The sequence below is a fragment of the Lepidochelys kempii genome, chromosome 24 (assembly GCF_965140285.1).
Source record: "Lepidochelys kempii isolate rLepKem1 chromosome 24, rLepKem1.hap1, whole genome shotgun sequence".
Taxonomy (NCBI): Eukaryota; Metazoa; Chordata; order Testudines; family Cheloniidae; genus Lepidochelys; species Lepidochelys kempii.
The window spans coordinates 17,430,842-17,567,729 of record NC_136403.1 but is presented as its reverse complement, the minus strand read 5'-3'; the positions used below and the strand labels follow the sequence as shown (position 1 = coordinate 17,567,729).

The window sequence follows — 136,888 nt, the reverse complement described above, 5'->3', positions numbered from 1 at the left end:
CCAAAGGAATTCTTCGATGGCTCCATAAAGGTGTTTGAGGAGTTCATGGATCTTTTCAAAGACAAAGGACAGGCTGAAGTGGCTTCCACAGTGCAGGCGGAGCTGGAGTCGTTCAAATCCACCAAGCTCGACATCGCAGTCACGGGGGAGACGGGTGCCGGGAAATCGTCCTTCATCAACGCCCTCCGGGGACTGACCGCTGAGGATGACGGGGCTGCCCCAACTGGGGTGACAGAAATGACGACGGAGCCGACTGTTTATCCCTATCCAAACCACCCCAACGTGAGCCTGTGGGACCTGCCCGGCATTGGCGCCCCAGATTTCCAGCCAAACACATACCTGCGGCAGGTGAAGTTCAAACGCTATGACTTCTTCGTGATCATCGCTTCGGAGCGCTTCAAGTGCAACCACGTGGCCCTGGCCCAGGAGATCGAGAGGATGGGGAAGAGGTTCTATTTTGTGCGCTCCAAGGTGGATGAAGACTTGCGCAACGAAGAAAGGGATCACCCTAGAACATTCAGTCAGGAGAGCATCCTGGAGCGACTCAGGATGGACTGCAGGAAACACCTGCAAAAGATAGGGATGAGCAACCCAGAGATTTTCCTTCTCTCCAGTTGTGAATTCACTAAGTATGATGCTCCTGCCCTGGTCAAGACTTTGCAGGATGATCTCCAAGGTCTGCAGAGACTTGCCTTTCTGCTCAGTCTGCCAAACCTGTCTGCAGAAATCATAGAGGAGAAGAAAGCTGCCCTGCAGAAGCTGATATGGCTAACCTCTGTCGCATCGGCTTTAGTCAATGTCATTCCAATCCCGCAGCTCTCTGTTGCTTGTGATATTAGCATCCTGCTGGGATCCATGATTGCCTTCTACAAGCACTTCTGCCTAGATGAGGGCTCCTTGGCTAATCTGGCCAGGCAGACTGGGAAACCGATAGCAGAGTTGAAGGCCGTTATCAGATCTCCTGGGGCAAAAGAAATAAACAGAGATGTTGTAATCAAAATGCTTCTAAAGGGGGAGAAGGGTTTACCTAGATTAACTGCAAATCTGCCAGTGCTTGGTCCCATGTTAACTGCGGGAATCTCTTTTTTAACCACCTACTTCATGCTGTTGAGCTTTCTCGATAAAGTGGCTGAAGATGCCGAAAGGGTTCGGAAGACTGCTTTGAAGGAAGACGGGAAAAAGCGTAAATGATCAGCAGACCTGTTCATGAATAAGAGACCCAATCCCAGCTGGAGATTGGGCCACCTCACCCCCAAATGTTAAAAATCAAGCTGAAAAGAAGCGGCTCTTTCATTCTTTAATTTCCCCCGGTGAGTCGGGTTTCTAGTCTTTCTGTTGGACTTGTTAGGATAGCCAAACCGTTTGTCTAAAACGGGAAAACCAACAAAATAAACCAAGATCCTCAACTAATGTAAATCAGTGTCGCAAACAACTTTGCCATCAGCTGCTGTCTCTTTCGTACCTGGCCTGCACGACCATCCAGCCACTGCCTACAGCAGACTCTGTGCACCTTCTAAACAATGCCTTTGATCTGAAGAAGTGCAGACCATGGCTAGTTTGTGTGCTAGCAGCCGGGTTACAGATGAATGAGGGTGCTGGAACAAGCATTTCCCAGCAATGTCACTGCAAGCATTCAGAAATCACCACTCAGGCCCCTCAAAATCATGAGATTTTTAAAAATGTTGTTTTTTTTTTCATTTGCCTCCTGTTTTGAGGGTTTGCTGGTCACTGCGTGCTGCTGTTCTGCACAGCCCCTGAAAACCAGGGCCAGAAATTTCTTTTTTTAAATAACACCTGAGAGTCTCCCATGACCACATGACGCCAGGAAGCTTTACAGGGAAGTACCAATAACTGCACGAATCACAAGAGTTTGCAATGCTCATATAGCGACTGTAACCAAGCTGTGTTTTGCATCAGGTGATCCGAGGAGCAATTTAATCATAGCATGATCCCAACAGCCCGGGTGAGCCCTTGGACAATCCAGCGTATTGCTACGAGTTGGATATAGAAGCTAAATCCTATGTCGGTGGTTTTCAACCTTTTTTTCTGGTGACCCCGTTGAAGAGCACTGTTGATGCCCGCGACCCAGCAGAGCTGGGGATGAGGGGTTTGGGGTGTGGGAGGGGCTCAGGGCTGGGGCAGAGGGATGGGATGCACGGGTGAGGGCTGTGGGGTGGGGCTGGGAATGAGGGTTCAAGGTGTGGGAGGGGGCTCTGGGCTGGGGCAGGGGGTTGGGGTGGAGGAGGGGGTCAGGGCTCTGGGCTGGAGGTACAGGCTCTGGGGTGGGGCCACGGATGGGGGGATTGGGTGCAGGAAGGGGCTCCAGGTTTTGGGGGGGCTCAGGGCTGGGGCAAAGGATTGGGGGGCACGGGTGGGGCACGGGCTTAGCTCCGGGGGCTCCCGGTCAGCGGCGCAGCAGATGTGCTAGGGCAGGCTTCTCGACTGTCCTGGCACCGGGGACCGCGCTGCACCCGGAAGCAGCCAGCAGCAGGTCTGGCTCCTCGGCGGATCTGCACAAGCGTGGAGCCCCGTGGTTCCCCCACCTAGGAGCCGGACCTGCCGCTGGCCGCTTCCGGAGCTCAGCGTGGTGTCAGAACAGGAAGGGACTAGCCTGCCTTAGCCGGGCAGCACCGCCCATGGGACTTTTAACGGCCCGGTCGGCAGTGCTAACCAGAACCGCCGCGACCCAGCGCCTTCCGTTCCGCGACCCAGTGCTGGGTCGTGACCCACGGTTTGAAAACCACTGTCCGATGTAATCTATGGCCAGTGCAACTGCATTCATGCTGTATCAATAATTAGTGTGCTTGTTTCTTTATGATTACTGCTCATGCATATATAGTCGTCTCATGTAATAAATTCAGTTATAACCTGAATTAAGCCTCTGTGTAGATCATGATGACAATGGTCAGAGAGAAAAACCCAGTGGCAGGGAGTCCCATGGGTTAACCCCAGTAATTCCCATTGCCAGAGAATCCCACTGGTTAACACTGTTAATGCCCAGTGGCAGGGAGTCCCGTGGGTTAACCACTCTAATTCCCAGTGGGAGGAGTCCCACTGTTTAACACTGCTAATTCCCAGTGACAGAGAATACCACTGGTTAACCCCATTAATTCCCAGTGGTGGGGAGTCTGGTGGGTGAACCCCACTAATTCCAAGTGGCAGGAAGTCCCACTGGTTAACACCACTAATTCCCAGTGGCAGGGAGTCCAATGGGTTAAAACTGTTAATGCCCAGTTGCAGGGAGTCCTGACTGCAACAAAATGCTTAGGCAACCCAGGGATGAGGGGCTTGGGGTGCAGGAGGGGGCTCTGGGTTGCAGGGGGCTCAGGGCTGGGGCAGGGGGTTGGGGCTTGGTGGGTGTGTGTGTGCGTGAGTGCTGCCCCCTGCTGGAGGGGCTGAGCCCTGCATTGTGTGTGTGTGTGTGATAACTGCACACTGTCACCCCCTGACTGCATGGCAACATTTAGAGCTGTGTCCACCAGGAAATGGGCTGGGGGGCTGGGGGCCTACACTCCAGGCATGGCAAGCCAGCCTGGGCGATGTTGCTCAGCCCCCTCCAGCTGGAGTGAAAAGTTACTGTGACTCCTGGTGACGAAGGCGTGCCCCTGACAGCAGGTCTCCTCGTTCCACCCGTGCAAACTGCGGGCTCCCCCACTTTGCAAGCAGCTCGGCCCTGTCCCTGCCTGGCTCCCGCACTTGGGCCCTGAGTGACGGGCTCCCGCCCACAGACCAGGGGTGCAGCCGCCCTGCTCCTGCGGCAGGTCTCGGCAGCGTTTGCCACCGTGCTACCGCCTCCGAAGGATGGCTCCGGCCTTTCATCTCTGACCGAAGCCCAGGGCCATTCTGGGCAACCACTCCGCAGCCGCGAGGGCTCCCGTCTCCTGGGGCTCATCCTCTCCCCTCCCCATTCAGCAGCTGCAGGAAACTGGCAGGTGAGCTGCCCAGATGCCCAGGCGGAGGGGCCAGCAGGGCACAGACCACACCTAGCTTTGCTCTGGCTTCGTGGCCAACGTTACCTGCCCTGTCTCCCAGGCCTCTCGCTGCCTGGCCAACGTCAGCAGTGGGGTGAGAGGAGCAGCAGCAGCCCCCCACACGAGGCGGAGCTGATTCTGGCAGTGAGAGCGGACTACTTTGGAGAACTCTGCCAGAGAAACCCCTTCCCTTGGCCCTAGACAGCTCGAAGGGCCCCTGGCCTCGGGCACCTCCTGGGCTGGTTTACCTGGAGCGGGTGTTCCTGTGCCAGGCTGTGTGGACACTCCTGCCTGGGAAGCAACGTGGCTAGAACGGAGTTAGCTAAATTGGGTTTGTTACCAGCCATCCCTGACTCCACCCTGAGCCAGGTTTGTTCCAGAGTCAGACCATCCACACAGACCTGCAGCAAAATACCCGCATCACCACTCGGCATCCCGTTTAGGGAACCGTCTGCCTCTGCGCAGGCCAGGCTGATTCTGCCCCGCTCCTGCGCAGTCCCCCAGCGGAACACCCTCCCATCTGTCTGCATCCGGCCAGCCGGTCACCGCTGCTGAGCGGGCCGCGAGTTACGGGAAAGGCCCTGATAAGGCAGCTGCAGTTTCCTGTCTTCAAGAAACAAGGCCGAGCTCTGAGAATGCGCCGCGTGGTTCACAGTGCGGCAGCGTCTGCCCAGCCCCACGGGCTCCCAGGGACACGTTGCCCGGGTCTTCGCTCTTCTGGCTCCCCACTGAACACCGCGTTCGGGCTCCTTGCCCTCGGTTTCAAAGCCCCGCATGACACTGGCCCCATCTGCCTGAGATACCGGCTTTCTTCCCCCTCCGCCATGACTTCCCACAACAGCTGCTAACTGACGGGGGAGACCGACAACTGGGTTTGACAGAGTCCTCACAGGAACCGGACCCAGGCGACGCAGCTCGCTGGCACGGGAAACCCCAGCCTGGCTGCCTTCAAAGCCGATGCAAACCCCGTCACTGTGGCCAGCACCACACTCCTCTGCTGCCTGGCACAGCGGGCTCCGATCTCAGTCAGGATTCATATGCACTATTATACACCAAATAATAAATAATGATTAAAACCAAACAACTCCTGTTTTTCCCATACTTCCCCTGCCTCCTTCAGTGCCCGGGCCAGATACGCAAGGGGAAGAGTTATGGTTGCATAGGCTACCATAAATATGCCTTTTCCTAACTTTTGAGTGCTTGACGTTGCCACCATTAGTAATCCGCTGTCGGAGTAGGATTTTCCAGAGGTAGCAATAACTAGGAGCTGAAATGTTTCTTCTTCTCTGCAGTAGATTGAGCACCATGGCTCTCGATGGGTTCAAAGCCGCTGTCTATCAAGGGAGCCTGACAGAAGCTATTTCTAATGTGCAGGATTTTTACAGCCACACCCTCAGCATTGCCGTTACAGGGGAGTCAGGGTCCTGGAAGTCCTCCCCCATCAACGCCATGCGGGGGCTACATGCTGGTGATGAAGGTGCTGCTGAAACCGGGATGCTGGATGTCATGAGCGAGCTGATGGCTTATCCAGATCCCGTCCTTCCAGGAGTCACCCTCTGGGACCTACCAGGGGTGGGGGTGTCCTATTTCCCTCTAGACATCTACTGTGAGCGGTTCAATTTGAGCCAATTTGAGTTCTTCATCATCGTCGGCTCCCAGCGCTTCCGCTCCGACCACGCCAGGCTGGTCCGTGAGATCCAGAGACTGGGCAAGCGGTTCTACTTTGTGCGCTCCAAAGCCAACGTGGACCTGGACACTTCCAGGAGGCAGCGTTCCTCCAGCGACAATGGGGAGAGGATCCTGCAGCAGATCAGGGAGGACTGCAGGAGAGGCCTGGGAGCAGAAGGAGTGGGCCACCCACAGGTTTTTGTCGTGTCCAGCTGGGAACCCAACCACTACGATTTTCCCCTCCTGCGGCAAACTTTGCAGATGGAGGTGCAGAGCCTGAAGAGATACGCCTTCCTGCGCAGCCTGCCTGCTATCGCCTTGCCCATCGTCAAGCAGAAAAAAGCCGCCCTGAAGGGGCAGATTTGGGAAACAGCCCTTTTCTCATGTCTTCTCACTGCCGTTCCTGTCCCAGGCCTCTCTTTCTTGTGCACCTTCTTCATCTTCAGGAAACACCCGTTCCGATACTATAGCAGCTTCGTCGTGGACGACAGGTCCCTCTCTGCTCTCGCCCAGCAGGTTGGGAAGCCCATAGGGGAATTGACGGCCGTGATGACGTCCTTGGGAACGACCCTCATGATGGCTCTGAAGCTGCTGTCGGACTCGGTGGGGGCCACCGTGATGGTAGCAGAATATTCATGGAAGCGCCTCCCCGTATTTGGTGCCATGCTGCCCGGAGGGGTGGCGCTGCTTACCACGTTCTTCGTGCTGCAGCAGTGTTTGGCCTCAGTAGCTGACGATACCCAGCGGGTTCTGAGCAAAGCGCTGGAGGCAGAAGCGGAAACACCATCTAGGATTGGATGTCGTGTCGGATGTGCCTGCTGCTGTCTAGCAGACATGGTCTTGGACTTCAAGCAGGAAAGCTTCATGCTTCTCCATCCAGGAGTCCCATGTCCAGTCCCCATAAACCATTTAGGGGTGTTGTTGCACGTGGGTCAAAGTGCCCATAACGAAGGAGACAGACTCAGTGACAGCTCAACGCTCCTGAGGTTTCGCCCCACAAGGAAGGAGGCAGCTTCCTTCTTGATATTCATACAACAAAAATGAAATTATACTGAATCCAGTTCTACCTACCTGCGTCCCTCTGTGCTCCTCCATCACTTCGGTATATGAGCACCTTACACACGTTAACGGACCGGATCCCCACACTGGGGCAAATCGGCTGTAGCTCCTTTGGAGTCAATGGGGCCGGATCCCAGCTGGGGTCAATCGGCCGTAGCAGAATGGGAGTCAATGGGGCCAGATCCTCAGCTGCAGGCCATTGCTCCATTGAAGCTTAGAAGCTGAAGGTCTTGTCCTCATGGGAAACTTTTTCGGTAGAACGTAAGCTGTGAATTTAAACGGACAGAATGACCCTGGTGTAACCTCCTGTGTGGATGCTCTCACTCCAGCAGAAGAGTGGCTTTTTTCAGTTTTGTTTATGTCACTTGGGAGAGGGTTTAAGCTGAGCCGGAGAATGTCACTGGTCTACCGGCACAAGAAGACAAGGCAAGGTCTTGAAGACAAGGCCTTGAAGACAAGGCCTAAAAGCCTCATTAAAAGTCAATCGACCCGAAGCTCACCAATCATGTGGGACGATCCTGCCCTGTGAATCTTGTCAGTTGCCTTTAGCTGCAATGCTGGGGCAGTGGGTTTGCTGTGTTTGCTTTTTCATGCTGATCAGTATCGTCTTGTTGTTTCCTTGCGCTTTTTCTCGGCCTGTTTGTTGAATCTACGTATTGCCAATAGTCTTCCGCTTCGATTGAAAGCCCTTCAGGGCAGGGCCTGTCTCTTTGTTATATCTTCGTACAGTGCCTGGAACAATGGGGCCTTGGTTTCTAGATGCTACCGTAATACAAACATCTCACAATAATTTGTCGGGTATCATGTGCCATCGCTGTATCAACAGGCTGACAGTCAGTATCGATTCTAATCACGTCGTCTTGCGATCATGTGATGCTTTATTGACTCATTCACTCCCTGACGCAGATCATGTTTAACGTAATAACGCCATTAGATTCCACACCCACCAGCCAGTGCCTATCCACATTTACCTTCATTCACTAATCTTGGTATTTGTTGTGTTTGTGTGTGTGTGTGAGAGAGAGAGAGAAAGAGAGAGATTGTGTGTGTTTGTCTGTAATCATGAATCTCAGATGCTGTGTGTTTTTCCATGTGTAAAAGTGAGTGTTGGACTCTGGCTGTGTGTAATCATGAGTTTCATATTGTGTGTGTGTGTCTGTGTGTGATCAGGAGTCTTGGACTGTCTGTGCGCATCTGTGTGTGTGATAGCAAGTCTTGGATCACATGTGTTTAATCATGTCTTGGATTGTGTGTCTGTGTAAGTCAAGGGTGGGAAAACTACGGCCTGGGGGCCATAACCGGCCCTTCAGATGTTTTAATCTGGCCCTTGAGCTCTCGCTGGGGAGTGGGGTCCGGGGCTTCTCCCACCCTGCATGTGCCATGGCTCCGCACGTCTCCTGGAAGTAGAGACATGTCCCCGCTCCGGCCCTACACCTAGGAGCAGCCAGGGGGCTCCGTATGCTGCCCCCACCGCAAGCGCCACCTGCGCAGCTCCCATTGGCCAGGGTTCTTGGCCAATGGGAACTGCAGGGGCAGCACCTGCAGACAGGGCAGAGTGTGGAGCCGCCTGGCCGTGCCTCCACATAGGAGCCGGAGTGGGGACGTGTCGCTGCTTCCGGGAGCTGCTTGAGGTAAGTGCCACCTGGAGCCTACACCTCTGACCAACTCCCGTGCCCCTTCCCTAGCCCTGATCCCCCTTCTGCCCTCTGAGCCCCTCAGTCCCCAGAGCACCATCCTTCACCCCCAACCCCTCATCACCAGCCCCACACCAGAGCCTGCACCCCCAGCTGGAGCCTTCTCCCACCCCAACCCCCTGCCCATCCAGAGTCCCCTCCTACACCCTGAACTCCTCATTTCTGGCCCACCCCAGAGCCTTCACCCCCTCCCACACCCCAATCCCCAATTTTGTGAGCATTCATGACCTGCCATATAATTTCCATACTCAGATGTGACCCTCGGGTCAAAACGTTTGCCCACTCCTGGTGTAAGTCTTGGACACTGTGTGTGTGTGTAATCCTGAGTCCTGGATTGTGTGTGTAACTGTGAGTCTTGGATCATGTGTCTGTGTGTGAGATAGTGAGTCTGTGCGTGTGTGGATGTGCATCTGGGATTATGTGTGTGTGTTTGTGATGACTGGGCTGATTTCCCCTGTGTTTAATTCTAGCAAGGGTCGTGGGGCTATCAGAAGCCGCACCCACCCTCCTACGGGCCCTAGAGTCGTTTGGAAAATGGGGTTTGGTTGGGGGGGGTATTTCTTAGAATATTCCATTTTTTTTGTCATCCAACTGAAAAATGTTCAGCTGAAAAACCCGGTTTTTTTAAAGCGTAAATATTTTTTTTGTGGCAGGACCCACCAACCAGGGCTGGAGACCCTAAAGGGTTAAAGCAGCTTCCCCTCCCCGCTACGCCTGGGGATGCCAGGGCAGCTCTGCTTCCTGAACAGAGCAGTTGTTGGAAAGATACCGGGCACCAGGACTGAAACTTGGACTTGCGGGGAGGACGAGGGGGGAATAAACGCAGGAGTAAATGCATTTAACCCTGGAATTAAAGGAGATGCATCTTTCGCTGTGCGGCATAGCAGCTCCCTAAACCACTTTCCAGGATCCAGCCACTAGAGGGGGGAAAGACACACACTGGTAGGTTTCAGAGTAACAGCCGTGTTAGTCTGTATCCGCAAAAAGAAAAGGAGTACTTGTGGCACCTTAGAGACTAACCAATTTATTTGAGCATGAGCTTTCGTGAGCTACAGCTCACTTCATCGGATGCATACTGTGGAAACTGTAGAAGATCTTTTTATACACACAAAGCATGAAAAAATACCTTCCCCCACCCCACTCTCCTGCTGGTAATAGCTTATCTAAAGTGATCACTCTCCTTACAATGTGTATGATAATCAAGTTGGGCCATTTCCAGCACAAATCAAGGGTTTAACAAGAACGTCTGCGGGGGGGGGAGGAAAAAACAAGGGGAAGTGATCCGGGTTACATTGGTGCTACAGTAAACCACCCCACCGAGACGGTGGGGGGAAAGCGAGATTAGGATCATGTAGACGACCCCCTAACCCTGTGGAGCTGCCCCTTTGAAACCTTAGATTTAAAGAGGATAAATTATACCTTTTTTTCTGTTGTGTTGGTGTTAATGTGCGGAACTCCCTGCCACTGAAAAGTGGATTGAGACATGGCTGGCCATTTCGATGGACAGTGAGATGATTCACAGCCCCATTAGAGACATGGGTGTAAATGGGACACATGCCTGCCTGTTTTTGAGCCCATCAATCTCTGACTGAGGAGGCAGGAAAGAGCCCTCCCCCATGGCTCAGATTGTTCCACCAGTGAACATTAAGGGGCGTCATGCACCATCCCATGGAGCAAGTAGGCCAGGCCCCCATCAGAGCTGGGACTATCATAGAATCATAGCAGATTAGGGTTGGAAGAGACCCCAGGAGGTCATCTAGTCCAACCCCCTGCTCAAAGCAGGACCAACAGCAACTAAATCATCCCAGCCAGGGCTTTGTCAAGCCTGACCTTAAAAACCTCTAAGGATAGTGATTCCACCACCTCCCTAGGTAACGCATCCCAGTGCTTCACCACCCTCCTAGTGAAAGAGTGTTTCCTAATATCCAACCTAAACCTCCCCACTGCAACCTGAGACCATTGCTCCTTGTTCTGTCATCTGCCACCACTGAGAACAGCTGAGCTCCATCCTAATTGGACTAGCTAGTGTCTTCCATTCACTTGCTCTGTTCTGTGATTACCCAGAAGCGGGCCAGGTATGTAAAAAATAGTCAGATCCCCAGCTGGTGTCACTTGGCCCCGGATGGAGGGAGAGAGAGAGAGAGGCATATCTCAGGATAGATAGATAGAGGGGGTGTACGGGGATAGATAGATAGATAGATAGATAGATAGATAGATAGATAAGCTGGGGGTCTATTACAGACCCTGTCCATCCATGACACCCATTCTCTCTGATTGTCTCCAATCCCTGCAAACCCGTGTTAGAAGGATGGCTTGAACGGACTGCCTGACCCGCAGACCGTGTGGCCTGGTGGATCTGGGGTCCCCACCCTCAAGGGCACTCGGTCTGAGACCTATGGCTGTGCTGGAAGCAAATAGTAATTATTATTGATCCACTGACTGATTATTGGGGTGCAGAAGAGCGCACCTCGTCTTCTGGTGGAGATTCAGATGGGCTGGGGCCAGGGGAGCAGAGGGGCAGGGGGAGGCTGTGGGGGCCACACAGGTGGGGTGTGGGGAGCAGAGGGGCAGGGGGAGGCTGTGGGAGTCACACAGGTGGGCGCAGGGGGGGGCCACACAGGGAAAAGAGGGGGAGGCCGTGGGCCAGCAGGTGGATGTGACATTTCTCATCTGAGCCTCCCCGTTTCTTGCTGCATGATATAATGCCCCCTCTCCCCAGGCTGATCTTTTGCGGGGGGTGGCTGTATCTCGGGAACTGCTGGCTTAAACAACCCCACGTTTGGAGCGCTAACCCTCTCCACGGCCCCACCCAGGGGACAGCGATTTTCTAGCGGGTCCCATTCAGCACGTGGATATTAGACAAACTTAGAGGCTCTGGCCCGTCAACAGGAAGCAGGGCCTCAGACACATAACCAGAGCTCGAGCAGGGCTTTCGCTCAGCTAATGTAGGTGACATAACCTCTCTGCAGCAGCTCTCCCGTCCCGGGGGGCCTCTCCCCACTCTGTCCCCCACCACAGGCAGGATCTTCCTCTTTCATTTGTTTTGCTCAATAAAACAAGCCGGTGAGAGAGAGAGAGAGAGAGAGAGAGAGAGAGTCCAATTTAGATCAGAACTCCTGGCTCTAGCTTTGGGAGGAGGGTGGGGTCTAGTTGTGCTGGATGCTGCCCGGACACACAGTGAGCGTCAGCCCCTGTACTGAAGAGCTTACTGTCCGCACAGACAATGTGGGGTGAGGGGAAACTGAGGCACGGGGTGGGTGGAAGGATGCCACTTGCACGAGGTCAGCAGGAGAACCAGGACTAGCACCCAGGAATCCTATTTATGTCTCTCTACAAAGAAAGAAAATTCCTAGGAACTGACTTGGGAAGTTGTCAGGGTCTGAAAGCAGGGGGTGAAGAACAGAAGACGTTTGGGAAGGTCAGCTCCAGCGGGCACGTCCGGGTGGCCCAAGAAGAGGGAGGCTTCGGCTGCATCGGTCAGGTTGCTGGACCCAGACTGATCTGGTGGTTCTGTCCATCTCGAGCGCCGAGCCCGCACGGCGTCACCTCCCCACGAGGAGATGGCAGCCACAGAATGTGACTTGCTCAGTCTCTGGTGATGCCCCAGGAGAAACGAATCAGAGGGTACGGATTTTATTTTTGTTATTAATATTAGGGGGTCTCACACTTCGGTGCACCCATTGGCAGAGAGCATTGCCCACCCCAGGGGCTTGCCTCCATGCCCTTCCTCATGCCAGGGGCTCTCTGTGCCCCACATCCCCCTTCCTCTACATGCCAGGGGCTCTGTGTGTGACCCTCCCCTTCTGCCCCCCATGCCAGATGTCAGTGTACCGTTGTGATAACTGAGCCTACAAATTTACCCTCATTGTGAGCCCAGCCGTAAAAAGTGAGTGAAAGATTATATATGTCCCTAGAACAACCAATGTGGCTGGGACAAGTGGGAGGTGAGGGGGGACAGGACAACGGAACAAGCCCAAAGAAAACAGCAGCCTGATACAAGTCAAGGGCAGCATTAAGATCATGCCTGGTAACCACAAACAGCGCAAGCCTCCAAATCAATGCACCACAACTGGATGTCGGAAATGAGGGCTAATCGGTGGATGAAATATCGAGGGGATGGGCTGTTCCACCCACCACTCCCTTTTGGGGTCCTGAATGAAGGAGATTTGGGGGGAGACTTGGCTTGTTTGACGGCAGCTGCTGGCTGGGAGCTGGGTGGACCGGAAGGAGTGATTTTCATCATCGTAGTTTCCATCCCCACAGTCTCCTGGGGCTCTGGGCTCCACCACGACGCCGCTGGGGGAGGTCGAGGGGTGGGGGGGGGAGGTCGAGGGGTGGGGGCAGCAGCTCTTGGTTCTGCACCTACCTTGTGTGTCCTTGAGTGAGTCAGCGATATCGGCGAATGAAGCCTCAACTTCACTTCCTCCCATGCTGACCCCCCAACCCCCAGCTGCATGGGGCTGACCGCCCTAGCCCCAGCCACCCAGGGCTGACAGCCCGAGCCCCAGCCACCCAGGGCTGACCCCCCAAGCCCCAGCCACCCAGGGCTGACCTCCCAAGCCCCAGCCACCCAGGGCTGACCTCCCAAGCCCCAGCCACCCAGGGCTGACAGCCCGAGCCCCAGCCACCCAGGGCTGACCCCCCAAACCCCAGCTGCATGGGGCTGACCGCCGAAGCCCCAGCCACCCAGGGCTGACAGCCTGAGCCCCAGCCACCCAGGGCTGACCCCCCAAACCCCAGCTGCATGGGGCTGACCGCCGAAGCCCCAGCCACCCAGGGCTGACAGCCCGAGCCCCAGCCACCCAGGGCTGACCCCCCAAACCCCAGCTGCATGGGGCTGACCGCCGAAGCCCCAGCCACCCAGGGCTGACAACCCGAGCCCCAGCCACCCAGGGCTGACCTCCCAAGCCCCAGCCACCCAGGCCTGACAGCCCAAGCCCCAGCCACCCAGGGCTGACCTCCCAAGCCCCAGCCTCCCAGGGCTGACAGCCCGAGCCCCCTCCCATCTTAAAATAAGGGATAGAAAGCGCTTTGCCAGTTCTCCAGATTATCTGATTTTTTAGTATCTGGTCTGGCCCTGTCCCAGTGAGATCAGACAAATGGGGTTCCGCTGTAATGATCAGAGTATTGTCATGCCCCCATATAACCATACTGTGCGGCATAGGCGTGGACTCCATGGGTGCTCCGGGACTTGTGCACCCACCGGCAGCCCCACAGATCAGCGCCTCCCCCTTCCCTCCCAGCACCTCCCACCCACCAGCGCCCCACTGAGGAGCTCCTTCCCCTCCCTCCCCGCACCTCCCGCCCACCATGATCAGCTGTTCAGCAGCATGCAGCAGGTGCTGGGGAGGGGAGCGGGGTCAGGAAGAGGCAGGGGGAGGGGTGGGGTGGAAAGGGGTGGAGGCTTGGGGGAAGGGGTGGAGTGGGGGCAGGGCCTGGGGCAGAGCTGGGGTTGAGCACCCCCTCCCCTGGAAACTGAGGAAGGCAGCGCCGGTGCCATGGGGACACTCTATTTTGGTGGAAGAGTGGCTTTCGCTGCATCCCAAGCAACATGAGCGAAACTGAAAAATGCCCACTGTTATATCAGCAGAAAAGCCTTTCTACAGATCACATACTAGAGGTTGTCACAGTAGAACTAAATTGGTATAAAAATCACACCCCTAACCAATGTCATTATATTGGTACAACTTTCTACCGCAGGCAGTCTTCTTTTTTCCTGTGGCTTAAACCCAGCATGGTTACATGTGGAAGTCTAGGGTGTGGATCCAATTGATCGCTTCCAGTGATGTGGCGCGGGTGGCCCAAGGTACCGGGATATGACATTTGAGCTGTTGGCCGATGAGGGGTGCCATAGTTTGAAGTCTTTCCGCTGCAAGCAGGGCTGCGTTTTGTTCCCATTTCCTGAGAAGGTAGGTACGTCTGCCATGGGACGTGTGGATGCAGTTCCAAGTAGATCATATACTTCATGGGAGTGAAAAGCCACCCGTGCAGGAGATGACAATCTTCTCGTGGTCTGCCCTGTTACGTGCCAAGGCACAGCCAATGTGATCAACGCAGCATCTGATGTCGTTCAGTGCAGTCCCAGATCAAACACCAATGGAAAGAAAAGGAGGACTTGTGGCACCTTAGAGACTAACCAATTTATTTGAGCATAAGCTTTCGTGAGCTGCAGCTCACTTCATCGGATGCATCCTGTGGAAAGTGTAGAAGATCTTTTTATATACACACAAAGCATGAAAAAATACCTCCCCCCACCCCACTCTCCTGCTGGTAATAGCTTATCTAAAGTGACCACTCTCCTTACAATGTGTATGATAATCAAGGTGGGCCATTTCCAGCACAAATCCAGGGTTTAACATGAACGTCTGAGGGGGGGTGGAGGGGGTAGGAAAAAACAAGGGGAAATAGGTTACCTTGCATAATGACTTAGCCACTCCCAGTCTCTATTCAAGCCTAAATTAATTGTATCCAATTTGCAAATGAATTCCAATTCAACAGTCTCTCGCTGGAGTCTGAGTTACTTTAGTGTAGTCCAGAGAGTTCATGTGTGGGTGGGTGGGGGGTGCTGGTTTATAGCGGAATAATTATATCCGTTAAATTCACACCTTAGGGTCTATTGAAAAAAAACTTTCCCATGTAGGCAAGGGCCTCAGTTTAAACACTGACTGAAGCTGGACTGGTGCAACTTCTCCTGTATAACTTCATTCTAAAACGGGACAAAATCCAGGCTGTATTGAAGCCAGTGGGAGCTTTGCCATTTACTTCAGTTGGGTCAGGATATCATCCACTTTGTTCTTTTTTAAAAAAGAGTGAGAGATGATTCCAGGCAGGAGATGAAATTTTGGTCTAAAACAAAGGACATAGCACCATTAGGATTGACCCAATGTCCATCTAGCCCAGTATCCAATCTCTGACAGCGGCCAGCACCAGGTGATCCAGAGGAAGGTGTAATAACCTCGCAGTAGCAGATGTTGGCTAATCTGCCCTTTACATTACATCTAATTGATTTAAGCCCCTCAGCATGTGGTTTAGTAGCCCTTCCCTAATTGTTGTTTTTAATTATAATAACTGTGGTTATTCTGGACACTTGCTAGCCCGTGCCATCAGTGAAATGATATGAAAGCCAAGGAGACACATCGTAGTAAATTCCACTTTCAAAAATGTATTTAATAGAGGTTGAATGACATTGTTGCTATTGTCAGCAGAGTCAGGATGAGCTTTACCCTGACATCTGGCGGCGAGTCATGGTGGGTTGTGGAAAAGAACTTTAGGGGCTGATCTCATTTGCATAGGGTGAGGGGTGCAGGCTCTGGGAGGTAGTTTGGGGGCAGGAGAGGGTGTGTGTGGGGGGGTGCAGGCTCTGGGAGGTAGTTTGGGGGCAGGAGAGGGTGTGTGTGTGCGGGGGGGTGCAGGCTCTGGGAGGGAGTTTGGGTGTAGGCTCTGGGCTGGGGGTGAGGGTGTAGGAGGGGGTGAGGGGTGCAGGCTCTGGGAGGTAGTTTGTGGGTGGGAGGGGGTGCAGGCTCTGGGAGGGAGTTGGGGGTGGGAGGGGGTGCGGAGGGAGGGGGTGCAGGGGTGAGGGGTTTGGGGTGTGGCTGGGGATGAGAGGTTTGGGGTGTGGGAGGGGGCTCAGGGCTAGGGCAGAGGGTTGGGGTGTGGGGTGAGGGCTGTGGGGTGGGGCTGGGGATGGGGGGTTCATGATGCAGGAGGGGGCTCAGGGCTGGGGCAGAGGGTGGGGGCGCAGGGGGGTGAGGGCTCCAGCTGGGGCTGGGGATGAGGAGTTTGGGGTGTTGGAGAGGCTCAGAGTTGGGGCAGAGGGTTGGGGGTGCAGGCTCTGGGGTGGGGCGGGGCTGAGGATGAGTTTGGGGTGCAGGCAGGCTGCCCCAGGGCTGGGGCCAGAGAGGAGGACTCCCCCCAGCCCTCTCCCCAATGGCAGCAGTCAGCTCTGGGGGAGGGGCCCCCTCTCCCCCCCCCACCCTGCAGCACCCTCACCCCACACCACTGCCACTGCATGTGCTCCTAGGGGCCCTCTCTGGTCCAGGAAGCCCCCTCGCCTCCCCTGTGGGGGCTGCCGGTTGGGGGGGGGGCTGCCATCACACGTGGCCTCCTCCCCTGCTGCTGCCCCTCACTGTAGCCTCACCGGGGGTGAGGGATGGGGCAGTGACTGCGGCTGGCGGGGTGCGGCCCTGTGCTGGGGGAGGGTCCCACCGGACAAGGGAAGGGTCCGAGGCGGAGGGGTGGGGTTCGGCTCAGCCTGCCCTGACATTGGAGGACGGGGGGCACGGGAACCCTGTGGCCGCAGTTGATGCCGGGAGCCGGCAGAGCCGAGAGGCAGGGACGCCCAGGGCCCCGGGGAAGGTGCGCAGGGGCAGCAATTGGGGGCCGGGGGACACTCGGGGGAGGCGCGTGGGGGCGGCAGGCGGGGCCGGGGGAGAGACCCGGCCCCGAACATTGGTGGAGCCGGGCCCCCGGGCCCTGAATATTGCTGGAGCCCAGGCACCATGAGCCCATACAGCTCGCCGCCCCTGCATATAGGTTAGACATACGCGCACTGTGTTAATAGTCTGCTATACCCAGCGCCAGAGCAGTTATGTGAATGGGATTATATTATGTCTTTCCACAGTGCTGTTCACTGGGGTGTCCCACAACGCCTGGGACCGGGACAACTCCGCATTCGGCATAAGTGGGTCAGGAAAGAGTCCAAGCAAGAGACATTTGTCTGATGTCCCAGCACAGCCAACTTTAAGCGCAACTGGCTTAAAATGCAGTGTCCGTAGCGGAGATAAGGAAAGGCTCTTAGGAGGCGAGTCTGGGCTTTCTCGCTTGTTAGAAACCCTGCTACACCTGGAAGTGGTTTGGGGAGTGTATTTTTGAGCCACCCCTTCTGTGTCAGGCAAATGGAAAACGGTGGGAGAAACAAGCGTCCCAGAAAGATCAGGGTGGTATAAACTCTTTCCTTTCTGTATTGGCCTATTTTGTCTTCGACAATAAAATTGACTGAGTTTGGTTATTGGGTCTCGTGAACATTTTTCGTAACACACCAGCCATATCACTCCACTGGATTTTCCTTCTGGAAGGGAGTTTCTTTGACTCACACCCTATCAAGGGAAAGCGTTGGAAGGTCATTTGGGACGAATGCTGGCAGAATTCCACCGCCTAGAGAGGAATCCAAACCACCGTCTCTTCAGTGTCTAGAGGGTGAGGTAAAGCATGTCTTCTTTCTGTATTCTTTGTAGCGCGATATTCATTTGATTAATAATTTTTGATTTAATAATTACACTTTTACATAATAGGTTTTAATCTGCAATCATTAGCAAATTCAAACATGCAACAAACTGGAGACCCTGACATGATTGTCAGTAACAGGATCATTTGGATCTGGATTCCCTGGCCTAGTGACGGATGTTTTCCATTTGGACCTGGATTACCTGGGCTAAGGACATATGTTTTCCAGTAGAGGCTAGGAACAGCATAAACATGTTTTATTCAACTGTTACAAAGCCTGGGTGAAGAGCTCACTGCCGTGTCTGTCAGGTGCGGTGGGGTGGGGTGGGGAAGAATAAATAAAACAATCAGAAAGCCTCAAAACAGGTTAAATAAAATAAGAAAAAAAGTTGGCCGGCAATGGGAAAACACTAAAGAACTGTATAATAAACAGTATTATTGATGAAGGGGCTGCTCTGTCTGCATGAAGAGCGATGAATAAAGCAGCCCTTGGAAATCTGTTTGTCAATGCGTTAAAAAGGATGCAGTGGGGAAAAGATAAAGCGCACACAACGAATCAGAAGACTCTTTCGTTTGCGCAGGTGGCAAAATGTAACAGTAACTTTGTGCTGACTCTCGGTGTACAGCACAACGGGAGAACAAAGATACAAAGGCAAACTGCCAAAACCAGGCTCTTGCTGGCCGGCAGGAAATCACAGGAAATCATGCAACAGCCAGAGGGGGATTAAAGGAGCAAAATAGAGAATTAAAGCAACAAAGAGAGGGGGTGAGTAAATGAAATACCTCCTTGTCTTGTCAGGCACAGGAGTGGGAGAATTTCATGCACTGAGCTGTTGGCAAGCTAAAGAGAAGGGACAGGTCAGATTGTTCAGAACAGTCTCCAATCCCATTTCCCCCACCTCTGATGGTTTTTTCTCTCTCTTAAACTTATTTGTAGCTACGGTTTATGCAGCTGCTTCCTCTCTGCTCCCCTTGCTGGCTTTTCTCCTTCTGTGGGTTGTGAAATGCCCAGACAAATTTCTGCCTTTCTAAACTTCTTTAATGGGTACCTATTTGGCTTCTCTATTCCTACTGTGTCTTATATGATTTCTCTCACCTTAAAGTGTTTTTATGTAAGGACGGGGAAGAGGGAATACTTCACATTCTTTCCTCTGTAGCATGTTTCTGACTACAGAACTGTTACTGGTTTATTTTGTTATTTCAAATAAAGAAAAAAACCCACCTGTGTGATTTGGTTCACTTCTAGATTTTGGGAATGTGTGTTTGATTTGCAAAACCTTCTCTTGTCTCACTTCCTCTGTTTTTAAAGAAAAGCTCACAAGTCTGATTTTGCAAACAGTTAAAGAGGGGAGGAAGGAGAGAATAAATCGTTTGATGTGAATGGTAAAACCTACCGGTGTGACACTCAGCCCTGTAAAACCACAATGCTTCCTTTGTAAAAATACAGTGTCATCCAAACTAAGAAATCAGGTGCAAATAAAAATAAAGTAAAATAATAATTCACAAAGGACCAAAATGCTAAAAACAAAAGGGCTTCAGTAAGTCCAGTAAAACTAATGATTTTAACTCTTGTTAAGTCCTAAGGTCAAGCATGTGATATGCTTTTCAAGGAACAAAACATACTATGACTTTCAAGCAACAAAATGGTCACGATTGTTTTGTTTTTTTTAAATCCTCGCATAACTATTCATCTCTCGTCCCTTTTTCGATATAGCTGTACTCACAAGGTAAGCGCAGTGTAAATTGCTTTAAGTCAATTGAATTAGTACAATTAAAGGGACAAGGAATTAATATAAAATGAATGAACTTTGATTGAAAGATTAAATAAAGGGTCACCTGCCTCATCAATTGTTTGGTTTTTGGTTTGTTTTCTAACATGCATTGTTTTCATTCATTGTCCTGTAAGTGGAGCAGCATTCGTCTTGTCCTATACATGTGTTATGTGTTTGTGTGGGTCACATCATTATTTTGCTGCTTCTTCTTGCAACAATATCATCCGTAGCCCTGTTTCACAATTACCCTTCCTCTTCCGCGGGCGGCGGGCTCTGTTATTGTCTAGCTACCCCCTGTCTGGTAATAACTCGTACCTGGCCATGGGTACCTCAGAGGAGTGCTTGGAGCTGTCAATAAGCTGGTGAAGCTACCATAAGAGGCTGATCTGAAATGTCACCCAGCCAAGACACGTCTGCTCACTCAGTTTCCTTTGAGAAATTACATTGTCTAGAGACAAACAGACACCAGCTCAACAGCAGGGAGACCGACATTTGCATTCACCTTTGCCTGTCCGTGTATCTGCCTTAAAATCTATTCTAGGCCTTACGGGCCACAGCAGAAATGTTAGACCCTCCTCAGCCAAAGTGGTGCTGGACATCGGACCTCTCAAAGGCAGTTGCTCTTATGGAGAAAACCTGTAACTTCTGCCGCGGTTCTGGTCCCGCCAAACCTTTCCATCAGGAGGTTACTACAAACAAAACCGAGCTATGGTACGCTCGACTCAGCCCAGGACGCGACTCTCTGCTGTGGTGTGCGCACGGAAACGCTTCGCCTCGCCTCGTCTGCACTTGCTTTTCCTGTCTAACTCGATGGGGTTCTGTCCCGCCCTGGCAGAATTCCTCCCCTTCTGGAGGAAAACGAAGGAGAAAGAAGGAAATGTCCCTCCAAGAATTGAGATTTTCATTACAAAAATAAAGTGGGAAAATGGAAAGGGAGAAGATAAAAGTAAAATTTTCATCCCATTTTGATGGAAAAATTTGAGCCAGTTCCAGCTGTGGCTTCGTTTCGACGGGAGCTGGTTGCAGATGGCCTGGGACTATTTCCCAGGGTAGGAATTCAAACCGGCACCTCCCAAACTCAGGGCTCTGTTCCCAGCTCTGTTACAAAACCTCCATCGCAGACCTTGGCCGACAGTTTCCAAAGCGGCCTGTGATTTAGGTCCACCTGCTCCTGGGGCTCTGCAAGCGGCAGAAGATGCAGGTGTTAGTTGTGATGGACATAAGTAGTTTGGAAGGATACGTTTTTCCTCAGGTTTCGGAATAGCAGCCGTGTTAGTCTGATAGGAGAGAGGTCCTAGAGGCCAAATTTAGGCTGTTAGGTACGAGATTCCAGAGTAGCAGCCATGTTAGTCTGTATTCACAAAAAGAACAGGAGTCCTTGTGGCACCTTGGAGACTAACCAATTTGTTAGTCTCTAAGTTTTTCCTCAGTAAATGTTGGTAAACGCTGATTACACCAGACACACCCAACCCAAGGAACAGATCTTTGCAACAAAATCACAAAATTTTCCGATAGGCACAGTAAGAAAAATGCTTGTGAGAATTTATTGGAGTTTGATTTGAGGCTCTTTGCTTTGCATATTCTGACAGGTGGTGTTGACACTTTGTGCTTTAACAGTTAGAAAACTTTAATTTTTTGAATCTCAGCATCAACTGTCATTACATCATTATGGCCCCCGTCATTTCCCACAACTGTGAACGTTTAAATGGATAAAAATAGAAAAAATGCTCAAAAATAAAGATTTCTATTATCTATGGAAATAAAAAAGCTAAAAATAAAACTCAGCCCGCCGGAGATATAAGAAGATGCTTTATCAAGAATTGTCGCTCCCAGCTGTGGTGCCTGATTTCACCACTAGGGGTCACTCTAAGACTAAGCAGCCCCACCCACTAGAATTAAAATTTTCTCCATCAAAATAAAAAATCTCCAGAGGATTTGGTCTCTGGTTTGTTTTATTCAGTGCAACAAAATAAAGGGGAAGCGAATCCATCTGGGAGCGCGGAGCCCCTGGGAGGGGACAGTGGCTGCGGAGAGGAGCAGACGCAGGCAGAAAGTTGTGTTATTCCGTGCGGTGTGGCCACTGCATGGGCGGGGGCTCAGGAGAGGAGCTGCGTGAGGAGGAGCCCAGCGAGGGCTGGGATGAGGAGCCCAGCTGGGCCCCGTGCTGTGCCAGGTGCTTTGCATTTGAGAGTTAGATCCACACGGACGCCTGCAAAGGACCCCGAAACCTCTGTTTCATTTGCACAGACAGCCTCAGTAGCACAGCCCTTCATGGTCACCGGTATGACTGTTCCACCTGTGTGGGAAGGAAAAGCAGGTGACGGGTGTCAGGGAGCAAATCCCCTCCTTGAAAGGTTTGGGACACAATGGCCACTCCTGCCTCTCCTCTGCTCCTCAGAGCTCATTCCAGGTCCCTCACAGCCTCCATCTCCCCATCTCCTCCGCTCTCCACAGCCTGTCTGGCCCTGGATGGTCTCTCCCACTTCTCCTCCGCTTGGACCCAGACTCACTCTGTCTCCTTGAGCGAGTCACGGGCAGCTCTGATCTAGATCCCACCCAGATTGGAGCAGGCCTGTATTAGCCACAACATTCAATTAGTAAAGCAGCAGCTCACTGTTGGTGTGAGCAGTGGGATCTCTAAGAGGTTTTGTGGCACCGTGATGGGACTCTGCAATCTAGGTTCAGTTCCCAGCTCTGCCACAGTCTTCCTGTGTGACCTTAGGCACGTTTCCTTGTTTTTCTGTGCCTCAGTTTCCCCATCTGTGAAATGGGTAAAATGCTTCTTCTGCCCATTTGGATTGCAAGCTCTTTGATGCAAGAACTGTCACTATGAACTTGTTCAGTGCCTGGCACAACGAGGGTCTCCCATTTCTGACTGGGTCTGTGTAGCACCTGGCACCCCAGGGGATCCCAACACTCAGACATGCCCCACCACAACGAGCTTACAGATTAAACTTTATGTGGGCAAAAGGTGGGCGTAGAAACAGAGACAAAGAAAGGGGAAGCCACTGGCTCAAGGTCACACAGGAGGCAGCACTGGGAATAGGACCCAAGTGTCCTGATGTCCAGATGATATCTTTACCCAGCAGACCCCCACAGCATCCTGTCCTAACGGCAAGAGGGAAACCAGCCAGTGGAGGGTGCCCCAGAGCTGGACCTGAGCTAATTCCCAGGTGTAACCAGCAGGAGGCACCGCGGCAGGGAGTCTCGCCTTGCTACACCCCTGGTCAGCAGGGTTAAAGACACAGGTGCCCCCCAAGGGAAGTGAGGGCTGAGGAGCCAGGAGCCCAGTGTGGGAGCCCTGAGGAACCCTGGCAGGGGAAGACAAGTGCAGTTTCCTTGAACTGTGAACAACAAAGGAAAAATAACCAAAAAATAAATGAACAGAAGTTACCCTTTGTTTCAGTCCAAGCAACCTCGACACATCGGGTCTCAGCTCCAGTACAATCTGTGATCTCTTCATGGCACTTAGCAGAAAGCATACCAACGCAGGCTGGGCAGCTCCGGCCATTGGGTTTGGGGTCGGCCGGGGGCACTGGGAAGAAGCGGAGCAAACGCAGTCAGCTCGGGGGACGAGCCCCAGGACGGGTCGGGGCCGGGAGAGCAGCTGGGGGCTGCACAGCTCAGCCCCGGGGGCCCCCCCAGGGGGCGCTGTAGCTACGGGGACGCCGGCGGGGGAGGGGTTTGCAGCAGGGAGCCCTGGATCCCGCCCCGGGTGGGGCCAGCTGGGTTCACACCTGGTGGGAGCCTAGAGCCCCGCCCACTCAACTCCACCCAGCCAGGGGCTCAGTCGTAGTCCATGGGGCGCCCCCTGCAGGGCGGGAGGACCAGGCCCGGGACGTTATCGTGGGGCAGGTTCCAGGCAGCCGGAGGTGCAGGGGATGGGGCAGGAGAGGCGGAGATGGGGAGAGGTACCTGTCACAGTGGTTGTTTTGCAGGCGTCTCCCATGCAGCAGGCGATGCCCAGGTTCATGGTCAGTCCTTTCCCAAAATTCGTAGTGAGGGGGCCAACTTTACAACTTCCGGATGTCACACAGCCCTTGGCAATGATCTGTTGCTTCATTCCCACTGCATAGGAGAAAATGTAGATTTATTCCCCTTCCACTCCCACCCCATCAATGCCCTCTGCACAGTGATGGCCCTGTGACATTATCCTACCTCTACCCATGGGGAAACTGAGGCATGGAAAAGGAGAAGGAAATTCTGAAGGCACTCAACCATAAAATTGCAGAGCTACTCGCTGTGGTAGGTAACCTATCGTTTAAACCAGCCTCTGGACCAAATGGCCGAGGGCAGCTAATGTGATGGTGATTTTTAAAGAGGCCCTAGAACAGTAATGCCGGAACTAGAGGGGGTCAGAGCCCTCCCAGTTTTGAAAGAGGATGGACGTGGAACATCCACTTTTCACTGCGGTGGATCTTGCCTCCTTCCCCTCCTCTTCCCCGCGAGGGCCCACCCTCCGACCAGGCCAGCACCCTGCTGGAGCCCGGCCAGGGAGCCCAGGCTGTTTGGGGAGCGGTGCGGACCCTCCACCTGCCCGTAGGGCAGGGGCCCCAACAGGAGTTCCTGGCCTGTCTCCCTCCCTCCCAAGCTCCCCACCCGGCCCAGGGCAGGTGGAGATGGAGGGTCCACGACTCTGCGCTGGCTCCCCACATCTGGTCACGTGGGTCTCCCCAACCTGACTCTGGCCAGGGGGAGGTCTCAAAGCCACAGCCTGGCATGGTAAGAGTCACAGGGGCAGCTGTGGGGAGCCTCCCTCTGCCTTGGTGTGGGGCCCAGGGGATGCGTACATGCGCTGGGAGCTGCTCTCAGCCTCACCCCACCCTGGATGGGGGTGGAGGGCTTCCCAGCTCCACTCCAGGTTCTGGCTTGTCTGGAAGCAGGGCCTCTAGGGGAAAAGGGGAGTGGGCCCTAGCGGGGGAGGGGTTGGGGTGGGACCTCAGGGGGCAGGGCCTCCCACTTTTGGGAGGGCTCTGGTGCCTTTGCTCCAGAGGCAATCCTGGCAATACAAGCCGGCAAGTCTGATTTCAGTACCAGGAAAACTGGATGAAACTATAGTAAAGAACAGAATTAGCTGAAAATAGATGAGTACAGTACGTTGGGGAAGAGTCAACATGGCTTTTGTAAAGGAAAATCACGCCTCACCAATCTATTAGAATTCTTTGATGGGGTTGTGACACGACACCCCCTATTCATCATGGGGGCATGATTATGACAGAATTATGATGCAATTTGTACAAGATGAGTCACATTAAGAGTCATTGGGAAAGTTATGATTTGCTGAATGTGATTATCCTATTTTGGGGCATGTGTCGTTTTTGTGTCTGAAGTTATGAATATTGACTATGTATCTGCATTTCATATGTGCTTACTCTGTGTAACACCCACAGCTGGCCTTTCAGGTACAACAATGGAGAAACTCGACAGTGCTGATGGCCCATCAGCAAAGACAATGAACTATGGAAGAGCTTAGCCTTCCTGTAAATGTTTCAGCAAGCCTGTAAAGAATGGCTGCCATGACTCAGCAAGGCCATGTGACCAGATCACATGACACTGAACTCCATTTTGGGTACCTGTATTTTTCAGCAAACTGGACTGGGAATGGAATTTGGAACAAAGGGTTCCTCACATATATTAAAGCTATATAAGGTGGGGTGTGAAATCTCCTGGACTGGTAACTGGTTAAAACACAGGACACAAAGGGTAGGAATAAATGGTCCATTTTTACAGTGGAGAGACGTCCCACAAAGCAATTTAGTCACCTAACTGCCACCTTAGACACCAAAATCCAACATTTCAATCCTCAAGCTCCCAGCTCCGCTGCTGCCTGACCCTGTAAGCACCTAAACTCCCTAGGTCCCTAAGTTTCTGCTGATGGGTAACCACACAGCTGCCTAAATCCTGACACCTGGCACCTAGCTCATGGTTAGGCCTCAGCAGGACCACACAGTAGGCATTCCCCTGCCTATCTCAGGTATGGTGTCTAATCCAGGAGGCAGCCTCTGAGAAGAGAGACGTGGTTGGGCCCCCCACAAAACACAGCTGGAGGAGCTGGTATTTCTGATGTCCCCCAACCCCGTCTTATCCCCAATAGTCCAATAGCCAGAGAGCTCCCCCAGTGTATGTCAAAGTCCCACGTAAACTAGACCCTGACTTTGACCAAATAGTTCCATCGATGATGACTGAAATTTATAGATTGGCAAAGTAGCAAAAATGCTGCTTGAGAACATATCAGAGTTTGATTTAAGGCTATTTCCTTTGTATAACTTGACACACGATGTTGAGAGTTTTTGCTTTAACGGTTATAAAGATTTACCTTATTGCATCTCGACACCTATTGTCATTAAATAATTATTGTCTGAAACCCCTGTGCCATCATTTTCCTCAATTGAGAAAACTAGAATGGATAAAAAAGCTCAATAATAAACATGTTCAAAATGAGAAGAAAGGTAAAAATCAAATTCTCCCAAGAAGCTGAAATATTTAATATGAAATGGAATAGCAGCAAGAAGAAGGCTCGAGAGAGACCCGCTCCATAATCCAGTGGAAGGGGGAATTTGAAACTGGGTCTCCCACCTCCAGGCTGTATGTCCCAGCTGCTGGTGTCTCAAGGAAGGGCTGACCAGCTTCAGATGCCTGACTCCCAGCAAGGGGTTCCCAGGTGTGGATCCCAGCCAGAGTTGGGCACATCTGTGCAGCCGGGACTTAGATACTGAACTCTGGGAGGAAGGGGTTTAGGCCACGCCCCTCACCTCAGCATTTCCTATTGGCTGGATTAGGCAACTGCCCGCTCAGCATGCTGGCTTTTCTGGATCCCGTGCGCTGGACAGGGAGCCTGGGCCCCTCACCGATGGTCCGTGGAGACCACTGAGGGTTCGGCATCGCAATACTGAGCCTAAGTCCCCTTGCGGGAGTTAGCCCACAGGGTCTGGCCTAGAACCTAGGTGTTCTGGTTCCCAGTCAATCCCTGCTCAGACCCATGCACCCCACTTCCTTTCCAGTGCTGGGATTAGGAGAGGACCCAGGCGTCCTAGCTCCCCAGCCTGTTCACTGAGCCAGGTTGCTTAGGGTCCGTATCACCTACTCAATGTGGATTCTGCCAGAACGATGCCACAAGAGTCAAACCCAGCGGTGCAGGTCTCTAGGTCGCCCTTGCAGCTGGTTCCTGGCGCTTCGCAAACCTCACACTGCAGACAGGCCCCTAGAGATGGAGAGAGAACATGAGCCACCTGGATTTGTCCCTCCCTCGCCTTCCCCTGGGTTTGATCGACACCAGGTGGGGATCTAGCCCCACTGACTCCAGTGCGGCTACGGCAACAGACCCCAGCGGGGATGAGACAGAAATCTAGTTCCCAGCGTCTTGCGCTCTCCTTATTCAGATTCAAATCTGGTTCCTTCCAGGCAAACTTGCAGCGGAAGATCCTCTTTCCAAAATCTCCGTGTTTATTGGCCAGCTGGGAAATGTAACCAGTCAGGGCACGTTTTCAGGGATTCCAACTCCAACCATTGCCTCCCAGCTCCAGAATTGTTTCACACATTGCCCCAGGGACTTGGGACTTCCAGGCATCTCCTCAGGAGCTGTTTCCATTCAGACCTGGCCCCTGTTATTCTGCTCCTTCTCTTTGGTTCTTTAATAAACCATTTCGTAAAACTGGCTGCTCTGGGGTTTTGTGGCATTGGAGAAGTCAGAGCAGATCCTGTAGAAACAGACCCCACTCACCCGTTGCCAGGAGAGCAGCGAGGATGAAGACAGCAAGAGAAGCCTTCATGGTGATGGGGAAGCAGGAGATCGGCGCTGGGGTCTCTGGTGCAGCCAGGTCACCAACTGGGAGAATTATCACAGACGGGCTGAAATGAGATCAGAAGAGAGACTGAACAAGATAACAGAGCAAATAAAAAAGCAATCAGTTCGCAAACACCTACAAAATAATAAGGTGATAAGTACGAGTCAGCATGGATTTGTCAAGAACAAATCGTTTCAAACCAACCTGATAGCTTTCTTAGGGTAACAAGCCTTGTGGATGGGGGGAAGCGGTAGATGTGACTTTAATAAGGCTTTTGATACAGACTCACATGGCCTTCTCATAAACAAACGAGGGAAATACAAGCTAGGTGGAGCTATTATAAGGTGGGTGCATAACTGGCGTGAAAACCATTCCCAGAGTGTAGTTATCAGTGGTTCTCAGTCATGCTGGAAGGGCCTAACGAGTGGGGTCCCGCAGGGATCAGTTCTGGGTCCGGCTCTGTCCAATGTCTTCAGTGATTTAGATCCCTGGTGTTCACACAGCGGGCAGCAGACCGCACGCGGCTCCTCAGGGTAAGCCGCTGGTGAGCCGTGGGAGCCTGTTGACGTTGAGCGTCAGCAGGCAGGGCCGCCTGCAGCTCCCACTGCCCGTGGTTCGCCAGTCTCGTCCAAGGGGAGCTGCAGCTCCCCCGACCCACCCACTCTTAAAGTCACAGCTGGGGACCCAAACAGACCTTGATATGCAACCCCCTGCTCCCGACAAGGTGACTCTCAGCTGCACACTTTTAACAGCGGTGGCATCCCATGCCCAGGTCACGGACGAGCCTTCGACCTGCCACTGAAACCACGTTTTCCCCTGTGCCTTCTCCGTGGTGGTCAGGGCCTGGGGCCCGGCACCAACACCCCAGGGCCCCCAGCGGGGAGGAGAATTGTGCTGCCCCCTCCACTCTACTGAGCTTGGGTTTTGCTCCCCACACCACACAACGGTAGAACGTCCCCCACTCCCTTGGGATCATTCACAATTCCACAGAACATCAGGCAGCCCAAAACTGGAGGGCAGGGATGCGGGGGGAAGAAATTCCCATTCCCTCCTAGAGGCAGTAGCTATCTCTGTGATCTCCCCTCACTGCCATGTACTATGCATGGGCGATTCCCCCCCTTAGGGGGGTGTCACAACATTGCCAGTGCTCTCCAGCTGCCTCAGTTTCCCCACTTTCAGCAGAGGGCTCAGGCCACCTCCTCCTGCTCTGTTATGTCCCATGTTTTCTGGCAAGGTGGAGGGGACAGAGCTGATTTCCCTGCTCCTGGCTGAAGGAGTCCAGGAGTTTACACGGGAGTCAGCGAGACTCCAATCTTCCATATGTCTCCCGTACATCTCTTTGCACAGGCTGGGAAGAGAACTGAAGCATAACAGTGTTTCCTTTCGCATACAGCCCACCCCCACTGTTGTTTCTCTCCTTTAGCTACCCCCCTTGCATGCTGGCTCTCGTCTTCATTTGCATCCTTATGGGGCCAGGAGCCAGGACTCCTGGGTTCTATCCCCAACTCTGGGAGGGGAGTGGGGTCTAGCGGGTTAGAGCAGGAGGGGCTGGAAGCCAGGACTCCTGGGTTTTATCCCCAGCTCTGGGAGGGGAGTGGGGTCTAGTGGGTTAGAGCAGGAGGGGCTGGAAGCCAGGACTCCTGGGTCTATTCTTACTTCTGGGAGGATAGTGGAGTCTACTGGTTAAAGCATCCCTACACCAGAGGGGTTTCACTTACCAAATGCTCCTTCGGGGCACCAGGCTGGGTATAATGTTTGCCTGGCCTGGAGTATAAGGTGAGATTGTGAACTGGAAAAGATGTACAATCTGTCCGTCATGTCTCTGTGTGTGTCTCTCTCTCCTCCTTTAATAGCCAGGCTCAGGTGTACGCTCTGACGTGAGACAGAAACTCCCCACATTCGTCTTTGGCAGGGTCAATACATTTCTGTTCCTGTTGCCAGTGCTGCCCCCTACCCACAGCCCTGTGAGATCCGCAGGGTACGTCCAGACGAATGTACCACAGCTAATGGTACAATCCACCCCTGCCCTGCATCCTTGGGTGCCTTCCAGCAGCCTGCTTGGGCCGCTCACAAACAGCTCCCAGTGTGTAGGCCGCACCCTGAGTGTGTGTGTGAAACTGCAGCCTGCCGGCCACACCTGCATTACTGGCTCTCCCCAGCCTGGGTTATATTGCACGGTGATGCCAACGCACCCCCAGTCCCACCTTCTCACACAGAAACGTGTCCTGGGCTACCCAGCCCTCTCCTGAACAACCCAGGCTGATCAAAAGTCTGCCATTTCATTACAAGAAATTATATGTGCATATTTTATCACCCCAAATGGAGTTTCCCAGACACTTCAGTTCAATCACACTGGCTTATGTAAACAATAAAACAAGTTAATTAACTACAAAGAGGTAGATTTTGGTGAGTACAAGTACTAGGTATAGAAGTCAGAAATGAGTACAGGAAAAACGAAGATAAAACATTTACCAATGACTAACTTAACAAGCTACATTAGACACCAAGCCAGGTTTTTCTCACCATATGCTCACCGCTGGCTGGCTGGATCTTTCAGCCAGGAACCCTCCACCAGGCAAAGGAAGCATCCTTGAACTGGTGGAGGGTTTCCTCACCATGTGCTTCAGCAAGTTACTCCTTCCTAGGCGGCCATTTCCCATGTTGTATGTGTGCAATTGATTGTTCCTTCCTCAGTGGTGTACTTTGCATTTATCCTTATTGAATTTCATCCTATTTACCTCAGACCATTTCTCCCGTTTGTCCAGATCATTTTGAATTTTCATCCTATCCTCCAAAGCACTTGCAACCCCTCCCAGCTTGGTATCGTCCACAAACTTAATAAGTGTCCTCTCTATGCCATGATCGACATCATTAATGAAGACATTTAAAAGAATCGGACCCAGAACTGATCCCTGAGGAACCCCACTCGTTAGGCCCTTCCAGCATGACTGTGAACTGCTGATAACTACTCTCTGGGAATGGTTTTTCAACCAGTTTTGCACCCACCTTGTAGTAGCTCCAGCAAGGTTGCATTTTCCTAGTTTGTTTATGCAAAGGTCATGCGAGACTGTATCAAAAGCCTTACTAAAGTTTAGATAAACCACTTCTACTGTTTCCCCGCATCCACAAGGCTTGTTACCCTGTCAGAGAAAGCTATCAGGTTGGTTTGACATGATTTGTACTTGACAAATCCATGCTGGGTGTTACTTATCACCTTAAAAAGAAAAGGAGTACTTGTGGCACCTTAGAGACTAACCAATTTATTTGAGATAAATTGGTTAGTCTCTAAGGTGCCACAAGTACTCCTTTTCTTTTTGCGAATACAGACTAACACAGCTGTTCCTCTGAAACTTATCACCTTATTATCTTCTAGATGTTTGCAAATTGATCACTTAATTAGTTGCTCCATTATCTTTCCTGGTACAGGAGCTAAGCTGACTGGCCTGTAATTCCCCGGGTTGTCCTTCTTTCCCTTTTTATAGATGGGCACTAGATTTGCCCTTTCCCAGTCTTCTGGAATCTCTCCTGTCTTCCATGACTTTTCAAAGATAATTGCTAATGGCTCAGATATCTCCTCAGTCAGCTCCCTGCGTGTTCTAGGATGCATTTCATCAGGCCCTGGTGCCCTGAAGACATTTAACTTCTCCAAGTCATTTTTAACTTGTTCTTTCCCTATTTTAGCCTAAGATCCTACCTCATTTTCACTGGTGTTCACTATGTCAGGTGTCTAATTGGTACTAAACTTTTTGGTGAAACAAACTAAAAAGCATTTAGCACTTCTGCCACATCCTCATTTTCTGTTATTGTCTCCCTCCTCCCTCCCTCCCCCGGCAACATTGAGCCAGAAGGGGTTAAGCACTAGCAGGCTAACTAACCCAGATTCAATCTTTGAGAAAGTAACAGATTTCTTAGACAAAGGAAACGCAGTGGATCTAATTTACCTCGATTTCAGGAAGGCATTTGATACCATGCCACATGGGGAATTATTAGTTAAATTGGAAAAGATGGGGATCAATATGAAAATTGAAAGGTGGATAAGGAATTGGTTAAAGGGGAGACTACAGCAGGTCATACTGAAAGGTGAACTGTCAGGCTGGAGGGAGGTTACCATTTTATGCCAGGAAAGATTTGCCCAGCAGCAGCTAAAAGCCATGTCTTCAACAGGCCCTCGCTGTTTGCCAGGTCTCCAAGTCGCTGATCAGACCTGGATTGTGCCCATGTTTCTCCAGCACTGAGGCTGCATGGAGAGAAGAGAAGTCAAGTCCCCTTTGCAGCTACCCCCAGGCTGGGGAGAGAAGGGGGTACTAGAGCTGGGGAAATAAGGGATTTCTCAGTTTGTTGGCAAGTTTGAAAAGTCAGGGGGGATTTGAGGTTGAGCCCAAAACTTTTAGACAAGTTCAGGTTATCAACAAGTCAATTTTTGTTTAGTTCTGGGACAACAGAAAGTTTTATCTCAGTTTTGCGCCTTTTTTAAATCATTTAGGAATAAAAAAAACAAAAAACAAACAAAAAAAACCCAAAAACAGGACATTTTGAAACAAAAAGCTGCTTCCGGTCTAAAAATTGAAACTTGTCATTTAGAAAATGTCAAAGGGAAACACTTTTGTTTTTTCCCAGCATTTGGGGTGCCCTGCCTCCCCCCAAACGAACAATTGGGCAAAAAACAACTGAAATTCACAAAGCATTTCAGTGTCACCGACCATGGCCGGTTACGAGGGTGGAGTTAGTGTTGGGGGGCGATAAACATGGAGTATCTAGAAGCCATTTTCAATCAGTTGTCCCTTCAACTTGGAGCCGGGAAGAAGCTGCTGAAAGGACACCAGGAATCAATTTCACCAACCCACCCTGCGGGAGAAAATCTCTTACCTTCCACCCCTGGGTGCTTCTATTTCTGAGACCTTCTCGGGTAATCCGTGTGTGTTTCACCCCCCACCCCCTCTCTTCCTGTAAATTTGAGGTGACTAACAGCAAAACTGAAAGTAACATTGAACCAACATGTAGCAAAAGTCAGATCTAATTTCTGTGAGCTCCACCCAGCCACTTTTCCATCGAGGTAAGGGGTTTAGATCAGTGTGGGTGAGTCCCGCATTGTCTCTTTGCTTCTACAAGCAGAAGGGACTGGAATTCGGATCCCACTAAAGCTAGTTTTGCCCTTAGCTGTAGCAGGGGGCCTGGCTTGCTCTGATACAGCTCATTGCCCCTGCCAGGGTTTGGGAATGTTGCCCGTAGTGTATACGTAGAGCCCCTGCTCTGCCTCCCGCTGCACTTTGATCACAGGCCGGGGAAAGCAGCTTTCACCTCACTGAAAAACCAGTGACCAGGTCCATCCCTCCTGACTCCATGCCCCAGGCTTTCCTACCAGTTCGGCTGCCGGTGAGCTGCTATCACTGACCAGCATGTATATTGCAGAAGCACCACTTGGGACAAAGGTCCTGTTGTGCTGGGTGCTGCACGTGTCACAGGTAAGGAGGTTAAATTATGTGCCACTCATATTACTCCCCTTCCCCTTAACCTCCGTAACAAGCCTCACATGAGGCTCCCATATCCACTTCATTTGCCCGTCACCAGGCTCCCACAAGCTGCAATTGCCTTTAAAAACAACCCCACACTAACTGGCTTCATCGAAGACTCTCCAGACTCATCTCAGTTACACTAAGGCCCCTTTACTCTTCTCTGGCACAAGTAAATCCCAGGACATCGGTGCTTCCAGAGCAAGGGAAATGGGCCTGAATGTAACAGCACTGGTAGGAACCATTAGGAAAGGGAGAGAAAATATGACATAAAATATCATAATGCCTCTATATAAATCCATGGGACACCCACACCTTGAACACTGCCTGCAGTTTGGTTGCCCCAAAATTGGAAAAGTACAGAGAAGGGCAACAAAAATTATTAAAAAAAAGGAGTACTTGTGGCACCTTAGAGACTAACCAATTTATTTGAGCATGAGCTTTCGTGAGCTACAGCTCACTTCACGAAGTAGCTCACGAAAGCTCATGCTCAAATAAATTGGTTAGTCTCTAAGGTGCCACAAGTACTCCTTTTCTTTTTGCGAATACAGACTAACACGGCTGTTCCTCTGAAACCAAAAATTATTAAAGGGATGGACCAGCTCCCATATGGGGGGAGGGATAGCTCAGTGGTTTGAGCATTGGCCTGTTAAACCCAGGGTTGTGAGTTCAATCCTTGAGGGGGCCATTTAGGGTTCTGGGGCAAAAATTGGGGATTGGTTCTGCTTTGAGCAGGGGGTGGGATTAGATACCTCCTGAGGTCCCTTCCAACCCTGATATTCTAAGATTCTCTGATATGAGAAGAGATTAATAAGACTGGGACTGTTTAGCATAGAAAAGAGATGACTGGGGGGTGCGGGGAAGTGACAGAGGTTTATATAATCATGACTGGTGTGGAGAAAGTGAATAGGGAAGTGTTATTTACTCTTTCTCATAACACAAGAACCAGGGGTCACCCAATGAAATTAATAGGCAGAAGGTTTAAAACAAACAAAAGGAAGTATTTCTTCACACAACACACAGTCAACCTGTGAAACTCCTTGCCAGAGGATGTTGTGAAGGCCAGGACTATAACAGGGTTCAACAAAGAACTAGGTAAGTTCCTGGATGCTAGGTCCATCAATGGCTATTAGCCAGGATGGGCAGGGATGGTGTCCCTAGCCTCTGTTTGCCAGAAGCTGGGAATGGGTGACAGGGCATGGATCACTTGACAATTAGCTGTTCTGTACTACTTCTCACAATGCACAGTCAACTTGTGGAACTTCTTGCCAGGGGATGTGGTGAAGGCCTAAAGTATAACTGGGATCACAAAAGAATTCAGTGAGCTCCTGGAGGATAAGTTCATCAATGACTATTAGCCAAGAGGGTCAGGGATGCAACCTCCTGCTGTGGGTGTCCCTAAGTCTCCGAGTACCTGAGGCTGGGACTGTTTGACGTGGGATGAATCACTCGATGATGACCTGTTCTATTCGTTCTCTCTGAAGTACCTGGCATTGGTGTGACGTTGCACTCCATATGCTTTATGAAAATATGCTTGTAAATATGCATTAGTTGGGGGACTAGCCACCCCGCACCAACAACAGCATTGGTCCTCCCCACAACAGTGCTGTTGTTTGCAGTTCCCTTGTCTGCAGCTACAAAATAATCCAGGGAGGGGAGCTGCCCGCTCTCTAATGTTTAGGGGCAGGCTTTTCTGGCAGGCCCTTTTGCTGAGTTATCTGAGCAATCCACCACTTGGGCATGGGGGGGAGGTAAATATTGGAGATGATGTGGGGAACCCCCTCTCCCTCCCTTATTTAACATATTCCACCTGGGATAATGTGACAGCCCACCCCCTATGTTTTTCTAAACAACTTTAAGAATTTTTCACATTTTCCAGTTGAAAAGTTGTTGTTTTTTTATTGAAATGTGGAAAGGTCTTCCCTTCCCCCATCCACACGTTTGCAGACCTTGTAAACATTTTTCCCCAACTCTTTAACTGTGCTCCTGGACCCCACCCCGAGGGACAATTGGTCCTCCCCTTTGCTTCAAGCCATCCCTGCTCCCCTATGCTTCTGCCCTATAACCTCCCTGACCCTGGGCAACCCCTCACCCCCTGCACTCCTGTGATGAATATGGGGATCTGATTTCTTTATTTTTTACACGTTGCTTCAGGGGCATGGCCTGGGATCTAACCTTCCTCCACAACTCCGGCCCTGCCCAGTGCCCGGCTAACACATCAGCACATGCTGTCCGGGGCATGGATCTGTACTGTGGAAGCTGTTAACAGCTCCACCCCGCCACTCCAGCAGGGAACCACCACCCTGAAACAGTCCCTCCCTTTTCTCTCATTGCATCAAACAGACAGCTGTGACCCCCAAATAACAACTGCAGATAACAAAAACCACATCAAATATTCAATCAAAATTGCTAAATTTGAATATTGTCTGATTTTCTGGGTAGACTCTTCTGGAGACCCCTTTAGGGTCTTGTCTGCGCGATCCAACACACGGGCGTGGCCGGCAGAGGTAGAACATCAAGGGAAAGGGGGGTTTCCCTACTTTCTCTTGGATTTTTCTCACCTGGGGAAATGTAAGAAAATGATGCTAAAGTTTATGAGAGAGACGAGGTGGGTGAGCTAATATGTCTTATTGGATCAACTTATGCTGAGGAAAGTGACGAGCTTTCAAGCTGTTGTTGGATGGATGCCGGCTAAATAGCTCCATATGCCAGGCCCATGCCTGTGTTTCCCTGCAACAACTAAGAGCTGTAGGAATTTTGTTTGCAATTTGCAACTCCACCTCCCAGCTTCCTCCCATCTCTGGGGAAAGGGCAGCTCAGCCTGTTGCTTTTGGTCTCCAGAAACACAGAGTCGAAACCAGCTCCTGAGACTCTCACGAAGCTGTTTGAGCGACAAGAGATTCTCCATCGCCTGCACCTTGCAGACTCATTCACACCAGTGCAAAGTGGGTGTACTGAGCTATTGATCCAGAATAGCAGCATTCTGGACCCATTTTGCACTGGTGTAAATGACAGCACAACATGGTGGAGAATAACCCCAGTGCCTGATCTCAGCATATCTCCCAGATGGTGAGACAGTTTGGAAGGGGAACAATTTCCCATGTTTCTCTTTGTGCATCAGGCAGGGGTTGAGGGCGGAGAGTTCAGGGTTTCAGGTATGTGCTGTACTTGACAGTGGGCTGAGGAAGGGGTTACCAGGCTACCCTGGGGAGAAAAGAAGAGGACCTGCAATAGCCGCAGATGGAATGATTCGCTCTGCAGCTGTGGGGAGAGAACGGGGAAAATAACAGAAAAAATGAGCTTGGTTAATTTAGGATCTTTTCCCAGTACGGGAGGAATTGAATCCTGTCCCACCCCTGGCTACAGGAAACATCTCCCTGCTCAGCCCAGACCTCTGCCTCACTAAACCAGGAAACTCTTTAACCATTAGAGAAAAGTCCATCCCTTCTCTTCGTTTCAGCCCCTGAAGCAAAGTCCAGGAGAGTTTTCACCTAACAGCTGATTTTGTTCCAGCCGCAAAGGTTGGTTCCCCCAACCCACCGGTCACTCCAGCACCAGGAAGGACGGTGAATCAGCACAGGCTGCATAAGGTACGTCCCCAGATTGGTTTCCTCTGGCTTTACACACAGGCAGTGTCAGCCCGTCCCCTGTCCCCCCTCCCAAATTCCCCTGGGGACCAGCCACCCCCACACATGGGGGCTTCTGTTTGTGCTTCCCCTGCCTGGGGGAGCAAGGGGCGGTGAGGGAGGGGTTGTGGCCCATTGTCTGATTTTATGGGGAGGCTTTTCTGGGGAACCCTTTTGTTGAATTGTCTGAGTGATCCCACACATGGGTGTGGCCAGCAGAGGGATAAAATTGAAGGAAAGGGGGCTTTTCCCACTGTCTCTGACCTTTTTTTTTTACATTTTTTCACATGGGACAAGGTGAAAAAAGTAAGAAAATGATGCTAAATGCCAGGAGACTGTTGGCCCCTCACTGAAACTTCCTGGGGTGATTTTTTTTGGTCAACCCTTTCCTGATACCAAAACAATGGGGAAAGGCTGAAGAGGAGTCAGGATCCTGAGACTGACAGTCCCTGGGGCCAATGAGGAGAGGGCAACACCCCAGGTCAGTGCGCTAGATAGTGCAGCAGGCCAATGAGGGAGTCAGGAGCCCACGGTCCAGTGCTCTGTGTGAGCTGGGGCTGGCTGAGCCAGGGCAGGGCAGAGTTAAGGAGACAGCAGTGGCCCGGGCTGAGCTGGGGGCAGAGCAGCAGCCCTGAGCCAGAAGATCTGGCATTGGGGAGCTGGGGCAGCGCAGGCCAGCCATGTGGATGGGGAGCCAGGCCCAAGCTGCAGCTGAGAGCTGCGGCTCCAGAGCTGGGAAAGCAAAAGCCAGGAAAGTTCCCCACGACTGCAAGACCATCCTCTGCTTACATAACGTTTATGAGAGAGCTGAGGTGGCTGAGCGAATATATTTATTGCTGACCAACTTCTGTTGGGGACAGAGACGAGCTTTTGAGCGGCTGTCGGATGGCTGCCCGCTAAACAGCTCCACATGTCAGGACCTCGCTTGGGTTTCCTTGCAAGAGTTAGGGGCTGGAGGAATTTTCTTGGCAGTTTAGTGCCTCAGAGCCAGCCCCGCTTCCCAGATTCCTCCCATTTCTGGGGAAGGGGCTGCTCAGACTGTTGCTTTTGGTTTCCAGGAACACAGGATCCCAATCAGTTCCTGAGACTTTCACGGAGCTCCCTGTGAATCAGACAGGGCTGTCTGAGCGATGAAAGATTCTCCATTGCCTGCACCTTGCAAACTCATTCACTCCCATGAAAAGAATATACAACGCTTTGATCCAGACTAGCATCATTCTCGACCCATTTTCCACTGGTGTAAATGACTACACAACATGGTGCAGAATCAGCCCAGTGCCTGATCTCAGCATATCTCCCAAAGGGGGAGACAGCTTGGAAGGGAACAATTTCCCATGTTTCTCTTTATGCACCAGGCAGGGGTTGGGGGCAGGGAGTTCGGGTTTTCAGGTATGTGCTCTACTTGACAGTGGGCTGAGGAAGGAGTTACTAGGCTGCCCTGAGGAGAAGAGAAGAAGGCCTGCAATGGCTGAGGATGGAATGATTTGCTCCACAGCTGTGGGGAGAGAACAGGGTTAATCTAGGATCTTTTCCCAGAATGGGAGGGACCAAATCCTCTTCCACCCTAGGCTACAGGAAACCTTTCCCTGCTCAGCCCTGACCGGTGCTCACTAAAACTGAAAAATCTTTAATCATCAGAGAAAAGCCAGTCCCTTCTCTTCGTTTCAGCCCCTGAAGCAAAGTCCTGGGGAGTTTCCTCCCGCAGCTGATTTGGTTCCAGCAACTTTATCAAAATAAGGTCGTTTCAAGAAAGCCCTGTGGATATTTTCACAACTAATTGTTTTGGAATTTTTGTTATATGGGAAATTTCAAAAATTTGAACTTTTTGTTCTGATTTGGGACAAATAGAAATTTTGAAATGTCAGAATTTCCTGCCAAATGGAAATTCTGAGTTTCAGCCAACTAGCAAACGCTAAATGAAATTTCCCTTTTTCCTCTTCATCCTCTGGGCCAGATGACATCTTTCAAATCTCTCATGGAGTCTATGGAGTCTCTCTCTGCACTCATGAAGGATGTGAATATAGAGTTAGACCCAAAGGCATTGTTCAGTGCAGCTACACAAGTATATGAAAAATTCACGCATCTCTTCAAAGATGGAAGCCCTGAGGTAGCTGCTTTGGAAGCTCAGGAGGTGCTGGAGTCATCTATCTCTCCCTATTATAATGTAATGGCAGGCAATTGTATTATGTATATCACTGTAACTGAATTACTTGTTTCAGAGTAACAGCCGTGTTAGTCTGTCTTTGCAAAAAGAAAAGGAGGACTTGTGGCACCTTAGAGACTAACCAATTTATTTGAGCATGAGCTTTCGTGAGCTACAGCTCACTTAGAATCATAGAATCATAGAATATCAGGGTTGGAAGGGACCCCAGAAGGTCATCTAGTCCAACCCCCTGCTCAAAGCAGGACCAATTCCCAGTTAAATCATCCCAGCCAGGGCTTTGTCAAGCCTGACCTTAAAAACCTCTAAGGAGATTCTACCACCTCCCTAGGTAACGCATTCCAGTGTTTCACCACCCTCTTAGTGAAAAAGTTTTTCCTAATATCCAACCTAAACCTCTCCCACTGCAACTTGAGACCATTACTCCTCGTTCTGTCATCTGCTACCACTGAGAACAGTCTAGAGCCATCCTCTTTGGAACCCCCTTTCAGGTAGTTGAAAGCAGCTATCAAATCCCCCCTCATTCTTCTCTTCTGCAGGCTAAACAATCCCAGCTCCCTCAGCCTCTCCTCATAACTCATGTGTTCCAGTCCCCTAATCATTTTTGTTGCCCTTCGCTGGACTCTCTCCAATTTATCCACATCCTTCTTGAAGTGTGGGGCCCAAAACTGGACACAGTACTCCAGATGAGGCCTCACCAATGTCGAATAGAGGGGAACGATCACGTCCCTCGATCTGCTCGCTATGCCCCTACTTATACATCCCAAAATACCATTGGCCTTCTTGGCAACAAGGGCACACTGCTGACTCATATCCAGCTTCTCGTCCACTGTCACCCCTAGGTCCTTTTCTGCAGAACTGCTGCCTAGCCATTCGGTCCCTAGTCTGTAGCTGTGCATTGGGTTCTTCCGTCCTAAGTGCAGGACCCTGCACTTATCCTTATTGAACCTCATCAGATTCCTTTTGGCCCAATCTTCCAATTGGTCTAGGTCCTTCTGTATCCTATCCCTCCCCTCCAGCGTATCTACCACTCCTCCCAGTTTAGTATCATCCGCAAATTTGCTGAGAGTGCAATCCACACCATCCTCCAGATCATTTATGAAGATATTGAATAAAACCGGCCCCAGGACTGACCCTTGGGGCACTCCACTTGATACCGGCTGCCAACTAGACATGGAGCCATTGATCACTACCCGTTGAGCCCGACAATTTAGCCAGCTTTCTACCCACCTTATAGTGCATTCATCCAGCCCATACTTCCTTAACTTGCTGACAAGAATACTATGGGAGACTGTGTCAAAAGCTTTGCTAAAGTCAAGAAACAATACATCCACTGCTTTCCCTTCATCCACAGAACCAGTAATCTCATCATAAAAGGCGATTAGATTAGTCAGGCATGACCTTCCCTTGGTGAATCCATGCTGGCTGTTCCTGATCACTTTCCTCTCATGCAAGTGCTTCAGGATTGATTCTTTGAGGACCTGCTCCATGATTTTTCCAGGGACTGAGGTGAGGCTGACTGGCCTGTAGTTCCCAGGATCCTCCTTCTTCCCTTTTTTAAAGATTGGCACTACATTAGCCTTTTTCCAGTCATCCGGGACTTCCCCGGTTCGCCATGAGTTTTCAAAGATAATGGCCAGTGGCTCTGCAATCACAGCCGCCAATTCCTTCAGCACTCTCGGATGCAACTCGTCCGGCCCCATGGACTTGTGCACGTCCAGCTTTTCTAAATAGTCCCTAACCGCCTCTATCTCCACAGAGGGCTGGCCATCTCTTCCTCATTTTGTGATGCCCAGCGCAGCAGTCTGGGAGCTGACCTTGTTAGTGAAAACAGAGGCAAAAAAAGCATTGAGTACATTAGCTTTTTCCACATCCTCTGTCACTAGGTTGCCTCCCTCATTCAGTAAGGGGCCCACACATTCCTTGGCTTTCTTCTTGTTGCCAACATACCTGAAGAAACCCTTCTTGTTACTCTTGACATCTCTGGCTAGCTGCAGCTCCAGGTGCGATTTGGCCCTCCTGATAACATTCCTACATGCCCGAGCAATATTTTTATACTCTTCCCTGGTCATATGTCCAACCTTCCACTTCTTGTAAGCTTCTTTTTTATGTTTAAGATCCGCTAGGATTTCACCATTAAGCCAAGCTGGTCGCCTGCCATATTTACTATTTTTTCGACTCATCGGGATGGTTTGTCCCTTCATCGGATGCATACCGTTACTTGTGTATGCAAAGGAAGTAGAATGTTAACTTCAGAGCAAGCGTCATTGTGTTCAACAATGGAAGTTCACAACTCAGGCTGCAGCTGCTACTCATCAAAACTCATGTGGGTGAAGACATTGTTCAGATTTTCTTCTGTGAGCAGGATCTATAAATATTGGTTTGAGGGAATGATCCTGTATCTCTGAACTGTTTGGACACTCACAAGGGAGCACTCCAGATGCAAGACAGAGATCCCCAAAATTATTTTGGGTATCCTGAGAGACTTATGCAAAACTAGCAGATTACTACATCTCTGCTGTCATTTTGGATTTACAATCTTAGACTCACCAGTTAATGTAATTTACCTGCTTTAACCTCTCAATAATGTTCATTTCTTTTCTTAGCTAATAAACTTTTAGTTTACTAGAGAAATAGGCTGCCAGCGTTGTCTTTGGTGTGAGATCGAGAGTATCCATTGATGTGGGGTAAGTGACTGACCCTTTGGGGTTGGGAGTAACCTAATGTGATGTGATATTTAGTATAAAGGACCATTATCATAAAGTCCAGTTTGACTGGGTGGTAATATTGGCTGGAGAGTCTCAGGGAGTCTCAGGGGAATGTCTGTGACTCCATGGTATGACTGATATAGTGATCCAGGAGTTCACATTTATTACGGGCTTGGTGAAATCTAATTATAGAATAGAGGACCAGTTTGGGTGAGTCTGCCCTGTTTTCTGACAGTCTGACCTGAGATTGACACTCTCAGTGGTGAGTCACTTCAGACAGTGTGACACTGATAATCAAACATTACTCTTGATACATTTTCTCTCTATTGACATTATAATAGCCTTATGAAGAGGCAGGAACAAATCTGGACTCATGAAGTTCTTTTTAATGCCAATTCTGTTTTCCCCAGCTTGCCTTCCCCTTTTCTATCTACACTGACTGGCATCCTTCTCTTTTTTCCCCCAGAAAGATGGCATTACCAAGAGGTGCTTTGGATGGTAGATTTCAGGATACGGATTTCAATCTCTCCACTATGCCCAAAGAGGATCTCAAAGAGCTAAAGGCTGCTGTTGAAAGAGGGAATCTTTCAGAAATGGTTTCTAAAGTGCAAGAATCCCTAGAGCAGTTGAAAAACATGAAGCTCAACATCGCCATCACAGGGGAGTCGGGATGTGGGAAATCATCCTTCATCAACGCCATGCTGATTCTGGATGATGATGACGAATATGCAGCCAAGGTTGGCGTGACAGAAACGACAATGGAGCAAACTCCTTATCCTCATCCCAAACACCCAAATGTTACCATATGGGACCTTCCGGGAATCGGGACACCGAGTTTCCGGCCTGACAGCTACCTCCGGCAGGTCAATTTTGCCTACTATGATTTTTTCATTATCATTGCTTCTGAGCGGTTCAAATCCACCCACCTTGACCTGGCCCAGGAGATCCAAAGGATGGGGAAGAAATTTTACTTTGTGCGCTCCAAGGTTGACATAGACCTGCAAAATGAAAAAAGAAAGAAAAACTTCAGTGAGGAGACCACCCTGCAGAAAATCAGAGACGATTGCATGACGAAGTTGCAGGGAGCAGGGATGAGCTCCCCGCAGGTCTTCCTTGTCTCCAGATGGGAGTTTGGCAAGTACGATTCTCCCCGACTGCAGGAAACTCTGGCAGATGAGCTTGACTCTCACAAGAGTCACGTTTTCCTTCTTTCCCTGACCAGTATTTCCAGACCCATCCTGGAAAGGAAAAAGAAAGCCCTGCAGGATCAGATCTGGAAACACGCCCTGGTGTCCTGCATCATTTCTGCACTTCCTATTCCAGGTCTTTCTTTTGCTTGTGATGTTTGTCTATTGAGCCACTGCATGGCAAGTTACCGCAAGAACTTTGGTTTGGATGATGACTCCCTGGTTAAGCTTTCCAAGATGGTTGGGAAGCCCATCGCAGACTTGAAGGCAGTGATAAAGTCTCCACTAGAAGAAGAAATGTCACACAATTTTACTGTACATCTTCTGGGCAAGGCTGAAGATCATTACATGACGTTAACTGAGCGCGTCTTCCATAAGATATTGCTATTGGGTACCCGTGTAACATACGCCACCCTGCAGCGCTGTCTAAATGATGTTGCTGAAGATGCCCAAAGGGTCCTGACCAAAGCTTTCGAGGTAGAAGAGAAAAACTAAATGTAACCCCATCAAAAGTTGGGTACTGCCCAGGCAAAGAGATCAGATGCCGAAGGCCCCATCCACTGGAGAAAAGGCAGCATCTCAAACCTGATACCACTATGGAAAAAGTATTGGATTTGAGGCACGTGCAGTGCGTGTGAAATCTTTGACTACAGCACTCACACTTTCTGTTCAAGCAGCAGGAACGTAGGAATACATACAGGACCCGTCTGTCAGTCATACAGGACCACTGGGTCCATCTGCTCCAGTATCCCGTATAAGCAGGGGTGCAAATTGAGTGCCACTAGAACACAAACATACCAGGAGGGGGGTTTCTGCTTTCTTACACTGTGCTCTGTTTTCTATTCCCTTCTTTGTGGCTTCTCCTCTTGATTAGCAAGGGGAGTGGCAGGTGGTCCCAAACACGGGTGGGATTCTGAACATGGGGGATGTTACTAATCTAGGCCAGTTCCCCTGGAGTGGTGGTGTACGAAATGCCGAACTGGACAGAGGGTGCATGGCAAGAAATAGGGGTTGATGGTGGAGGTGAACTGGCATCTGGGAGCTGGATGGGCAGATCAATAACCGGGAGTGATCATCTGTAGGGCCTGTGGTGTATTAAGGACTCCATTGGAATTGTAAGCTATCACTTTAAGAGCGGGTGGGGGGTACCGCTGTCCTGCTTGCAGCTAAGGGGCTCTGTATTAAAGTGTGAGAGCACAGTCAATTTTCAGACAGCCAGTTTAAAGCAAGGTCGGATGTGCTGTGCCTGCTTGTTTAAGGCAGCCTGATTCCTGGGTTCCTGTGTGTTCTGAAATTGAAGAAACAAAGTTATGCCGATTTTCTTTATCTAACTTCTCTCTGTGCGTGCTGTGAACACAACAGAGCCCAGGGCTTGAGATGTTTGCTTGGTGCTCAGAGGACACTGAAGGCTAACGTCCTGTTTTCTAGCTCAGGTTCTCATCATTGAAATCAGGACTGTTAGGGTATGCCTGTGACAGTCTGTATCCGTACGTTCTCCATTTTTACAAAACTATGATACATTTAGTACAAAGTCTGCCTTGTGAGGGATCATTTGAAAACTCATAATCTGCTGATTATTATTGTCCCGGTGAAATATGTGTGGCAACCCTGTATGTGAAATTATAAGATTCTACTATATGACAATACTTATTTCAAGTTTAGAAAAGGAGGCAGAAATCAGTTCTTCAGAGACAAAGACGAACTGACGCCTCAACCAGGTGTCAACTAAACCAAATAAACTATCACCTGGCTAAGCAGCCCTGTTTGGAAGGAAGGAGAGAGTGATTGAAATCTACATGTGAGAAAGGACTCAGATATCTGGGCTCCCAGAGCCCAGCTGGAAATGACTCTTGGACAAGAGAGAGGGCTATAAAGGGACACAGCAATGGCCCCAAGTGACCTCTCTCCCCTCACCTCTACTCACGGCATCAACAATGTATGAAAGACAAAGGAAACATCCTTGAACTGGGGGAGAGGTCCTGCCTGAGGGAACTCAGCCAGCCTGCTGTATGCACATGGTGAGAGAGACCTTTTTGCTTTAAATTCACTTAGCTCATTAAGTGAGGTATTAGTCTGTGTTTTACCTTTTATTTCTTTGTAACCAATTCTGACTTTTATGCCCCATTACTTGTAGTCCCTTAAAATCTTCCTTTCTGTAGTTAATAAACTTATTGTGCTGTTTTATCTACACCAGTGTGTTTGAAGTGTTTGGGGACCTTCACTTGGGATAACAAGATGCGGGTGTATCATTTCCTGTTATTGAAATGACAGACTTTCTATGAGCTTGTGTTGTCCAGGAAGATGCTGGGCAGTACAAGATGCACATTACTTAGAGGTTTTTAAGGCCCGGCTTGACAGAGCCCTGGCTGGGATGATTTAGTTGGGGTTGGTCCTGCTTTGAGCAGGGGGTGGGACTAGTTGACCTCCTGAGGTCCCTTCCAACCCTGAGATTCTAGGATTCTAGGATTACTGGGGGAAAATCTGGGACTGGGAGCTTGCTGGTGTTGCCCTGTAGTATAAGCCACGAGTGGCCGGCTTTAGCACTCAGACAGTATAGCTGGGAGTAATTTACCTGCTGGAAGCCGCGTGTGCGCAGAGCAGAAATGGCTGTTCTCACAGCAAAGCAATGTCAAAGGCACTCCACGTTAGAGGCTTGAGAGGACACAGCAGTCCAGGATATACCCTGGGGGATGCCGCACCGCCTGCACTGCAATAAAATGCCCAATGGCTGACCCATCTCACCTGCCTCGGGCTGCGCAGTTATAAATTATCTGTGTAAATGTTCAGGCTAGGGCTGAATCTCAAGGGCCCCGGAGCTCAGGCTCCAGCCCAAGCGCCAACATAGCCCCCCAGTCCGAGCCGCGTGACCCCAGGTCAGATGACACAGGCCAGCCCAGGTGTAGGCGTATTCTGAATGAGACCAGAGGCTTGCTGTCATCTTGCCATTAGTGGCTGGAGCATAACACGTGCTCAGGAGGAGGGCAGGGGTAAAAAGAACGCTGGGCTTCAGTTAAACTGGTGCAGACCTCAGTGTGAACATCCGTGTCTTGGTTTGAAAGTAGCTTCTTTCAGTTGAGTTTAAACCAATTCCCAGCTGATTTTAACTAACCAGAATAAGCCACTTCTACATCAGCATAATACTGTTCACACAAGGGTGTGTCCTCCTTTATTTAGATTAGTTTGAACAGATTTCATTAAACTAGTGTAAATTTGTGTGTATTTGTATATTATAAATCCAGAAGAAACCATTGTAAGCATCCAGTCTGACCTCCTGGATAACACAGACCATGGGATTTCCCTGAATTAATTCCTGTTTGAACCAGGGCAGATCTTTTAACAAAACATCCCATCTTGATTTAAAAATTGCCAGTGATGGGAAGTCCACCATGACCCTTCATAATTTGTTCCAATTGTTAATTACTCACTGTTAAAAATGTGCCCCTTATTTCCAGTCTGAATTTGTCTCGTAGCTTCAGTTACCAGCCATTGGATCTTGTTAGACCTTTGTCTGCTAGATTGAAGAGCCCATTATCTAGTTTTTGTAGACAAGTTCTTCCTTTTGCCCAACTTTTCCCTGTTCTAACTCATTAAGAAAAGAGTAGGGTTCTCTCTCCTTCCTCATATTCTTTTTACCCATTCCACTGGGAGAAGGGAAGGGAAAATTAAAATATAAGAAAAAATGAACAGCCAAATATGGGAACTAGAAAACCAAACTGTTACGAGTTTCCGAACACGAAAAAAATCAGAAATTTTCATTGAATATCTAAAATAAATTTTTTATTTTGACATTTCCTGCCGACAAAAGGAAAACATGCATCTGAATTGACGTTTTCCCATGAAAAAGAGGGGCAGGGCAGGAGGGGAGGTGTACGGCAAGGGAGAGAACTTACGAATGTCCGTACCGGGTGTGGCAGTCTGTACCTCTGAGTAGCACCCTGGGATCCCCATATTCACCTGGGTAATGAACTGACACTGGCCAGGCTTCTGACCTGCGCAGGACAGCACAGCTCTGGGGTGCAGGGCTGGGGGGAATTGGCTGGAGCCTCCCTCTTGTTGGTTCATGAGTGGCTGGGAGATCATTCATGTAACTCAGTTGGATGTTTCTGGGGATGGCGGTGTAAGTGCAGCATCTGCCAGAGGTCTGTAGCTTGGCACAGCATCCCAGGGTCAGCGTGCTGCTGGGACAGGGGGCTCAGCAGTCCCACAGTTCAGGTGGCACCCCGAGAACCCCTTCACATTGAGTCAAACCAATGGTCCATCTAGCCCAGTGTCCTGTGTCTGACAGTGGCCAATGCCAGGTGCAGAACAGGGAAGTTATCCAGTGATCCATCCCCTGTCATCCACTCCTAGCTTCTGGCAGTCGTAGGTTTAGGGACACCCAGAGCATGGGGTTGAGTCCCTCACCACCCTGCTAATAGCCATGGATGGACCTATCCTCTATGACCTTTTATAACTTATCTAAGTAGTTATGCTCTGCAGCCGGGAGGTGATTCACCGATTGCCTCGACCAGAGGAGACAGAGCTCAGCTGTGTAAAGAACAGAGAGCGCGGGGCTGGAGGGGAGACCCCACTCCCTGGGAAAGGCCTGGAAGAAGGACCAGTCGCTGGGGTTGGCTGTGGCTAGAAAGCAGAGCTTCAGGAACAGGTGCAGCTCCTGAGGCAGGGCCTTAGAGCGGAGAGGACTAGGGCCCGAGCTAGGGTCTGTGAAGACCAGGGAAGGAGGTAGAAGCCCAGGAGGGGCAGAAGGATGGTTTAGGTGGTACTTGGTTTGGGAAATGCTGGGGGGTCAATACCCTGACAAGGGGAAGGGGCTGAACTCTTAAGTCAAGCTCCAGGAGGGGTGAAAGAAGCTTTTTATTCAGAACTGAGCCCAGGCAGGGCAAAGGACCTTGTATTTCTTTACAGCTGGACCCCAGAAGGCGGCTTGGGCTGTTGTGTGACTTGGCCACAGAAGACCCAGCAAGGCAGCCCGGAGAAGGGACCAGCTGGGACTGACCATCGCAGCCGAGGAAATGGCAAAGTCCCCTGCAACACCGTGGCTGGGCAGGAGGGAGCAGCCTAGAGGTAACATCCACAGGAACGTGCAGAATGGAGTCACATCCACTGGGACGCAAACAACGAGAGCAGCTTCCCATGAAACCCCAGAACCAGGATCCCCACAGAGCCCGAGTAGAGATGTTTAATGCATGAAAGGGACTCAGAGGGCTGGTGTCTCCCCTGCAACATCCTCACTGAGCTCTTCACCCCAAGGTGGGCTGGATTGCATTTCCCCATGCAGGTGCCAAGCATTGAGAGGGGTCCAGGGGAAACAGCTTGGGGGATCCTGGGACGCAGCAGGGGGAAGTGGCCCGGGGGCTCCCTGGGCTCAGTGTGGGGAAGAATCTTCTTCCTAAAAGATCTACTCCTGTTCAAACAGGAATTAATTCAGCCAGTTCTATGCCCCATGCTATACAAGAGGTCAGACTAGAGCCACAGTTTCAGGGGAAGTGCACAGAACAGGGCAATTTTGGAGAGAGCCATCCCTGACATCCACTCCCAGCTTCAGGCTGTCAAAGGTTTAGGGTCACCCTGTGCATAAGCTTGCATCCCTGACTATCTTCTTGGCTAATAGCCATTAATGGTCTTATCCTCCATGGACTTGTCTAGTTCTTATTTGAACCCAGTTATACCTTTGCCCATCACAGCATCCCATGGCAATGAGTTCCACAGGTTAACTCTGTGTTGCATGGGGAAAGTACTGTCTGTTCTTTGTCTATTAATTTCATTGAGTGACACCTTGGCAGATGTGGGTGGTGGGGGCAGAACTCACATGGGGATGGGGGCGACACACAGAATGAATTAATTTAAATGTGGGGCTGGGAGGGTGAATTGATGCAGAGGATGGGAGGCGAGGGAATGGGTAGATATAGTATTTGGGGAGCAGCATTATCTGAGGAGATGGGGGCCAGCAGCTGTGGGGCTGGAGGGACACAGCATTCATGGGAATGGTGGGGCTCGCGGTGGAGCTGGAATCTCTGCACCGTCTGGCAGCATTTTATACCAATAGTTGCACTTGGAGCTCAGCTGGGTCCCTCTAGCGAAAGCTCTTGCAACGAGGGTCAAAAAAGTTAGCAGAGTTGGCAACACACATCTGTGGGCATCAAACAATCATATGACAGACCAAAAAGCACCAGCTTGGCCCTACAGAGGGTGGGCTGGACTGGATGCAAAGTGGGGAGAATGTGGGGGGCTGGGTGCAGGCAGGATGGGCTTTGGTGCTAAGGGATCTTTCTACGTACAAGGGCTTAATTGCTCTTTCTGTTGAGCCTGACAGAGCTTGCTTGGTGCACCCACTGGACATAGGATTCCAGCAGTGATCGCGTCAGTGCCAAATACAGAGGTGAGCTCGTGATTCCCCTCTTTATGCATCTGTGACGTAGTCTAGACTAGTGAGTAACTAGGTCAGCCCTGCACTCGAGCCTGGTGTGCCCTTTACACGGCTTTGCTGCTGTAGCCTCCTGGCCGGCCAGCCCACAGCCTCCAGCGTGCAAGCCACGCCCAGCTGTGTTCACTTGCAAACTGTCAGTCACGCCTGGGCTTTTACCAGCCTGAATTACCCCGCAGGGTGACCCAAGCACACTCCCAGTCCCAGAGTTTCCCCAGAAATGTACATCCTGTACTGCCCAGCTCTCTCCTGGCTAATACAAGCTCCTATAAAGTCCCTCTGTTTATTAATAGAAAACATGTGCACAAACCTTGTTATCTCAAATGGGAGTTTCCCAAACACTTCAGTTCAAACATGCCGGATTAGTTACAAAAATAAAACAAGTTTATTAACTGCCAAGAGAGAGATTTTAAATGAATACAGATAATGAGGCACTACAAGAAAAATAAAGATGAAGATGTAGAGCTGGTGCCTAACTTCACAAATGATGTTCAATTCCAAAGAAAGTTTTTTCTCATCGCATGTTCTCAGCAGTCTTACTGGCCAAACTCCTTAGGCCAGGACCCCTCCAGCTGTGTAGTGGCTGTGTCCCTTCCCCTTCTCACGCAGTGAATGGATGACCAGAGCGAGTGAAAGAGGAGGGTGTGCCTGGGGGTGTTTGTCACCCTTTGATAGGGTCAGTCCCTCCCTTGGACAACACATCCGGCTGAGATTAAGGAGAGAGAGGCTCTACAGGAGAGGATATTTCCTGCATTTTTTCCTCACCTGCTTGTTTCTTTGTCTACCCTTCCTGTTTGATGACTTTGTTGACAGCTTACCTGTGAAGCACACCTCCTTTGGTTTGCAGCAGACCTGTTTGCCAACTGCTGTGTGGGCAGGGCTGTGTTTGGACCATGTGTTAACAGCACCATCCAGTGGAATCTTACACCTTTGCATGCAATGTTGCCACACACATTTTACCAGGATAATAATGGCTAGCTGGTTATGAGATCTCAAATGATACCTCAGAGGCACGCTTTGTGGTCAGATTATTATGATAGTGAAGGCAGGCTACATTCTGTCACAGCATCCCAGGATCGCATTCGCTCTCTTGGCCACAGCGTCAAAGTGGGAGCTCGTGTTCCACTGATTATCCACCATGACTCCCAAACCTTTGTTCCCAGCTGTAAACATTGGCATTGAGCCCTATTCAAACACATATTGTCTGCTTGTGCCCAGCTTGTCGTGTGATCCAGATTGCTCTGTATCAGTGGCCCATCCTCTTCATTTACCACTCCCCCAGTCTGTGTGTCATCTGCAAACTTTACAGTGAGGATTTGATGCTTTCTTCATTGATTAAAAAAATGTTAAATAGCATAGATCCAAGAACAGATCCCGGTGGGGAACCTCGCTAGAAACACACCTGCTCAAAGTTGATTCCCCATTTACTATTACATTTTGAGAGCTGTCAGCCACTTTTTAATCCAAATAACGTGTGCCATGTTAATTTTCTATCATGCTAATGTTTTTTAATCAAAATGCCATGCGGTACCAAGTCAAATGCTTTACAGACATCTAGGTATGCTTACACGTCAAAAGATTAGTTTTTTATGAGTAAATGTTGGTAAGTATCTATTTCACTGCACACACACACAACCCAGTGAAAAAATATTCCCATCCATGGTCATTGAAATGCACAGACAGGCAAAGCAAGAGAAATGCACTGTGAGAACCTATTCGGGTTTGATTTATGGCTATTTACTTTGTATATTTCAACAGGGGTTGTTGATAGTGACCATTCCTGTTTTAACGGGTTATTAAGCTTTAACTTTTTGAATCTCAGCAGCTATTGTTATGAAATAATTATTATCTGAGTCCACCCCCCATAATCTCCTGAAAACGTTAAAATTTTGATTAATAAAAATTGGGGAAAATGCTTACAAATAAACATGAATCTTATCCAGGAAAATTATAAAAAAATAAAAATCAAATTCTGCCGATCCCAGTGTTATGACATCCGCACTGTTACGTTTGTCAACCAAACTAGTCATCTCTCTCCATTTCTCCTGGTGAAGCGGTTCCACTTTGTATAAATCATTGACTAGACTTCGGAGCATTGTGGAGGTGACACTCTGCCAGCTCACAAGACGCGGAGCCCAGCTAGCTCGCCGGGATGAGCAGTGTAGGGACTGCCCTTTTGGGTGATAAACAGCCTATTAGACAGGAAGAGAACCTGTTAATCAGTTTAGGCTGTAGGTGGGGTTTTACAGTCTTCTGCGTATGGGTCTGATCCTTAGACTTGCCTCTGTTGGAATCTTTATTTTTAAGCTGTGTCTGATAAACGTCTATTTGGTTTTCCTCTAGACACAGCTAAGCGCTGGGAGCTGAGGAGAGGGTTGAACTGAGGGGAAGCTAGTGCACTGGGGACGCAGGTTGCCTGGAGGCAGCGCATCCATGCCCAGAAGTCAAGGGACCTATCCCCTGGGGCCAGAGCTTCGCTCTGGGGGTAACTAGCTCCACAGATTTAGCCCCGGGTTCTCTGCTCTGCCCCACGGACCCACTCCAGGAGCCTAAGCACTGGGGTGTGTGGTAGTGATTCATCCTGTGCCCTCTGGATAATGCAACCCAGGAGAGGGCCCCTGGCTGTGAATCCCATGGAGAGGGAGGAGCCTAACTCCTTTAGGCCACACCCCTCTTCTCCGCATTTCCACCACTCAGCAGGTTGGCTTCTGTGGGTCCCACTCTCAGGCCCCCTCTCCCCGTGTGCTGCATGGAGAGCCTGGGGGTGGCAAGGCTTTGCAAGGCTGAGTCTAGCCCAGAGTGTGGATTTTCCCCAGCGGAGCAGTGAGTCAGTGGCCGAGCTGGGAGTAGATTTGAAGAATGCTGACCATCTTTCCCCTCCCCCCCGCTATAACCACTAGACCATAATCCCCTCTCTATGGAACCCAGGAGACCTGACTCCCAGCTACCCCCTGCCTCCTGGATTAACCCACCAGACCCCACTCCCCTCCCAGATCTGGGATAGAACTCAGGAGTCTTGGCTCCCATCCCCTCTGCTCTGACCATTAGACCCCCTCACCCCTTGCTATAGAACCCAGCAATCCTGATTCCCAGCTACCCCCTACTCTAACCGCTTCATCCCACTTCCCTCCCAGGGCTGAAAACAGGACCCAGGAGTCCTGAGTCCAATTCCCTACCCACAAGGCCACTCCCTTCCCAACGCCAAAGGAGAAACCCAGGAGTCCTGGCAGCCTGCTCAAAGCCAGGACTTTCACCCAGACTCCCACTCGGACTTCTATTGACTCGGTCACGTGGTCTCTGTACCACACCCACATCATCCAGTGTAGCAAGTGAACACCTGGAATTATATTTAAGTGGAGTTGTAGCTATAAATACGTGGGTGCATTCTTTGGTTAGCTTGACTGGCACTCAATGGGGCTTATCATGCCAACTTCTGGAGCTGCCCCCACTAAAACAAATAGTTCTTTAGAGCCGACAACAACTTCTGTGCTCCGGGAAGCTTTGTCTAAGTAATCAAAAGGTGATTTGTCTAAGTAAGGCGGTCAGCTGACCCCAATGGTCGCTGCATCGTTCTCGGTGAGAGCTGGTTGGGAAATGGAGAGGGGTTCCGCAGAAAATGTGTGGTTTGCCTCAAATCCTTCAGCCTAAATCTACCTAACACTGAAATATTTTCAGATTTCAGCCAAAAATCTTCAGTATTCAATTTTCCTGGGGGTGGGGTGGGGAGAAATCGAGAAAAGAAGACACTTTCCATGAGAATTTTTGTGTTTATTATTATTTTTATTATTTATTACCTGTATTATGGTAGCACCCAGGTCCTCCAGTCGTGGCCCTGGATCCCACTGTGCACATTATTATGGCTATTTATTAGGTGTATTATGGTAGCACCCAGGAGTTTCGGTCACAGACCAGGACCCGCATTGTGCTGCCCAAACACAGAAAAAAATACGGTCCCTGCCCCAAGATCTGTGACAACCTGAGCGTAAGACAAGCGGTGACGGACAGAGACAGACGGAGGAGCCCAAGGAAACGATAAGACAATATGGGACAGCGTTAGCGCTGGGTGAAATGTCTTGGCCAGAAAGTTCTTTGTTGAAAAATGCAGATTCGGTTTGACAGAAACGCTTAACGAACGCACGTCAATTTCAGCGAATTGTTTCGGTCACACCCAAAACCCCCTTTACAAATGCCAGAAAGGTCGAAACGTTTCCTTTAGGTCTTTTTCTGAGCCACCCGCAAACTAAGCAATCGATGATCCGCACCACGCTCGTCAGTGTGAGAGCCGGGGAGTTTGAGCACGCCTGCTCCCTCACCACTGTCAGGCTCTTTGTAGGCACGATGGCAAAGGAGAGTGTGAAGATAGGAGTGAAGGGGGATAATTTGCATGTGTGTACAAAGGCCAGTTTCTCTGGACACACTATAAATAAACAACAGAAGTCAGTTTCCTGCCAGGCAGTCTCATGTTACATGTATGTTACCTAACCACGTCTGTACCATTTGTGTATGGATTCCAGTAATTCCTAGTGTCAGGACGATTATTTCTGGCTGGATGCTGACATCTCAAGCATTGCCTCTATTGGCATAATACGCAAAGCGGATAATCTGCATCACTGAACCGTTTCTATTTTGCTGTTGCTGGCAAACCGGTTTGAAGCTCTCCCTCCATTGACAGTGATCTGTAACATTACAAAAAACCGAGGAGTCCTTGTGGCACCTTAGAGACTAACAAATGTATTTGGGCATAAGCTTTCATGGGCTAGAACCCATTTCATCAGATGTATGAAGTAAAAAATACAGGAGCAGATATAAATACATGAAAGGATGGGGCTGCTTTACCAAGTGTTAGGTCAGTCTAACGAGCTAAATCAATTAACAGCAAGATACCAAAGGAGGAGAAATAACTTTTGAAGTGGTAAGAGAGTGGCTCTTTACAGACAAAAAGAAAAGGAGGACTTGTGGCACCTTAGAGACTAACAAATTTATTTCAGCATTTATTTGGAAATTGTTGAAATCTTCCTGAAAACACCATCCTGCCCTCTATGGATGTAGAAGCCCTCTACACCAACATCGCGCACAAAGATGGACTACAAGCCGTCAGGAACAGTATCCCCGATAATGTCACGGCAAACCTGGTGGCTGAACTTTGTGACTTTGTCCTCACCCAGAACTATTTCACATTTGGGGACAATGTATACCTTCAGATCAGCGGCACTGCTATGGGTCCCCGCATGGCCCCACAGTATGCCAACACTTTTATGGCTGACTTAGAACAACGCTTCCTCAGCTCTCGTCCCCTAACGCCCCTACTCTACTTGCGCTACACTGATGACATCTTCATCATCTGGACCCATGGAAAAGAAGCCCTTGAGGAATTCCACCATGATTTCAACAATTTCCATCCCACCATCAACCTCAGCCTGGTCCAGTCCACACAAGAGATCCACTTCCTGGACACTACGGTGCTAATAAACGATGGTCACATAAACACCACCCTATACCGGAAACCTACTGACCGCTATTCCCACCTACATGCCTCCAGCTTTCATCCAGACCACACCACACGATCCATCGTCTACAGCCAAGCTCTGCGATACAACCGCATTTGCTCCAACCCCTCAGACAGAGACAAACACCTACAAGATCTCTATCAAGCATTCTTACAACTACAATACCCACCTGCGGAAGTGAAGAAACAGATTGATAGAGTCAGAAGAGTACCCAGAAGTCACCTACTACAGGACAGGCCCAACAAAGAAAATAACAGAACGCCACTAGCCGTCACCTTCAGCCCCCAACTAAAACCTCTCCAACGCATCATCAAGGATCTACAACCTATCCTGAAGGACGACCCATCACTCTCACAGATCTTGGGAGACAGGCCAGTCCTTGCCTACAGACAGCCCCCCAGCCTGAAGCAAATACTCACCAACAACCACATACCACACAACAGAACCACTAACCCAGGAACCTATCCTTGCAACAAAGTCCGTTGCCAACTGTGTCCACATATCTATTCAGGGGACACCATCATAGGGCCTAATCACATCAGCCACACGATCAGAGGCTCGTTCACCTGCACATCCACCAATGTGATATATGCCATCATGTGCCAACAATGCCCCTCTGCCATGTACATTGGCCAAACTGGACAGTCTCTACATAAAAGAATAAATGGACACAAATCAGACGTCAAGAATTATAACATTCAAAAACCAGTTGGCGAACACTTCAATCTCTCTGGTCACTCGATTACAGACCTAAAAGTGACAATTCTTCAACAAAAAAACTTCAAAAACAGACTCCAACAAGAGACTGCTGAATTCCTAACGTTCCTCAGACGGTCTTGTCAACTGCTGGAAATGGCCCATCTTGATTATCACTACAAAAGGTTTTCTCCCTCCCCCACGCTCTCCTGCTGGTATTAGCTCATCTTAAGTGATCACTCTGGTTACAGTGTGTATGGTAACACCCACTGTTTCATGTTCTGTGTGTATACAAATCTCCCCACTGTATTTACCACTGACTGCATCCGATGAAGTGAGCTGTAGCTCACGAAAGCTCATGCTCAAATAAATTGGTTAGTCTCTAAGGTGCCACAAGTCCTCCTGTTCTTTTTGCAAATACAGACTAACACGGCTGCTCCTCTGAAACCTTTACAGACAGTTGACAAGAAGGTGTAAGTAACAGTAGGGAGACGTTAGTATGCGGGAAATTAAGTTTAGGTTTTGATAAATAATAAATTGGTTAGTCTCGAAGGTGCCACAAGGACTCCGAGGTTTCTTTGCTGAAACAGACTAACACGGCTACCACTGAAACCTGTAACATTACAGACATTCAGCAGGTCTCGTGTTCCGAGCGTTAACGGCTAACTCAGCACTGCCAGCCGAAGGCCACGATTTAAATTTGGGGGGGCCGCATGTTTGACATGCCTGTGTTGAAGTATAATTAAATCAACATTGATTTTTAAACATTTCCTCCAGTACACAGGCTTTTGATACTGGCTCACATGACCGTCTCATAAGCAAACTAGCGAAATACAGCCCAGAGGAACCTATTATAAGGTGGATGTACAACTGGTTGGAATACCGTCCTCAGAGAGTAGTTATCAATTGTTCACTGTCAGGCTGGAAGGGCCTGTCGAGTGGGGTGCCAGAGGGATCTGTTCTGGATCTAGGTCTATTCAATATCTTCACCAAGGAATAATGATTACAGCATTCCGTCCCTAAAAGGGTAACGGGTGCCAGATGCCAGCAGGGTTGTGTACAAAGGGGAGTGGGGTTCAGTGGTTAAAGCAGGGAGGATGGGAGCCAGGGCTCCCCAGCAAAGCCCAGCACTTGCTTTCAGGCTCAATGAAGACAGCAATTAAGTCTCTTTGCTGTAGCAGAGACAGCTGCAAACAATGGAGGCCTCTGACCAGGGCAGTAGGGCGTGTGGCAGGTCAGAGCTGAACCCTGTGGACTGTGGGGTGCGAACACAGGGGCTAGGAGATCGGTAGCCACCTTTGCCTCCTCCCTGAAACTGGCAGTACCCACTGGGGCTGGTGGAGCAAGGGTGGTGCCAGAACCTGAAAAGAATGTCGTAGTTTGCGGTGTGTTTTCCAGCAGGCCCGTCCTCGGCATACGCAGAATATGCAGCTGTGTAGGGCACCTGGAAATTTGGGGCTTAGTGCCCACCCTCCCAGCTCTTCCTATCCCTGCTCTGACCCTTCCTGCAGGCTCCCACCGCTGGCAGCTGCAGCCTGGCGAGTCTTCCTCCGGCGGGGATCTCGTAACTTACAAGTGAAAAAGCCTCCAGCCTGCCAGCCCTATTAGCACAACACTGACGCTGCCAAAGAGCCGTTCAAGGGGGAGTGAAGCCATTTCACGGGCATTTGCCAACCCCCAGGAATATACGGTTAGTATCTGAATTTACTGGCAAAACCAGCTGGGCATCACTGTCATATTTACTCTGAAGATGTCAGTCTACAGGACCTGAGTTTAAAATTAGCTTTAAAAACATATCGAAGAGATGCACTAGCCCAGGGGTGGCCAGCCTGTGGTTCCGGAGCCACACGCGGCTCGTCAGACGTTAACACGCGGCTCCTTGTCTAGGCACCGACTCCGGGGCTGGAGCGACAGGCGCCAACTTTCCAATGTGCCGGGGGGGCTCCCTGCTCAACCCCTGGCTCTGCCACAGGCCCCGCCCCCACTTCACCCCTTCCCGCCCCCTCCCTGAGCCTGCCGTGCCCTCGCCCCTCCCCCTTCCCCCCCCAGAGCTTCCTGCATGCCCCAAAACAGGTGATCGGGAGGTGCAGGGAGGGAGCGGGAGGCGCTGGGGGCAGGAGCGGGGGAGCTAATGGGGGGCTGCTGGCGTATTACTCTGGCTCTTTGGCAATATACATTGGTAAATTCTGGCTCCTTCTCAGGCCCAGGTTGCCCGCCCCCCCCGCACTAACCTGTCTAGCACGGCCCCTTTCCTCTCTATATAGTCCAAAGACAGAATCAGATTCACATACACCTTGGGAATAACCGTGAATGATTTCCTGAAATGTCATTAATTGCACGACCCTCATGCCTGGGCACTTCCTCTTTAAATACAATTCAGACTGACCCTTTCTCAGCCCACCAGCTTGTGTGTTACTGAATTTGTCGCATACTGTCTGCAGGTTTGTGCCACAGAGCGAAGAGGTGATACTCAGCTCAGTCACAAGGGTAGAGGTGCGACTCTTTCCACATGAGAGATGTTTAGCCAGATCATCAGGTGGTATAAATCATACAGTGACTCCAAAGGAACTACGGCCGATTGACCCCAGCTAGAATCTGGCCCCGATGGCCGATTCACACCAAATGGGGGTCTGGTGAAACTATTAAGGAAACTAAGGATGCCGATGGGTTGATTTCATTATGACAGCTCCGCTGCCACTCCCAGACCTGTTTGCTAAATTCCTCCTCATTGACTTCTGCAAATATTTATTGGTGACACATTTTCTTATCCACCCCATACCAGTGTCAAACTGGGTCTCATAAGCATCACACTGCACCTGGCTGGGGGAATTTAATTATAGAGTAACTGAGCAGAGAAGAGTGTTTCGGCCTTCATTGCATTCCAGGCCAGGTTTGCTCCCTAAGGTTGTCGAGATGGGTAGGGGGCTTCCAGACAGAATCCAGGAGTTAGGATCTCCAGGAGTTGAGAGAGAGAAGCAGATGGCATAGATACTGGTTTGCTATGAATGTGCTAATGTACAAGAGGCATAGGACAGGAACCCTGAGAGAATAAGAGACCAAACAACATACACGGCCCTTGTGTATTTCAAGAGCACAGGGAAACAACTGAAAATAAATGACCAGCATGCGGGGGAACAAACAGGGCTGGAGCGGGGAAAAGAATCATAGAATCATAGAATAGAATTATAAAATCATAGAATATCAGGGTTGGAAGAGACCTCAGGAGGTATCTAGTCCAATCCCCTGCTCAAAGCAGGACCAACCCCAACTAAATCATCCCAGCCAGGGCTTTGTCAAGCTGGGCCTTAAAAACCTCTAAGGATGGAGATTCCACCCCCCACCCAAGGGAACCCATTCCAGGGCTTCACCACCCTTCTAGTGAAATAGTGTTTTCTAATCTCCAACCTAGACCTCCCCCACTGCAATTTGAGACCACTAATCCTTGTTCTGTCATCTGCTACCACTGAGAACAGTCTAGAGCCATCCTCTTTTGACCACTACCCCCCCCCCGCCCCGTTCAGGTAGTTGAAGGCTGATATCAAATCCCCCCTCACTCTTCTCTTCTGCAGACTAAGCAATCCCAGTTCCCTCAGCCTCTCCTCGTAAGTCATGTGCTCCAGCCCCCTGATCATTTTCGTTGACCTCCGCTGGACTCTCTCCAATGTGTCCACATCCCTTCTGTAGTGAGGGGACCAAAACTGGACACAATACTCCAGGTGTGGTCTCACAATTGCCAAATAGAGGGGAATGATCACTTCCCTTGATCTGCTGGCAACACTCCTACAAATACAGCTCAATGTGCCATTGGCCTTCATGGCAGCCAGGGCACACTGCTGACTCATAGCCAGCTTCTCTTCCAGTGTAATGCCCAAGGCCTTCTCCGCAGAACTGTTGCTTAGCCAGTTGGTCCCCAGCAAAGAAACAAAGAAAGAAACAAAGAAAGACAGATGGGGAGGGGCTAAGCTGGGTGGAGGAAAAAGACATGAACCTAAAGTTGGGGAGGAACCACCAAACCTGACGTAGACACAGGGTGTGCGTCATCCCCAGACCACTGATCAAAAACTCCCCCAGACAGAGTAAGGGAACCAAAACAAACGGCAGCTGCAGCACCAGCAGGGAGAGAGAGCCCGGCACCAGGTAAGGGCAGTGGGGTCTAGTGGTTAGAGGGGGCAGGCTGGGAGCCAGGACTCCTGGGTTCTATCCCCAGCTCTTGGAGAGGAATGGGGCCTGGTGGGTCACAGCAGTGGGGGCCAGGAGCCAGGACTCCTTGGTTCCCTGCCTGGTGCTGACAGGAGGAGTGTCGTGCTCTGTGTGGGTCGTTTATTTATTCAAACGGACCTTTTCGGGTGCCAGTTGCCGTCATCCCGACAACGCCCTATTCCCAGCCCAGTTTAATTATTTTTGTGGCCCTGCCCCAGAGCTCCTGCCAGTTTGGGCAGCCCCAGGCGGTGAATCCCCCCTATTGCTGAGACCTGCGGGGTCCAGTCCACACCCACCCAACTGCATCTCACCCCATGCCCGTCCCTTGCAGAGATGGACCCCAGAAAAGCGCCTAAATGCCTCATCTCTGCCGGGCGCCGCATCCTCACCATCGCCTTTGCCCTGCTCATCTTGGGGGTCCTGACATGGGCTTACGTCGCTGGGATCCAGCTGGTGGCCGACCAGTATCGGATCATGGCCTTCGGCCTCTATGGAGTCTTCCTCGCCGCCCACCTGGTCATCCAGAGCTTCTTCGCCTCTCTGGAGCACCGGCGGATGAGGAGGGAGTCGTTGGCCTGTAGCTACACCAAGACGGTGGCGTTGACCATCTCGGCCTACCAAGAAGACCCCTCCTATCTCTGGCAGTGCCTGGAGTCGGTGCGGGCCACCCTGTACCCCCCAGAGAAGCTGCAGATCCTCATGGTGATCGACGGCAACAGCCCCGACGACCGCTACATGATGGACATGTTCCAGGAGGTCTTCGCCGGCGAGGACGTGGGCACCTACGTCTGGGAGAACAACTACCACCGGCTGCCCCCGCGGGAGGGCGAGGAGGGGGGCGGCGGCTCCCAGGGGGCAGGAGGGGAGGAGCCTGGGCCCTACACCGAGGTGGAGATGGTGGACCCGGGCCAGCTGGCGGTGCAGGAGTTGATCCGCTCCAGGCGATGCGTCTGCATCATGCAGCGATGGGGCGGGAAGCGGGAGGTGATGTACACGGCCTTCAGAGCGCTGGGCAACTCGGTGGACTATATCCAGGTAGGAGCAACCAGCTGGCTACCCTCCCCCCACCCCAGCCCCCAGCACAGCACAGCGCCCCCTAGCGCCGTTCTGGGCATGAGGGCCTGCCCTGCCTGCCAGGGGAGAGGCCTGTCCCCACCCCGTGCAGCACAGCGCCCCCTAGGGCCGCCCTGGGGCATCGGGACAGTCCTGACTGTCAGGGGAGAGCCCCCCACCCTGCCCCCTGCAGCACAGCGCCCCCTAGCACTGCCCTGGGGCATCGGGACAGTCCTGACGGCCAGGGGAGAGCCCCCCACCCTGCCCCCTGCAGCACAGCGCCCCCTAGGGCCGCCCTGGGGCATCGGGCCAGTCCTGTCCGCCAGGGGAGAGCCCCCCACCCCGCCCCCTGCAGCACAGCGCCCCCTAGGGCCGCCCTGGGGCATCGGGACAGTCCTGACGGCCAGGGGAGAGCCCCCCACCCCGCCCCCTGCAGCACAGCGCCCCCTAGCGCCGCCCTGGGGCATCGGGCCAGTCCTGCCCGCCAGGGGAGAGCCCCCCACCCCGCCCCCTGCAGCACAGCGCCCCCTAGGGCCGCCCTGGGGCATCGGGACAGTCCTGACGGCCAGGGGAGAGCCCCCCACCCCGCCCCCTGCAGCACAGCGCCCCCTAGCGCCGCCCTGGGGCATCGGGACAGTCCTGACTGCCAGGGGAGAGCCCCCCACCCTGCCCCCTGCAGCACAGCGCCCCCTAGCGCCGCCCTGGGGCATCGGGACAGTCCTGACTGCCAGGGGAGAGCCCCCCACCCTGCCCCCTGCAGCACAGCGCCCCCTAGCGCCACCCTGGGGCATCGGGACAGTCCTGACTGTCAGGGGAGAGCCCCCAGCCTGCCCCCTGCAGCACAGCGCTCCCTAGGGCCGCCCTGGGGCATTGGGACAGTCCTGACGGCCAGGGGAGAGACCCCCACCCTGCCCCCTACAGCACAGCGCCCCCTAGCACCACCCTGGGGCATCGGGACAGTCCTGACTGTCAGGGGAGAGCCCCCAGCCTGCCCCCTACAGCACAGCGCCCCCTAGCGCCACCCTGGGGCATCGGTACAGTCCTGACTGTCAGGGGAGAGTCCCCAGCCTGCCCCCTGCAGCACAGCGCCCCCTAGTGATGCACTGGGCATAGGGCTCAGCACAGCTCCCCCTGGGGGGTCTCCGCAAGTAACACCCCCTCCTCGGCCGCCCCCAGGTGTGCGACTCAGACACCAAGCTGGACCCCAGCGCCACGGTGGAGATGGTGAAGGTGCTGGAGGCCAACAAGCGCTACGGAGCCGTGGGGGGTGACGTGCGGATCCTGAACGTCTCCGACTCCTTCATCAGCTTCATGAGCAGCCTGCGCTACTGGATGGCCTTCAACGTGGAGCGCGCCTGCCAGTCCTACTTCGACTGCGTCTCCTGCATCAGCGGGCCCCTGGGTGAGCCTGCCAGGACGCCTGGGTTCTCCCATGCTCTGGGAAGGGATGGGGGTCTAGTAGCTAGAGCGGGGGGCTGAGCAGGGGGGCTGGGTATCAGGATTCCTGGGTTCTCTCCCCGGCTCTGGGAGGAGAGTGGGGTCTAGTGGCTAGAGCAGGGGGGCTGGGTGTCAGGACTCCTGGGGTCTCCCCGTCTCTGGGAGGGGAGTGGGGTCCAGTGGCTAGAGCAGGGGGGGCTGGGTGTCAGGACTCCTGGGGTCTCCCCGTCTCTGGGAGGGGAGTGGGGTCTAGTGGCTAGAGCAGGGGGGGCTGGGTGTCAGGACTCCTGGGGTCTTCCCGTCTCTGGGAGGGGAGTGGGGTCTAGTGGCTAGAGCAGGGGGGCTGGGTGTCAGGGCTCCTGGGGTCTCCCCGTCTCTGGGGTCCAGTGGCTAGAGCAGGGGGCTCTATCCCGGCTCGAGGAGGGGCCGGGAAGGGACCGCTGGGAATTCCGGCTTTGCTGACCCTGCGCTGCCTGCTGCCCCCTGCAGGCCTGTACCGGAACGACCTCCTGCAGCAGTTCCTGGAGTCCTGGTACAACCAGAAATTCCTGGGCACCCACTGCACCTTCGGCGATGACCGGCACCTCACCAACCGCATGCTGAGCATGGGCTACGCCACCAAGTGAGTGCACGGCCCAGCTGGGCCCGGCCCTCCTGGGGGCTGGGGGCCCGGACTCCTGGGTTCTCTCACGGGCTCTGGGAGCAGAGTGGGGGGTAGCGGTTAGAGCGGGGGGAATGGGAGCCAGGACTCCTGGGTTCTCTCCCTGGCTCTGGGAGGGGAGTGGGGGCTAGCGGTTAGAGCAGGGGGGTTGGGAGCCAGGACGCCTGGGTTCTATTTCCGGCTCTGGGAGGGGAGTGGGGGCTAGCGGTTAGAGCAGGGGGACTGGGAGTCAGGCCTCCTGGGTTCCAGCCTCAGCTCTGCATTAGCTAAGCCCCCCGCCCGCCCCCCTGCAGGTACACGGCCCGCTCCCGCTGCTACTCAGAGACCCCCGCCCAGTTCCTGCGCTGGCTGGCCCAGCAGACCCGCTGGACCAAGTCCTACTTCCGCGAGTGGCTCTACAACGCCCTCTGGTGGCACCGGCATCACCTGTGGATGACCTACGAGGCCGTGGTGGCCGGCGTCTTCCCCTTCTTCGTGACGGCCACCGTCCTGCGCCTCTTCTACGGCGGCAGCCTGTGGGACGTGCTGTGGGTCCTGCTGTGCGTCCAGCTGGTGGCCTGCATCAAGACGCTCTACGCCTGCTGGCTGCGGGGCAGCCCCCGCATGCTCTTCATGAGCCTCTACGCCCTGCTCTACATGGGCGGCCTCCTGCCGGCCAAGTACTTCGCCATCGTCACCATGAACAAGAGCAGCTGGGGCACCTCCGGGAGGAAGAAGATGGTGGGCAACTTGATGCCCCTGCTGCCCGTCTCCATCTGGGGGTTCCTGCTGCTGGCGGGGCTGGGCTACACCATCTACCAAGAGGCCCTGGCCAAATGGACCCGCCTGGTCAAGCAGGCCGAGCTGAGATACCTGGTCATCGGGGTGGGCGTCTACCTGGGCTACTGGGCCGGCATGGTGCTGCTGTACTGGGTGTGGATCCGGCGGTGCTGCCGGAAGCGGGCTGATCACTACGCAGTCCAGGTGTGAGGCCCGGACACCAGGGTTCCTTGTTATTCTCTTCCTACCTCACCCCCCGGCCTGGCTGTGGGGAAGCTGGAAGGCCGGATTAGACTGGGAAGTGATGGCTAATGGGGAGAGAAGGGAGCAAGGGTGCCAGGACTCCTGGGTTCCATCCCCTGCTCTGGGAGGGGAGTGGGGACTAGTGGTTAGAACGGGGAGGGGGAAGGGAGCCAAGGCTCCTGGGTTCTTTCCCTGGCTCTCTGTGGGGAGTGGGGGCTAGTGGTTACAGCAGCAGGGTTAGGAGCCTGGACTCCTGGATTCTAGCCCTGACTCTCGCAGGGGAATGGGGTCTAGCACAGGGAGTCTCAAACTGGGGATCATGGGGGTCACAAGGTTATTATGTGGGGGGCACGAGCTGCCACACTACGGCATCGCGGCCAGCATCCCGTGCTCATCTAAACGGGGCTGATCCTGCTCCCCACGCTCCCTGCTCCTCCTGGTCTGCACGACAGACTTAGGTCAACGTGAGGCAGCTCAGGGGGACCTAACTGTGTCCGCGTCCACACCCCTGCCGTGCGCCCGCCGACGGACGTGCCCTACCCCAGTGACATCGCAACTGGGGGTCGCGCGGGTGACCTTGCGTCCGTGTAGACCCGGCGTCACTTACACCGTGGCTGTCAGCTCACCCGTCCCAGGCTCTGGCCACACTGCAGTGACGCCGGGGGTCAGACTCCGCTCTGGCGGTGCCCCCCCCGCCCTCAGGCACTAGGGGGCCAGCATCACCCCCCTGTTTCGGTCACATCGCCCCTGTGAGTCCGGCCCGCAAGGCCTCGTGCCGGGTGACGTCTCCCTGCGCTGGGCCCTCTGCCCAGGTCCCCATGCAGCGCCGGTGAACGTGGGGCTGGGCCAGGGCCCGCTGTCCCGGCTCTGGGCCCACGGCTCCCCCTGCAGTTCTGGTCTGCGCTGCCCTGGCTCCCGGCTCCCCTTCCTGTGCCCCAGCCCAGCTCATCCTGCTGCTCTCCCCTTAACTCTGCCCTCCCCTGCCTCAGCCAGCCCCAGCTCACATGGAGGATGGGCCCTGCGCTCCTGACTCCCTCACTGGCCAGCCTCCCTGTCAATCAGGTCGACCTGCAGCGATGCCCGCTCCCCATTGGCCCTGGGGACTGTCCTCCTCTTTGACCCGTCCCCTTTCTTTTGCTACTGGGAGAGGGCTGACCAAAAACCCAGCACCACGTTTCAGTGAGGGGCCAGCAGCCCCCGGACACCCTCAGGCCTGGTCTACACTTAAAGTTCAGGCTGTTATAGCTACAGAGGCCAGGGGCGGGGAGGGATCCACACCCTGAGCACCGCACTGAGGCCGACCCAACCCCTGGAGTAGACGCAGGTCGATGGGTGAATCCTTCCCTCGCTCGGGGAGGGGAATTCCCACAGGGATGGAAAAACCCCGTCCATTGGGACAGGCGGCGTCTTCACTACGGGGCTCTGCCGGCCCAGCTACAGCGCTGGGACACGACAGCAGCCGTAGTGTAGACAGGGCCCTGTACCCCACACAGAGCTAATCCCCCCTCCCTGCACATGCTGGATGTTCCCCTGACTGGGGATCCGGGGGGTATAAAGGGTCCAAGCCCAGGCAGGGTTAGACGGCCACAGCAGCGGGTGATTCACCTTGTCCACTCGTAGCTAGGAGAGCAGGGAGAAGGCAGAGGAGGAAGGAAACCGTCCTGGTGCTGGGAGGCCCACGGGGCTGGGCTCAGAGCCGAACGGGGCCTTCTCCCGGCTGACACAGCGAGCTCTGCCGGGGGAGGAGGAGAGAGTCAAGCCCGAAATGAGGCGGGAAAGGGACTTCCAGCCCAGATTCCAGGGGGGGTGGGGGGAACAGGCAACAGAACTGCACAAATAACCGATTATCTGGTTCACTGGCAGTTCTCAAACATCGGGGGGGAAATCGTTCTGGGCTGACCCAATTTCTCGTCCAACTGAAAAGCCAAATGAAAAATGGTTTTGGTTCATTTTCAAGCATTTAGAAACATTTCTAAATTGGTTTCAAAAGGAAAAGCGCCGTCAACTTTGAAATGAAAAGATACTTTGAGTTGAAAAAAATTAAAAGGTTTAATTCTGGAAATGTCCAGACAAAATGTCTCTCTTTGTCGGGGTGTTGGTTTGGGGTTTTTTCTGGCTGAAGCAATGCAGCGAAATCGACACAAATTCTGGAAACGTTTCAGTCGCCCCAAAGCTGCATTTTTCAGTGGAGAAAAGTTTCGGTTGGAAAATTTCTCCCAGCTCCCCCATGGCCCAGACACGCCTCGCCGTAGCAGAGCGGGGGCTCCAGGACACCAGAGAAGGGCGCTCTGAGGGGCAATCCTCGTCATAGGCGTGGCTCCGGATGCAATCGTGGTGACCAGCAAAGTGCAGATGTCAGATGGAGCCAGTGACAGTCACGGGGACACGACCTGCCCCTGCCTCACGTCCTGTTACACCAAATCGCTTCAATGTGGAAGGAGACAGTTAAACAGCAAGTCAGCCGCAGCCTGTGTGCTTATTGCCAGACGGCCAGGGCCCCAGCAAGCCTACGGGTCCATTGACTTCAACAGTTACACTGGTGTAAACCGGCTGGGATCTGCCCCATTGACTCCAATGGAGCTACGGCCGATTGACCCCAGCTGGGGATCAGGCCCAGTTTTCACTCCCTCCTCCGTATTTGCTCCATGTCTGCACCGTCCCTTCTGACATGGGGCAACCGGCACGGCCTTGGGGCGCCAGGGTCAGAGCATCCCGCCGATCTGCAGAGGGGCCCTACAGTGTTTCCACATTATCTCCACCCTCTTGAGTGGCCCAACGGCTTCTTCACTTTCCTCTTCTGCAGCGAGCTGAGGTGTCCATTGATCCTCCTATGGGGACGCTCCAGTCCCTTCTCTGGATCAGCGCGGTTTAGTTAGAACCTGTCAGGTCTCGGAGGCCTCAGACCCCCGCCCTGCCCATGTGCGTTACTTTGCATTGACCAAAACTCAACTTCATCTGCCATCGCGTTGCCTGTTGACCCAGCTCCGTTCGATCTCCCTCAAGTTCTCGACTAGCCTCCATATGTTGCCTTCTCTGCAGATTTCACCACCTCCTCGCTCACCCTCCATCAGATCATCTGAGTACCGTGAACGCTGGGTCTAGCGCAGAGCCTGGAGGCCTCCACTTTTAAGCTTTTGCCATCACACAAAATTCCCTTGAATTCCGGCTCTGTTTTCTAGAGACACCAGGTGGGGGAAGAGACGAGCTTCCGAGCGACACCGAGCTCTGCTGCGGTCAGCGGAGCTTGACAACTCGTGTCTCTGCCCAGCAGAAGCTGGTCCAATAAAAGCTTTTCCCTCCCCGACCTTGTCTCTCTAATATCCCGGGACCCGCACGGCTACAAGAACGCTGCAAACTCCTGTTTTCCGGCTGTTGTCCTGTTTCTGCCCCATGACCCTGGCTGCCCTTAGGCATAGGCAGAATACGCAGCTGTGTAGGGCACCTGAACATTTGGGGCATCACTGGGTCTTAGTGTCCCCCTCTCGCCGGCTTTCCTATCCCTGCTCTCACCCTTCCTGCAGGCTCCCACCGCTGGCTGCTGCAGCCTGGTGACTGTTACTCCAGAGGGGATCTAGTAACTTGAAAGTGAAAAAGCCTCCGGCCTGCCAGTCCTATTAGCACAACACTGAAACTGTTAAAGAGACATTCAAGCAGGAATGAAGCCATTTCACGGGCATTTGCAAAACGCCGGGAATATACGGTCCGTTTCCGCGTTTACTGACCAAACTAGCTGGGCATCACTGTCATATTTACTCAGAACATGTTGGTCTACAGGACCTTATGTTGTCAGACGTCACCGGCGTGGCTCCAACAGTCGGCTGCGTGCGCGTGTTCCCTCTGTGTGCTGCCCCGGCTCCGCAGATCGCTGGCACTGCAGACCCCTAGAGCACCCCGAATGACCACAGACTCCGATAAGGTACGAAGGCACCCGGCCAGGTTTATTGTCAAACGAAGCCCAGTGATAGTTCCCCACAGACTCTACCGGACATACTACGAATATTTGCCCCCAACAATGGACTGGCTCAGTCCATGGCGGGACGCTCCGTTGTCCCCTAGGCCAGACACAGACAACCCCTCAGGGATGCATTCTCATACACAGGTGCAATCAGGTTACACATCACTCATGACGCATTGAGGTACAGCCCCTCTACCCATTAGGATGCTGCCTCTCCCCAGTACAGGTTGGTTTGAACAAACAACTCTATCCATCATATTGTCCTTCTGACCCTGTCTTGAGGATGGCTCAGCCTGTTCCTTGTTATCTCTGTGGGATGTGTTCATACCGGGGTGTTCTGGTGCCATCCTGGCACACGCTCATCTCATTAGTGCTCATATGTGTGTAACCCTTCTGCCAGGCCAAGCTGATAGCAGCAAGGGCCGGGTTCAGTACACAGGGGTTCCCTCTCATCCAAGCAAATGCAAAACTGGCTCGAGCCCCCACCCAGTGACCTGGGAAAATCTTACACACCCCCTGGGTGCCTCAAAGAGGCAATACTTCCCCTCTTGCAAGCACGGAGTCTCCGTGTAGCAGAGAATCTTTAATAACATGAGGTAAACGACATCAGCATTAAACTGGGGAAAGACCACAACTAGTGTTCATTAACCAAACCATGAGCAAAGACCCACCCCAGCAAATTGGGCCACATCAGTTCTCCGACTGGTTTATGAATGTCGGAGAACACTTCAATCTCTCTGGTCACGCGATTACAGACATGAACGTTGCTATATTACAACAGAAAAACTTCAAATCCAGACTCCAGCAAGAGACTGTTGAATTGGAATTCATTTGCAAATTGGATACAATTAACTTAAGCTTGAATAGAGACTGGGAGTGGCTAAGTCATTATGCAAGGTAACCTATTTCCCCTTGTTTTTTCCTACCCCCCATCCTCCTCAGACGTTCTTGTTAAACCCTGGATTTGTGCTGGAAATGGCCCACCTTGATTATCATACACATTGTAAGGAGAAAGAAGAAAAGGAGGACTTGTGGCACCTTAGGGACTAACCAATTTATTTGAGCCTGAGCTTTCGTGAGCTACAGCTCACTTCATCGGATGCAAGTGAGCTGTAGCTCACAAAAGCTCATGCTCAAATAAATTGGTTCGTCCCTAAGGTGCCACAAGTCCTCCTTTTCTTTTTGCGAATACAGACTAACACGGCCGTGACTCTGAAACCTTTCATTGTAAGGAGAGTGATCACTTTAGATAAGCTATTACCAGCAGGAGAGGGGGGTGGGGGGAGGTATTTTTTCATGCTTTGTGTGTATAAAAAGATCTTCTACACTTTCCACGGTATGCATCCGATGAAGTGAGCTGTAGCTCACGAAAGCTCATGCTCAAATAAATTGGTTAGTCTCTAAGGTGCCACAAGTACTCCTTTTCTTTTTGTGAATACAAACTAACACGGCTGTTACTCTGAAACCTACCTGTAGCAAGACTCTTAATAGACCCAAAATTAGCTCTGACATTCCACAGTGGAGAGAGACAAAGGTGCAACTAGTATTTCAAACCCTCACAAAGGTCCCACACCACCAGGTACTAATACCTATCTCAAGCCACTCTCAATTCACAGAGTTTTGGAACCCATGTCCCTTGCCTAGCGAGTGCCACTTAGTTGATGGCAAGTCCCTCCATCATAACAAAAGGCCCAGTACAGTTCCAAGCACAGTTCCCATAATCAGGGTAATAACAATTTATTCTTCCTGCCCCAATAACAGAGACATTGGGGATCCCACAACAGCCAAAGTAACCATTTGGGCAGCTATGGTCTCATTCTAGGCAGGGTGGGTGTTCCTATGGAAATGAGATCAGCCCCTAAAGTTCTTTTCCACAACTTGCCACACCTCACCATCAGATGTCAGGGTGTAGCTCATCCTGGCTCTGCTTACATGTGTGTTCTTACTTTTAGCAGCCCTCTTCCTGCCAACTTCTGTGAGCAGAGCCTTCCTCTGGCTCCGTGCTTAACTTGACTTTATGTTCGCAAAGACTTGACCATTACTTCAGTTCAGGCCTCAGGTCTCATACCGGGCCTCTGATACCAAGGGCTTATGTTTCAGGGTCTCATCTTACTACACTTTTAAATTTGCTTCACAAATATTTCATTAGTGAGTTGAAGATTATAAAAATCACAACTCTAAAAAATCCTTGCCTAGATTTTAGATACGCAATCATCTTTAGCCTTAAATGCTTGGATCTTCAAAAATATAGTTTTTAAATAAATCCTTCAGAAGACCACCCTTATCGAAAATACATACTTTAATTTTAATTACTATAGTAAAAAAAAATTGCTTCCAAAGTCTTCCCATCCTTTCTGTCCATCCCTTTCTCCCTTCACCCCCCCTCCCCCTATTGAAGAGAGCCCTTAAAGGGACAACACCCCTTTCTTTCCAGATAGCTGGACAAAGAGTTTCCCTTTCTTTACTTCTGACTATCTGATGAACTGGTTTTAAGAGAACCCTCCAGCAAAATCAGTACCTTAGTAAGATATAAAATCCTTTGTTATGCCTAAAATCTTTGGAAACATATTTTTTAAAGTTGATGACATTTCATAAACATGTCTATTGTTATGGAGATCACGCAAAGTAAATGAGTGTTCTCTTTTTCGACAAGTGTAACCCTTCTGCCCGTCAGAGTTGGCAGCAACAAGGGCCGGGTTCAATATCTAGGGGTTCCATTCCAATAACACAATGCAAACTGGCTCGAGCCCCCACCCAGTGACCTGGGACAAATATATACCACCCCCGCTGGGCGCCTCCAAGAGGCAATACTTCCCCTCTCGCAAGCACATAGTCTGAGTGTAGCAAAAAGCCTTTTAATAACAGAGAGAAACAATGTGGCATTATGTTGGGGAAACACCACCAACCGGATTCATAACACAACCCATGAGCAAAAAACAACCCACCCCAGGCAAATTGGGGCATGCCCTTTTCCCTTTGGTTCTTGAGTCCAGCAACCCCAAAAGTCCAATGCCCCAAAAGTCTCTGTCCCTGGTCAGGGCAGCCCCAGAGTTCGAAAGTTTATCGGCGGAGCTTTACCTCCCAACCTGGGTGGAAATGGGACGGGGGTAAGAGGCACCTTACGTGATCTGAAGCTGACCGCCCCATAGCTCCATAGCGGCGCTCCGCTCCGCTCCGCCAGCCGCCCCACAAAACTCCTTCGCGCAGCTGCACTCCGCTCCACCAGCCGCCCCACGAACTCCTTCGCTCAGCTCCACGGCCCACAAGCAGCTCCTGCCATCCACACACTGCTCCGTGTCGAACTGCTTCGCCAGCCGGCCCGCAAACTGCTCCACAATATATCTTCAGGCTCCCCCACTACTTAACACAACACTCAGTGATTTCAGCGCTTAGGTGAATTCAGCTTATAATAGGGGAGCCCCAGTGCTGGTGCACTGTCAGCCCAAAGTGAGCTCAGCAGCCTGTAACTAGACTTCTAATGAAATCAAAATTAGCTCTGATATTCCACAGTGGAGAGAGGAGGAAGTGCAATTAGCATGTAAGGCCCTCACCAAGGGGCCCATGCCACCAAGTATTAATACTTGTCCCCAGCCTCTCTCCATTCACACAGTTTTGGAACCCATGACCCTTGCCTAGCGAGTGCTACTTAGATGATGGTGAATCCCTCCATCGTAACAAAAGGCCACGTACAGTTCCAAGCACAGTTCCCATAATCAGGGTAATAACAATTTATTCTTCCTGCCCCAATAACAGAGACACTGGGGATCCCACAGCAGCCAAAGTGACCATTTGGGCAGCTATGGTCTCATTCTAGGCGTGGTGGGTGTGCCTATGCAAATGAGATCGGCCCCTGAAATTCTTTTCCACAACTTGCCACACCTCACCACCAGATGTCAGGGTGGAGCTCATCCTGACACTGCTTACACAAGCAATGAACATTGTTTATGAACACACGAAACCTCTGTGACTGTTTAATTTAAAATAATGTCTGAAGTCGCGCACCACTGTAGCTGTTCCTCTCCCGGCTCTCTTGCTTACGTGCGACGTTGGCATCCTGGGGGATAACATGAGACAGTACTGGGAGAGCTTTGGGCTAGATGACATTTCCCTCAATGCACTCGCTATCCAAGCTGAGAAGTCTGTCGCTGAGCTGAAGGACGTGATCAAGTCCCCATTGGCCAAAGAGATCTCAAAAGAAACGGCAGAGGAGCAGCTGACTAAGGCTACAGGGGAGGGTCTAATGGTAGTTAAACATTTTGTCAGCATGATACCGGTGGCCGGGACCGTATTTGCTGCAGAGAAGTCTTTCCCCGTGGCTCACAGAATGCTGAACGGCTTGGACAACGTCGCTGAAGACGCCCAAAGAGTCCTGACCCAGGCATTGGACAGAGAAGAGGGAACAAGTGAATAACAGCACCAAAAGACCAATAAGCTGGATACACGCCTCCGGCAGATGGAGCTTGGAGCCAACCAGAAGACAATGGCCGATTCTTCTGTACTCAGAGCTAACGCAACAAAGGAAAAAAATATTAAAAAGCAAAGACGTATTTCCAATGCGGGGGGCCAGGCAAAATGGGGGTTCAGGTCCCTGGTCCCACAATTTTTTTTAAGCCAGGCCCCCGATGGGAAAGTTGAGGGGCAGCAGCAGGGCAAATACCGGCTCAAAAAGCCCTGATCTAGGTTAACGAAAACCATCAGGCAAGATTTTTTAAAATATACTTTAACTTTCTCTGTATAAATCAGTAGAGATTCCTTGAGTCCCATGGAGCGCTTGAAACCAGCTGAGGATGTGGCCTATTGCGTGCTGTGTAAACCGGTGCAGAGTCGGACCGTGAGAAACCGGCTGAGCTGTTATAACCGTGCAGACGTGTGATCAGAAAACAGTGAACCCAGAACCAGCTCCTTCCAGCTGTTGTTCTTTCCCTGAGTCCTTTTCCCTTTGCCATTAAATGCTGGGATAGACCCGTTCCACCCCGAGCATGTGAAGACAATTAATTGAAAGTAAACCATTAAAAATAGATTTCTGAGCAGTAAGAGACCTACCTGAGACCTGGAACCTGCTCTGCTACCATGGACTCAGCTCTCAACTCAACTCTGCCCGAGGGAAACAGACTCGATTAGAAACCCCTTAGCACAGATCCCCAGCTGGTGTAAATGGACCTAGCTCCTTCCAGGCACATCCATTTAACTAGTCTCTTAGCAGAGGTTAGCTAAAGATTATTTTCTCCATCTGCCGTCCTTACGCTAGGGGCTGTTATTAGCCCTGTAACTCAGTTGTACCCTGAGTAGGGTTTGGAAGCATCTGGCTGCTAAACCCGTTTCAGAGGCTTACTAGTTAAATCACTGATGTCTGTGAGATTTTTCTTATGGCCCCGAGCAGCAGTTTGAGCTGCTGCTGATGGTGTTTTTGGTGCTGAGTTGCTTGTTTGATGCAGGGTTTAGGTTGGCCTGGGGTCTGGGAATCATCGACACCACTCAGACTAATTTGGGATTTGCGGATTGTAATCGCGTTGTGTGGGGCTCTGAGGACGATTGGCTCATATGATGCCACTCGCCAGCCACGTGCGACTGATTCGCTCTATATTTCACAGTCCGTAATCCACTTGCAGTTTTATCATTACTGCCGATCTTAGAGAAATACTTTTGTCTTTTAATAAACTCCCAGTCAGCTGGATCTGACACTCTGTGCATCTGATTTGTAAAAAGAAAAGGAGTACTTGTGGCACCTTAGAGACTAACCAATTTATTTGAGCATGAGCTTTCGTGAGCTCATGCTCAAATAAATTGGTTAGTCTCTAAGGTGCCACAAGTACTCCTTTTCTTTTTGCGAATACAGACTAACACGGCTGTTACTCTGACATCTGATTTGTATTGCTCTTAGAAAAACATGGAGCAAGGGGCATCGGCTGGACTTCAGCTTTGACTCCATCTCCCCCTCAGCCCTGCAGATTTGGACTGGTTAGGTCTGTGGATATCAAGATGATCCAGAGTTGGAGTTAATGCTAACAAAAACATAGGAAAGGCTCTTAAACCACCTGCTTTTGTGTTTAAGCCAAACGCTGGCTCTTAGAGACCAGGGGGAGATTGTTACAACGTGACCCTGTCACCCACTGTGCAGCCAGGGGTCTGTCATGAGTAGACCCAACTGCCGAGTCCCCCCACGTGTTTGTGAGCCAGCTGGGACTAGTTAAAGTCTGATCACTGCTTCTGGCTCGGGACTCTAGGGTGCACCACCAGACTCAAACCTCTTGTCATGAGCCACCCTAGACCCCCGAAATCAGTGACTGAGTCCTCCTGAGTGCTCCAGTCACTTATACACACTCCCCTGGAGCACCTAGGTTGTGGGGGCTCTGGGCTTTTTAATGGGGGTGAGAGTAATTAACAATCGGAACGACTTACTCCATCGCTGGCAACTTTTAACTCAAGATGAGAAGTTTTTCGAGAAGATCTGCTGCAGGAATTATTTTGGAGACACTTTCTTCTTATTATTATTATTTTGGAGTCTCTCAGGCCCCCTCCACCCCGGCCAGGGCCATAGTGGGGAGGTGGCCGGCTCTCAGCCCCACCCCTGGCACGCTGGCCGGGGACACTGGGGGGCTGAGAGCAGCGAGCGGGGGTGGGGCCTCGTCCTGAAGGGGCAAGTCAGGGGTGTCTAGTCTCCCCAAGGGGAAGCTTCATCTGCTGCCCATGCTAGGAACACAGGGTTAGCAGAGGACCCCAGTGACTTCACTCTCAAAGCACTCGAGAGTTACAGGTCTTTGAAAATACCAAAAGTCCTGAGAGTCCCTCCTGGCGCCATGGGCCTGATCTCACTCCGCATGGGAGTTTAAGGAACCATCTATACTTGAAAATTAAATCAGCATCGCTGTGTGTCAGCCGGGGTGTGTGACCAGGCAGGGGAGTGATCAGGCAGATGTGGGGTTGGTGGGACACAGAATTAATTCGTGAGTATTTGGGGGCTTGCGGTGAAGCTGGGATCTTGGGGCAAAGAGGAACGAGGGGCTGCTGCGGGAAGACATGTTTGGTGCTCAGGAGTTGCCAGGTGTGCGGGCTGAAGGCAGTTGGGACAGGGCAGTGATGGGTCCATGTGGGAATGCAAAGGGAGAGTGGGGAGGCAGAATGGGCCAGGATTCGGGTCTGGGGTTATGCAAGGGGCGATGCACCCAGTGGTGCAGACTGGGGAAGTGGGTGGGAGCTGGCGAGCTAAGAGCTGAGGTCACTCTGCAATGGGGGAAAGTCCTGGGGCAGAAGAGGGGATGCCAAGCCGGGAGAGTGCTGGGGCAGAGTGGATAAGGTGGGGGTCACAAGGAGGAGGAGAAAGGGGGGAACTCCAATCTGGGGAAGGGACACCCGAAGGAGGGCTGGGAGGTAGATTTAAGAGGGGGAGGCAGAGAAAGAGGGAGACCCTGGGTGGGAAGAGAGACCTGGCTGGGGGGTTAGTTAAAGGGGATATCGGGAGAGGGCAAGGAAAAGAGAACCCCAAGGGTGGAGTGGGTTGTCCTGAGACGGGAGGGATCCCAGCAGGGACAAGAGAACCTGGAGAACACAAAGGGGGCAGACCTGTGGGAGGGGAGGAGAATGGGATGGAGAGGGCCAGAGCCAGGGACTTAGGGCGTGTGTGTCTATCCCGATTGCAGCCGGGCCAGGCCGGAGACCATGGGGCTATACCTGGGGGACCTAACTAAGGAAATCTGGAAAAGGCAGGGAGGCTGCCCCACCTTGCTGCCCTTTCCCCCAAAATCCTTTGGACTGTTGGAATTGCAACAAGGGAGATACCAGGATGAGCTATGGGGAGATAGAGGGAGTATTGGGGGCTCCGGGGGGGGGCAGGGATGCTGAGGGACCATGGGGAGATGGCAGGGGCTGCTGAGGGGGATATTGAGGGACCGTGAGGGGGGACAGCGGGGACTCCTGAGGGGGAAATTGAGGGGCAGTGGGGAGCAGTGGGGGCTCCAGAGGGGGGATATTGAGGGGGAGGCGGGGGAGGGGAAGGCGGGGGCTCCTGGAGGGTAGGGTGACCATATGTTGGTTTCCTTGCTCACTGCAGCAGAGGAAGATCCACCTCGGGGCCCCGACTGGTCCCTCCCCTGCAGCCGTAGCTGCCGGATCCCGCCCGGCCTGAAGCCGGCAAGCGCCTCTTGCCGGGCCGCCTGCCCAACCTGTGCCCCGGCCGGGAGGGGTGACAGGCCCGGCCCCGGCTCCCCACCCTGCCCAGGGGGAGAGGCCCAAAGGAAGGTGCCAACCGACAGGCGGGCGCCACGTCCCGGGCCTGCGCCCGCCACCCTGACAGGGAGCAACGCTGCCCCCCACCCACCTCCAGCGTGAGGCCCGTGGAACGCATCCGATGTAACCATCACTGTAACATCACGACAACCACCATGCTCAGGGCATCATGAGCCTTCCGAAAACGCCCAACTTGACACGCTTTCCATCGGATACCACGCAATCCTTTCACAAGGATGAGCATGGGGGTGTAGGGTGTTCCCCCAAGGTACAGAGCGTCACACCGTGTAATGACCTTCGGGTTCGTTAAACAACCAACCAGTGAATGACACAGGAATACAACTTTTAATAAAACAAACGAGAGAGTTTCTGTCTGTGGGGACCTGCTGTGCACAGCTATACTGGGCTTCCAGGGCACATCACTAAATCCCTGCATTCATAATACAGTCCATTATGTGGGAGCGGCTCTTCATTATAATCCTCAAGAAACACATCTCGACAACCCCGACTCAGATCAGGGCCCCGTTGCGCCGGGTGCTACATAGACACACAGAGAGACACCGTTTCTGCCCCAGCCAGTTTACAGTCTAAGTCGACAAAGGATTCTTCTCTCCGCGTTGTAAGCAGGGGAAACTATGGCACAGAGAAGACTAGATGCGATGAAGGCCCCACAGTCAGGCTGTGGTACAGCAAGGCCTCCTGAGTCACACTCCAACACTCTGACTGCAACGCCATCCTCCACGGTGCCACTAAACGGACTTTTTCTCTGCCACCTCCAGAGCCTCGGTGAGCAGCCGGTGAGCATCCTCAGCAACACCTTCCAGAAAGGAATGCAGGGTGCAGAATGTGACTCGCCAAGAGATTGCTGCAGCTAGGAAGGTTCCATACACTGGTATGAGGCTTAGGTACTTTTTAATTTGTATCATGGCATGACCCGTCTCCTTGTCCCCTTGCTTCCAGGCAAGATGAGTAGGCTTAGATGATTTAGGTTTACATGATGTTAAAAGACAGTCGGTTAATGGCCCTACTCCACTACCTAAAACTTTACTCAACAGCTCCAAAGCATTTTCTTTAGAGATTTCCTTGGCCAACGGGGTTTTTATCACTTCCTTCAGCTGAGACACTGGTTTCCTGATCTGTTTGGAGAGTTTAACGAGGGATTCTTCATCCAAACCAAAGACTTTGCAGTACTCGGTCATAGATTCCACCAGTATGTCAACGTCACATGAGACAGAGAGGAGGGGGATGGGAACAGCTGCAATAACACACGACTTCAGGGCTCGTTTCCAGATCTGGTTCTTCAGGGCTTCTTTTTTCTTAACCAGGATTGGCTCTGAGATGTTGGGAAGCGCCAAGAGGAAAACGTGTCTCTTGTGAGAGTCCAGTTCATTGGCCAGAGTTTCCTGCAGTTGAGGTGAATCGTACTGGTCGAATTCCCACCTGGAAATGAGGAAAACCTGTGGGGAACTCACACCTGCTGTCTTCAGCCTCTCCACACAGTCGTCTCGGATTGTCTGCAAGGTGGTCTCCTGGTCGTAGTTTCTTTTTCTTCTTTCATTTCTCAAGTCCTCATCCACTTTGGAGCGCACAAAGTAGAACTTCTTCTCCATCTTCTGGATCTCCTGGGCCAGGTCTGCGTCACAAGATCTGAAGCGCTTCGAAGTGATAATGATGAAGAAGTCATAGCGGGCAAAGCTGACCTGCTGAAGGTAGGAGTCAGGCCGGAAACTTGGTGTCCCAATCCCAGGCAGGTCCCACATCTTCACATTGGGAAGTGTGGGATGCAGATAAGCCATTGGCTCCATTGTCTTTTCTGTGATGCCCACCTCTGCCGCTCCTTGGTCATCGTCGGCTAACTCCAGCATGGCGTTGACAAAGGAAGATTTCCCAGATCCCGACTCCCCCGTGACGGCGATGTTGAGCTTGGTGTTTTTTGACAGCTCCAGGGCTTCCTGTGCTTTGGAAGCTACTTCTGAAAGGTTCCCTGTTTCAAAAGCCACCTTTAGCTCTTCAAGATCCTTCTCGGACATACCAGGGATTTTAAAATCCATATCTTGAAATACGCTCCTTGATACCTCTTCTGCAGCAGCCATCTCCTTGGGGGGATGGGGGGAGAGAAGAGAAATATGATAGTCATTCTCATCTTTCACCCAACCAGCTGTGGTCCAGTTGTTGGAGCACTGAACTGGGACTGTCTAAGTTGCCCATTATTATTAATTATTAGTATTAATTATTTAATGTACAGAAATGACCCCACTTGATATTAGCGCACTGTCACTGCAGAGGTGCCACCCAAAATCAGAGCCCCCACTATGCCAGGGCTGCACAGAACCAGACCAAGACTGGGGCCTCCATTCTACCCTTCTACTGAGGTTAGGGCCTCCACGGTGGCAGGCGCCACAGAGACCCTGGCGAGATTGGGGCCCCATTGTGCTGGGCACTAATATACATAATTAGTAACTACGGTTAGAAAATGGAAGGGGTCTGCAAAAAAAAATTAAATTTTTGCCAAAAAATCATGAACCAAAATATTTTGATTTGGAAATGCTTTTGTGATGCCTCATGGGAGTTGTAGTTCAGGTGCCTCATGCCCCCATTTGCTCTTATAGACCAGAGTCACTGGTTGTACTACATTTCCCATGATGCACCACACTTTCCCCTCTTGGAGAGAGAGCGAGGCAGAAAATACCAGAACCTCTCACCATAGTGCAACATGGGGAATGTAGTCCAGCCGGGGATCCTCACCCATAGAGGAGAATGGGGACATGAGGGAAATGAACTACAACTCCCATGAGGCATTGCAGCTGCCCTTTCAAGACAAAATAGCTTGGTTTTCTGCAATTATGGATTTTTTCAACAACAAAAGCAGACATTAGCAGACAATGAAAAACATTATTAGCAGACAATGAAAAACAGCCTTCATCACACCCATAAGCCCACAGAGCTATTGAGATGACGTAGGCTCGAGCATGCTGGGACACAGGCAGTGCCTATGTCCTCATCTGAAGCCTTGCTAAGTACTTGGTTTTACCATTGGCCCAGGTTCACCTCTGGTGTAAAACTCCACCGATCGCATTAAGCTGGTATTTTAAAGAATAAAATAATTATTAATAATGCTTAAGAATCCCATTGGAGCTACGGCCCATTGACCCCAGCTGGGACCTGGCCCCATTGAGTCCAGCGGAGCTATGGCCCATTCACGCCAGGTGGAGATTCTGACATAGATTTTCCCACCATCTGACATGGGCTCTCCGAGCTCCAGGCCAGTGTATTAACCACAAGACCATTCTTCCCCTTGGCCTGTCTTGCTTTTGTACATTTTCTGACATGTCTGTATTGTGCCTAGCACAGTGGTTTACTGATATGCAACTGGTGTTCCTACATGCTACCACAATCAGCGTGGGGAGGGATAGCTGAGTGATTTGAGCATTGGCCTCCTAAAGCTAGGGTCGTGAGTTCAAGACTTGAGGGGGCCATTTAGGGATCAGGGACAGTGGGATTATTCCTGCTTTGAGAAGGGGGTTGGACTAGATGACCTCCTGAGGTCCCTTCCAACCCTGATAATCTATGAATCATAATAACTATAACAGTAATAATCCCTCACTCTTCTATGGCACTTTTCATCCACAGATCTCAAAGCGCTCTGCTAAGGAGGTCAATATTATTATCTTGTTTTCATAGATGGGGAAACTGAGGCACAGAGAAGAGAAGTGACTTGTCCAAGGTCAACTGGCCGGCCAGCAGCAGAGCTGGAAACAGACTCCACGTCCCCTGCGGTCCAGTCCAGTGCTCCGTCTATAAGTAATACAAACGATTAATCATAATAACTTTCCCCAGTGGGTGAGACACTCCACCCCCTGGTGTCCCGCTCCCTTGAGAGTCTCTGCACGGGGGCTACTGAACTAGTGGTGGTCCTAAACTCACGTTTCCTCTTCTGCCTCCAATGCCTTGAGCAGGACCCTTTGGGCATCTTCAGCCACATTATCCAGAAAGCTCTGCAGGACCGTGCATGTGACCGAAAAACCCATGTGTGCCTCCGTGTGAGTGTGACGGGGCGCGACTCACCGCTGCGGTGCCCCCTGCTGGCTGTTCTGGGAATTAGCACTGCTCCCTCTTCCGGTGGAGTCTCACCGGCCGTCACCTCTGTTCCTGGACCCATGTCTCTCCACGGACCACAGCATTCTCTTCAGTGACACTGCCCTTTGGCTCTGCCATACTCTGTTTCCCCGTTCGGGGGGACCAGCAATCTCTGTCCCACCACTCCCACAGTGGCAACTGCAGTCCACTATCCCGGGGCCACTTCCCAGGTGACTCCAGCACCCTCTTCACGCTTATCTCAGGCCTCAGCATGCTGGTCTTAGAGGCCAGTCAGAAGCTCGCTCTCGACCCCTTGTTCCTGCCCAGGAACGCTCTGTCGAGGGTGCTAGCTTCACACTGACTGCAAGGCAGCCAGTCCTCCCTCCTTGAGCTCCAGAGAGTAACTGAAGCTGCTCTGACGCCCTTCTTATAAGGGCCAGCCCGGCCCTAATTGGCTGTCCCACGCAGCCTCTCTCTGATTGGCTGCCTCCTGCACACCCTCCCTTATGGGCCAGTGTGGGGCAAACACTCCACCAAACTGCTGACCAATGGTATCGCATTGAGGATATTTCTGGTTCTTGTCATGCAAACCCCTCCAGCCTGAGCCAGCAGATTCAAAGTAAAATGACTAGATATTTCTTTGCCTATCAGAGACCTTACCACAGCTCTCAAGTCCACGATGGGCTTCCCAACCTGCTGGGCAAGGTTAACCAGGGAGTTGTCATCCAAGCCAAAGCTCTTGCAGTAACTTGCCATGCAGTCCATCAATTGGGAAACGTCACAAGGAATGGATTAAAAATGGCAGAGATGGCGTGGGCTTGTACCCTGACCTGTCCCTGCAGGGCTTTCGTCTTCCTTTCGAAGATGAGTCTGAAATGCTGGGTAGGGCAAGGAGGAAAACATGTCTCTTGTGAGCATCGACTTCATCTGCCAGAGCTTCTTGCAGTTGGGGAGCATCTTACTGGTCGAATTCCCATCTGGAGATGACGAAACCCTATGGGGAGCTCACCCCTTGTCTCCGCAGGAACTCGATGCAATCATCTCGGATTTCCTGCAGGGCACCCTCCTGGCTGAAGTTCTTTTTCCTTCTCTCGTTACAAAGTCCATGTCCACCTGGGAGTGCACAAAGTAGAACTTTCCCCCCATCCTCTGGATCTCCCCGGCCAGGTCAACATGGGTGGATCTGAACCTGTGTGAAACAGTGATGAAGAAATTGTAGCAGGCAGAGTTGACCTGCTGGAGGTAGGTGTCGGGCCGGAATCCTGGAATCCCGATTCCAAGTAGGTCCCACATCCTCACATTGAGGGGGTTTGGGATGAGGAAACATGACTGGCTCCTTTGTCGTTTCCATGATGCAAGCCCTGGCTGCACCTTCATCATCATCTTCCATCATCACCCAGCATGGCATTGATGAAGGATGATTTCCAGGAACTTGAGTTCCCCCGATCGTGATGTTGAGCTTAGCATTTTTTGATAGCTCCAGGAATTCCTGCACTTTGGAAGCCACCTCTGAAAGGTTTCCTTTGTCAAGGGCGGCCTGTAGCTCTTCAATATCCTCCTTGGAGATAGTGGGGAGCTTAAAATCTAAATCCTGTGATCTACCAGCCACAGCACCTTTTGGTAACTTCAATCCTTGAGGGGGCCATTTAGGGATCTGGGGCAAAAATTGGGGATTGGTTCTGCTTTGAGCAGGGGGTTGGACTAGATGACCTCCTGAGGTCCCTTCCAACCCTGATATTCTATGATTCTACGATCTTTCTGGGGGAAAGGAGAAATATGCCAGCCAATATTGACAGAAAGGGAAAATGGAAGCAAGGGAAGACAGAAAGGAGAATTTTTTAAGGCTGGTAGGACACCAGTAGATAGCAAACAAGACCATGTATCAAGAATAATCTTTACTCATCAGCATTAAGATTAACAGGAGAGAGGAGAGGTAGAAAAAATAATGACTCGGAGCTCTGTGGTGGAGATCTCTGCTTGTGAAGAAATAGAACTTTGCATTAGAGCTGGGCGAAAACTTTACAGCAAGTGTTTTTTGCCAGTGGCTTTTCCATCGAAACAGAAATGTCTGTTTTCAAATATTTTTCAAGCTTTTATTAAAAAAAAAACCCCACTCAAAAATAGTTAGATTTTGTCAAAAACCTGAACATTTTTGATGCAAAATCCTGCCCAAAACCAACACAAAACACGCACACTCAATTTCATGGAGAGAAAAGGACCGACATTCCCCAAACAGCTCTTGCTTTCCTTATGGCAGATTCATAGACCTGAAAGCCAGAAGGGAACATTAGAGCATCAGCCTGACCACCCATATAACACCGGCCAGAGACATTCACTGATTTACTCCTGCATTGAGCCCACAGTTGAGCTAGAGTGTATCTTTTAGGAAGACGCTCTATTTTGATTTAATGACCCCAAACGATGGAAAATCCACCAGACCTTTGTGCATCACCTTTTAAACAAGAAAAGTGAATATCTGCTCAGCAAATTCTCTCTGAGGGCTTGGAAGAGATTTTTTCCAAGTGTTTTTTTTCCACAGTTTAATTTGAATTATCCCAGTTTCAATCACCAACATCCCCCCCCTTTTCCTCTCCGCGATATATTGTCAGTTTTCCCACAGGAAATTTGGAAATGAAAATGTTTGTGTTGACTTAAAATTCCAGTTTGGTTTCAAATAAATGGGGATTCAAAACAAAAATGCTCTGTGTGAAGTGGTTCCAAACTTCCGACCAAAAATTTTTGAACAAACAGTTTGCATTCAAAATTTCTCATGGGGAAAAAAATTAGTTTTCTGACCAGTTCTACTAATTAGATACATTTATACAGTGGCAAGTAAGCATATTCATTAGTGACTGGTCTAGTTTAGATCGTGTGACAGGGTCGGGCCGGATGGCTACAGGAGAGCAACAGAAGGCAGATATATTAGCCCCAGGTTAAGTAGGTCCCTTTTCCTTGGGTAAGGTAACAGGGAAGCTTCCAGAACAATCAGGAACCTTCTGGAGACAATTAAGACAGACAGGCTGATTAGAACACCTGCAGCCAATCAAGAAGCTGCTAGAATCAATTAAGGCAGGCAATCAGGGCACCTAGGTTTAAAAAGGAGCTCACTTCAGTTTGTGGTGTGCGTGTAAGGAGCTGGGAGCAAGAGGCGCTAGGAGCTGAGAGTGAGAATGCAGACTGTTGGAGGACTGAGGAATACAAGCGTTATCAGACACCAGGAGGAAGGTCCTGTGGTGAGGATAAAGAAGGGGTTGGGAGGAGGCCATGGGGAAGTAGCCCAGGGAGTTGTAGCTGTCGCACAGCTGTTCCAGGAGGCACTCCAGACAGCTGCATTCCACAGGGCCCTGGGCTGGAACCCAGAGTAGAGGGCGGGCCCGGGTTCCCCCCAGATCCTCCCAACTCCTGATCAGACACAGGAGTCGTCGACCTGGATTATGGGTTCACGAAAACAGCCAAACTGAGGGCTGCCGTGAAGCTCCAAGGCGAGCAAATCCACCAATAAGCGCAGGACCCACCAAGGTAGAGGAGGAACTTTGCCACAAGAGATACACAGATTCTTGATTCCAATGTAATAAGAATTTATTCAACTATAAAACCATTTCTACATGAAACATGATGACAGACCAAAGAAAATACAGAGAACTGATATTTTGAAGAACTAGCTATGAGAGAGAGATGTATAACAGGCTAGCATTGTTTATCTGAACATACTACCCTGTTAGCAAATATTGATCCTACTGGAAAAGGAATATGAGGGTTTTGCTGTGTCACTAGATGGGAGACTCATCTGGATTTAAGGGAGGTTGGAGTGGGTCTCTGAGGAGAGATGACCTAGGATGTGGGCAGAGCAAAGCTGAAGGAGGAACCCTGGGAGCAGCCTCTCCTAAGGAGGAGGCCTGAGCTGATCTTTGTTGTTTTACTGTTGTTCCCTTGGTTAATAAAGCTGATCTCAGGGTGGGTTTGGGCTTTGCATGTTATAGCAACTGTTGTTTATGCACTATAAGCCGCTTTGCAATAGTTTATATATTGCAGTCCCAGTAACGTGGAGAAGAGTTGGGTGAAATTTTTCAGTTGAATAGTACATTTGCTGAAGAATGAACTTCCAGGGTGACCAAAACTAATTACAACATTCAGGACAAATAACGTTGGCTGATTAAAAACTTTAAAAAAAAAGTTAAGTTTGTTTTGACATTTTCTAATGGTTTGACTTTTTGGTTTCAAATGGTGTTTCATTTTGAAATGTGGCTAGATTTACTTAACAAAAAAAAAAGGGGGGGGGCAGAGGGGTAAAAAAAAAATCCAGAAACAAAACCAAAAAAAAAAAAGAAAGAGAGAGAAAAAATCAACTAGGGGCAAACAAAATATTTTGTTCAACCCAAAATGATTTTTTTAATTTTGTCAAGAAAAAAAAATCAGTTTTCATTCTAAATGAACTGATTTTTTTTAAAGATTGCTTTGGTTCAGCCACTGAACCAAAAAAAATCAACTTTCCACTCAACCCTCCCCAGCAGACATTCGACACACGCCAGCCATGCCAGGGGAGAGGCTAAGAATCAGGGCAATGCAAATCAACCCTCCAGCAGATGAGAGGCCATTGAAATCCACAGACAGCAACAACCCAAACAACATCTTGGAATGGGAGCGGCACGTTCGTATCAGCAGCTTAGCGACCCATGGACATAGTTCTAGGGTAGACACTAGGCGTCTCACAAACACAGATGGGTTAATCCTCAGTACAGCCCTGTGAGGCAGGGTATTGTAACTTTTTTTAAAATGTAATTATTGTTTCTTGGCCCAGGGAATGAGGGGTCAGACTCGGCTTGATGGCGTTTCTCTGTCTCTCGATCTTGACACTTTCCCATCTTACTCCAGAGCTTTCTTGCGAACCCTTTGTGCATCCGCAGCCACCTTCTCCAGGAAGTTTGACAGAATGGAGTAGGACGTGGCAAAGGACAACCCGGCTGCAGCCAGGGTGCTAATCACTGGGACGAAGTAAAAGCATTGTTCGACTGAGTGGGTGAGGCTGCACCCAACCTGGACAATCTTCTTCATTAATACATCTCGGATGAGATCTTCCCCTTGCGGTGAGACAATAACAGCCTTGAGCTCTGCGACAGGCTTCCCAGCCTGCCTGGCCAGCTTAGCTAAGGAGTCATCGTCAAGGCTGAATTGTTTGTAGAAGGCGATCATGGATACCAACAGGAGACCAACATCACAGGCAAGAGAGACACCTCTCATGGGAAGGACATTGATACAAGCTGACACCAGGGATATTTTCCATAAGTGTCCACGCAGAGCAGATTTCTTCTTCTCTATGATTTCCGGAGAGAAGTTGGGGAGGCTGAGCAGGAACACAAGTCTCTGTAGATGCGGGACGTCCTTCTCCAGAGTCTCCTCCAGCAAGGGAAAATCATACTGGTCTAAGTCCCAGTTGGAGAGAAGAAAGACCTGGGGATCGATTGCTCCTTGGTCTCTCAGGCATTTCCTGGCGTGCTCCCTGATCCTCTGGAGAACATTCTCTTCGACGTAGGCTTGAGGATGAGCCCTTCTTGCATTGGCCAAGTCTTCATCCACTTTGCAGCGCACAAAATAGAATTTCTTCTCCATCCTCTGGATCTCCTGGGCCAGGTTGGCGTGGCTGGATCGGAACCGCTCTGAAGCAACAATGACAAAGAAGTCATAGCGGCTGAAATTCACCTTCTGGAGGTAACTCTCTGGTCGAAAATCCATCGCCCCGATCCCCGGCAGGTCCCACAGGATCACATTCGGGTAGCTTGGATGGGGATAAGCCATCGGCTCGGTCGTTGTTTCTATCACCCCGGTCTGGGCCGCGCCTTGATCTTCAGCACCCAAACCGCGAAGGGCATTGATGAAGGAGGATTTTCCAGAGCCCGTCTCCCCTGTGACAGCAATGTTGAGCTTGGTGTTTTCCAGTGACTCCAGATCCTCCCGAGCTTTGGCGGCTGCCTCTGCCTGGCCTCCATCCTTGAAAAGCTCCATGAATTTCTCATGCACCTTTAGCGCTGCATTGAAAAACCCCTTAGGGTCTGACTCAATGTCAATGCCCTTCGTCAGAGCTGAGAGAGACTCCATCTGCCGCAGAGAAGGAAATGGATATCACCATTACTCTGAGTTGGTTTTTAAACGGGTGACTTAAAACGGTCAGTTCAAGTAGGAACTCAAGGCTGGATTAAGGCCTAGGTACTGTAATTGTAAATTCCTGCGTCTGTCAGCACAGACAATCCAGGAAGTTTCTGGAAAGCATAGGGGACAATTTTCTGGTGCAAGTGCTGGAGGAACCAACTAGGGGCAGAGCTCTTCTTGACCTGCTGCTCACAAACTGGGAAGAATTAGTAGGGGAAACAAAAGTGAATGGGAACCTGGGAGGCAGTGACCATGAGATGGTCAAGTTCAGGATCCTGACACAGGGAAGAAAGGAGAGCAGCAGAATACGGACCCTGGACTTCAGAAAAGCAGACTTTGACTCCCTCAGGGAACTGATGGGCAGGATCCCCTGGGAGAATAACAGGAGGGGGAAAGGAGTCCAGGACAGCTGGCTGTATTTTAAAGAATCCTTATTGAGGTTACAGGGACAAACCATCCCGATGTGTAGAAAGAATAGTAAATATGGCAGGTGACCAGCTTGACTTAACAGTGAAATCCTTGCTGATCTTGAACACAAAAAAGAAGCTTACAAGAAGTGGAAGATTTGGACACATGACCAGGGAAGAGTATAAAAATATTGCTCGGGCATGCAGGAGTGAAATCAGGAAGGCCAAATCGCACCTGGAGTTGCAGCTAGCAGGAGATGTTCAGAATAACAAGAAGGGTTTCTTCAGGTATGTTAGCAACAAGAAGAAAGTCAAGGAAAGTTTGGGCCCCACTGAATGAGGGAGGCAACCTAGTGACAGAGGATGTGGAAAAAGCTAATGTACTCAGTGCTTTTTTCGCCTCTGTCTTCATGAACAAGGTCAGCTCCCAGACTACTGCACTGGGCAGCACAGCATGGGGACGAGGTGACCAGCCCTCTGTGGAGAAAGAAGTGGTTCGGGACTATTCAGAAAAGCTGGACGAGCACAAGTCCATGGGGCCGGATGCGCTGCATCCGAGAGTGCTAAAGGATTTGGCAGATGTGATTGCAGAGCCATTGGCCATTATCTTTGAAAACTCATGGTGATCCGGGGAAGTCCCAGATGACTGGAAAAAGACTAATGTAGAGCCCATCTTTAAAAAAGGGAAGAAGGATCTGGGGAACTACAGGCCAGTCAGCCTCACCTCAGTACCTGGGAAAATCATGGAGCAGGTCCTCAAGGAATCAATTCTGAAGCACTTAGAGAGGAAAGTGATCGGGAACAGTCAGCATGGATTCACCAAGGGCAAGTCATGCCTGACTAATCTAATTGCCTTCTATGACGAGATAACTGACTCTGTGGATGAGGGGAAAGCAGTGGACGTGTTGTTCCTTGACTTTAGCAAAGCTTTTGACACGGTCTCCACAGTATTCTTGCCAGCAAGTTAAAGAAGTATGGGCCGGATGAATGGACTATAAGGTGGATAGAAAGTTGGCTAGACTGTCGGGCTCAACGGGTAGTGATCAATGGCTCCATGTCTAGTTGGCAGCCGGTATCAAGTGGAGTGCCCCAAGGGTCGGTCCTGGGGCCAGTTTTGTTCAATATCTTCATTAATGATCTGGAGAATGGTGTGGATTGCACCCTCAGCAAGTTTGCAGATGACACTAAACTGGGAGGAGAGGTTGATACGCTGGAGGGCAGGGATAGGATACAGAGGGACCTAGACAAATTAGAGGATTGGGCCAAAAGAAATCTGATGAGGTTCAACAAGGACAAGTGCAGAGTCCTGCACTTAGGACGGAAGAATCCCATGCACCACTACAGACTAGGGACCGAATGGCTCGGCAGCAGTTCTGCAGAAAAGGACCTAGGGGTGACAGTGGACGAGAAGCTGGATATGAGTCAGCAGTGTGCCCTTGTTGCCAAGAAGGCCAATGGCATTTTGGGATGTCTAAGTAGGGGCATTGCCAGCAGATCGAGGGACGTGATCATTACTCTCTATTCGACATTGGTGAGGCCTCATCTGGAGTACTGTGTCCAGTTTTGGGCCCCACACTACAAGAAGGATGTGGAAAAATTGGAAAACGTCCAGCGGAGGGCAACAAAAATGATTAGGGGACTGGAACACATGACTTATGAGGAGAGGCTGAGGGAACTGGGATTGTTTAGTCTGCGGAAGAGAAGAATGAGGGGGGATTTGATAGCTGCTTTCAACTACCTGAGAGGTGGTTCCAAAGAGGATGGATCTAGACTGTTCTCAGTGGTAGCTGATGACAGAACGAGGAGTAATGGTCTCAAGTTGCAGTGGGGGAGGGTTAGGTTGGATATTAGGAAAAACTATTTCACAAGGAGGGTGGTGAAGCACTGGAATGCGTTATCTAGGGAGGTGGTGGAATCTCCTTCCTTAGAGGTTTTTAAGGTCAGGCTTGACACAGCCCTGGCTGGGATGATTTAGTTGGGGATTGGTTCTGCTTTGAGCAGGGGGTTGGACTAGATACCTCCTGAGGTCCCTTCCAAGCCTGATATTCTATGATTCTATGATTGCAGCAGAATCTCATCTTTCAGTTACTAAAAAAGAGAGAGTAATTTCCTAACCCTAGTGACTGGTGAGAAAAACTCAAAAATGTGATTACATGTAGGTACATTTGAGCTAATGCAGGACTGCTGCCTGAACCTGCAGAGAGCCTGAACTCATCACTTTGAGGGGGTAGCTGTTCTGTGCATCTGACTGGGGTGTTAGTCCCCTGCTGGGTTGGGGTGGGGTGGGGTGGGCAGAGAGTTATGTGTGGGGCAGAAGGAGAGGAGCAAAGCAGGCCTGCCTCTGCTATCACCACCCCAGGAGAGACACCTGGGCCGACGGGGGTAAATTCTAGGGGATCCCACGCCTCACACCAATGCCTCTGTGCACGAGGGGAAAGCGAATGCAAATCCAAGTGTGTGCATGGGTGTGTGAGCTGGGAGGCTGGAAGGGCTACAGTCCCTAATTATCATAACTGATCAGTTCCCTATTGCCGTATCCTGAGCTCCAGTCAGAATTGGGGCCCTGTCACACTGGCTGCAGCCCAGACATAGCCCACCCTGGTGAGCTCATGGACTATTCAACCCTCTCCGCTTCTCCCCCTGCCCCGCGTAGTTCAAGCTTCCCCTGGGAGCAGGGCACCCACCTGCCCTTTGCTAGTCTCCCCCCGGCTAAGGAGTAGGGCCCTGGGAAAGTGCCCAGCGAAACCCAGCCCAAGGCGAGTGCCCAGCAGGCCTCTGGAGTGCTGGGAGCTTGCAACCATACCCAGCTGCAAATGCAACCACGGCCAGTGACTGGCAGCAGCTCCGGGAACCGGGAAGGGGCAATTTAACCCCCTACCTGGGCAGAAACTCTTACCGGCCACCCGAGCGAGCAGGATGTTCCCCGCGAAGCACAAGAGACACCCCGATGCAGGGCTCTGTCTGCTTCCCTCTTCGGAGTCAAATGGAAAGCAAAAACTGCAGAGAAAAGCAGCCCTGTGAAATTTGCAGCCGCACCCTTTCCTGTTGGATAAGCTGCAGCCAGCTCTGAGTTCCTGCATATACCAGAGAGCGGTACTGGACAGATGGACAGACAGACACGGTGGAACCCCCCAAAATGTCAGGATTGCGTTAACAAAGAAAGAAAACACTGAGTATGGAACAGAGGCTCATTTAATTCACTTTCAGTCAAGTAGACAAATTTAGTTGTGGTGCAAAACTGCTCATTAAAGCACTAATCAGCGGCTGTCGTTTGATTGGTTTTTATTCTATCCCCCCCGCCCTCCCGCCCTGCCCCAGCACGCACCCACACCCACACCGAAAAGTTGTCCAGGCCTCTGAAATAGCAAAATAGGGGAGGTAATGGATAGAGAAATGGAGGAAGAGAGAGAGAGAGAGATGGGTGTGTATGGAGGATAGATAGATAGATAGATAGATAGATAGATAGATAGATAGATAGATAGATAGATAGATAGATAGAGTGGCTGGGGATGGATAGATAGATATAGATAGATAGATAGAGGGGTGGGGTGTGGGGATAGATAGGTGGGGGATAGATAGAGGGGAGGGTGTGGGGATAGATAGATGGATAGAGGGGGTGGCGAGGGATGGATAGAGTGAGTGAGTGTGTGCAGGGGTTTGGACAGATGCGCTGCGATGTCTCGCAGAGGCCCTCCTGTGTCGAGAACACTCCCAGACGTTCCCCACGTGTTAGGAGAGCTGTTATCCGGGGCTATGACCCAGCTGGTTGCTGGCAGCTCAGGGGCAGGCAGTCCTGGGAGGGGTGTCTAGGGCTGGGCTTTCCTCAAATGCTCCGGATGTTGGATGCCTCCATCTCTGAGAACGTAGCCCATGGCTCACTGGGCTAGTTTGTGCCGAGCTGAGAAGCGGCAGCTCCCACGGACCTCAGTGGGCGCCGCTCTTCCCTAAAGGATCTGCAGCCGGGCACAGTCATGCAGACTTGGGACATTGCGGCTGAGGGGCTCAGTGGGGGGCGCGCTCCCCTTGGCCGTCAGGGCTGGCCCCAAAGCCCCAGTGCGGCGCTAGGGGGCACTGTTCAGGGAGCGGGGTGGGTAGTGGGTGGCTCCATCACTGTCCAGGCCCTGCCCAGGTGCGTGCCCCACCTGGGAGCAGATCCCCAGGGGCTGGGAGACCTGCAGCTCCTGGGGTGGACCCAGTGCTGGCCCCAGGTCTCTCTGTCCCTGGCGCAGGCCCAGCTGGGGAAGGACCCGCTGCTCAGCCTGGGCTCCCAGCTCCCCTTGGAGGCTACAGAGCTCCCTCCCCATGTCTCTCTACCTTGTTTTTCCTGCTTTCTTCCTTCCTGCAAGTAGTGCCCCCCTCCGGGCTCCCCCACTGCTCCCTTCGGCACCAACCTGAGCCGGGGTTCCCGGCCGACGCTACCCGCAGCAGCAGCGATGGCCACGGGCCCCTGGGCCCTTTTAAATCGCCCAGGCCCCTGGGCAATTGCCCCCTTTGTCCCTCCTCCCCCGTCAGCAGGCCTGGACAGATGGGGCATGAATGTACAGATGGTTAAGTAAGGTGGCCACATAACAGTGTTTAGCCCACTGGGTCATCTTCAGTCCATGCATTACGCTTTGGTAGGACGATGGGTAAACATCCTGCCCGCAAAAAGACAAAAAGCTGATATAAAGCAAAGTTAAGCTGTGAGCAAGAGGCAGGCCCGGCTCACAGGATCTGGCAGGCACAGGGCTAATCCTGCAGAAACGCGCATCCCTCACTCGTGCTAGGCGTAAGAATAGAGACGCAAGCGCATTGCAGAAAGGTGGTCCCAGACCCCCTCGATCCCAAACACCTCCCCCAAAGAGAACAGGAACACGCCGACCCATCCCAAAGATGAGCTCAAGATGACAGGGCGACAAATAGAGAGGTTTTGACTAAACCAACACGTACAAGGTAACGGGTGGCACCCAAATACGTCCGGAGGGAGGTGGCTCTTGCTTGTATCGGTGAATAAAGACACAGAGGCAGCGTCTTTGCCTGGCCTAGGGGAGAATGGAAAGTCCTGCCCGTAACTGAGCCAGTCCATTGCAACCGGCACACCTGGGCCAGGGTACCTGTACCCATTGAGCCAGGGCCTCAGCACCGTGCTTCGCTGACTATAAACCTGACCGCGTTCCTTCGCGACGAACCGAGTCTGTGGATTTATGGGGCGGTTCGCTGGAGGGCGGCTGAGCCGGCTGTCTGCGCAGAGCTGGGAGATCTGAATCAGAGCGGGACGGGGACCCCACGCAGGGAGAACACGCCGCCGAACATCTGCCGGCAGCGAGTATCAGGCATGAGGGGGACCACACAGCACGTGGCGAGGGAAATTTCCCTGCCGTCGCCAACTTCCTCCTGCCGTAGCCGGGTGGCGTCGACAGGCTTCCCCTTTGCCGCTGGGCTTTCCGACGGCCTTGGCCCCCTTCTCTGGCCTCGCGCCGCCCAGCCAGCGGCTGCTCGGGGAAACCGGGCCCTCCCGCTCCACCGGAACCTGCCACCACCAGCCGCTCCGGCCTGCCGGTTCCCGGGCTCTTCCAACCCGGCCTCGCTCACGCTTGGCTAGGGTGACTAGAGGGCAAGTGTGAAAAATCAGGACGGGGGTGGGGGGTCATAGATGCTCATATAAGAAAAAGCCCCCCCAGATCGGGAGCGTCCCTATAAAATCGGGACACCTGGGTCACCCTATGCTTGGCCCTTCTTCAGCTCCCTTGGGCTGTTCCTCCACAAACGGGCCCCCTGGCCGTCCAAATCTCACCCTTCTCCCTGGGCCTGCTCCACCCCAGTGGCTGGTCTACCCTCCTCCCCGGCTGCTTGCCAGCCTCCGCCAGCCAGACTCGGCCCCAGGGCTTCTCCTTCCCCGTGGGCTCCTGCTCGGCCCAGGGAGCGTCTGCAGCCTCCCTCCCCGCAGTCCCCTTCCGCTGCCCCCTTCCCTCCTTTATCCTCACCCGCCTGCTCCAGCCCCTGGCTCTGCCGGTGCAGCCTGGTGCCATCTCAGGCCCCCACTCAGCCGTTCGGGGCCTGGGTGGGGCGCACCCCCGCCCCACTGCGACCCAATGACCGGCAGGGAGCATGCAACACGGCCGACACCAAACACAGGCTAGATGCAGGCACCGCAGAATTCGATCGGTTTATGTGGAATTTCGATGGATAATATCGCTCTGGCTTTTTAAGTTTTTTATTTTTAATCACCTACATGCTCACAGTTGTGCCAAATTACGTGAGTGACACGTTCCCACCTCCCCGGTGTTTATCTATTTTAAATATTCGCAGGAGCAGGAAATGGGGGGCGAGGGGAGAGGCAATACCCTTGCAGGACTCCAGAGTTTATGCTGGAGGCGACCCCGGGCTGGAGACGGCAGCCTGCCAGCGGGGGGGGGAAGGGGGGGAGGTTTCTGGGTTATGAACGCCGTCGCTGTTCGATCCCGCTGTGTCCAGTGCCTGTGAATAAACAGTGCCGCAGCTCCCGGTGTGGCGCACGAGTGGGTGGCACGAGGGGTCTCGCACGCTCGCACGGCTGGACTGGGTTTTTCTGAGCAAGCCCCCGGCTGGGCGGTTAAGTGACCAGGGCCCAGCGGGGAGGGGAGGGAATCCGCTCTGTGCCAGGCTTGGCCTTGCTGGAGGAGGAGATGAGCCCTGGGGGTCCCTGCCGGGGCTGAGCCCTGCTCCGGGTGGGAGTTGCCCGGTGGCACAAGGCTGGTCAATGGGCGGCGGGTTGGGCTCAGACAGGGCAGGGGGCGGAGGTTGTGGGGATTTGCTCTAGGAGGTGCGTGTGTGCAATCACACACACACACACACACACACACACAGAGCAGGGCTCCTTCCGTCCAGCAGGGGGCGGCAGGGACACACACACTCACACACTCACACACACGGGAAACGAAAGTGAAAGCCTCCAGCCAGCGGGGGACAAGGACAGATCTGGCCCCACTCGGGAGGTAACCACGGGGAAGGGGGCGGGCAGACAGACAGAGGGGGAAGGAAGCAGAGACGGACGGACAGACAACTGGGGGCGGGGGGGCAGACAGATGGACGGACGGGGAAGGAAGCAGGGACGGGGGTGGGGGGGAGATGGAAGGAAACACGGGGGCCGGGGGGGGGGGGGGAAGCAAACAGGGCGGGTGGGAAGCTGCCAGAGGGGGGGAGGCAGGGTGGGTAGAAGACGAAGGGGGAGTCGGGGGTGGAATCAGGGGGGCAGACAGAGGGGGAGCCGGGGGGCAGAGGGAGAAGAATGGGGGGGTGAAGCAGGGGGTAAAGGGGTCGGAATGGGGAGCAGAGGGAGGGGGGAGCCGGGGGTGGAATCAGGGGGGCAGACAGAGGGGGAGCCAGGGGGCAGAGGGAGAAGAATGGGGGGGGGGAAGCAGGGGGTAAAGGGGTCGGAATGGGGAGCAGAGGGAGGGGGGAGCCGGGGGTGGAATCAGGGGGGCAGACAGAGGTGGAGCCAGGGGGGCAGATGAAGAGATGAGGACAGACTGAATCAGAGCAGGACGGGGAGCCCCCCGCATCCATCCTTCCACCACCCCAAATGGGGCTGTGCCTGGGGGACCCGGGCTGTGCCCCACGGGGCCGGCGAGCGACCGACCCAGACCGGCGGGGGGGCGGGGGGGAGGGCATGCATGTGCAAACTGGGGAACCCTCCTCCTTTTCTGCCTAACCCCCCAGGGATGGGGGCCACCTTGAGGAGACGTGCGTTGACGATGTGGGTGGGGGCAGGTGAAGACCGCACCCCAGCAGAGCCCTGGGCTGGGCTCCTGGCTTTTGCCTACCCCCACCCCCCAATGGAAGGAGGGAACTCATTCCCTGCCCCCCTGAGCCAGGCAGTCCCTTGCCCTGGGCTGGAACAGGGCTGGCAACCCCTAGAGCAGAAAGGCCCCCATGCCCCATTCCCTGCCCCCCTGGGCCAGCCAGTCCCCGCCCTGGGGCCAGATGGGAGCCGGCGTCCCCTAGAGCGGAAAGGCCCCGTGTCCTGTTTCCCTACATTAACCCCCACTTCTGCATCTCTCTGCCCCCCCTTACCCCCCCCAGCGCTCTCCCAAGCCCCATGGCTGACCAGATCCCCCCAGAGAGCGACTTCACGGAGGAGTATGACATCATCACCGAGGAGGACATCGCGGAGATCAGGGACGCCCTGGAAGGGGGCCGGATGGACGAAGCCGCCTCGAAGATCCTGGAGAGCCTGGAGGCCTTGGAGAACGCCCGGCTGGACATTGCCGTGACCGGGGAGTCTGGCTCCGGCAAATCCTCCTTCGTCAACGCCATCCGCGGCCTGCAGGACGATGACGAGGGAACGGCCGCCACAGGGGTGGTGGAGACCACCATGGAGCCGACCCCGTACCCCCACCCCACCCACCGCAACGTGACGCTGTGGGACCTGCCGGGCATCGGCACCCCGGAGTTCCAGTCCCACACCTACCTGGAGCGGGTGGGCTTCCCCCGCTACGATTTCTTCATCCTCATCGCCTCCGAGCGCTTCCGAGCCAACCACGCCCAGCTGGCCCGGGAGATCCAGGCCATGGGCAAGCGCTTCTACTTCGTGCGCTCCAAGGTGGACGCCGACCTGGACGCGGCCAGAAGAAGGCGGCCGGCGAGCTACAGCGAGCAGGGGGTCCTGACGCAGATCCGGGACGACTGCTGCCGGCGGCTGCTGGCCGAAGGGGTGGCTTCCCCAACCGTCTTCCTCCTCTCCAGCTGGGAGCTGGGCAGCTACGACTTCCTGGCGCTGGAGGAAACCTTGGCGAAGGAGCTGCCTGGCCACAAGAGACACACGTTCCTCCTGGCTTTGCCCAACATTTCGCTGGGCGTCCTGCAGAGGAAGAAGGAAGCCATGCAGAGGCAGATCTGGAAGCTGGCCACCATCTCCTGCAGCGTGGCCGCTGTCCCCATCCCGGGGCTCTCGGTGGCCTGCGACGTGACCATCCTGATCAAAACCCTCTCTAAATACCGCCAGACCTTCGGCTTGGACGACGAGTCGCTCTGCAAGCTGGCTGAGAAGGTGGGCAAACCCGTGGAGGACATCAAAGAGGCCATCAAGTCGCCTCTGGCCAGGGAGATCTCCAGGGACCTGGTGCTGAAGTTACTGACCAAAGCCGGAGGAGGAGCGCTGATGTTCATAGAGTACCTGGCCAGCACGGTACCAGTGTTTGGGTCCATGGCAGCCGGGGGGATCTCCTTCGCAACCACCTATTACATGCTCCGCAGCTTCCTCGACGAAGTCGCCAGGGACGCCCACAGTGTCCTCATCAAGGCCTTCGAGACGGACGTTTGAAGGAGGGGCGGCGGGGATCTTGGCCGCAGCACTGAGCTCAGTCTGCCGGCCATGGCAGAGATTTCGGAGCCGGCTCCTCAGTGGGAAGAGGTCGGTGTTGGGCTGATGGACACCGGCTGAGAAGTCAGCGGGTATCAGAGCAGCATGTGACCCACTGGCCTCCATGGGACCCACAGGCTCTCCGGACTTGTCCCGAGGGGCACCTGGTCCTTGCCGTCTCCCACCATGGTGGGGGAAAGCAACCCGGGAGGGGGGGGGAACGGGAGGCCACGGGCTGTGGTGCTATTTTGGGGCTCTGCAGGGGGAGCCTTGCGGCTCCCAGTGGAGGATTGTGGGAGCTCAGCACCCCTGGTCTGGGATCAGCCTCACTTTGGTGCAATCAGGCTACGGTTCAGCAAAACGTGGGATTGTTTTGCAGGTGGTTGATTAAAAACAAACTTTAAATTAAACTTATTTTATGATGGTGGGGTAGAAAATGGGAGCCAGGACTCCTGGGTTCCATCCCTGGCTCTGGGAGGGGAGTGGGGTTCCAGTGGTTAGGGCGGGGAGGGGGGCTGGAAGCCAGGACTCCTGGGTTCTATCCCTGTCTTTGAGAGGGAACACAGTGCTGACTTCACAGTCTTTCCACAAAGGCCTAACCTGAGCCCCCTCAACCCACTACCAGTGTGGACGGGCCCGTTGGTCTGACACATGGCAGGTGCCCGACACCGGGTAGACAGGCCCGTGTTTCACGGGTGCGATACCGGGTGGATAGGCCCGTTGGTCGGAATGGGGGGGGAGGGGGTCTGCACAAGACGCTCTGCCCCAATGCAGCCCCTTCTCCAGGTGTTAAAAAAAATCCACCACACAGTCAGTGCCCAGCTTGAAGCCCTCTTTATTAGCAGGAGTGGTGGGGGTGGGGCACAGCGTGGGGAGACCCTATGGCCATTATGGGGGGACCCCGATATGGGGTCAGAGCTTCACATGCGGCAGGGACAGTGGGAAGGACAAAGAAGGGGGCATGAATGGGGGGAGGGGAAAGAGATTCTTCCTTGAGGCTGGTGTGGATGAGACACAGGGAGGGAGGGAGGGAAGGAGAGATGAAGGTGGGGGGAAGGACAGAAGGAAGGAAGGAGGGAGGGAAGGAGAGATGAAGGTGGGGGGGAAGGACAGAAGGAAGGAAGGAGGGAGGGAAGGAGAGATGAAGGTGGGGGGGAAGGACAGAAGGAAGGAAGGAGGGAGAGAAGGAGAGATGAAGGTGGGGGGGAAGAAGGAAGGAAGGAGGGAGGGAAGGAGAGATGAAGGTGGGGGGAGGACAGAAGGAAGGAAGGAGGGAGGGAAGGACAGATGGAAGGAGGGAGGGAAAGATGAAGTGGGGGGAAGGACGGAAGGAAGGAGGGAGGGAAGGAAGGAAGCAGGGGAAGAGGAGATGAAGGGCTCAGCTCCATGGGGCACTGGTTCAGGACTGTGGCCCTGCCCTATGGTTCACCCCCACCCCGATCTTGCCCTGTGGCATCGTAGCGGGTGCATTCTCAGCCCCGGGCAGGCTGGGAGAGGCGAGGGCTCCCCCCTACCAAGTACCCCTTTCTGGCTGGGGGAGCTCCGATGGCTTGGGGGGGTCAGGACGGCTCTGCCCCAGGTGCCCTCTGGGAGTGGGATGGTGGCCCGGGAGGGGTGTCCCGCCCGGACTCTCCCGCACCCTGCCTGGGGCCAGCGACCAAACAGCACCTCCTGGGCTGCCCTGCAGGCCCCTTCTGCCCCAGGAGGCAGAGGGCGGGGGCCCCGGTGCAGCCCCCCAGCGCGGTGGCTCCTTGGGCATCAGTCGCTCAGGCCAGCAGGCGGCTGTACTCCGAAAGCGCCGAGGATTTCTTCACCCCGTCCCAGATCCGGGCCGCGTAGTGGAACCTGCCGGGGGGTGCACAGCATATGGGTCAGTGCCAACGGCCTGGGGAGAGCCCCCACCCCACCCCCTGCAGCACAGCGCCCTCTAGCGTCACCCTGGGGCATCGGGACCAGTCCTCCCTGCCAGGGGAGAGCCCCCACCCCGCCCCCTGCAGCACAGCGCCCCCTAGCGTCACCCTGGGGCATCGGGACCCGCCCTCCCTGCCAGGGGAGAGCCCCCACCCCACCCCCCTGCAGCACAGCGCCCCCTAGCGTCACCCTGGGGCATCGGGACCTGCCCTCCCTGCCAGGGGACAGCCCCCACAGCGCCCCCTAGCACCACCCTGGGGCATCAGGGCTGGCACTGACTGCCAGGGGCGCACCCCCTCCCCACCCCCTTACTTACTCATAATCCTTTGCCCCATAATCTCCTACCCAACCTGCCTACCCACAGTCCCCTGCTCCCTCGGCTGTATCTGGCCCCTCACCAGTTCTTCTCCGTCAGGATGGTGTGGGAGAGCTGGGGCCGTGCCATAGACATGATCTGGCTGCGCAGCTTGGCCACGAGCGACTGGAAGCTGGGGTGCCCCTTGTACCCGGGCAGCAGGGAGAAGAGGGGGCCGCCCCCAGGAGCTGCAAGAACAAGGGGGCAAGAGAATGAGAATAGGGCTGCCCCGAGGACCGCAGGGAGTCAGAGGGGGGCACTGCCCTAGGGACCGCAGTCAGGGACCACAAGGGGGCATAGGACAGCGCCGCCTTAGGGGCCGCGCCCCAGGACTGCAGACGCCTGCTCCCCAGCCCACACAGCGCCACCTAGTGGGGCACGGAGGAACGACAGGGTAGGAGGATTCTGGGGGCAGGATCCCAACTCCCTACCTGCTCTGGGGAAAGTGTCGTCGGCGTCACTGTCCGCGAACGGCAGCAGGAAGAGATTCACCTCCGTGTCCAGGTAGTCGTAGGGCAGGCCAGGGAAGATGTTACACTCCAGCATGGAGAGAGTGCCTGAGAGACAGAGACACGTGCCAGCTGGCCCCAGTGCGGCACTAGGGGGTGCTGTGCTGCAGGGGACAAGGTGGGGGGTTCTACCCTGGCAGTCAGGGCTGACCCCAAAGCCCCAGTGTGGCACTAGGGGGCGCTGTGTTACTTTTGAGGTGAGAATCACACCCAAGCTTCCAGCCATTCCTGGTCATTCCAAATCCCCCCGCACTTTCCCCTGCAGGGACTGGGCCATTAGCTCTGCGTCCTGGAACCCAGGTGTCCGGGGCCCCGTTCACCCCACCCCCACGCAGGGGGAGCTAGCGGGGAAGGCTTACCCTTGTATTTCAGGTGCGAGTGCATCATGATTTTATCGATAACCACGTGCATCTGCTTCAGGTTCCGGGGACAGAAATTCTCCCGCTTGGCCTTGTTCTGCAGAAAGACTGAAGAGAGGGGCAGAGACACCGGGGGGGCGGGGCAGGGGGGGAGAGGAACTTCAGCCTGGACATGACTGCACAGACCAACACCTGCTAGAATAACCTGGCCCCATTCCCCAAGGGAGCACTAGGGGGCGCTGTGTTATGTGAGCAGGGTAGGGGCTCTCCCTTGGCAGTCAAAGCTGGCCCTGATGACCCAGCACTGTGCTGCAGGGGGTGGGGTGGGGGTCTCTCCCCCGGCAGTCAGGGCGGGCCCCGATGCCCCAGGCTGGCGCTGGGGGGCGCCATGCTGCAGGGGGCGCCATGCTGCAGGGGGCAGCGGCTGCTCACCGACATGGGGATAGTATTCCGTGCCCTCGTCGGCGCCCGAGGAGCCGGTGGACTCGTGGCTGGGGGAGGGCGTGGAGGGTTTCACCATCTCGGCCGTCTGCAGGAACCTGCCGTGGGGACACAGGGACCTGCGGTTAGTGGGGAGCTGGGGGGCCTTGGGTCCCTGTCCCTGCTGGGAATGGGGCTGAGACCTGGCAAACTTGAGTCACACATGAATTGCTGAGCGAGAGGGGCCCGGAGCCCATCTCCCGAAACAGCCTGGGGCCAGATCAGAGCCGGTGCCCCTAGAGGGGAAACACCCAGTGCCCCATTCCCATCCCCCACCCCAAGCCAGCCAGTCCCAGCCCTGGGGCTGGATGGAAGCCAGTGCCCCCCAGGGGAAAAGACTCCGTGTCCCATTCCCTGCCCTCCAGAGCCAGCCAGTCCCAGCCATTGTGCTAGATCAGAGCCGGCGCCCCTTAGAGGGGAAAGATCCCACGCCCTATTTCCTGCCCCTGCCCCCCTCCCACCAGCCAGTCCCAGCCCTGAGGCTGGATGGGAGCCAGCGCCCCCCGGAGGGGAAGGGCCCCATGCCCCATCCTGCTAGAGTCCTTCTCACCTGTACAGACTGAGGTCGGTGAACCAGTCCTGCACCACGATGACCACGTGGCAGACGGTGAAGAGGAAGGCCGCGATCTGCAGGGACTGCGGGGAGCAGAGCAGCTGTCCAAGGAGGAGTCTCTGGGGTGGGGTCTCCCCCCAGGACCCAGCCAGCAAAGCGAATGCCCCCTCCCCCCCAAATAGTAGCAACCAATCATAGCTGTGTATCCCATTACCCCCCACCCTGGGGCTGGATCAGAGCCAGCACCCGCTAGAGGGGCAAGGCCCCCTGTCCTGTTTCCTGGACCCCAGAGCCAGCCAGCCCCCGGCCCTGGGGCTGGATCGGAGCCAGCACCCCATAGATGGGAAAGGTCCCGTTCCCCATTCCTCGTCCCAGTGAGCCAGCTAGTGCCCGCCCTGGAGCCGGATGGGAGGTGGGGGGCAGTAGCCTACCTGCATCTCCACGTAAGTGTGGGGCAGGTTGTACTCGGGGGGCAGCTTGCGGTCGTTGTTGATGAGATGGTCCAGGATGGAAGGGCTGAGAATTGGCTGGAGGGGAACATGGGGCAGAGAGCGTTACAGCGTCCAGAGCCGTGCGAGCTGCTCACAGGGGGATACACACGATGCCACCAATCAGCCCCCGCCAACCCATGTGCCACAGAGACCCCCTACCGCTATCGGCCCAGGGGGCCTCGTCCGGCACGAGGTGTCAGTCCTGGGAGCCGAGCTCGCCAGGGTACCAAGCTGGGCCAGCACAGGCCAGCGTCGGCGGGCCCAGCAGCCACAGATGGTGGCGTCGTGCGGTGCTTCCCCCTGGTGGCCAAAGGCAGTATTGCGCCAGGATCTCCATGCCCATTGCCACCAGAGGGGTGGTTGTGAGGGGGGCGCCCCCTGGAGAAGGGGGCGGGGCAGGGACCTGGGTGTCGAGGAAGATGATGCGCTCCTGGGTGATGAAGAAGTCGATGCCGCTGGTCTGGTTCCCCCCGCGCTCCTTGATCTCCTGGCTCTGAGTGCGGAACACGTAGGCCCTGGGATGGGTAGGGGGGGACCGAGAAGGGTCAGTAGGGATGGGGGGGAGAATGTGTGCCCCCTTGACCTGCTTCTTGATGCTCATCCCCCACCTGACACCCCCTCAACATCCCACCTCCCCACTGTCCCCCAATATCCCACCTTCCCCCCCAAACACTTACCACTACCCCTACTGCCGGTGCCCCCCCAGCACCCACATCCCCCCCTCACCCACCTGCCCCCCTCCATCCCACCCCAACTTCCCGCTTGCCCCAGCCACTCAGCATGCACGCCCATCCCTGCACAAACACACCAGACCCCGTGCATGCCCCCTCCCCAGTTGCTACCCCCCTGAAACACCCACAAAGCCCCCTCCCACCCCCGTACCTTTGATCTTCTTCAGGCTGGTTAGCCGACAGCAGAGACATCAGCATGGATTTGCCGGTGCCCTGTAATCCCAGCACCCCGACCACCAGCACATCGGTCTGGTCCAGCAGATACTGCCGAGGAGAGAGAGCTCAGCGACAGCCGGCTCCCTGAGAACCCAGGAGTCCTGCGGAGCAGCAGTGCAAAGCAGGGACCGGCTGGCTCAGGGGGGCGGGGCACGGGGCCTTTCCCCTGTAGGGGGCGCCAGCTCCCATCCAGCCCCAGGACAGGCTCCAGCTGGCTCGGGGGTGCAGGGAATGGGGCACGAGGCCTCCCTCCGCCAGGGGCCGCCGGCTCTGATCTGCCCTCGCTAGCAGGGGCCAGGGAGGGCAGGGGGCCGCTGGGGGGGTCTCTGTGGGGTGAGGGCCGGGGCCAGATACCTCGATGGCGCTGTCACACCAGTTCATCTGATCGTCCACCAGTTTGATGCTGTGCTTCATCTTCTCCGGGGCCAGCAGCTTTGCCTGGCCCACCACGGCTGGGGAGGGATGAAGAGACAGGGCTCAGAGCGTCTTACAGCCCGAGCCGGGGGCTTAGCTACGCGACGTCCCACCCAGTGCTGCTCTAACCCGCTGGAGACGGAACCCAGGAGTCCTATAGCCCAGCCCCCGGCTCTAAGCACTCGCCCCCACTCCACTCCCAGAGCTGGGGAGAGAACCCAGGAGTCCTGGCTCTCAGCTCTTCCCCACCAGGCCCCAAATCCACCCCCCCCAAAACCCACCAGCTGCCTGGAGGCTGGGCCAATGGGGAGGGGTTGGCTGCCGTCTGGTGGCATGTATTGGTAACCCCATGCATATTAAAGGGGACTGGCTTCTCTTCCCACATCCATGTCCCTGGGGCTACAACCTTCTAGCGCCCCCCACCCCACCCCTTCTCCTAGCCCCACCCCCACAGCGGGGTACTCACGGTCCATAGTGCTGCTAGACGCAGCGGATCCCATGCCCCGGTTCTGGATCTGGTAGACGGGTTGCGTGGGGCGCTGTCCCTCCTTCTCCCCCTTGGCAGCAGCTGTGGGGAGCTGGGCAGCCCCCTCCGACGCCCCCACTGGGCCTTTGCCTTCCTCCCGCGACTTCATCAGCACAATGGGCTTCTCCATGGGGGGCGGGGCAGTGGCAGGTGGGACCGGAGCTGGGGCAGGGGCCAGCTTGGACTGTGGGGAGAATGAGGTTGGTCGAGACCCCCCCCTCCCCTCAAGTTGAGGACAGAACCCAGGAGTCCTAACTCTCCCCCGCCACCCTGCACTAACCACTAGACCCCACTTCCCTCCCAGAGCTGGGGTAGAACCCAGGACTCCTGACCAAGGTCTGCCCAGCTCATTTACTCTTACTGGACTCACATATCCTGCAAATGGTTAAGCAGCGGCTGCGAGACACCCTTGCTAAGCGGCTGCTCTGTGTAGTAGCTAATAGCCTACTGCTGCTGCATGCTGACAGAGGAACTCCTTTTGCTTCATGTGGAGGATACCAGCTACACTTCGGCTGCCGGCTGATGAAGCCGCTCCTTTAGCTGAAGCAGCAGAGCCCTGTGGGCTGGCCCGGGTGGTGATGGGTTCAATCCCCACTGTTGGTGGGGTCACACACACAGGGGGTGGGTCTGACAGGCCCTAGGGGGCAGCGCCCTTCCCATGTGGGTCTTACCCTCTCAGCGGGCGGCTTGGCCAGGATGATGGGCGTCTTCTGCATCACGGACCCGACCGGCTCCTCTGCGGGCTCCTGGGGGAGAGATCGGAGAGGGGTGAGGGGGAGGGTGTCCTCGCACGGCCCCCCCGCAGCCCCTCCCCCGCCCCGTCACTCACCCGGCGCTCGCGGTCCCAGGGGCCGTAGTCACGCTCCCGGCCCGGCCCCGACAGGCTCTGGGGGCCGCCCGGGGGGCCCAGCTCCTTGTCGCGGTTCCAGCGGCGCCGGCGGTCGGGGCCGTACAGGCCGGGTTGGCTGTGCCCGGAGTCCGACATGGCCGCCACCTGCGCGGGGGGGGGGGGGGGGCGAGAGTCACGTCAACCCCAGCGCGGCAGCGGAGGGACACGGGGCAGGGGCTCAACGCCTTGGGACTATTTCCCCAGCACGGTGGAGGGATATATCCCAGAGAAGAGACTGCTGGGCACTATTCCTTGGCATGGCGGATGGATACCAGAGAAGGGAGGAGGCCCAGTGTGGGGGGAGGGATACCAGACAAAGAGGCCGCTAGGGACTATTTCCCTGAACGGGTAGAGAAGGATTATATTGCAGAGGCCGCTAGGGACTATTCGCCTGGTATGGCAGATGGATACACATACGCGTGTGAGACACACTCTTGGGAACTATTTCCCCCCACACACTGCGGGGGGATACCACAGAGGAGACACGGCCACTAGGGCCTATTTACTCGACGTGGTGGAAGGGCACCAGGGTTATTTAACCAGCAAGGCTCAGAGACACCAGGGGGAAGACAGGGCCTATTTTCCCTGCACTATTTACCCTGCCTGGCAGAAGAACACGAGCACAGACGGGCGCAGGGATACTGGAGAGGTGGTGAAGCCCCCAGGGACTATTTACCCAGGCAGTGGAGCATCAAACCACCGCAGGGACCTACGTAACCTGCACCGCGGGAGGATGCCCGAGAGAAAACCAAGGGCCCGTGGGACTACTTCGCCAGCGTGGCGGAGGAATACCATAGAGAAGAGTCGACGAGATGCATGGGGCCCAGGGTGGCTGAGCGCCATTGAAGCAAACTGCCCACGCTGGGTGTGAGGGAAAGCACCTCAAGCCGCAGCCCTAGTCCCAGCCCCTATGTGGGGGATTATTGGGCCCACGTGGTGGAGGGATATCGAGCCTGCTGCTTAAGGCACTGGGGCGTTATGAGGCCCGTGGGGGTGGGGGGGGAAATCAGCCCTGCGGATGGATACGGGGCAGGAGGCTGCTGGGATACGTCCTGCTCAGCTGAGGGATTCTGGGCCCCAGGGTTATGACCCCACCCCGAGGGGGGCGCCACTGGGATTATATACCCCGCGGAGGGATACAGAGAAGCGATACGGCAGGTTACGTGGCCTGCAGAGGAATAGGGGGGCAGGAGGTGCCCCCACCCCGGGCTATACGCCCCACGGACGGATACGGGGGGGGCATCAGGTCTGGGGCCATACGACCCACAGAGAAATCGAGGAGGGATGGGAGGTGTCATCCCGGGAGCTATATGGACCATGGAGGGATACAAAGGTGTGTGAGGCGTCACCCCCGGGGCCATACGGCCAACAGAGATACAGGGCTACGGGTTACCTCCGGGGCCGTATGGCCCGCGGAGGGATACAGGAGGGAGGTGAGGAGTCACCCCAGGGCCATACGGCCAACAGAGATACAGGGTAGGGGTTACTCCCGGGGCTATACGGCCTGCGGAGGGATACGGGGGGGGGGGGTGAGGTGTCACCCCCGGGGCTATACAGCCTGCGGAGGGATACGCGGGGGAGAGTGAGGTGTCACCCCCGGGGCTATACAGCCTGCGGAGGGATACGGGATGGAGGTGAGGTGTCACCCCCGGGGCTATACAGCCTGCGGAGGGATACGGGATGGAGGTGAGGTGTCACCCCCGGGGCTATACAGCCTGCGGAGGGATACGGGATGGAGGTGAGGTGTCACCCCCGGGGCTATACAGCCTGCGGAGGGATACGGGATGGAGGTGAGGTGTCACCCCCGGGGCTATACAGCCTGCGGAGGGATACGGGATGGAGGTGAGGTGTCACCCCAAGGGACTTTAGGGCCTGCGGAGGGATATGGGATGGACCTGTCACCCCAGGGCTATAAGGCCCACGCAAGGATGGGCAGAGCAGTGTGAGGCCTCGCCCCAGGGGCCCTAGGGCCCGCGGAGGGATACAGGGCGGCTCGAGGCTTCGCCCCTGGGGCCCTAGGCCCCGCGGAGGGATACACGGCAGCGCGAGGCCTCGCCGCAGGGGCCCTAGGCCTCGCGGAGGGATACTTCGCTAGGTTATGAAGCTGTAGGGACTACATGCCCTGCGCGGGTCACCGGGCTGCGGAAGAGGCCGCAGACCGACATGCCCGGCGGCAGAATAATCCCTAGGGGAAGGGAAGGCCGAAGTAGCGACCCGCGGAGGGATACCGGCCTGGGTAACTCGTCTCAACCGCCCGCCCCTCGGAGGGATACCAGGAGTGTGACGCGTCTCCCGGCACTATCTACCCCGCCCCGCGGAGCGATACCTGAGCGCTGGTGCTGAGAGCAGAAGCCGGGGCTGTCTCCCCGGTAACGGCGGAGGGATACCGGGCGGCTCACTGGGGCTGAGGTACCGTGGGGCGGCCGGGACGGGCTGCTGGGGAAGCCCGGCGGCGCGAACAGAGCGTCTGGGCGCCGGCTTGGAACGGACCGGCTCGGCCACCGTTGTTTCCGAACGCGCCTGCGCGCGGAGGGGCGTGCCCAAAATGGCGGGTTCGCGCCCGCGCGCGCCGCTGGGGGCACATGCGCACTGCTCCGGCATTGCCCGGCGAGACCCCGCGTGAGGGGCGTGGCCTCCAGTCAGAACGAGGCTAGAAGTGTAGACGGGGAAGTACATTAGTGCGCATGCGCAGGGAGCTGGGACGCCTGGGTTCTCCGCGTGGCTCTGGGAGCGGGGCGGGGCCCAGGGGGCGGAGCCAGGACGCCTGGGTCCTGTCCCGGTGCACGGTGCGGCTCGGCTCAGACCCGGCTCCCGGTGCCTCAGTTTCCCCCGCCGCTCAGCGCTGGGGGGGGGCGCTAATTAGCCGGAGACAAATAAACCCGGAGCAGGGACCCCCCCGCGCCCCCCCGGGACCCCCCAGCTCCTGATCTATCCCTGCCCCGCGCCCGCCCGTCTGCGCCCCGTGTCTCCCTGCGCCCCCCGCACGGGCTGCTCCGGCCCCGCTCCCCGCCCGCCCGGCCCGGCCCCTCGGCCCCTCCCTGCCTCGGCGCCTCGGCCCCCCGGCCCCGCTCCCCGCCCGGCCCCGCCCCCTCTCTGCCCGGCCCCCCGGCCCCGCTCCCCGCCCCCTCCCTGCCCGGCCCCCCGGCCCCGCTCCCCGCCCCCTCCCTGCCCGGCCCCCCGGCCCCGCCCCCTCCCTGCCTCGGCCCCCCGGGCCCCCGGCCCCGCTCCCCGCCCCCTCCCTGCCCGGCCCCCCGGCCCCGCCCCCTCCCTGCCTCGGGCCCCCGGCCCCGCTCCCCGCCCCCTCCCCGCCCGCCCGGCCCGGCCCCCCGCCCCCTCCCTGCCTCGGCCCCCCGGCCCCGCTCCCCGCCCCCTCCCTGCCCGGCCCCCCGGCCCCGCCCCCTCCCTGCCTCGGCCCCCCGGGCCCCCGGCCCCGCTTCCTGCCCGGCCCCTCGGCCCCTCTCCCCAGCCCCCTCCCTGCCCCGGCCCCCTCTTTCCAGTCGCCTCCCTGTCCGTCCGGCCCCACGGCATTCTCCGGCCCCCAAACACTTCCTCTCCCCACCCCCTCCATCTCCACCCCCCTCCCCACAACCCCCCCACCCCCCTTCCTCTCCCCACCCCATCCATCTCCATCCCCCCTCCGCCCATCCCCCCTTCCTCTCCCCACAACCCCCCCCACCCCCTTCCTCTCCCCACCCCCATCCATCTCCATCCCCCCTCCCCACAACCCCGCCACCCCCCCTTCCCTCTCCCTACACCCACATCCCTGTCCGTCATCCCTCCCCCCTGCCATCTCTGCGCCCACCCACCCCTTCTCTGTACCAGACAAAAACAGGCCATATTGTCCCTCCTCCCACTCCGTAGCTCTGGACCATTTAAAGCCCACAGCTGCAAGGGGGGGACTACACTTCCCAGCATCCCCCTGTGCCCCCCTCCCCGGCTGCCAGCTTCCGGGCCAGCAGGTTGGCGGGGGAGGGGGCTGTGGGGATCTGCTCCCCCTCCCCCGGGGTGTTTGCGATCCAGCTAGGAGCGGGTCCTGGGCTGGGTAGCTGCACCCCTGGGCCGGGCATGTACCCCCAGGTTGGTAGCACAGGCCCTGGGCAGCCCCCCTCCTCCCCCTGCTTTATGCACTAGACCCCACTCCTCTCCCAGGTTGCCTGAAATTTACTCTCTCTCTCCCCCCCACCCTGAAAACTGAGGTCTGATTTCCCCTGCCTTCGCAGGACTCCTGAGTTCTCTCTCTGGCTCTGGGAGGGGAGTGGGGTCTAGTGGTTGCAGCAGAGGGGCTGGGAGCCCGGACTCCTGGGTTCTCTCCCCAGCTCCACCACAGATGCTTTGTGCGACCTTGTGCACATCCCCGCTTGTGTGCCTCAGTTTCTCCTCTCTGCCCCCACCGGCGGCAGCAGGCTGCTCTGCGCTTGTGAAGTCCTGTCAGGGCGGCTGCTGCCGACCCACTCACTGAGTTCCCCGCTTCGCTTCCAGGCAGCCATGGACCCGGTGCCGGCAATGGAGGTTGGGGCCGAAATTGAAGTGATCGAAGACGGCGTGTTGGAGGAGCTGCCGCTGCGGCTGGTACGTCCCGGCGCTCGTGTCTGAGCAGCGGTGCACCAGCTCGGACGGGAGATGCAGCCATCTCTGGGGTGGGGCAGAGGCTGGTTATTCAGGACACCTCCCCCAGCCCTGAGACGCGTCTGCCTCTGGGGGGCAGGGAGCTGCTTAACAGTTTGAGACAGGAAGTGCATGAACCTCACATACATGACTGTCATTTCAGGGTAGTTTTGGTCTGGACTCCGAACTTTACTCCACTTCCTGTTCATTTTGGGGGGACTCCATAGAGAACTTGATGTACTGCAGGGGGCGAGATGGGGGGCTCTCGCCCGGCAGTCAGGACTGGCCCCCGGCAGCAACAGGGGGGCTGTGATGCAGGAGGTGGGGGACCCCCAGTCAGGGCTGGCCCCGATTCCCCAGCATGGCGGTAGGGGGTGCTGTATCACAGGGAGTGGCGTGGGGGTACTCTCCCCCCCCACTTACCCCCATTTCATCCCCCCAGGAGAACGCAAAGAACTGCCTCTCGTGGGAAGGCCTGGAAGCCTCTAGCAGCGATGACGATGGGGAGACCAGCGCCCCCACCTCCCTGCCCCCCTTGCGCCCACCCCGGCCCCTGGCGCCAAACCTGCTGGCTCCCCCCTTCGCCACCAAATCCCTGCCTCTGGAGAACATCATTGTCCCCTTCCGCCCGGGGCCTGCCACCGCCCCGGGGACCCAGGCGTTCGGAGCCTACCAGTGCCAGGAGTGCTGCCAGGTCTTCGTGGAGGAATGGCATTACCTCCAGCACGCCCAGGAGCATGCCCAGGAGCTGGCCCGGCGGCACAAGCCGGCCCTGCCCCACTCCCTGCCCCACTCCCTGCCCCGGAGGAAGCAGCGCTGCCCGGAGTGTGGAAAGAGGTTCTCCCATCAGCCCCGCTTCACCAGGCACGTCAAGTGGCACCTCAAGCTGGCACAGGCGGGCATCCGGGTGCAGTGGAGATGGGGATCCCGGCCTTGCTCCCTCACTTCCTACGTCTACCAGCCGCCGGACGTCGGGAAGAACCCGGTGGGTTCTGGGGACGTCCCCTGCCCCCCGGCCAGCTGGGAGGGTTCGCCTGGCCTCAGGAAACGGCAGGATGGGGCCCGCCCCGGGAGGCGTGTGGGGCAGCCGAAGGGGCGTCAGATGCCCGAGGCCCGGACAGCGAGCAAGGGGCAGGGCACGGAAGGGCCCAAAGGGACCCGGCAGCGTAGACCAACTCTGGGCCGGGAGTTCAGCCCGCCTAGGCCAGTTGGCATGAGTCCTATCCAGCCAGTGAACGTGGAGGACGAGGGGCGGGCGACCATCTTGGATGGCAAGGTTGTCATGACTCCTCCGCAGCCAGTGAATGGCCAGGTTGGCGGGAGCGCGTTTCAGGCGGCCATCTTGGACAGCCAGGTTGGCGGGAGCGCTCTCAGGACACTGGTCATCAATAGTGAGGAGCAGGCAGCCATCTTGGATGGCCAGATTGACGGGAGCCCTCTCAGGACGCTGGTCATCAATACTGAGGAGCAAGCAGCCATCTTAGAGAGCCTGGTTGGTGGGAGTCCCCCGCCACCGGCGCACCTCAAGGAGGAGGCGGCCATCTTGGCTAGCCTGGTGGGCGCCAGCCCTCTCCACTCTTTCCGGACGGTGGTGGTGGGAGCTGAGGAGCCGGCGGCCATCTTGGAAAGCCAAGTTGGCGTGAGTCCCCTCCACCCCATGCCTCTGCGGGCCGAGGAGCTCCCGCCCTCGTTGTTCCTGGAAGCCGAGCCCTGCCTCAGCACGGCGGTGGATGCGGTGACCCTCCGCCTGGTCCCGTTGCTCCCTGACCCCCAGGGGCTCGTCCCATGGGGCAGCCAGATGGTGGGGGAGCTTCCCGACGAGGCCGGAGACGCTCAGCCCACGGCTTTCCAGCTCACGGGCTACCTCCCGCCGCTCAACCAACAGTGCCACCCCCCGGGCCCCCTCAAACTTCCCCCCTCTCCGCGGGCCCCCTTGCTCCTCCACCTGGTGCCCACCCACCCCGGCGAGCTGCCCCAGGTGCTGGAGCTGGAGTACGCGCCGGGCAGTGGGCTGGCAGCCGAGCCCTGGCCGGGGGGCGTGGCACCACAGGCCGGGGACGACTTCATCGTGGTGGAGCTGGAGGCGGACCCCGGCCGGCGGGAGGAGGCGGTGGCCGGCCCGCCTGGCGCCGGGGGGCCTGAGCGCTCCTCGGACACCCGCGGGCCCCGGCGCTTCTGGTGCCCGGACTGCGGGGTGCGCTACGGCCGGGCGGCCCAGCTCCGCTCCCACCGCCGGGGGCCGGGGCACCAGCGCTGCGGCTGCGGCCGGCCCTTCCGGGGCCTCCTCCACCTCCTGCGGCACCAGCTCCGGCAGCTGGAGGGCGCCGCCTTCCTCTGCGCCGCCTGCGGGGAGGCGCTGAAGGGGCGCCGGGCGCTGGGCCGCCATGGGGGGCGGCACCCCGGGGCCCCCTGCTTCCGCTGCCCCTGTGGGGCGGGCTTCCGGCACCTGCCCCGGTACCTCTGGCACCGGATCCGGAACCAGCCGCCCAGCCTGGGCGTCTACAGCCTGGACAGCTTCCTCCCCCCGGCCTGAGGGGGGCCGCACGGGGCCTCCCCTCCAGGGGGCGCCGGCTCCCATCCGGCCCCAGGGCAGGGACCGGCTGGCTCAGGGGGGCGGGGAATGGGGCACGGGGCCTGTCCCCTCCAGGGGGCGCCGGCTCCCATCCGGCCCCAGGGCAGGGACCGGCTGGCTCAGGGGGGCGGGGAATGGGGCACGGGGCCTCTCCCCTCCAGGGGGCGCCGGCTCCCATCCGGCCCCAGGGCAGGGACCGGCTGGCTCAGGGGGGCGGGGAATGGGGCACGGGGCCTCCCCTCCAGGGGGCGCCGGCTCCCATCCGGCCCCAGGGCAGGGACCGGCTGGCTCAGGGGGGCGGGGAATGGGGCACGGGGCCTCCCCTCCAGGGGGCGCCGGCTCCCATCCGGCCCCAGGGCAGGGACCGGCTGGCTCAGGGGGGCGGGGAATGGGGCACGGGGCCTCCCCTCCAGGGGGCGCCGGCTCCCATCCGGCCCCAGGGCAGGGACCGGCTGGCTCAGGGGGGCAGGGAATGGGGCACGGGGCCTCTCCCCTCCAGGGGGCGCCGGCTCCCATCCGGCCCCAGGGCAGGGACCGGCTGGCTCAGGGGGGCGGGGAATGGGGCACGGGGCCTCTCCCTTCTAGGGGGCGCCGGCTCCCATCCTGGGCCTGGCTGGCTCTGAGTGACCTGATTCTTGTTCTAATTAGATTGTTCCTAATTAAAGAGCTAAAGCGGAGCAGCTGTCATGACCTTTTCTCCCCCACCCCAGGGGGCACTGGGACCTGGCGTGGGGGCACCGGCGATTTCTCTGGGTGCCCCCCCCACCCATGCCGAAACTGTGGAAGCAGGGGGGTTGAGGGGCTTCTCAGACTCCCTGAAGCTGGTCCCCCAGCCAGCCCCCCATCTTTTCTAGCAACCCCCCCCCACCCTCCGCGCAGGCCTCCCTTCTCTTTCCGGGGTCCAGGCCAAGCTCTGCCAAGCGAGGAACAGACCCAGGTGGCCGGGAGAGCCTAGGGCTGGGTGAAGGAAACAGGGCAGCAGGAGTAGAAAAGGGGGTGTCCCTGGGATTGAGGGGGGCCTTGGCAAGATGTAAGTGAAAGGAGATGGGGGCTGTGAATGGGGAGGGGAGCTGACATAGTGGGGGGCAGGATGCAAGGGGACAATGGGGGTGTGGCGGAGCGGGAGCTGAAAATGAAGGGTCCTAGGGGTTGGGGTTTGTCCAGGGCTGGCAGGTTGTCGGGGTGATGGATGGGGAAGGGGCTGCGGAGCCCTGTGATGGGGGGTGGTGTGGGGAAGGGGACAGCTGGTGGGGGGGGGGGGCGGGGATTTTTGGACCTAGGGCAGCCGAGCTCAGAAGGAAGAGAGGCCGAGGCAGGCAGGTGGGCAGACGGCTTTTATTTCCAATGCAGCAGCTGTGTCTGTGACCATCAGACTGCCGTGAGCCAGCGCGCCAGGCGCTGTACGGCACCACGGCTGGGCCTCCATCATCCCCGGGCCCCGCGCGCCAGGCGCTGTACGGCACCATGGCTGGGCATCTGGCACCCCAGGGCCCCATGTGCCAGGTGCTGTACGGCAGCACGGCTGGGCATTCAGGGGACTGTGGGGGTGCCCCAGCCCCCCACCCCCAGACACCAGGCACTGGACAAACCGCAACCCCAAAGCTGGTCCCTGCCCCGAAGAGCTGATGGCCATGAAACTCCTCCCGCCACCTCTGCGGGGTAATTCACACCCTGCATCTAACCCCCGGGGACTGTCATGTCATGGGGACCCCCTGTTAATTTAGGGGATTCCAGTTCCTGCTCCCCCCCACACTTGCCTGAGATGTTCCTGACCGTGAGCCCAAATGGCTAGACAGGCACCCCTTGCCCGGTGCTGAGATGTGGCCACCTCTGGGGTCGGGGCAGGGGCTGTTTACACAGGGACCCCTCGGTGATGATGCAGCCACCTCCGGGGGTTTAGGACAGCGTGTGAGGGAGAACTGCAACTGCAGCGGGGAGTTTAGGGAATCACGGGAGCTGGGTTTGGCCAGGACGCCTGGGTTTGTGCCCTCAGTCTGGGGCAGGAGGGGGAACCAGGAGGGCCCTAGTGCCCACAATGGGCCGAGGCCCCGGGTTTGTCTCTTGGCTGAAACGTGCAAGGCACCGGCGTCCCCCACATTAAACCCCATGCTCAAGGGGCCGTTCCAGCCTGGGTATTTCATGGTGCTCCAGGCTGGTCAGCAACAAGAACCGGCCTTGGGCGCGCCTGGTGCTGTACGCACAGCCATTTGCCCCGGGTGAGGGTCGTGCCCTCTGTGATCTGCCTCCTGGGCACCTGGTGTGAGTGTGCGCAGTCTTGTCTAAAGAGGGGACCCGCTGTCTTTCACACTCAGCCCCTGTGCACACTGGGCCAGCACCTGTTACGACTCCCATGTGCTCTGTGTTTCACGTTTCTAGGGGCTCGCACGGCTGCTCACAATCCCAAAGCCTCTTGTGCAAAGCAGGTGCTTTCCAAGTCTCGCACACTGGGTCCCTCGCATACCAGAGCCCCTGGTGCAAAACATGCGTCTGCTGTGTTTCACAGCCAGCAACCCTCACATGCCTGTTCACAATCACGGTGCCCCTGGGGCAAAGCACAGGCTGAGCATGTTTCACAGCTTGGCTCTTTTGCACAACAGCTCACATTCACTGCTCACCCTTGTGCACAGTGTGGGCTTGCCGTGTCTCACGCCCTGGAGCCTTCACAATCCCAGAGCCCCTTGTGCAAAGCGTGTGTCTTCCCTGACTCACATCCTGGGGCCCTTGCACGCCTGTTCACAATCACATCTACTGGTGCGAAGCACGTGCCTTGCCATCTTCTGCAGCCTGGGTCTTCGCATGCCCACTCGCAGCTGGGGTGTCCTGCCGCGAAGCGTGGGCCCCTACATGGATCATTCCCCAGTGGGGATCCCCTCCAGTACGGCGTGTGCCCACCGTGTTTCACCCCCCGGCACGTCGCAGAGCTGACAGCCCCCCTTCGGGTGTGTAACCCTCTTGCACTTTAGGACTGCGGTTCCGGGCTGCGGCCACCAGGTAGCGCTGTTGTCCACCCATTCCCAGCCCCACAAGTGGTGTCTCCTTCAGTCCTACACAGGGCTGAGTCCCTGCAGGCCTCTATGGGGCAGGCGCCCCCAGGACCAGGGTCTGGGCTCCAACGCCGGGTCAACCCCTCCTCACCGGCCTGCGGAGCAGAGAGAAACAGAGCCAGAGGTTAAACTCGCCCCAGAGGGAACCAAAACGAGGGTCCTGGCCATTTACATTTCACACCTTAGCCCCGCCCGCCCTCCCACACACACTAAGGGGTGGGGAGGAAAAGGGGGGCTTGTGAATTCACAGGCACACCTGGTGTGGGGGGAGCCCAGGGCTGGGCTGGCAGGGGGCTGCAGGTTGGGAGTGAGGGGCGCCGGCGGAGCTGGGGGGGGCAGTAGCTCAGGGCTGGGCTGGCAGGGGGCTGTGGGTCAGGAGTGGGGGGCACCGGCAGGGCGGGGGGTGCAGTAGCTCAGGGCTGGGCTGGCAGCGGGCTGTGGGTCGGGAGTGAGGGGCACTGGCAGGGCAGGTGGGGGCCAGGAGCCCAAGGCGGGGCTGGCAGGGGGCTGCGGGTCGGGAGTGAGGGGGACCGGCACGGCGGGGAGGGGCAGTAGCTCAGGGCTGGGCTGGCAGGGGGCTGTGGGTCAGGAGTGGGGGGCACCGGCAGGGCAGGGGGGGCAGTAGCTCAGGGCTGGGCTGGCAGCGGGCTGTGGGTCGGGAGCGGGGGGCACTGGCAGGGCTGGTGGGCGGGGGGAGCCCAGGGCTGGGCTGGCGGGGGGCTGTGGGTCGGGAGTGGGGGGCACGGGGCCCACCTGTCTGGGTGTCCTGGGGCTGGAGCAGCCACGGCTCCTGCGGTTGTCTGTCCTCCAGGGCGGCCGTCACCAGCCGCGTCAGCGCGTCCAGCTTCTGGTCCAGGGTGTCGATTCGCTTCTCCAGGCCGCGCTGGGAGGTGCTGAGCCCGGTGCTGAGGTCGCAGAGAATCGTCTGCACCTGGGGGGGAGCGGACAAAACCCCGGGGCATCGTGGGAAAGCGGCCAAGGGTCAGACGCCCCTCCTGAGGAAACGCCTCGGGCGGGGGGAGGACGTGTAGCCCCTGGAGGGCAGCAGCGCCCCACAGCCCGCTCAGCCGGTGCCCCTCACTCCCGACCCGCAGCGCCCTGGCTCTAACGCACTGGACCCCACTCCCCCCCCAGAGCCGGAGAGAGAACCCAGGAGTTCTGGCTCCCAGTCCCCCCCACCCCGCAGCCGCTCTAACCCACTGGACCCCACTCCCCCGTCCGCCACAGCCAGGGAGAGAACCCAGGAGTCCTAGCCCCCAGCCCCCCCGCCCCCCGCTCTAACCCACTGGACCCCACTCTCCTCCCAGAGCCAGGGAGAGAACCCAGGAGTCTTGGCTCCCAGCCCCCCATCCTGGCTCAGTCCCTACAGTTTCTACCTTATTGTCCCCGAGCAGGGGGCTGTGTGGGGCTGGGTTACTTAGGGGCCCTGGGAGGGGGAAGCCAGGCTGGGGCGGGGGTTTGAGCGATCCCCAGATCGAAGACTCCCCTCCGCTGGGACGTGCGGCCAGGACTCACCTGCGACACGTCCACCAAGGCGTTAACCTGGTCTCGGAGCTTCCGGTGCCGAACCCGGACCTCCCGGAACCTGCAGAACCGGAGAACGAGCTCAGCCGGGGCCCCTCGCTCCCGACCCCCAGCCCCCTGCCCGCCCAACCCTGGCCTCCCCTCCCAGAGCTGGGGAGAGAATCCAGGAGTCCTGGCTCCCAGCCCTGTGCTCTAACCACTAGATTCCACCACCCCACCCTCCAGAGGCCGGGAGCGGACCCAGGCGTCCGGGTGCTGTCGCTCACCTGTGGATGGCCGCCAGCAAGCGCCGGTGATGTTTCCGGGCCCGGCGCCCGGCCCTGGCCGTGCTGTGCTTGTGGAAGAGCCAAGCCGCCTGCAGGACGTTCGCGGCCGAGTTCTTCATCTGGGGGGGACGGAGACCAGTCAGGGTCCTTCCCACAAGGCACCGAGGCAGCTGGGCCCTGCCCCAACCTGGGGCCCATGGGCTGGGCTCTTAGGGTGGGATGGGGAGGGGCACAAAGCACCTGGACTCTGAGGTTCCTCCCTATACTTCCCACAATGCCCCTGGGCTACAAGGTTGGGCACTTTCCAACCATGCACCTGGGGCCTTAGTATTCCCCCATCCCACAATGCACCTGGATCTTGAAGGATGGGTACTTTCCCACAATGCACCAGGTTTTACTAGTCCCCTGTCCCACAATGCACCTGAATCTCCGGGGCTTGGCCACCTCGATGCACCTGGAGCCTTAATATTTCCCCATCCCACAATGCACCTGGATCTTGGAGGATGGGTACTTTCCCTCAATGCACCAGGTCTTACTTTTCCCCTGTCCCACAATGCACCTGGATTTCCAGGGCTTGGCCACTTCAATGCTCCTGGAGCCTTAATATTTCCCCATCCCACAATGCACCTGGATCTTGGAGGATGGGTACTTTCCCACAATGCACCGGGTCTTACTTTTCCCCTGTCCCACAATGCACCTGGATTTCCAGGGCTTGGCCACTTTCTCACAATGCCCCTGTGTCAACTAAGCCTGTGCAGGCCAACCAGCCCACGGGGCCCAGCCAAGCCCTACCATGCCGGGGGCGGGGGGTCAGGGCCCGGCTGTGGGGCGGGATGGACCGGGGGGCCCTGCCCTCTCCCCCCCAGCAGGCACCGGGTCAGCCCAGAAAGCCGGGAGCGTTTCCCATCCCTGTCCGCAGAAGGACGTTTGTAAAACAGCCAGGTCAGAGCGGGGGGCGGGGGGCTGGGAGCCCGGACCCCTGGGTTCTATCCCAGCTCTGGGAGGGCAGTGGGGTCTGGTGGTTCGAGGCTGGGGGCCCGGACGCCTGGGTTCTGCCCCACCTCTTTGGTGCACTGTGTGTCCAGCATGAAGTTGTGAACGTGTCTCTCCGCCCGGCTGAACTCCAGTTTGTCGGCTGCCACCGCCACCAGCAGCGCCGTGCAGCCAACGCCCTGCGGCAGAGACGGGGGATGTGACTAGCCAGGCAGTGCCCCGGGGTGGCACTAGGGGGCGCTGTGCTGCGGGGGGGAGCGGCTGGCCCCCTGGCAGCACTAGGGGGCGCTGTGCTGCGAGAGAGGGGCTGGCCCCCTGGCAGCACTAGGGGGCTGCAGGGGGGACTGGCCCCAGGGAAGCATTAGGGGGCGCTGTGCTGCGGGGGGGGGGGGCTGGCCCCAGGGAAACACAAAAGGGCGCTGTGCTGTGGGGGGTGGCCCCATGACAGCACTAGGGGGTACTGTGCTGCAGGGGGGGCAGGAACGGGGGACTGGCCCCAGGGAAGCACTAGGGGGCGCTGTGTTGCGAGAGAGGGGCTGGCCCCATGGCAGCACTAGGGGGCGCTGTGCTGTGGGGGGGAGGGGCTAGCCCCATGGCAGCACTAGGGGGCGCTGTGCTGTGGGGGGGAGGGGCTGGCCCCAGGGAAGCACTGGGGGCGCTGTGCTGTGGGGGGTGGCCCCATGGCAGCACTAGGGGGCGCTGTGTTGCGGGAGAGGGGCTGGCCCCATGGCAGCCCCAGGGGGCGCTGTGTTGCGGGAGAGGGGCTGGCCCCATGGCAGCCCCGGGGAGCGCTGTGTTGCGGGAGAGGGGCTGGCCCCATGGCAGCCCCGGGGGGCGCTGTGCTGCAGGGGAGCGGCTGGCCCCCTGGCAGTGCTAGGGGGCACTGTGTTGTGAGAGAGGGGCTGGCCCCATGGCAGCACTAGGGGGCGCTGTGCTGCGTGGGGGACTGGCCCCAGGGAAGCACTAGGGGGCGCTGTGCTGTGGGGGGGAGGGGCTAGCCCCATGGCAGCACTAGGGGGCGCTGTGCTGCAGGGGGGAGGGACTGGCCCCATGCCAGCCCCAGGGGGTGCTGTGCTGCGGGAGAGGGGCTGGCCCCATGGCAGCCCCGGGGGGCGCTGTGCTGCGGGAGAGGGGCTGGCCCCATGGCAGCCCCGGGGGGCGCTGTGATGCGGGAGAGGGGCTGGCCCCATGGCAGCCCCGGGGGGCGCTGTGCTGCGGGAGAGGGGCTGGCCCCATGGCAGCCCCGGGGGGCGCTGTGATGCGGGAGAGGGGCTGGCCCCATGGCAGCCCCGGGGGGCGCTGTGCTGCGGGAGAGGGGCTGGCCCCATGGCAGCCCCGGGGGGCGCTGTGCTGCGGGAGAGGGGCTGGCCCCATGGCAGCCCCGGGGGGCGCTGTGATGTGGGAGAGGGGCTGGCCCCATGGCAGCCCCGGGGGGCGCTGTGCTGCAGGGGGCGGGAACGGGGGACTGGCCCCAGGTGGCACTAGGGGGCGCGGTGCTGGGGGTCAGGGCCCTCACCATGATGCCGGTGCACAGACAGACCATCCGGCCGCACACCGTCACTGGTACCACGTCCCCGTAGCCGATGGTGAGGAAGGTGATGGGGATCACCCACAGCGTCCCCTCCAGGTGCCCTGCTCCGTTCTCCCTGCGGCGTGGGGGGCACAGAGACAGCGTCAGAGACCCCCCCACTGAGCCTGCCCTGCCCCCTCCCCTGCCCCCACAATGCCCCTGGGCCTTCTGCCTGGCGGCTTTCCCAGCATGCCCTTGGGCCTACAGCGGGAGCCCCACAACCCACAATGCACCTGGCCGCTTGGCCCCTTTTCCATGCTGCTCTTTCGCCGTAAATTGCCGGCTTTCCCACCACGCCGCTGGGCCTTCGGCCGCTTTCCCATGATGCACCTGGCCTTAAGCAGCCCGCTTCCCTACGATGCCCTTGGGCCTTTGGGCACTTTCCCATGATGCACCTTGGCCCAATGGATGCTTTCCCATGATGCACCTGGGCCTAAATTACCCTGCTTTCCCACGGTGCACTTGGGCCCTAAGTTGGCCACTCTCCCACGATGCGCTTCGGGCCCCTGGACCACTTTCCCACCGTGCACCTGGGCCCAAAGTCGCCTGCTTTCCCACGATGCCCCAGGGCCCTCGGCGGTTCTCCCACCGTCCACTTGGGCCGCGGAGTGGGCCGCTGTCCCAGCCTGCCCCGGGGCTGCCCCGCGCCCGGCCCGCACCTCTCGCAGACGGACAGCACCCAGGAGGCGGTGAGCCAGAGCCCCAGGGTGAGCACCAGCAGCACCCGGCCCGGCTGGCCGTTGACCAGCAGCCGCAGGACGAAGGGGTGCTGGAAGCGGATCTGGTTGAGGGAGCCGATGGTCCGGTACGAGGCGTCCCCCAGCACCCGGCTCTGCAGCAGGGCGGCCCGCGGCACCAGGTACAGCCGCAGGAACATCAGCAGCGAGAGGGGCACCTCGGCCCCCGGCAGGAAGGGCGGCGGGGGGCCCAGCTCGGGGGCCAGGCAGGGGGGGTCCCCGGCGGGGAAGGGGTGCAGGGAGCAGACCAGCAGCTCCAGCAGGATCAGGCCCAGCTTGGGGCCGCTCACCGCGATGCGCCAGTCTTGGAGCGAGTTGTCCAGCATGAAGAGCTGTGGGGGGAGAGAGGGGGGGGGGGAGCGCATGGAACCCAGGAGTCCGGGCTCCCAGCCCCCCCCCCGGCTCTAACCCACCAGACCCCCACTCCCCTCCCGGAGCCGGGGAGAGAACCCAGGAGTCCTGACTTCACCCCTCTCTCTCTGTCCTGATTTCTCTCTTTCGTTTTCACTTTCTCCATCTTTCTTTCCCTCTCTGGGATTTGCCCCTGCCTAGGGGAGGATCCTCAGTTCAATGGAGCAACCCCCCCCCCCGGCCGCTGGGGGCTGTGGGGAGCTCAGCCCCACAACCAGCTGCTGCAGGTAGGGGCCAGGCACAGCCCCCCACCGCCCTGCCCCACAAGGGGCCATCAGGGCAGAGGCAGGGAGACCCAGAGCTACTCTCCCCCTAGAGGGGCCCGGGAGTGGCTGGACCGGGGTGTGGGGGTGTGGGTGTGTGGGGGGGTAACCCATTGCTTGGGGGGCTGAGCCCTGCTCCGTGCGTCTGTCTGTCTGTCTGTCTGGGCCAAGAGGCGTGTGCGGGTGACTCACAGCCGGGATCCCTTCGCTCACCCGCCCCAAGAACCTGGGGCGGGAAACTTCCACCCGCGCAAGATCAGCCTCCCATTTCCGTCCCGCGGGCCAGGAGCCCGCCCGGCTGTGACAACAACACACGTGTGTCCCTGCGTGCGTCTGTGTATGTGTGTGTGTGAGTCTGTGTGTGTCTGTGTGTGTGTGTCTGTGTGCGGGCGTGTGTCCCTGGGTGTGTCTGTGTATCTGTGTGTGTGTGTGTGTGTGTGTGTGTGTCCCTGCGTGCGTCTGTGTGTCTGTGGGTGTGTGTGTGTGTGGGTGTGTGTCCCTGCGTGCGTCTGTGTGTGTGTGCAGGCGTGTGTCCCTGCGTGCGTCTGTGTGTGTGTGTGTGTGTGTCCCTGTGTGTGTCTGTGTATCTGTGTGTGAGTCTGTGTGCGGGCGTGTGTCCCTGTGTGTGTCTGTGTATCTGTGTGTGTGTGTCTGTGTGCGGGCGTGTGTCCCTGTGTGTGTCTGTGTATCTGTGTGTGTGTCTGTGTGCAGGCGTGTGTCCCTGCGTGCGTCTGTGTATCTGTGTGTGTGTGTCTGTGTATCTGTGTGTGTGTCCCTGTGTGCGGGTGTGTGTCCCTGTGTGCGTCTGTGTATCTGTGTGTGTGTCTGTGTGCGGGTGTGTATCCCTGTGTGTGTCTGTGTATCTGTGTGTGAGTCTGTGTGCGGGTGTGTGTCCCTGTGTGCATCTGTGTATCTGTGTGTGTGAGTCTGTGTGCGGGTGTGTGTCCCTGTGTGTGTCTGTGTATCTGTGTGTGAGTCTGTGTGCGGGTGTGTGTCCCTGTGTGCGTCTGTGTATCTGTGTGTGTGTCTGTGTGCGGGTGTGTGTCCCTGTGTGCGTCTGTGTGTCTGTGTGTGTGTCTGTGTGCGGGTGTGTGTCCCTGTGTGCGTCTGTGTGTCTGTGTGTGTGTCTGTGTGCGGGTGTGTGTCCCTGTATGTGTCTGTGTATCTGTGTGTGTGAGTCTGTGTGCGGGTGTGTGTATCTGTGTGTGTCTGTGTATCTGTGTGTGAGTCTGTGTGCGGGTGTGTGTCCCTGTGTGTGTCTGTGTATCTGTGTGTGAGTCTGTGTGCGGGCGTGTGTCCCTGTGTGCGTCTGTGTATCTGTGTGTGTGTGTCTGTGTGCGGGCGTGTGTCCCTGTGTGTGTCTGTGTATCTGTGTGTGTGTCTGTGTGCAGGCGTGTTTCCCTGCGTGCGTCTGTGTATCTGTGTGTCTGTGTATCTGTGTGTGTGTCCCTGTGTGCGTCTGTGTATCTGTGTGTGTGTCTGTGTGTGGGCGTGTGTCCCTGTGTGTGTCTGTGTATCTGTGTGTGTGTCCCTGTGTGCGTCTGTGTATCTGTGTGTGTGTCTGTGTGCGGGTGTGTGTCCCTGTGTGCGTCTGTGTATCTGTGTGTGTGAGTCTGTGTGCGGGCGTGTGTCCCTGTGTGCGTCTGTGTATCTGTGTGTGTGTGTGTGTGCGGGTGTGTGTCCCTGTGTGTGTCTGTGTATCTGTGTGTGTGCGGGTGTGTGTCCCTGTGTGCGTCTGTGTATCTGTGTGTGTGTTTCTGTGTGCGGGTGTGTGTCCCTGTGTGCGTCTGTGTCTCTGTGTGTGTGTGTGTCTGTGTGCGGGTGTGTGTCCCTGTGTGCGGGTGTGTGTCCCTGTGTGTGAGTCTGTGTGCGGGTGTGTGTCCCTGTGTGCGTCTGTGTATCTGTGTGTGTGTGTCTGTGTGCGGGTGTGTGTCCCTGTGTGCGTTTGTGTATCTGTGTGTTTGTGTGTCTGTGTGCGGGCGTGTGTGTTTGTGTGCGTTTGTGTATCTGTGTGTGTGTGTCTGTGTGCGGGCGTGTGTGTTTGTGTGCGTCTGTGTGTTTGTGTGTGTGTGTCTGTGTGCGGGTGTGTGTCCCTGTGTGTGTGTGTCTCTGTGTGCGTGTGTGAGAGAGAGAGAGTGTGTATGTCTGCGTGCAGCGGGGACATGAGCACCCAACCCACAACCCCCTGTCACCCACCAGCAGCTAGAAAAGCCCCGACTCAGCCTGATCTGGGGAGATTAGATGGAATCTGCCCCCAACTGAAGACGGAAAAATGTAGTCAGTGTGCGTTTTCTGTCACCGGTTTGGGGGGTTGGAGTGGGTGGCTGGGAGCCAGGACTCCTGGGTTCTTTCCCCGGCTCTGGGAGGGGAGTGGGGGGTCTAGTGGTTAGAGAGCAGGGAGGGGCCTGGGAACCAGGACTCCTGGGTTCTTCCCCTGGCTCTGGGAGGGGAGTGGGGGGTCTAGTGGTTAGAGTGCAGGGAGGGGCCTGGGAACCAGGACTCCTGGGTTCTTCCCCCGGCTCTGGGAGGGGAGTGGGGTCTAGTGGTTAGAGTGTATGTGGGAGGGGGGCGGGGGGGGGACAGAGCCAGGACTCCCAGGATCCAATTTGACTTGGGAAGAGCTGATAACGAGGTGGCCACTTTAGATCCAAGAGCTCAGAGCAGCTGGGGGGAGCTTCAGTCCCAAACAGGGGAACCCCAAACATACCCCCACCCCACCCACTGCAGAGGAGCCTTCTCGGGGGTGGGGGGAATCAGGGGCAAGCCTGGCGGTGGGCGGGCGGGGGGGAGGTTCGTAGGACCCTGGGCTGGCCGACATTTGCGGGGAGGGGCCTTACCTGGATCTCCTTGACGTGGAAGGCGAGGATGAGGCCCAGCAGGGCGGCGGTGGAGAGCGAGAGGAGGCATTTCACCAGGAACAGATACGCAAACCACTGAGGGGGGGGAGAGAAAAGGGGGGTGAAACCCCCTGAGCCAGCCAGGCCCTGCCCTGGGGCTGGATGGGGGGCCAGCGCCCCATAGAAGGGAAACGTCCCGTGCCCCATTCCCCAGCCCCCTAAGCCAGCCAGTCTCTGCCCTGGGGCCGGATGGGGGCCCCTAGAGGGGAGCGGCCCCGAGCCCCATTCCCGCCCCAGCCCGGGTGGGTGGCTCTGGGGCGTTTGACCCCCGTGCCCTGAAGCTCTCACTGCAAACTCTCATTGTCGTTTGTAATTGACCCAGGAAAGCGGCCGCCAGCCAAGGCCGATACCACAGCCAGGCCCCGGGGGCAGCGGGGTGGGGATCGTCCCCTTCCCCCCGCCTATTCCCCCCGCCTCCCCCGGCTCTGCTGGCAGACGGCAAGTGACTGCCTCCAGCCCAGCCCAGATCGCAGCCCCACCCTGAGCAAACACAGCACTGCCGGGCAGGTGGAGGGTTTGGAGCGAGGCCGGGAGGAAGGTGGGAATTCGCCATGGAGAAGGGGGCAGGGTGCGGGCCAGGCCGCTCTGAGAGCGGCGGGTGCAGGGAACCCAGAGTCCAGCCCTGATAGAACCCAGGAGTCCGGACTCCCAGCCCCCTGCTCTAGCCACAAATCCCACTCCCCTCCCAGAGCCAGGGAGAGAACCCAGGAGTCCTGGCTCCCAGCCCCCCCCCCAACCCCCAGATCACCCTCCCCCATGCCCTGTGCAGTGATTGATCGATCTCCTTCCATGTGAGAAGTTGCCACCTCCACCATCCTGATCAATATTTATCCTGTCATTGGCCCAGAATCAACACCCCCCGCCCGGTGAAGGGCGCGATTGTGTTGGGAACAATCGGAGCAGCCAGTCTTGGCGGCTTCTTGCAAATGGGGCTGGATGGTGCCAAGAGTGGGAGCAGGATGACCAAGCTCTGCACCGGGAGCTGGTGCCCAGAAAGACATCAAAATGATCGCTGCTTCGTGCCTCGGTTTCCCCACTGAATCCCCCACCACACTCCCTGCGGCACAGTGCCCCCCCCCCAGCCCCATGCTGGGGCTTTGGGGCCAGCTCTGCCTGCCAGGGGAGAGCCCCCACCCTGCCCCCCTGCAGCACAAATTGTTTTTGCACGGCTCCGGGTTCCTGCCCAGACATGCCCACAGAAGGGAGGGTTCTGGGAGAGGGCCCAGAACGGATCCAGGGGCCCGTTCCAGACACTGAGCCAGGCTGAGCCCACGTGTAATCACTGGGAGGGTCCACTGGCCACCGGAAAGTCACAGCAGTTAGCCAACCCCCTCCTCCCCGCCCCCCGAGATTCCAGAGCAGGGAGTCAGGACTCCTGGGTTCAACGACAAGGGACGAGATGAGAACCCAGGAGTCCAGGCTCCCCGCCCCTCCCCCTGCTCTAACCCACTAGAACCCACTCCCCTCCCAGATCTAGAGATAGAAGCCTGGAGTTCTGGCTCCCAGCCCCCCACTCTGACCCTCCCACCCCCACTCCCACCCCTCTAACGGCCCATGGCTGATGGCTGGTTAAATAAATGATTTGGATAATTAAGTTTCTGCAGCCCAGGGCTGCTGCCACCAGGCACCAAATTCCAGCATGTGGCAGCTAGTTCCGGGATGGGGTTGCAGGTCGGGAGTGAGGGGAACCAGCAGGGCTGAGGGGTGGACCCGGGGCTGGGCTGGCAGGGGGCTGCGGGTCGGGAGTGAGGGGAACCGGCAGGGCTGGGGGATGGACCCGGGGCTGGGCTGGCAGGGGGCTGCGGGTCGGGAGTGAGGGGAACCGGCAGGGCTGGGGGCGGGGAAGCGGGGGGAGGGGGGGTTGTGGGTCGGGGCTGAGGGGCACCCTCCTACCTTGCAGCCCCCGAACCAGGCCAGCTCCGTGTGCAGCACCATGAGCAGGATGCCCCCGAGCGCCAGGGCCAGGCCCCAGCCCGCCAGCCGCCCCTCGGCCTTCAGGAGCCTCTTCCGCAGCCGCAGCCGCCGCAGGTTCTCGCCCGGCGCCCCCGGCACGGGCAGGACGGTGGCTTCGGGGCCATTCTGCTTGACTCCCATCTCATGGGCGCAGGGGGGCACGGGCAGGCAGGGGGCGAGGGGCCCCCCGGCTGGCCCCCATCGGTGGCGCTTCAGCAACCAGCACGCAGCCAGCGTGACACCGAGGGAGGGGGGCCACAACCCCTAGGCGGGCGGGCAGGGGGCACGGAGCGGAAAGGGGGGGCCAGAGTAAAAGAGAGAGCTGGAGAAATCGGGGGGGTGGGAAAGGAAGGAAGGAAGGAAGGAAGGAGGGGGACGAGAGTCGCTGCGAAAGGGCGGGCGGGAGTGACTGGGGAGAGACGGGCCAGCGAGCAAGTCAGCTTGGCAGAGGTACTGGGACAGCCCCAGAAAGGGACAAGCAGGTGAGAGCGAGAAATGGAGGGAATTTGGAAGAGACGGGCAGAGAGAGAAGAGAACGGAGGGAGTGTAGAAGAGAGAGAGACGGAGCGATAAAAAGATAAAGGGAAGGTGGAAGAGAGATAGATGAAGGGGTATTAGTCCGGAGGGAAGGTGGCAGGGGAAGGTGGCAGGAGCAGGAGGAGGGAAGTTGGCAGGGGAAGGTGGCAGCAGGCGGTGGGAAGGTGGCACGGGAGGGTGGCAGTGGGCACAGGGAAGGCAGCAGGAAGATTGCAGTGGGCACAGGGAAGGTGGCAGGGGAAGGCAGCGGGAAGGTGGCAGGGGAAGGCAGCGGGAAGGCGGCAGCGGGCACAGGGAAGGTGGCAGGGGAAGGCAGCGGGAAGGTGGCAGCGGGCACAGGGAAGGTGGCAGGGGAAGGCAGCGGGAAGGCGGCAGGGGAAGGCAGCGGGAAGGTGGCAGGGGAAGGTGGAGGGAAGGTAGCAGGGGAAGGTGGCAGGGGAAAGCAGTGGGAAGGTGTCAGCGGGCACAGGGAAGGTGGCAGGGGAAGGCAGCGGGAAGGTGGCAGCGAGCACAGGGAAGGCAGAGGGAAGGTGTCGGGGGGCACAGGGAAGGTGGCAGGGGAAGGCAGCGGGAAGGTGGCAGCGGGCACAGGGAAGGTGGCAGGGGAAGGCAGAGGGAAGGTGTCAGTGGGCACAGGGAAGGTAGCAGGGGAAGGCAGCGGGAAGGCGGCAGCAGGCACAGGGAAGGTGGCAGGGGAAGGCAGAGGGAAGGTGTCAGTGGGCACAGGGAAGGTGGCAGGGGAAGGCAGCTGGAAGGTGGCAGCGGGCACAGGGAAGGTGGCAGGGGAAGGCAGCGGGAAGGTGGCAGCGGGCACAGGGAAGGTGGCAGGGGAAGGCAGCGGGGAGGCGGCAGCAGGCACAGGGAAGGTGGCAGGGGAAGGCAGAGGGAAGGTGTCAACGGGCACAGGGAAGGTGGCAGGGGAAGGCAGCGGGAAGGTGTCAGTGGGCACAGGGAAGGCAGAGGGAAGGTGTCAACGGGCACAGGGAAGGTGGCAGGGGAAGGCAGCGGGAAGGCGGCAGCGGGCACAGGGAAAGTGGCAGGGGAAGGCAGAGGGAAGGTGTCAGTGGGCACAGAGAAGGTGGCAGGGGAAGGCAGCGGGAAGGTGTCAGTGGGCACAGGGAAGGCAGAGGGAAGGTGTCAACGGGCACAGGGAAGGTGGCAGGGGAAGGCAGCGGGAAGGTGGCAGCGGGCACAGGGAAGGTGGCAGGGGAAGGCAGAGGGAAGGCGGCAGCGGGCACAGGGAAGGTGGCAGGGGAAGGCAGCGGGAAGGTGGCAGCGGGCACAGGGAAGGTGGCAGCGGGCACAGAGAAGGTGGCAGGGGAAGGCAGAGGGAAGGTGGCAGCGGGCACAGGGAAGGTGGCAGGGGAAGGCAGAGGGAAGGCGGCAGCGGGCACAGGGAAGGTGGCAGGGGAAGGCAGCGGGAAGGTGGCAGCGGGCACAGGGAAGGTGGCAGGGGAAGGCAGCGGGAAGGCGGCAGCGGGCACAGAGAAGGTGGCAGGGGAAGGCAGAGGGAAGGTGGCAGCGGGCACAGGGAAGGTGGCAGGGGAAGGCAGAGGGAAGGCGGCAGCGGGCACAGGGAAGGTGGCAGGGGAAGGCAGCGGGAAGGTGGCAGCGGGCACAGGGAAAGTGGCAGGGGAAGGCAGAGGGAAGGTGTCAGTGGGCACAGAGAAGGTGGCAGGGGAAGGCAGAGGGAAGGTGGCAGCGGGCACAGGGAAGGTGGCAGGGGAAGGCAGAGGGAAGGTGTCAGTGGGCACAGAGAAGGTGGCAGGGGAAGGCAGAGGGAAGGTGGCAGCGGGCACAGGGAAGGTGGCAGGGGAAGGCAGAGGGAAGGCGGCAGCGGGCACAGGGAAGGTGGCAGGGGAAGGCAGCGGGAAGGTGGCAGCGGGCACAGGGAAAGTGGCAGACCCAGACAGGCGGGCGAAGGGCAGCAGTGCGGAGGGAAGAGGGCGGCAGGCGGAGGGCTGGAGCGGGGGGATCCCCAGCCGCCCGAGGGCACCTGGCAGCTGCTGGGCTCGGCTCCGGGTCTCTCCCTTCCCTGCCCCCGCCGCGATCTGGCCCCTGGGTGCGGCAGGGCCGGGCGAGGGTTGGCGGGGAGGGGAGGGACTTGAAGGAGCAGCAAGTGTCCTGGGACGAAACGGGGCTGGGGGGGCGGAGCCCAGGGCTGGGCTGGGAGGGGGCTGCGGGTCGGGAGTGGGGGGCACCGGCAGGGCTGGGGAGGGGGGAGCCCAGGGCTGGGCTGGGAGGGGGCTGCGGGTCGGGAGTGGGGGGCACCGGCAGGGCTGGGGAGGGGGGAGCCCAGGGCTGGGCTGGGAGGGGGCTGCGGGTCGGGAGTGGGGGGCACCGGCAGGGCTGGGGAGGGGGGAGCCCAGGGCTGGGCTAGGAGGGGGCTGCGGGTCGGGAGTGAGGGGCACCGACAGGGCTGGGGGTCGGGGCGGCGGGGGATGGCTCCTTGCTCAGTCACCTGAATCCCAGACCCCGCCCCCCAGGGACGAGGGTGAGGTGGGGGAGGGATACCCCCCCATCCCCTCCCACCCCCTGTCCCTGGGGGTATCCGAGCCGGGGAGGGTGGCTGGCGGATTCCTGAGCCCCGGGGTGGGGGTCTCTGAACAGACCTCGCTGAGAGCCCAGGTGGGAGGGGCTGGAATCTGCACCCTCCACCCCCCCCCCACCCCACCCCCCGGCTGGGCTCTGAGTCAACAGGGAGGCTGCCGCCCTGACTCAGCCAGGCACATCCTTTGGCATCCCTGATTTCCCCTGCCGGGTTCCCAGCCCTGCCCCCCTCACCTGGCACGGGCTAGGGATTTGTTCCCCTGTATACACAGCCGCTCTGCCCCAGAAGCAGGCGCATCTCAGCACCCAGCCACGCCTCGCTGTGTAAGAACAGAACGGCCAGACTGGGTCAGACCAATGGTCCATCTAGCCCAGGATCCTGGCTGCCGACAGTGGCCAGTGCCCGGTGCCCCAGAGGGAGTGAACAGAGCAGGGAATCATCCAGTGACCCATCCCCTGTCGCCCATTCCCAGCTGCTGGCAAACAGAGGCTAGGGACACCATCCCTGCCCATCCTGGCTAATAGCCATTGATGGACTGATCCTCCAGGAACTTAGCTAGTTCTTTTCTGAACCTTATTATAGCCCCAGCGACCCACCCCAGAGCTGGCTGCATCTCAGCACTGGGCAAGGGGGCCCTGTATAACCGGCCCCCCTCATCCCACCCCAGAGCTGGCTGCATCTCAGCGCCGGGCAAGGGGGCCCTGTATAACCGGCCCCGGCACCCCACCCCAGAGCTGGCTGCATCTCAGCACCGGGCAAGGGGGCCCTGTATAACCGGCCCCGGCATCCCACCCCAGAGCTGGCTGCATCTCAGCACCGGGCGAGGGGGCCCTGTATAACCGGCCCCCCGCGTCCCACCCCAGAGCTGGCTGCATCTCAGCGCTGGGCGAGGGGGCCCTGTATAACCGGCCCCGGCATCCCACCCCAGAGCTGGCTGCATCTCAGCGCCGGGCGAGGGGGCCCTGTATAAGCGGCCCGGGCATCCCACCCCAGAGCTGGCTGCATCTCAGCACCGGGCGAGGGGGCCCTGTATAACCGGCCCCCCGCGTCCCACCCCAGAGCTGGCTGCATCTCAGTGCCGGGTGACCCACCCCAGAGCTGGCTGCATCTCGGCGCCGGCTGAGCAACACTCAAGATGTATTACATGAGCTTCGTCCAAGGTGCCCTGTCATGGTGAATAAGGATGCTCCGATAACTGGGAGGAAGAGAAAATATGATTCATAAAGGGACGGGTGAGCCGCAAACAGCTATTTTCAGGAGCAACGGGAGGGGTCGGAAATCAGCCTGGATCTTGGGCTGGAAAGTATGAGCCCTTCCCCTGATAGGGAGAAATCCCTGCAGTCCCAGCAGCTGCTCTGGCGGAGCTGGCCCGGGGGGAGCCCAGAGCTGGGCTAGCAGGGGGGTGCGGGTTGGGATTGAGGGGCGCTGGCAGCGCCGGGGTGGGGGTTGGGGGGAGCCCAGGACTGAGACAGCAGCAACCCCAGGTTCTCTCCCCCCCCATAAGAGCTCCTCCCCCCTCTTCCCAGAAGCCCTTGGGGAACTGAGAGTCGTGACATGGGTTTCTCAGACTCTGTTTCTCTTTGGGCCCTTCTCAGCTTATCGGCAAGGCCCAGGTCCGGCTCGTGACCCTCGGTGGCTTCCCCTTGGTTCCTGGAACCTTCCCCTCCGCCCTGGGCAGAGCAGGAAGCACCCAGAGGGGTCAGGGACAATGGATGTCTCGCCTTCTTCCCCAGCTCAGCCTCCCCTGGTCAAGTCAGGGCCACTCACTCTGCCTCAGTTTCCCACTCTGTAAAATAGGGATCAGGATCCGGTTAGACTGTGAGTGCTCAGGGCTGCACCTGGCATGCACAGAGTTATTCATTCCTCCTTGGCAGGGAAGGGAGCTGGCACAGACCTCAGGGACGGTTCGGGCTCATTTAGTTACACACACAGTGAGGGAGCTCAGAGATTTCACCTCCAAACAGAGAAAGTGCGATGGATGCTCGCGCACACAAACACACACACCACATACATGCGCCATTTGGAGCCCCAAAAATTCATGCCTTGCTCCTGCAGCCAGATGACCGACCTTGTGCCCAACACAGGACCCGTCACCTCAGCCAGCGACTGCAGCCTCCAGCCCATAGCTGGGCATTGAGCTGGCGTCCATGGCTCCGGCGTACCTGGCCTTGAGGTAAAGGCTCCTCCGTGTCCCTTGGAAACTTGTGCCAAGGGTCGATTCTCCTCGCTGTTTCCAAGCTGCCGACTGAATTTGTCTCACTTCAGCGTCCAGCCGCCGGCTCCCGTTCTGCCTCGAGCTGCTGGATTCAGCCCTTCCATAACCCAAAGAGCTCAAATCCCTGACCTCTCTCACGAAGTGTTTTCCAGACTCCATCTCATTCCCGTGACTTTCCAGCAACAGCCGGGGTTAAAAAAGAGGCCCCCTTCTGCTTTGCAATCCATGCATTATTAAAGGAGAATCTTCCTCCAGGTGAAGGCAGTGCGGGGCATAGGATACGGATTTTAAAACGTCCCTTTGCCTCTTTAAATCTCTCATGTGAAGAGCCCCTGAAAGACCCGAACAGCCAAGGGTGGGAGCGAGGGAAGGGAAAGGTCAAATGGAATCCAGTCTAAAGGGATGTAAGGATGTCCCGGAATTAATTTTGGCTTTAAATAAAGCGGCTTAAATCACATGCAGGAACAGGACAAGGGGCTTTTCCTCTCTAGGGGGCGCAGGCCCCGATCCAGCCCCAGGACAGGGGACTGGCAGGGCCCAAGGTGGTGGGGAATGGCACACGGGGCCTTTCCCCTCTAGGGGGCGCTGGCCCCGATCCGGCCCCAGGACAGGGGACTGGTATCAATACTTTATTCTAAGGTCTGCACATGGCTCCCCCTTGTGGCCACATCTGGAAGCGCAGCTGCCCTGGCTCCCATCTCCCCTATTTCATTTCCTATGTAAGATTTTTCTTTTAAGGGACATTTTCGTTAGAGGGGTGGGTGGGGGGGGTGCTGGCTCAGAAATGCCCAGAGCTCGACCCCTCTGTGTGCCCCTGGGGCCGGCGCCATGCCGCCAGCCCATTATACAGAGGAGGAAACAAGCACTGAGAATTTAGGGGCAAATTACTTGTCCAAAGTCACACAGCCGAGCTGTGGATAGAACTCAGGAGTCCTGGCTCCCAGACCACCCTCCAACCCACTAAACCCCCATCCCCAAACCAGGGGCTGGTTATGGCACTGAGCGCTAGTATCCAGGAACCCTGGCTCCGTGTGCCTCTTAAGGCTTTAACCACTAGAGTCTAACCCCGTGGCTTCGTCCCATAATAACCCGACTGGCCTGCATCCATGACGGATTTGACTCAGGGGGTGTGAGTAGAAGTGAAAACTGGACTGCAAAGTGCATGCATTTTAAGCACAGAGCGTCAGAATCCCACACGGGCGCCCCCAAGCTCCCTTATTCCCCAGCTCTGACTTCATCTTCTGCCATTGATCCGCAGTCTGCATGGTTTCGTCTTCCAGGCAGGTTCCTCAAAAGCCGCTCTAAGATGCAGTTCCCCGCACCAGCCCCGCACGCACACCCCTCCCGCAGGCATGAGTGTGTTTTTAACTCCAGCTGGTCGGCCCACGGTTCAAGAAGGATGTTGGTCAGTTGGGGAGGGGTCAGTGAAGATCTGCGAGGATGATTAAAGGGTTATTAAACCTGCCTTAGCACGAGAGACTCTAGGAGCTCGATCTATGTAGCTTAACACAGGGACGGTTGAGGGGCCACTTGGTCCCTGTCTGTCAGAACCTACTCGGGGAACAAACATTTACTGATGGGCTCCGTAGTCCAGCAGAGAAAGGTCTGACCCAACCCGATGGCTGGGAGCTGCAGCCGGACAGACTCAGGCTGGCAATAAGGGGTGTGTTTTTAACAAGGAGAGGAATTGACCATTGGGACAAGCTACCCCCGGCAGTGGTGGAGTCTCCTTCACTGGCTACGTTTAACTCCAGCTGGGCTATTTCTTGAACTGATCTGCTCTAGGATTTGTCTGGGGGCAGGTCTCTGGCCTGGACTGTCCAGGAGCCAGATGAGCTGCTCACAATGGTCCCTTCCATTGCTGGCATCTGGGTCTGCCTCAGATCGCACAGCCTGACCCCTGGACAGCACAGGCCACGAGGCTGCACCACATTACCCCGGCACTGAGGTCGGTCACTTGGGTTTGGCTAGAGCAGGGGTGGGCGAACTATGGCCCGTGGGCTGGATCTGGGCTACCAGCCATTTTAATCTGGCCCTCAAGCTCCCACAGGGGAGCAGGGTCTGGGGTTTGCCCCGCTCTGGAGCTCCAGCCGGGGAGCAGGATTGGGGGCCACTCCATGTGGCTCCCGGAAGCAGCTACATGGCCCCACTCTGGCTCCTATACATAGGGGCAGCCAGGGGGCTCCACTCTGCACGTTGCCCCTACCCGAAGCACTGCCCCTGCAGCTCCCATTGGCCGGGAACCACAGCCAATGGAAGTTTCAGGGGCAGCGCCTGCAGACGGGGCAGCATGCAGTACCGCCTGGCCGTGCCTCCGCATAGGAGCCAGAGGGGGGCATACCACTGCTTCCAGGAGCCGCTTGAGGTAAGCGCCACCCAGAGCCTATACTCCTTAGCCCCTCCTGTGCCCCAATCCCCCACTTCAGCCCTGGTCCCCCTTTTGCCCTCCAAACTCCTCGATACCAGCTTAGAGCACCCTCTTACACCCCAAACTCATCACCCCCAGCCCCACCCCAGAGCCTGCACCCCTTCCCCCACCCCAACCCCCTTCCCCAGCTCTGATCCCCCTCCCACACCCTGAATTCCTCATTTCTGGCCCCACCCCGGAGCCCGCACCCCCAACCAGAGCCCTCACCCCATCCCACACCCCAGCCCCAATTCTGTGAGCATTCATGGCCCGCCGTACAATTTCTATTCCCCGATGTGGCCCTTGGCCCAAAACGTTTGCCCACCCCTGGGCTAGAGCATCTTCCAGACAGCGTGCAGCGAAGGTGGCAAGAGATGGATGAGCCGTCACCTCCCAGAGCAGTTTGCTCCAATGGCCAATCACCCTCCCGGTTAAAAAATCCTGCCTTGTTTGTGAGTTGAACATCGATCTCCGGCTTGAACGACCGACCGTGGGCTGGGCTTTGTTCAGCCTCCCTCTGCTCGACCGCAGGGCCCTTTGGATCACCCGGTGATGCTTTCGCGGTGATGTGCAAGTGAAGACACGTTCTTCCTTTTAGCTCCGCAGGATCTCCCACAGAGCCTAGGGGACCCCTCTGGCCAGCAGCTCTGGCACCAGGCAAAGAGACGTCCACCCCCACCCTGTAAAGCCCCGGGAACTTTGAAACGCACTTCCTGTTTTCTTGGCAAGAGCTCACTTATCTGGGCAGGTGACAATGGCTGCTCCAGGGAGCAAACGATCCCCTGCTTGGAGCAATGCTGAGCCTCTGGAGTGTTTGGGGAGAGGGGGCAGTGCAGGGACCCCGGATGCCCCGTGATCACACACACCCCTGCCCCCCTATAACCATACAGCTAAGGGTAGCCTAGAATTCCTCCTTACCTGTAAGGGGTTAAGAAGCTCAGATAACCTGGTTGGCACCTGACCAAAAGGACCAATGGGGAAAGAAGATACTTTCAAATCGGGGGCTGGGGGGGGGGGAGCCTTTTATTTTCATGTCAAAAAACAGGAATAAACCTCCCTCCAGCAAAGGAAAAATTCACAAGCAAAACAAAAGATAATCTAACACGCCTTGCCTTGCTTTTACTTACAATTTTTGTAATATGAGAGACTTTTAGGATGGTTTATGGGAGGAGTTTTCTGATCTGATGCTTCTCTGCTTCCCAAGAGAACACACAAAACAAAGCCCTCCCCCCCCCCCGGCCCCCGATTTGAAAGTATCTTCTTTCCCCGTTGGCCCTTTTGGGGTTTTTTCACACTAAGCAAGAATGTTGCAGGGCTGTAAAGTGCCAGGGCAGAGAAGGCCTCAGACTCTCGGGGGTGATTTTGCAACGCTGGAACTGAACGGTTTCTGTGCTCCACGTGCTTGGCAGCGAGCAAACCTCGGGCATGACAGCGCAGACAGCGGCTTTGCTCACAGAACCTTGCCAGCGGCGACAAGGCCTTCGTCTGTGTACACGCTGCATCAGAGAGTCAGAAGATCAGGGTTGGAAGGGACCTCAGGAGGTTCTAGTCCAACCCCCTGCTCAAAGCAGGACCCATCCCCAATTACGTCATCCCAGTCAGGACTTCGTCAAGACGGGCCTTAAAAACCTCTAAGGATGGAGATTCCCCCACCTCCCTAGGGAACCCATTCCAGAGCTTCACCACCCTCCTAGTGAAATAGTGTTTCCTCATATCCAACCTAAGTCTCCCCCACTGCAACTTGAGACCATTGCTCCTTGTTCTGTCATCTGCTACCACTGAGAACAGTCTAGATCCATCCTCTTTGGAACCCACTTTCAGATAGTTGAAAGCAGCTATCAAATCCCCGCTCACTCTTCTCTTCTGCAGACTAAGCAATCCCAGCTCCCTCAGCCTCTCCTCGTAAGTCATGTGCTCCAGTCCCCTAATCATTTTTGTTGCCCTTCGCTGGACTCTCTCCAATTTGTCCACATCCTTCTTGTAATGTGGGACCCAAAACTAGACACAGGACTCCAGATGAGGCCTCACCAATGCTGAAGAGAGGGGAACGATCACATCCCTCGATCTGCTGGCAACGCCCCTACTTATACAGCCCAAAATGCCATTGGCCTTTTTGGCAACAAGGGCACACAGTTGACTCATATCCAGCTCCTCGTCCACTGTAACCCCTAGGTCCTTTTCTGCAGGACTGCTCCCGAGCCATTCGGTCCCTAGCCTCTAGCGGTGCATGGGATTCTTCCGTCCTAAGTGCAGGACTCTGCACTTGTCCTAATTGAACCTCATCAGATTTCTTTTGGCCCAATCCTCTAATTTGTCTAGGGCCCTCTGTATCCTATCCCTACCCTCCAGCGTGTCTATCTCTCTTCCCAGTTTAGTGTCATCTGCAAACTTGCTGAGGGTGCAATCCACACCATCCTCCAGATCATTTATGAAGATATTGAACAAAACCGGCCTGAGGACCGACCCCTGGGGCACTCCACTTGATACCGGCTGCCAACTAGACATGGAGCCATTGATCACTACCTGTTGAGCCCGACAATCTAGCCGACTTTCTATCCACCTTATCTGCCATTCATCCAGCCCATACTTCTTTAACTTGCTGGCAAGAATACTGTGGGAGACCCTATCAAAAGCTTTGCTAAAGTCAAGGAATCTTTGTGATGTCGCTTAGGGTGTGAATAAGCCACCTCCGTGAGTGATGTAAGTTACACCAACCCAAGCGCCGGTGTGGACAATGCCATGTTGGTGAAAGAGCTTCTCCTGCTGACATAAGTGACCGCTGTTCTCAGGGGCTGGAGTAATTATGGCCTTTTCCACGCTGCACAGTTTTGCGGTGCCTTTCGCCAGCAAACCCGTGGAGTTGTACACCCTACAACGCGACTTTGGTCAGCAAAACTCTCCTGTTTTGCCGACAAAATAAAACCACCTCGACGAGCAGCGAGAGCTGTTTGTGGCAAAGTTAAAGTGACAAAGGGTCGGTGGCGATGCTGCCGTTTGTTACGTTGCCAGAAATGGCCTCCCCCAGTATCCCACAATGCCCACTCTGCTCACTGGTTTGCACTCCACTGCCCTGGATCCGGCCATGCTGGCGAGTGACCCTCGTCTTTCAAAGCTCGGGGAAGTTCTGACAGCTGAGCCGATCCGAGCCGGCAACAAACATTGAGGTGGAATCCTGCTCTCCCCGGCACTAGGAACACAGTGGGTGTGTGTGTGTGTGTGTGTGTGTGTGTGTGAGAGAGTGAGAGTGAGAGTGAGAGTGACTGCTGTGCCTTGCAGAGCCGGGGAGTAGGGTGCCCATTTGTCCCAATTTTATAGGGACAGTCCCGATATTTGGGGATCTGTCTTATATGGGCACCTATTACCCCCCCACACACACACACTCTGTCCCGATTTTTCATACTTGCTGTCTGGTCACCCTACTGGGGAGGGAGGCGAGGGCTAATGTCAGGGATGTCCCCATCCCCCTGCCTCAGGACTGGTGGCTTCCAGCCGCTGTCTGAACTTAGAGACAGCGGGCCGGCACACTCACTGTCCCCCAACACACGCACTTCCCCAACACACGTGTCTCTCCCCCCTCCCCCCAATCCCTGTCATACACTTTTCCTCCTCTTCCCCCCTCCCCCATTCAGTTGAAAAGCAGCTGGCAATCAAGTAGGATGCCCATGGGACAAGGGGATTGAGAAACCTGCATCCAGCGATGCTGTCCCTGCCTCGTGAGGTGTTGCAAACCATTCCCGAAGCGCCCTGCGGCCAGTTGCACAGCGGGCTGGCTACCCCCAGTGCCCTGCTCTGTCTGGCAGAGAAACCGACCCAGCCCCCCTGCCTGGCCATGCCCAGGCCGATGGAAAAATGCTCCCGTCACCCCAGCTACCGCCGCTCGGGGAGGTGGGGTCGCGGCAGCCAGGGGAAGAGCCCTGGTCTAGTCTCGGACCTTCTCTCGAGCCCTTGTGGCTCTTCTCCGCACCGTCCCCAATTTCTTCACCCTCCCTTGTAAATCACCTGCCCCGGGCCTGCACGCGGGATGCCAGTGTCGGGCGGAGCAGTAATTCAGTGCCCCTCCACCTGCCCCATGTCCCAGGCTGATCCCCAGTGGGGCTCAGCGCTCGCATGAGAACGGGGCCGCCCCAAGCCCCCCCCAGGAACGCCGACCGCGACCCGTCCCCGTGTCCTCCTCTGCAGGAGGATGCGCTGGGGGAGGGAGGAGCGGAAGAAGTTCAACCGGCTGAGACAAGAGTCCAAAGCCCTGAAGAAGGAGAACAACAAAGCAGGATGGCTGGAAACGGCCACCGGGATCTCCAGGCTCCTTAATACCCATCTCCTCCATCATCGGGACAGTGGCACCCTTGTGCAAGGTGGGGGGCAGCGGGAAAGATTTACCCTTGTTTTTATGAGGGGAAATGGGTGCACAGTTCTCAAGTCAGCAAACAGGAGGGAAAACCCCAGCGAGGAAACGGCCACAGACAGATGACCCTGGGGGGCAGAGTGAGGGCAAGTGCTTCAGCAGTGTTACTGAGCATGCTCAGTAGAAGCCAAGCAGCAAATCTGGGGGCGGGGGTGTGTGTGGGGGGGGTCGCTTTTACGTGAGTTCGCAGGTCTCTGCTTCCCGGCAGGGCTCAGTGGTGCAGTGACCCCCGCGGGAGTGACCCCTCCGGCTGCTTCGGCCGCAGTGGCTCGGGTGTGATGCCAGGGTGTCTGGGGCTGTCCCCCAGGGCTCTCGGAGCCGCTCAGTGGGGTCTTGCCCGGTGGCACGCGGCAGGACTTGCCAGAAGCGGGGCTCGCCCGGCGGCTCAGAATTCAAACCAGCCAGGCCCCACGTCGGCCTCAGCCCAGCTCGCGCAGAAAGAGGCAGCCCTGGGCAGTGCTGGAGGGGTGGGGAGGACGAGGGGAACTCGAGAGGAGCTGGCCTGTGTCTGTGATTCCCCTGAGCCAGGCCGGCCAGCAAGAGTTAAACGCATGCCCACAGCCGTGGGAGTGTTTGTCGGGGGTGGGGGGGGAAGGGGGATAGTGCGGGGAACTGCACCTTCGAGCAACTTTGGGGACCTGCCAGGAAGACGAGGCCGAGCAGATGCAGCATAAGATGAAGTTAGAGCTGGGGGGCGCAAGAGAACTTCAGGGGCTTGGGTGGGATCTCGACGCTTTGACACGGTGATTAAAACTCACCCGCTCGCTTTGCAATCCAGTTTTCACGTCTTCGCACACAAGGGACTGAACCGGCTTGTTACGGCTGCATGGGCGGGTGGGTTGCTACGGGACAAAGCCGCAGGGTTAGACTATGTTCGCTCCTGAGCCACCAAATCTCGCATCCTCCCTGCAGGCTGCTAAAGGGGTGAGCTGGACATTAAGACACTGGACTGGGTTACAACGGGGGGGCTGGGAGCCAGGACTCCTGGGTTCTGTCCCTGGCTGGGGGAGGGGTGTAGTGGTTAGAGCAGTGGGGGCTCA

The 136,888-nt window shown here is 55.8% G+C and overlaps 11 protein-coding genes across 15 annotated transcripts in view; 6 read left to right on the top strand and 5 right to left on the bottom strand.

Moving 5' to 3' along the window:
* The window catches only part of LOC140902825 (interferon-inducible GTPase 5), a 1,327-nt gene extending 136 nt beyond the window's left edge, over positions 1 to 1,191 (top strand). The window contains exon 1 of the mRNA XM_073323351.1: positions 1 to 1,191. This exon is cut by the window's left edge and continues 136 nt beyond it. Within this exon, the coding sequence (XP_073179452.1) occupies positions 1 to 1,191 (1,191 nt within the window).
* Positions 1,192 to 5,243: 4,052 nt separating this feature from the next.
* LOC140902972 (interferon-inducible GTPase 5) lies at positions 5,244 to 6,683 on the top strand. Its single transcript, XM_073323554.1, has one exon. It carries the CDS (start codon positions 5,244 to 5,246, stop codon positions 6,681 to 6,683), a length of 1,440 nt encoding a protein of 479 aa, XP_073179655.1.
* Positions 6,684 to 20,902: 14,219 nt separating this feature from the next.
* Positions 20,903 to 28,962, bottom strand: LOC140902660 (phospholipase A2 inhibitor gamma subunit B). Its single transcript, XM_073322986.2, has 6 exons — positions 28,889 to 28,962; positions 27,107 to 27,234; positions 26,471 to 26,587; positions 23,302 to 23,454; positions 22,781 to 22,921; positions 20,903 to 21,682 (listed from the first exon to the last, which is right to left on the bottom strand). The coding sequence occupies exons 2-6, from the start codon at positions 27,153 to 27,155 to the stop codon at positions 21,483 to 21,485; spliced, it is 660 nt and encodes a 219-aa protein (XP_073179087.1). The 5' UTR covers positions 27,156 to 27,234; positions 28,889 to 28,962; the 3' UTR covers positions 20,903 to 21,482.
* Positions 28,963 to 36,192: 7,230 nt separating this feature from the next.
* On the top strand, positions 36,193 to 44,534 carry LOC140902659 (interferon-inducible GTPase 5). Its single transcript, XM_073322982.2, has 2 exons — positions 36,193 to 36,270; positions 41,642 to 44,534. Exon 2 carries the CDS (start codon positions 41,646 to 41,648, stop codon positions 42,855 to 42,857), a length of 1,212 nt encoding a protein of 403 aa, XP_073179083.1. The 5' UTR covers positions 36,193 to 36,270; positions 41,642 to 41,645; the 3' UTR covers positions 42,858 to 44,534.
* A 14,988-nt stretch (positions 44,535 to 59,522) lies between these two features.
* LOC144929841 (hyaluronan synthase 1-like) lies at positions 59,523 to 63,309 on the top strand. Its single transcript, XM_078850452.1, has 4 exons — positions 59,523 to 60,224; positions 61,419 to 61,644; positions 62,169 to 62,301; positions 62,634 to 63,309. The coding sequence occupies exons 1-4, from the start codon at positions 59,523 to 59,525 to the stop codon at positions 63,307 to 63,309; spliced, it is 1,737 nt and encodes a 578-aa protein (XP_078706578.1).
* A 12,547-nt stretch (positions 63,310 to 75,856) lies between these two features.
* LOC144929866 (interferon-inducible GTPase 5-like) lies at positions 75,857 to 80,148 on the bottom strand. The gene is made up of 2 exons (XM_078850494.1): positions 79,125 to 80,148; positions 75,857 to 77,616 (listed from the first exon to the last, which is right to left on the bottom strand). The coding sequence occupies exon 2, from the start codon at positions 77,611 to 77,613 to the stop codon at positions 76,270 to 76,272; it is 1,344 nt and encodes a 447-aa protein (XP_078706620.1). The 5' UTR covers positions 77,614 to 77,616; positions 79,125 to 80,148; the 3' UTR covers positions 75,857 to 76,269.
* A 4,056-nt stretch (positions 80,149 to 84,204) lies between these two features.
* Positions 84,205 to 89,134, bottom strand: LOC144929867 (interferon-inducible GTPase 5-like). The gene is made up of 2 exons (XM_078850495.1): positions 89,045 to 89,134; positions 84,205 to 85,690 (listed from the first exon to the last, which is right to left on the bottom strand). Exon 2 carries the CDS (start codon positions 85,688 to 85,690, stop codon positions 84,461 to 84,463), a length of 1,230 nt encoding a protein of 409 aa, XP_078706621.1. The 5' UTR covers positions 89,045 to 89,134; the 3' UTR covers positions 84,205 to 84,460.
* Positions 89,135 to 93,009: 3,875 nt separating this feature from the next.
* On the top strand, positions 93,010 to 95,501 carry IRGC (immunity related GTPase cinema). 2 transcript variants are annotated; one of them, XM_078850426.1, is made up of 2 exons: positions 93,010 to 93,101; positions 94,189 to 95,501. In XM_078850426.1, exon 2 carries the CDS (start codon positions 94,205 to 94,207, stop codon positions 95,426 to 95,428), a length of 1,224 nt encoding a protein of 407 aa, XP_078706552.1. In that variant the 5' UTR covers positions 93,010 to 93,101; positions 94,189 to 94,204; the 3' UTR covers positions 95,429 to 95,501. The 2 variants fall into 2 exon arrangements, with proteins under 2 accessions (XP_078706552.1, XP_078706553.1); XM_078850427.1 differs by lacking the exon at positions 93,010 to 93,101 and adding an exon at positions 93,801 to 93,876.
* A 784-nt stretch (positions 95,502 to 96,285) lies between these two features.
* On the bottom strand, positions 96,286 to 105,461 carry SMG9 (SMG9 nonsense mediated mRNA decay factor). Of its 3 annotated transcripts, none has more exons than XM_078850423.1 (14): positions 105,228 to 105,459; positions 102,842 to 103,006; positions 102,684 to 102,758; positions 101,953 to 102,196; positions 101,427 to 101,524; positions 101,008 to 101,120; positions 100,529 to 100,640; positions 100,066 to 100,161; positions 99,632 to 99,717; positions 99,034 to 99,140; positions 98,602 to 98,709; positions 98,165 to 98,290; positions 97,777 to 97,921; positions 96,286 to 97,312 (listed from the first exon to the last, which is right to left on the bottom strand). In XM_078850423.1, the coding sequence occupies exons 2-14, from the start codon at positions 102,995 to 102,997 to the stop codon at positions 97,234 to 97,236; spliced, it is 1,545 nt and encodes a 514-aa protein (XP_078706549.1). In that variant the 5' UTR covers positions 102,998 to 103,006; positions 105,228 to 105,459; the 3' UTR covers positions 96,286 to 97,233. The 3 variants fall into 3 exon arrangements, with proteins under 3 accessions (XP_078706549.1, XP_078706550.1, XP_078706551.1); XM_078850424.1 differs by lacking the exon at positions 105,228 to 105,459 and adding an exon at positions 105,134 to 105,158; XM_078850425.1 differs by lacking the exons at positions 100,529 to 100,640; positions 101,008 to 101,120 and having other exon boundaries at positions 105,228 to 105,461.
* LOC144929832 (uncharacterized) lies at positions 104,692 to 110,749 on the top strand. 2 transcript variants are annotated; one of them, XM_078850422.1, is made up of 3 exons: positions 104,692 to 105,310; positions 107,381 to 107,470; positions 107,949 to 110,749. In XM_078850422.1, exons 2-3 carry the CDS (start codon positions 107,387 to 107,389, stop codon positions 110,037 to 110,039), a joined length of 2,175 nt encoding a protein of 724 aa, XP_078706548.1. In that variant the 5' UTR covers positions 104,692 to 105,310; positions 107,381 to 107,386; the 3' UTR covers positions 110,040 to 110,749. The 2 variants fall into 2 exon arrangements, with proteins under 2 accessions (XP_078706548.1, XP_078706547.1); XM_078850421.1 differs by lacking the exon at positions 104,692 to 105,310 and adding an exon at positions 106,713 to 106,978.
* Positions 110,750 to 111,404: 655 nt separating this feature from the next.
* Positions 111,405 to 124,500, bottom strand: KCNN4 (potassium calcium-activated channel subfamily N member 4). Its single transcript, XM_078850476.1, has 9 exons — positions 123,677 to 124,500; positions 121,724 to 121,819; positions 118,135 to 118,544; positions 117,422 to 117,551; positions 115,974 to 116,084; positions 114,913 to 115,031; positions 114,638 to 114,707; positions 113,876 to 114,053; positions 111,405 to 113,217 (listed from the first exon to the last, which is right to left on the bottom strand). The coding sequence occupies exons 1-9, from the start codon at positions 123,875 to 123,877 to the stop codon at positions 113,210 to 113,212; spliced, it is 1,323 nt and encodes a 440-aa protein (XP_078706602.1). The 5' UTR covers positions 123,878 to 124,500; the 3' UTR covers positions 111,405 to 113,209.
* Positions 124,501 to 136,888: the final 12,388 nt, after the last annotated feature.

Coding starts and splice junctions, on each gene's coding strand:
- LOC144929832 (XM_078850421.1), top strand. Junction 107,471..107,948: donor AGGAGCTGCCGCTGCGGCTG/GTACGTCCCGGC, acceptor TCATCCCCCCAG/GAGAACGCAAAGAACTGCCT.
- LOC144929841 (XM_078850452.1), top strand. CDS start 59,523: ATGGACCCCAGAAAAGCGCCTAAATGCCTCATCTCTGCCGGGCGCCGC. Junction 61,645..62,168: donor CTGCATCAGCGGGCCCCTGG/GTGAGCCTGCCA, acceptor TGCCCCCTGCAG/GCCTGTACCGGAACGACCTC. Junction 62,302..62,633: donor AGCATGGGCTACGCCACCAA/GTGAGTGCACGG, acceptor GCCCCCCTGCAG/GTACACGGCCCGCTCCCGCT.
- LOC140902972 (XM_073323554.1), top strand. CDS start 5,244: ATGTTTCTTCTTCTCTGCAGTAGATTGAGCACCATGGCTCTCGATGGG.
- KCNN4 (XM_078850476.1), bottom strand. CDS start 123,877: ATGGGAGTCAAGCAGAATGGCCCCGAAGCCACCGTCCTGCCCGTGCCG. Junction 117,552..118,134: donor GTGCTGTCCGTCTGCGAGAG/GTGCGGGCCGGG, acceptor CCCACGCCGCAG/GGAGAACGGAGCAGGGCACC. Junction 116,085..117,421: donor GTCTGTGCACCGGCATCATG/GTGAGGGCCCTG, acceptor TCTCTGCCGCAG/GGCGTTGGCTGCACGGCGCT.
- SMG9 (XM_078850423.1), bottom strand. CDS start 102,997: ATGTCGGACTCCGGGCACAGCCAACCCGGCCTGTACGGCCCCGACCGC. Junction 100,162..100,528: donor TCATCTTCCTCGACACCCAG/GTCCCTGCCCCG, acceptor GTTCCCCTCCAG/CCAATTCTCAGCCCTTCCAT. Junction 97,313..97,776: donor ATCCTGACGGAGAAGAACTG/GTGAGGGGCCAG, acceptor ACCCCCCGGCAG/GTTCCACTACGCGGCCCGGA.
- LOC144929867 (XM_078850495.1), bottom strand. CDS start 85,690: ATGGAGTCTCTCTCAGCTCTGACGAAGGGCATTGACATTGAGTCAGAC.
- LOC144929866 (XM_078850494.1), bottom strand. CDS start 77,613: ATGGCTGCTGCAGAAGAGGTATCAAGGAGCGTATTTCAAGATATGGAT.
- IRGC (XM_078850426.1), top strand. CDS start 94,205: ATGGCTGACCAGATCCCCCCAGAGAGCGACTTCACGGAGGAGTATGAC.
- LOC140902660 (XM_073322986.2), bottom strand. CDS start 27,155: ATGAAGGCTTCTCTTGCTGTCTTCATCCTCGCTGCTCTCCTGGCAACG. Junction 23,455..26,470: donor TCTGGCAGAATCCACATTGA/GTAGGTGATACG, acceptor TCTCCTATGCAG/TGGGAATGAAGCAACAGATC. Junction 22,922..23,301: donor CAAAACAACCACTGTGACAG/GTACCTCTCCCC, acceptor GCTTCTTCCCAG/TGCCCCCGGCCGACCCCAAA.
- LOC140902659 (XM_073322982.2), top strand. CDS start 41,646: ATGGCATTACCAAGAGGTGCTTTGGATGGTAGATTTCAGGATACGGAT.